Below are 144,179 nucleotides of genomic sequence, written 5' to 3' on the forward strand. Positions count from 1 at the left end.
ATCAAGGGTACAGCTAGAAATTCTGGGCCAATTGACAACAACTTACCCCCAAATCTCACCCAACATCTGAACAACTGCTACAGCAAAACAATATACAATACAGTAATCCCTGGCCTGGACAGGACAGGACACCTGTCCGAAACCCCCAGGATAATTCATATAATCAAGTCTAATCTATTACAGTATACACATACATATGCCTCTATGGACTTAAAAAAGGGAAGGCCAGGCACTCAGCTATAAGTGTGTTTTCATTTATTGCTCCCACAGCTTCAAAACAAACATTTACTACTGTTTTGCAAGAGAATTTCTAAAATAATTTACTCAGTTAAAAAAAATATTTTTTTTTTTACATCTGGCAATATGATGTATTTATTTTCTAGAGTCTAACAACATTTCATATTTAATGTACATTGCCACCAAAAACAGTTCAGGGAAATGATATGATCTATTGATATATGGACAGTTACATACATGAAAATGCTAACTTAGCATTTGGATTAATTGTATAGGCACAAGACCCTCTTTTGGGCCTGTTTATGCGCAAGTACTAACTTTCCGAGTGTTTCAAATCCCTGTCCTCCCTTCCAAGTACATCCTAAAAAAGAGATAAGTATGCTGACATCATTTAATATTGTAATGTGCTACTTTGGGCTCATAAGTGGTGCAAAACAGTTAATATATAGGTATAAAAAACATGCACTGCCCTGTAGAAATGCCTACATCATACCTGTTTGTCAGAGGCCTACAGTAGCTCTGGGATAACAGCAGAATACTCTCAAATCTGCATGTTATATTATCTGCCTGGACAAGCATGTATGCTGTGTTCTGTTGGCTTAGCGTCATACAGTAGGTGCACGTCAGTGACCTCAGTAATAATGCACATTGTTTAAAGAGGAAAACTACAGTATACTTGATACTGTACTGTATATTGCAGTGCAATTGTCCTTAACCCCTGAGTCACACTTCAGAGAAGACAGGCATACAACTAAGGATAAGAAAACTGTTCTCACACCTTTGTAATAATGCTGTATTACATGGATAGCTGCAGAAAATGGTTTATATAGTCTGTTCATTAACATATACAGTCTCAGGCCTATGTATACATGCCCCCCACAGGCTTCAGACTCTAATGGGCTCTAAGAGCAATGTGTTCACTGGCCACTAGCATCAGGAAAGTCCTTTTGTCACAGCAGAGAAAATTTAACATATCTGTTTATGATGAGAAGATGAAAAACTTTTCTAATGGTGTTTCTGCTATGATGGCCCATGTTGTGACTCTGACCAGTGGCCACTGTGGCAGTACAGTAGATTTGGCTGAATTTGAAACAAATCGATCTAAAACAACAAGATTGCAAAGTCCTCCTTTCCACATGTGGTCTTGTCAGTGCCTCAGTGTTGGGTGCTATAAAAAGGTTTCAGCAACTGGAAAAAGAACAGTTGTGGGATTGTTAACATTTTTCTGTTGTGACGAAACTATCTCCTCATGCTTCAGGTGATCATATCTGTACAATAGCAATGAGGACACAAAGCAGTGCAGGGCTCAAGCTTTGGCTCACATCCTTGCTTCCAAGTGCCATGCTGTGGTACCCACCTGCCTGAACATCAAGTCTATGCCCACCAGCTGCCAGCCTGCCATCTTGACAGTGGTGAGTCGCCTATAGCCACCATTTACTTGTACAATTTTAAGTTGGCCCCCTATCTCTACTTTTCTGTTACACTGGAGTACAGGATGCTGAGTGATCAGTCGTACTACCCTGTGTCTAGGTTCAATTTGGCAGTGAGTGGTACAGTTAGCTGCCCTCTGTTGAAATTCTGATAAGGGGCAGTGGTAGCTAAAAGTTGGAGGACCAGGCTTGAAAACAGGTGGTTTGATCCCTTGACCAACAGGATAAATCTGAGTTGGGCAGCACCAGCAGTGAGCAAGGCACTGCATCCACAACTGCTTTAGTGGCTTCTCAGTGGCCAACGGATCAGATTGTAGTCATCCAAGGAAGCTTCCAGGTCTGAATATGTGCAATTATGTGAGTGTGAACAGGACGTTCCTTAAAAAGAGAGCACTGCTCCCAGCAAAGCTTCCAGGGATAACATTAAGTTAAAAAACTGAGGGTGGGAAAAGCTACTGCTTGTATCAGTCTAAGGACAGGAGTTCTCCTGGCAGCTCATGCTAATTCTACAAAGATCATGGACAGGTCTTGGTCAAAGGTCTGCCTAATCTGCATTTGATGTGTCCTGATGTGTCTGGGTCCTCCCTAAGGTCTGTGCTTAGGACTGGTTTTTACAACTTGTGAAAGACATGTTGTGTAATGTGATTGCTTCCTCAGCTTCCCTCTGCTTAACTGCAAAATGTAAGTGTTTATCCTGGATTAATGGTCCCCCAAATCTCTGTAACATACACTGGAGTGACCTACAGTATGTGTGTGGACTGCTCCTGTCCTTTGCTTTCTGCCCACCAGTCACTGTTTTTTCTCTTGCCATATGCTCAGCACTAAGAAGAGGCTGGAGACTTATTTTTCTGTGTCTGTCTTTGCCGCAAATCCCTGTGTTTTGGTAAGAACCAGGATCCTTGCCAAGCATGCGACTTTACCTAGGGTTGTTTAGAAGCTGTTGGCTTGAGTCCTACTGTGCTGGGGCACTGCATTTAGTGGTGTGTTTGGCCATCCTCCACCTACTACACAGACTGGTGATTGTGGGGGAGCCAGTCTTACCCTGGCTCTGCAGCTGACACCAAGAAGAAACCCACATGATATGATGGATTGATACCCATGTCCTGGAGTGCTAGACATCTGGACCAGCCTGGTGTGATGTAGGTCAGTCAGTGTTTTAGGACATACAGTGTTGAAGTAGAGACACAGGAAGGGGTATAGAGAGCCCATTAGAGCACAAAGCCTGGGTAAAACATAAAGTTGGATAGGTGTTGTAGTGCTAGTTCTATCACAACCAGGTGGAGCCCTTTGACCAGCATCCCTGCTGATTAAGCAGAATATAGTTAAGAAGCTGTTCACTTAGTGGATGAGGAAGTGCTGTCAATCTCCACTGGGTTATAAAGGTTCATCCTGATTGTCTGGGCATCTACACATAAATCTTCAGTGAATGGATCTGCAAAGATGAGTGATAACCCTTAAAGACTCATTCAGAGGGCTCCTGTGTTCATGGAAAATTGTTACAATTTCTAACCATCGTTATCATACTGATAACTGCAGAAAACTGTTGGTTAACATACTGTTGACTGCAGAGAACAGTATTTTATCCACATGCATAATGAAAAAACCCATCTTATATATATCACCAAGCAATTGCAAATCAACAATACATATGTCTGTGCCAGCATGCTGATAAAAAAGCTGCTACTTAGTAATTACAGCATTACAACCCAGATATTAGAACACTGTGCTGCTGGAAGGTTCATGGCCTTGGAAACTGTGGGTCTGAGGCAGGTCTATGGAGTCCGGTGGTGTTGAAGTTGGAGTCAGAGGGGGACGGGGAGGAAGAAGAGGAGGAGGTGGAAGAGGTTTCAGTTGGAAGAAGGATCAATGCAGACTGTTGGTGCCCTGTGATCTCTTGTTGCTGTTGTTGTTGTGGCTCTGTATGTCTTTGTACAAGCAATGCTGTAAGGCTGTCCTCTATGGGTGCATTCACGTTGGCCAAGCTCGACAGAGAGTCTTTGGATTCCTGAATGGCCCTCTCCAGTTTGTGGTTGGGGCCCTGAGTAGGAGAGTGACAGAAAATATACAGTACAGTCAGTACAGTTTGAGTACAGTTTACTCTAGCTGCCAAAATAAATTGATTTGTAATTACTCTAAAGGTGAATAGAGTATATTCCTCCAACATTTTGTATTCATTAAATACTTTGTTTCAACCTGGTAACCTCAATCAAACTCAAAATAGAAATTCCAGACAAAAGCAATAATTGTAATGTTAGAAAAACTAAATACAAACTGTTCAAAATGTCTGTTTTTAACAGCATAAAAAATGAAACTATAAGCCAAAATGTCGACTGTGTCAAAAAGTATTTACAAAAAATATACTTAAAACTTCATGGACCTCATTTTAGCCTGTATTGACTTCCATATGGCTTTTCATGTCATCAAGACAATTCAGATGGTTACAGGTAAGTTGTTGATCATAGATAAACATGTGACAATGGCTCAGATACTTTCTTGTGATTGTCTATACTTTTTGGCACACGCTGTGCCAGACAAACCAGTCAATCAAGACATTCGTCAGTAACAGTGTGAAGCAAAGCATAGCAAGCAGCAGCTGAAAGAAGAGTGGGGAAGAAAGAAGTGGGAAAGAAAGAAAGAGTGGGATCTTGTCAGATTATAGAGCCTGTCTCATTTTGTCCTTGAACATGACTGAGGAGCTGGTGTGAATATGACGAATATGAATATGGTGATTTTAACAGTCAGCTGATGCACAACTTTGGTGCTCTGCCAGAAAAAATACAAGGCTTCACGTACATACTGTAAAAATAACCTTATTCATTGTGTAAAAAAATCTCTTGAACCTCCTTACTTGAGTTCCTGTATGGCTGAAAAAATGGCTTCCAGTCAAAGCAACTGGCTGAACCTTCACGGCAGGTCTGTGATAGTCTGGACTGGCAGTCACAGTGCTGTAGGCCGGAGGTCCCAGAGTTGGCTGTCTCTGCAACAGCTGCAGGATGGTCTGAATATCTGACACCAGCTGAGACTCCAGCCTCAAAAAGAACAGGAAAAAAAAGAGGATGAGGGAGAGAGCCGATTGCAGACAAGCAGCAACGAATGCATAATTCTGACAAATCAGCTCATGTAATGACCGAAGACAGTTTCAGTTACCTCACTGAGCACTAGATGGAGCTTGTGCTCCTCAACAGTGGACAAATGAAGAGATGGCAGAGGTGTAGAAACATTCTGCCAGAGTAGTAGACAAAAGATGATGCTCTTGCTAGGAGTGATAATGAGCTTTGTTTGGCAGGTGTGAATTCAGAGTTTACTGTGGAAATGACTGTATCACACTCATTTGGTCAATCTTATTATGACTAGATTTCATCCAAGCTCTTTATTAAATCTGGCAAAATTTGAGAACGTTTAATAACCTTTTAGTTATTTGTATCCCATCTAAATAGCAACATACATTTGAATACATGATATATATCATTAGTTATGTTCCTGGTTTACTGTGCTACTCTTTTGTCGTGAATCCTGAGGGAACATTTGTTTACTAGGTTATAATTGATGAGGGATACAGTAAAAGCAGTGATACAGTAGACATTCACTGCAGGTGCAGCAAAGTATTTTTCTGTGGCTATTTATATGGATTTGTTGAAAAGAATGCTACACTGACACTTTTTTCCTCCTGCCATATCCTTTCAGACTAGTCAAAGCCACAGAAGCACAAAGACAGAAAAGTGCTGCTCATCCGGCAGCCAGCTAGCATTAGTGGAAAACAAGGTCAGGTAGAGTGCAGTGAATAAAATGTCTTATTTGTGCTAAATAAAATGAGCCAACCCAGTATTCCGGGCACCATGATGCCATATCTCATCCTCTGTGATAATTCCAGCCAAAAATACCACCTACTGTTCATTTGTGTGTCTATTTCAGACTGCCTGCTGGCTGCAGGTGTGTTGTTAAAATGTCTTTCTTCTCGACAGGTAATACTGTCTTGAGATAAAATGAAATCTATTAATTTTGGAAAGTGGGTGTTCTTTCTTGTATTTTTATTGTTTAAATCTAAATGAGTTTAGCCAGGGTGGCTTAGCCAGAGAGATATGTCCAAGATATTCAGTATTGGTCATACTTTATTCTCACTTAACTGTTTTAGATTGAGTTCTACCCTGCTAAATGGTACACACAAAGCTTTTGTACCGATTCATTCTTGGGCTTGATATGCTGTGATTCTACAGTGGTACATCCTGCTTCCAGTAGATCCAGCCTCCCACTCTGAGTTCGGCAACAGCTTCTGCCAGGCAGTTTGCCTTCCTCCACCTACTCATGTATATTAGCAAATGAACTACATGCTGCCAGCGATCGCAGTGGAAGTGTAGCTTACTTTTACCAGTGTGGGAGGTGACAGCTTTAAAAAATAAAGCATGTAATAATTATTGAGTCATCAACTGAAATGTAATATTAGGATTATTGATAAGAATAATCCCAAATTTAATTGCGTTATTTCCTCAGAATGTGACCAAAAATACCTCTAATCACCTGACAGTGCTTTTGCATTTACTGTTTTTTATCTAAAGAAATGCTAATACTGTTGCTTAGCTGTTTAATAAGTGACCTTGAGAAGACATAAACTGAAAATAAACCTTACTGAATACCTTTAGACAAGGCTCAGCATAAAGCCACTGTGAGTCAAATATGATAATTTGTGCCTTTGGCGCTCCCCAGTGGTAGGGTGACCCCATAACACACAGTTTTACTTGTCCCTACCTGTCCCTTTAAGTAGTGTTAAGGCTGGAATTATCATCTTATTCTACTGTGCTTAACAGTGATACATTCATACACTCTGTTTCTTTTTTCCAATTCCTCATTGACGTAAATGTTATATGATGTTCACACTGACTGAAATATTCAAACCCAAGGCTTAATGTTTTTATGAATGTACCATTCAGACTAATGGAAATATTGTATGATTTGATACGCATTTCCCCTAAATTAAGCCCCACATATTTGGTATCTTTGATAACGGTGGATTCTCATTTATACCACAAATTAAAACTTTGTAGGTTTGAACAATGTTTGACAGCACAGCATGAGATTGTATTGACTGGTAAGTGGGTTTTAAGGGGTTAAACCTGTACTCATCCCATAATGATGATCATATGTTGTAACTGTAGTGGGCATCAAAGACACCCAGTATTCTGCAATTTTAACCAATGTGACTGTCATACTCAATGCTAAAACTATGTTAAAGGGCAAAAAGTAAAACACTTTCTGTGCTCATGGCACAAAGAAAACATTAAGATTTAGAACAATATGTTACTTCAAAAAAAAAAAAAAAAATTTAATTTAATTATGCCCTCTTATATAGACTGCCAAAGTTCACATTCTTGGGTAATTCATATTACAGTTAAATAAGGATCAACCATTTGTATGCTCTCTCTAAAAATATGTACCTGTTTAAGTGCTCTTGAAGCTGACCTAAGCGCTGTTCCACCTCTCCATACGTGATTTCGCTGGCAGAATTATCATCCTCTCTCAGGTCCTGGAACTGTGCTGACTCATCCAGGTAGTCCGTAGGCTTCTTACAGACCCATTTATCACAGCACAGATCTGGAGAGCCAAACAGACACACATTCTTTACATCCTCACATGTGGGTCAGAGCAACGTCATCACTATACAAAAAAAAAAAAAAAAAGCCCTCACTAAAATAGAATGTAATTAATCTCAACAGGAGAGCTGAGTGTAGGTGCTTTGTTGTAATTTATCAAGCCCTTGTACCGGGAGAATTGTTAATGCAATGTTTTCAAGTAGCAAACTAACCCGGTTGTTATCTCTGTTGGGCACCTGTTAGTATTAAGCTGGCTGTCTAGTGATATGTATTGAGACTCTTGTGTGATTTTAAACAGAGAGATGGTTACTTCTGTGATTATCTGGTGCAGCAGCCTGTGCAGGTGGCTTTACACCACCATGATGAGCCATATAGATATGAGGATCCGTGACTGTTGTGTGTGCTTTTACCGTGCATGGCACTCAGGTTTGCCCTCATGCTGCCTTATTTTCAGCACCCTTCCATTAGTAGAGATTAACAATAGCTGCAGTCAGTCACCCAGCATTTTTTCCTCCATATCCCCAACTGTCTGTCTTCTAATACTTGGCTAGAGAGTCTTGTTAAGGGAGACATTGTTTTTGCAAGCATTGTTGTTTAATTTAGATCTCTAAGCCATAAGACTCCTCTGAGAAAAATAAGCATACTGTGCATTTGCAGTTTGCACTTCTGTAGTTTATTTTATTGGAATGACTAAGATACAGATCAATATCAAGCATACTGCTTTAGTAAGAGATACTGTATGCTTTTCATCATTGTAAATTAATGTCTTTAAAGCTTGACCCACTTATACAGGTGTGAATATTGGACACAAGAAACTCCCACACTAAAGACCTCAGAAATGATGAGGGAATAAATCACACCTCTTACTGTACATGAATGCCTATGTCATAGTCACATCTCTCGTATAAAAGAGGTTAGTGGATTGGCTGTTTCTGATATGTACACAACAAAATGAATATCTGTAAAATATGATGCTGTTCATCGCAAAAGCTATGCAATAAAAGACGCCATTGTGAAGCTTTTAATGTTTGTCTTTTGTTGACTGTGTATATTCCAGTTACATTAATTGGATGATGTTTATCATTAGGCTACTGATATAACTGAACTCAAACAGCCACTGATTTTTTTTTGTCTCTGCCCCTTTTTTCTATCCAATTTGGAAAGGCCATTTCCGTTGCACTGTGTGGTCCTTGCCTATGCAGTAGTCTCATTGAAATGAACAAGGAAGCTGATTTTTCATGTTCAGTGTTGGTCTAATCGTATCATCAATATGATTCATATCATCAATATGATTAGACCAACACTGAACATGAAAAAGCAGCTTCCTTGTTCATTTCAATGAGACTACTGCATAGGCCAATCCAATGTATTACAATGTGATGTAAACGGTGTAATTTTACTGTTGACCTTGTGTTCGTTGAGATGGAGAATACAATAATCCTTGCTGTCTCATACTAACATAAACGGCAGTGTAGTGTTTTCAACTCATCTATTATTCAAACCAGCCTTGCATGCCTGGGAAGATCCCAACCCCCTCCACTCATTTGCTCCAACCACCCAATGGGAGTGCAGCAACAAAGACATGATCCCTCACTGGCTTCCCACCACCACAAGTGATGTTTCTGCATCACCCAGAAGCCCCTATTAAGACAGTTAAGATTATGTTCACATAATATTATACATATCTCTACATCAGTGAAACAAGATATATTACCTTCAAAAGATGGACTTCTCTCCAAGCTGCCTCTGACCTGGATGTGTCCAATAAGATTTGAGTCCAAGATTGGGGCATTGGGTGAAGAGGGACTCAGGACTGAACATCTCTTTAGGCACGAGTTTGACTCCCTCTCCCTCCCCAAGTCTGTAACCACTTCCTTGTTTTCCCCTGTAGAACAGCAATCAACAGGAGTCAGTGGAATAACACTGTAGTCTATTCCATAGAGAATAGTTGTTCTCAGGGAGCTCAGTAAACAATAACAAAGAACAAATTTGCAACTACAAAGCATGCTGAAAGAGGCTCTCCAGGACCTGCACTGATTCATTTCTACTTACCTTGAGACAGATCTGGAGTGAAGGAGATCCTTCTTTTAATGCTCTTATTGCCCTCGCCATCTGAATCACAGCCTTGGGAACCGGAGGGCTGCAACAATGTGAGCATTAGAATCAGTTGCTACAATAGGAATCAAATCAAATTTATTTGATTTATTAATTTAATATGATAATAAGTATTATTGTGAATGTCCATAGTCATCCATTTATCTATTAGTTATCTTTAGGGTCGCAGGGAAAGGGAGCCGATCCAAGCCGACATTGGGCAAGAGGCGGGGTACACTCTCGACATATTGTGAGTCAAACACAGGGAGATAGACAACTATTCACACTCAAGAGTCACATCTACAGGCAATTTACAGTCGCCAATCAACCTAAACCGCATGTCTGCACGTGGAAAACATGCAGACTCCAGGCGTTTATCTTATGTTTATCTTATTATAATTATCCATAGTTACGATAATTTACATACTTGTTAAACGCCATCAACTTAACACATAGGTCCCATAATACCATTGTAATATAATTATCTACCTTAGGAGACTCATCTCTGAGATTGAAGGTAAGTTCCAGGTTTGTGAAGAAGTAGTCGGCAAACTCTGGGTACATGTCTAACACCTCCAGCAGATCTTCCCTCTGAATGGTGCTCAGGTCACAGTAACTCAGAGCTCGCACATCAGCATTGGACTTTCCAGGCTTGGCAAATAAATGGATCATTTCTCCAAAGATGTCATTTTTTCCTGGTTGTGGCATACACAGACAAGAAATCTTCTCAAAAGGTTTACTGGCAATGAGGAAAAATATCATCTTTACCTGCAGTGACTTCAACAAGTAGAGTGGGTCACGCTTTCTGTGGGGATTACTTATCTAACTATTCCTCAGGCTTTCACAAAAGGGCAGCAGATGTGTTTGTGTTTGTGGATAGTGAAAATCAATCAGCTTTTCCTCTCCGTACAGATGCTCTTCTAAGACCTGTGCATCAGTTGTCTTTCTACCACTGATCCATTATTTACGCTAAGGAATAACTGCTAAGTTAGAGCAACTTTGATGTGTGTGTGTGTGTGTTGGGGGGGTGATTGTGATTGACACCCTTTATGTATTGAGTACTTCAAAAAATGTATGTGTTTATAATGGCAATGGCATAATGAAGCCAGTTATTTAGCAAATCTTTTCAAACTTTCCTCTGTTAGAATAAGCGTCCATTTTGCAAGGGACAAGAGGTCTACTTTAAAGGCCATCATGAAAAATCCCTTTGTAGATCCTGGGGTTCACTAAATGCCAACACTGTAAGCAGGGGTTCTAGAGAAAGAGATGTGATATGTTAGTTTCCAGTGTGCCTTTCACAGCATGAAACGGACGGCGTTCTACCACAGAGGACAGCCTCACTCAGAGTGTTGTATCTCTCCCCTGACATACAGCCCTCACCACAAGGATTTAGATAGTCATTAGCCTGGATGGCAGTGGAAGAGACTTATTCCTCATCTGTGGAATAATGCTAGCAGCCGTGTTGGAAAAATGCATTAGCAGTATGAGCTGACCACTATGTGTTAGAGGCTGGGGCAGAATAATAGGAAATGGCAGACTATGTATCATTTTCATAAACACATTGGAGCAAAATGGTGCTGATGGAGCATTGTGTTTGTATCATAGGCCCCCTTAACACCTTGCATTAAAATGCATTTTGGGTGATAAGATTGTAATTGGATAGTGCTTGACCACATGAAAGTACAGGTGTAAATGCACCCAAGACGCATTGAGGATGGATTATGATCTGGTAGGCCAAACAACCTCCGGAGGTGGTCAGGGATGCATTGTAACCACATTGAACACAAGTGTAAATGCAACTGTGTTGTCATTCCACATACAACAACTACGTGGGCGGAAATATGTAATTGCGTGTGACTATTCCAAACCAGCAAGGTAGCAGCCATTAGCCAGTAAGTGAGCTAAGTTACTAGCAAGAAAGCAGCAAGAAAGCTGTAGATATCCAAGACACTCATGGATGGAGTCAAGATGAGACCAAGTGTCTGCTTTCAATTTGGCCCAACGAAAGTATACAAGCAAAATCTTTTTCATCTTTTTTTTGTTTGTTTTACCTTTTTTGGACCCACGCAAACAAGAGGAGGATATGATGTGTTGTTGTTTGAGCTGGACAGAGAAATTGGATCTCAACTGGATCTCAATGTGGACACTAATTCCAGGTGTAAATGTAATCAGGTTAAATCATATCTAGATACAATCTGGATATGAGACACATTTTAATGCAAGGTGTACAGGGACTCATATATAAATGGGCTGATCTATGAGATCAGTGACTTTTCCAGTGTGTTTGTTAATAATGGGTTTTGTGTGATTCAGCAGCTTTTGCTAAGCTTAAACCCCATTCTGTCAGGTGCGGCTTTGGAGAGCATTCATCTCATGAATAATGGCAAATTTAATCCAGGCTTGGCCTGTAGCACCTGGTTGTGGTTCACACATGAAGAAAAATAAAAAAGTCATTATTCCAACAAGAGTAATGAGTACTCAGTACCACTATATTCCTAAGGCAAAATATTATTTCAAATTGCGAGTTGACAATTGTTAAAGTCAGAACTGATTTTTACTGCCCTTTTTAATAATCCCTCATTTCCCTGTGCTGTCATAAAAGTGGCAGATATTTCCCAGTGTTCTTTGAAATTGCCAAACAACCTTTCATGGAGCCACTTAATAGAAATGTCAGAGTCTCAAGCTTGTCACATGAACAGCCCTATTGCCCAGAGGACAGAAATGGGGGATTGCAGACATACCTTGCTATTCTTGTCAAAATGTGTGAACATGATGTGGTTTAGCTGCTTTAATGACTTCAAAATTATTCATGTCTGAAGCACTCACATTATAAGAGTTACTGCACTTTGTTGTGCAGAGCAGTCATGATGAACCTTTTTGTAAGTATTACTGTGTTTAAACAGGTGTGCCCATTGGGAAATTACACTGCCTATTCCTCCCTGAGCTTATGACACTAGCATCTCCACATATTTGTAAAAATCAATCAAACAAAATGACATCACGTAAAGTGTACTTTGCTTATTTTCATGTAAAATGTACCATGGACTCATGGGTATAAGCAGTACACTTCTGTAAGTGCTTCCTCTTTGACTGTATCTAATAGCACTGACAAAAGATCCACTAATACAAAGTCACAAAACCCACACTGAGATTAGAATTATATCACCCTGAATCACACTTTGCTTTTTCAAGATCAAACTTGTTTTGTCTTTGTCTTCACAGGTTTGACACTGACATTAAACACCAACAGCTGCAAGATTGTCAATACAATAGGGAGGTGACTTTAACAGTTGTTCATACCTCTCGGTGGATGATGAGGTTTTGAGATAGACACTGGCAAAAGGTCAAACAAAAAACAACCTATCTAGGCCCAAAGGAGATGAAAAAACTCTCATGCTTCCCCCAACTATAACAATGTTGGCTTTCATAGGACATACGTAACAGTTTCTTATTAATTTAGCATCCACTACCCAGGTTGCCCATTTTTACACTTAAGGCAAAACTCTCATTAACTTTAAGTATTTCCCCTGAAAGTTACACCATGACAGTAACACATACTCAACAAGAGACTGTATTTACCCAGGATGGCTACCACAATGTCATCTTTCAGGATCTCAATAGAGCCACGGGACAGAAAGTAGAGAGCAGTGAGCACATCACCACTGTGGACCAGGGTGTCTCCAGGAGGGGCATGAGTTGTTTTGAAGTGCATGGCCAAGGCCCTCAGGCAGCCTTTGGTGGCTCCTTGGAACGCTTTGCAGTTGTGAAGAAGGTTCCTGTTGAGGTGAAGGCAAATATCTGCCTGCAGGCACTCAGGAAAACCTTTTAGCACCTATGATGCAGAGAAAATCAGTGAGTAAAATGCACAAAATATTGGTTTGATATCTTGAGATCCATTTAGTAAATAGTTATACAACCCTTTTCTCTTTTCCAAAGAGAAGTTGTAATTAAAGGTATACTAGTTAGGATTTTCCTAAAGAACAATGTATAGACTCATGCAAAAGTAATCCCTCTCAATCATCACTTAGGACCGACTAGAAGCGTGTGGCGGTGTATGTCTCTGCAGAGACCCTGCCCTCTACCTGTATTTTCTTATTTTCTTACTATTTTGCTGTGTTCAGATGCTCCTGGGTGTCAACCTTTGGGCAGTGGGTGTGTAGCCCCCAGCCAATAACAGCATGCAGGGTGTGAGGTCGGACTCGTGGCATAGTGATCAGGTTACATTGCTGTCTCTGTCTCTCTTCTCTGCTCCGTTCTGCTCTCTGTCTCTGTGTCATGGATGTATAAAGAGGAGCAGGTCTGTGTGCCTGCTTGACTGAAGGCAGGGCTGACCTACACACACGCAGAGCAGAGAGGCCACAGTGGACAGGATGATGCTCTGCATTCACACAAAATCCAGCAATGCAGCACCTTTCCACTGGGTTGTGCGGAGGTGTGGGCATGTTTATTTGTGCTTTAGAATGTAACCACTGAAATAATCAGAAAATAATGTTTTATTTATCTGATTCACGGCTTTGTTCTCGCCAGCGCTGCTCACTCTCTTCATTCACTTTCTAGCTTGCTAAACCACTGCTGCTCTCTCTCTCTCTCTCTGTCTTGCTCTGCTCTCAGCTTGCTCTGGTTTAGCCAGGGAGGAGGGGCCAACTTCGAATGCTGTGTTTAAAAACACCATCCTGCATAGTATACCTTTAAGCTTGACAGTAGCACAGCGATAAGGATATGATGAAAGCAAATACTTTACGGAGTCATAGACCCATTATACACAGTCAAATGCTAGTAGTAGTAGTAGTAAGAAAATGATCAAATATAAAAGGCAGACACAATTATATATCTTAATTAAAAGACATTCATGTCCATTTTATCAAGACATTATAATTTCTGGTAATGTGAGATTTTCATAACAAATGTAGTTTTTAAAAATAACCTCTGCCATTTATGTAACTGCTCCCCTGAGCTAAACACACAGTACGATGGATGATCAATTCTGGCTTCATCTCCATTTCTTATTTTTTTTTAATTTGTAATGCATAATATCAGAATGAGGAGGATGTGTATTGTGTGAAAAGTGTGAACAACAAAAAAGCCACCATTTTTACACATGGGTCCATTCCTTGGAGGAGCCAGCATTCAATTCAGACATTTGTTGCATGCATCCACATTAATGGAAAGCACTGACTGCATGCAATATTATTATTAGACTCTGACCAGTAACCACATTTAGTAATCCATGACTATTATGCTTTACCCTACTCTTTATAAAGTATTACACATATGATACATTTATAACCCTTTTACACGAAGGAATATGGTTTGTAGCACAAATCAAATGTTCACCATGCATTTACTTGTAAGTGCTGATTAATAATTAAGTTGACTGAAAAAGGACGTTACTGATAAAGTTATTGCCAATAAAATTTCGGATGAAAATTGAAATGAGACAAAAGTCAGCAACATTAGTGCCATTTTCAATGTATACTGGTAGTTTTACACAAACATATTTTGCTTTAAAATATAATTCTAAATCTTGGCTCTATGATATGAAACTACTATAACAATGAAATAAATTCACTCAGAGATCATGCATAAGTACATTTCTTATGTTGATATTGTAAGTTGGATAATGCTAGGATGGGTCATTATTTGAATTAATGCTGAAACAGTGACCCATTTACCCATGAAAATGACAAGAAATAAAAATATGTACCTCCTGCTCTTACCAATGAAGAGATGTTAATCCAGAAAGCAGGCAAGAGAAAGAAAATTATTTTTAGAATATTGCATATAATGTGATGATCATTTAAAAGCTCAGTTAATTTTGTTGGGTATCCTCTCCAGGTACAGTGGAAGGTAGATGTGCTGATTGTTGTTATTTACCGTGTTCATATCAATGCCATTGGTGTAGGTCCAGGAGTGTTGGAAGTACTCCTCCAGCCTCTGCCTCAGCGGGTTGGGAATCTGGTGAAAGCGAATGAATTCCTTGACCCGCAACATTTGCGCATGGTAGCGTGCTGTACCCGAATACAATCTCTGGATGATGGCAGAGACATTTCCAAAGATACTGGCATACATGAGAGCTGAAATATAGACAATATGAGAGTTGAGTTACACACTGTGCACTGCTCTGCATGTTTTTCTTTATCCATTGAGACACACTATTTACTTGAACGAATGCTGCTATAAACACAGACAAACTGTGGTCTAGGATCTGATCAAAAGAATAACAAGTTTGTGCCTTGAACCATTTCAAGTGCTGTGCTAGATAAAAACAGAATAAAGTGATGATGAAAGAAAATAAATGCTATCAAAGACCATAACATACTCACAGCCAATTAACATGACACAGATGGAAAAGATCTTTTCCGAGTTGGTGTTTGGGGAAACGTTCCCAAAGCCCACACTGGTTAGGCTGCTGAAGGTGAAGTAAAGTGCAGTGACATACTTGTCCTTGATAGATGGACCAGAGCTAGGATCGCTGTAGTTGTATCTCTTTCCTATGGATACTCCCAGATTGTCTAGCCAGCCGATCTTGTGCTCCAAGTACGGCTTCTCCACATTGCCAATGGCGTACCATATACAGGCGAGCCAGTGGGCGATGAGGGCAAAGATGCACATGAGCAACATAAGGACTGCAGCTCCGTACTCCGAGTAGCGGTCCAGTTTCCTGGCTACACGCACCAATCGCAGGAGCCTAGCTGTCTTCAACAGGCCAATCAGAGTGGTAGTCTAAACAGAATGTACAGTAGAGCAGAAGAGAGAGTTTATTAGTAATTGCAATTAGTAGTTTGAATGTTAGTGGGTCAGACTGACCATAATTTTACAGTATTGAACATTTAATCTGTCATACAATCCTTTTATTAAGAATCAATCTTATTTGTTGCATATCTACCATAGCCATGTGCTCTGACATGTTTTAAAAATGAATCTTAGGGCCATTTCACACCTGAAAGTCTGAACCAAGGTCCGAACCAAGGTCCATGTTTTTGTTACATTGTATACATTTGATCCGGTTACTTTTGGTTTCACATTGCAATTATGAGAGCGCACTAAAAAACTTTATATGACATACCTAAGTCCTGTCATCATGACCTACATGGGCTGCATCTCTCTATACTTGACATTGATTGGTTTGTAGACAGGCATGTGTCTGATGTAGGCGTGTGTCAATTCAATGGAGAAAAATGAATGAACAGATTCATTTTGTTGCCACTATAATAATATTATTATATCATTATTTATGTAATAAAAAGGAAATCTGTCCTTCTCACTGGTTGACGCACCGCTTTTTCTAATGGCATTGCGCACCTTTGCATACTGCTGCTGCAATTTCTTTATTTTCAGGGGGCATTGCTCTCCATCCTCTCATATCCTTTCTCTCTCATCCTCTCTGAAAAGAACCTGGAAATGTCGTTGGACCATATTTCAATTAAAAACTTGGTCTCCTCCTCTCTCCATGTGCTACTGTGGCTCATTTTTCCTTTTTCCGGTTCTGACTATAGCCTACCCGAGCTTCCTGTAATTGGTCTAAAAGTCTGAACCATCCAAAAAATATTTTAACACTAGAAATGAAGTGAACCATGGTTCCTTCCTGGACTGAGACTTACCTTGTGAGGCAGCTGGATTTGAGAGATCATGACATCACAAGATCATGTGAGAATTCATCTTGTCAGGCTTCAAGTTATGCGCTTGTGTATGAACCACCGGTGGTTCGGAACAATCAGTGTCGCGAATCCAACTGCCTCACAAGGTTAGATGGCAATAGACAGTGACAGACAAATGGTTCATTCAATCACCTGCCACGTATTTTTTGAAAGTGCCTGCCCTTTTCCAAACAGTTTTCATGGATGACTTCTCAGATGGTTCTATGTAACAAACCATCTGGTGCATCAGGTTAGACTGAGACCACCTCTTTTCATCAGACCAAGGTTGGTCCGGGGAAGTTTCACACCTGTAATTTTGGTTCGGACCAAACTGAAAAGTCCGAAAGTCCAGACCAAATGAGGTAGGTGTGAAAGGGCCCTAAAGCTCAAATCAGGAAACAAACAAAGATATTGAGTTTCTTTAACAATGAAAAAATGACAAAGACTGTTGTGGCAACTCCACACAGTTCTTGGGTCAAAGGAAAAATAACACAGAAGTGGAGACACCATAGCAGCCCACAGATAAATTCTCATTTATTGAAGACTGAACAGGCTGTGAGTGGATCCCTGGGTGTTTGTTCTTGTTCATCAACAAAGGTTTTAGAAACCCTAACAACCATTCCCATTAGTATGGTCATTTATCTACCTGACAATTACTGAATGACCTTTGAAAAATAATCTACACACAAGAGACTCTCTTTCCTAACCACTCAGGGGTAAATTCACAAAAGGGCTGCGCGGCTTTTGCGGCTGCTAAACCTGCACAAATGAGACAAAAAGAAAATGTCTAATTCACAAAGCACCTGCAAAAAGGTGAAACGTACCCCAAACTGTCAAGCAAAGAGCGTCCAGTGCTACTTTGCTATTTGCATGTATGTAAATTACATAATATGCACAGTTTTGGCTTTGGCTTAAAATTGTCCCCTTTCTATGCAAATGAGCCTCATTGCAAAAACAGTCCAATTCACAAAGACCAGCGCCAAAAGCCACATGCAGTTAGAGTGAAATTATTAGTGCCTTAGTTGGTGGTACCTGAAGCGCTCTCAGTCAGTCAGTCACTCTCTCTCTCTCTCTCTCTATCTCTCTCTCTCTCTCGCTCGCTCTCTTCAAATCTTCAAGCTTATGAGGCATTGAATGATCTTGATTTGATATTGAATGATATCAAGGGTGAAATCTTCAGTCAGACAGTCAGAGGTATGGGGTTTTAGGCTTATCTCAGGCTTTCGGCAACTTAAAAATAAAAATGTCCTGACGGTGCTGATGGAGCTCAGGATTCATCTTCATGCTTTATTACAAACAATTCCACTGTAGAAACCTGGAATCTGTGTGTAACAGCTGATCTGTATAGATGTGCAGAACGCAGAACATTAATTACCATCAAATCCTGACCGATCTGGTGTTAATGAAGTTGCGTGCGTAAATGCGCACAGCCTCTTTCTCAGTTTGGAGACACACTTATCATTTCAGCTGTTGTCTGATTCTGCAGCCAGCTGTGACACACAGCCAGCTGTGGGCAACAAACAGAACATCAGTACTGATGTTTCTGCGAAATACCAGATACATTCAGTGAAACCTGAACGACATTATTGTAAGACTCATTGTTCTAACATGTTTCAGACCTGCCTGAGTCACAGCTGTATTTTCACATTTGACATTTCAGTAGATTATGTTATGGATGAGAAATACTCGAGAAGTAAAAGAAGCAAAATACATGAAAGTTGGTTTGTAATTGTGGAGAGCTCTGTGTGTGTGCACCTCTGCTAATTGAACACACGCAATTCAAGGCTTTTGTGGTCTCTGCAGTTTTCATTATGCACCAATCTGTGTGCTGACATGTGGAAAAAAAAATCCTGCAACACTGGAGACCGCTCACTCAATCAGATGCAAAACAAGGAGCAAATTTCACACAGCTGGAAAACTTTATGAGCATGTTTGTGCCATCATCTCATTAGCACAATATCTTTTGTGAATTGGACCTTAAGATGGGCCAGATAGTGGTTGCAAATGATGTGCAATCACATCCTCTCTGAATTCACCCCTCAGTATTGTAGAAATGATAGTTTCACTATTTTTTAATCCAGAACTTAAAAAAGCATTGTCACTATTTATAATTGTGCACAGCTGGGTTTAACTTACAAGATATTTCAACAGGACAGTGGTCCTCGTGTTTGTGTGGATTTCCTCCCACAGTCCAAGACGTCCAACTTAAGTGAATTGGAAACTCTAAGATGGCTGTGAGTTTGTATGTATGCCCTTTACTAAGATTATTTTACATTTCAAAACTCATATTTGATATATACTATATATACACACATAATTGAATTTGATGGAAAATCTGCATTTGTGCGCTTCTCAACTGATCATAATGTCGGCCTGTTTTACTGCTAAATTTATCATAACCTAATTATGTAGAAAAACTTAACATCCAATATTTGAAACTAAATGTTACAATTGGTCTTTTTAATCCCATGTCTATAAACACACTGCGCTCTACAATCTAATAAAAGTTCAATTAAGTCTCAAATGTACCTGCACAAGCAATTACATAATATCGCTGCAGCGCACTGGAACCCCCCTCTCCACTTCTCTCTGTTTCTCTCTAATGGGAACAACATTTAAGAGGTTCAATTTGGGACAAAGCACTCAACTTCTTTTCCACTGTTTTCACAACGAAACAGCTTGAAATAAATAATTTGTTTTTGCATATCTATAAATTACAATTAACAAAACCCTGCATGGTGCCAATTTTGCATAAAGCTGCTCACAGAATGTTCAATCTTCTGGCAAGTCTGAGTTGTTTTGAAAACAACAAGACATTGATTGAAATCTATTTCAAATATACTCCCTGCTCTAATCAAAAGGTTCACTTAAGTGCTTGTGGGTTAAAACCCTTTTATTATGCTGCTAAATTAAATGAGCCTTGTGAAAACCATCTGCCACTGTCTCAGTTGGATTTTTTTTTTTCTGAATGAGAATGCAGCTGAGTGGGACTTTGCGTGCTTAGTCAGAAAATTATAAACACAGAGCTGGAAGGCTATAAATGCAAGCAATGTATCCTATTTAAAGACTTGAACAGAAAAAATATGTTTAAATATTTGCATATATATTTTTTCAGTTAATTTTTAAAAAGAAAGTTGAGTTAATACTGTATTATAATCATGGTTTGCATCAATTTCACTGATGTTTTACTTGCAACTCATTATGCAAATTTGCCAGGACTGTTTTGTTTTTTGTTTGTTACCCTGTTTTGTGAGAAAAACAAACGTCCATTTTCTTTTTGATTTGTTGTCATTCACTGAACTGACTCAGCAGTAGGAGCAGCAGCAGTGGTCGAAAAGATGATTATGGTTTATAATCAGGAGCTTTTCTGGTGTAATGGAGTGCCTACAAAGCACGATAAAGCACTGAAGTGGATCCAGAGCCTGAGGGGACATATCCTACCAACAAACAAGCCAGCAGGCCTGGCAGCCAGCCTACCAATGGCTATCTCACATCTGCATGTAAGCTGTGCACACAGTGCTGTTGGCCTGCTCCTCACATAAATGCATCATTGATTGCCATTTGGTAAGCCATTAATCCATGTAAATGGATTCTAGAATGAGGACCATTCAAAAAAAAACATGCAATTTAAAGTAATCCTTTCAGAGCCGAGACAGAAAGATTCAGGCTTTAAGTAGTGGCCCAGAGACACAAGTCTGGACTTAGTAAATGGATAACAGTGCAGGCATGACTGTGGTGATGTGCAGTAAAGCTCCCTGGTAAAAAAAAAAAAAAAAAAAAAAACAGGTAAAAAAGACATGCATTGGGGATAACATACCTCATCTGATCCTGAGCCGAAGATAAGAAGGTCAAAGGGGATTGCTGCCACCATGTCTATAAGGAACCAGCCTTTAAAGTAATGGATTGCTATCTTAGCTGGATGGCTGACCACCTCCTCATTCAGGTTTACGTAAGTGGTCCTGAAGTTAATGAGGATGTCAATGATGAACATAATGTCCACCATTAAGTCCACCACATTGAGAGGGCTACAGGAGTATCCACATTCACGCCTCTTCTGCTCCTCTTGGTCATTGAGAAGAAAAGCAGCTGAGTAGGGGGTGAGGATTGCTGTGTAGATTACCAGCAACAGGATCAGCCAGTCCCACACAGCTTTGAAGGGGCTGTAATGGAGGATGGTGAACTTGTCAATACGGGCTGTCTGGAGTTTGTACTCTGGCAGCACATCAGCTCCAAGTGACAGGACCTAGAGGAGTGGTGAGAGAGGGTCAGAGGTTGAGGATTACACTCCTCTTTGATCATGTATCAGGAAACTTTGTTTTGGGGAAATCTTTTAGTTACCTAGGATCCATGATAATATGAAAATTTTATTTTCTGTCACTCTCTTAATTAATGTTGATTATCTTTGTCTTTGTGGTATGAATAACAATTGGGTCAGACAATTAATTCTTATTGTTATTGCTGAAGCCAATCAAGTAATTTACCCTCCTCAAGGACTTCAAGTACTGATTTGACAGCGACTATGTCTATGACACCCCAACATAAGTGCTCCGCAGTCAGACAGCTTTAGGTAAAGACAGCCACTCGAGTATGACAGGAAGATTGTCTGTGTCCTGGCAACATGAATAATGTGACTGCTACTGACTTGCTCCACATTTGCAAGAAGTACATTCTGTACTCTTAGTAAAAACTATTTGCACCTACTGTATATATGATTCAATGAAGTGGAAAAAATCCTCATAGATTGGATAATCATATTTACACTCTTGACAAATATTTTTACACAGATATTTTAGTAAGCAAACATTTGTTTTAATTTCCCCCAATGAATGAACCGTAACTAGATTGTAAATTATTCAGTGTGCTCAGGAAGGCCAAGACGATCCCCTGTTTTTGTATTAATAAGCTGTGGCAGACAAAGAAAGGGCTTTCTTATGGCAGAAAATAGTGCAGGAGTGAGGTTGAGGGTGGAGGGTCTTTCTATTCATTTCAGATTCCCCTATCTTCAACACATGAATTATAGATTTCCTCATGCTAGCAGTCAGGAAGTGGATGCCGTGTTCACATCTCGGCGGTGTCTCCAAACTAAAGTCAGCATGGAGGAAGAGCATTTAATCATGATGATGGCTCGTCTTCATTTATAAACGAAAAAGCTCTGTTGAAAGAAGTTTAAATATAGGCTTTCTGGGACTCTTCTGTGCTCGGGGGTTGCTGACATTTTATTTATAGGTACATATATTTTGGCTTTCTATTTAATTTGATCAGATGAAATATAGGTATTCATTAGTTTAGAGTACAAATTGTGACGAATGCCTGCACTATTAGCTGTCCTTGGTAAGTTGGCATCCCCTATGAAATGCAATGTTTCAGTCATATGAAAGGAAGTGTCTGCTGCATTGTCCTTGAGCAAGAAACTGAATCCCCGCTGTCTGCTGAACTGTTATGAATCTGCACTTTGACTTACAAGTAAAAAGATGGACGTCTTCTAGGAGGGACTTTCCTCTATCTCCCTTCCCAAAGCACTAACCCTTAGACGAACATGAGAATTAATTTATTTCTTAATATCATCCCCACTTTCTATCATCCTTAATGTCATTACTCCACTATTAACCTGTGTAGGCAGTGGACAGCCATGTGTTACTTTTGTGACACATGGAGTCACCAGCTGCCTCCTTTTCTCTGCCAGTAAGGTGGTGGTGCCCTAACCAATCAATATGAGTCGTGCAGAGACAAGGGGGTAATCCCTTTGCCAGCTTCCCACCCGCAAACACTACTAAGCCAGGTACTATTACTAAACCGAGGTTCATTTTCAAAGAGGGAATCACTCCAGAGTAGACACTTCAATATCAAAGATAGTGGAACGTATTGACTCACCTGTGTGACTTTTTCTGTGACATTATGAGTTCTGTCTTTGACCTTTGGTGCTATGATGGTTTTCTCAGATGTCGGTGGAGAATGAGTCTTTTTATCAGTGCCTTCAGAAAAGTTGAGTGCAATCAGGGGGATCCTGTTGATGGTGCTATACTTGTTGATGTTAGAATCAGAGGTAGAGCCAAGCAGGCTGGACTTCACGTGATTAAAAGGACCTGGTGGTTTAAAACAAATAGTGGTCATGACAGAATGACAGGAACCTTGGTAAATTATATTCTGTAGAAATCTGTCACATTATTCCAAGATCATTGATGAATAGGAGTTGAAATTACACAGTCAAAACCCACATTGTCACTATATCTGATGGGTTTGAACATTTCTCTTAAGTCTGTTCAAATGTGGTATAAATAGTACAGTACAGAATTAACATTGACACAAAATTGATTTGGTGACAAGTCCAATGATTTACAATTCCCATTTTTGTGAAATAATTATACTAGTTTTCAGTTCTGCAAGCATCCTTAACATTAAAGGGACATTTCACTGATTTTCAACCATATCTCCATGTTTTAGATATTGACATGACATAACAGTGATAGAGAACTCTGTATTTACTGTAGATTATGCTACAGGCAGCTGAACAGTCGCAGCCTAAATGTTGTGGTAGTGAATTAGAACCAATTACAATTTGGTTTTAATTAACTGTGATTTATTCAGAGACATTATGCAGAGACATTATTTTCCATTTCATAGATTCAGATAAAAGAAAAGTTTTAATGTACTTTGCCCCCTGTTTTTATCAATGCACATGTTAGAGTACGGTAGAATGGAGAAAGTGCATCCCTTGCTGAAACCATTACTGTATGTTTAATGGCTAGCTTAGCTTGTAACAACAGCTAGTTAACAGAGACACAACGGTATAACATAATACAAGCATTATGCTCATCCAGGTTTATTCAAAAGCAATGCCTTGAGCAGCTGATGAGAGCAGATATTCACCTTATGTGATCACATAATATGTCTTTATAGACTGCGGATATGACAAAACCACTACATTGGTCTAAATATATAATCATTTCACATAATTAAGTGCAGTAATCCCACTCTATCCACGAAAAGTGGATCTGTGATGAGCATTTATGCTGATTGCCTTGCTTGAAGGTCATGCTCCAAAACAGCACTGAGCAATGAAATTACAGACAGAAATACATGATTACCTCTGACATGGCTACCATTGTCTAAAGGCGGCATTATGAGGACAGATCAAATGAAGTAGAAACACAACTGTGAATGAAGATAATTCTATTGTAAAGTGCATTTTAATAAAGTTATTTTTCTTATAAACTTACCTGCATATTTAAGAGAAGAAGATATAGAAGATAGAAGATATATATAAGTTAAGAGCTTATAAAACATTACTTTGTCTGCAGTCTAATGCAAACTCAGTCATCAGGTGATGGCTGATTCAATCACAGCTTCAGTCTGTAATCTGCTTTATTTAAATACTGTAGTACATACCTTCACTTGTATGACGATCCCTGAATATGCTTTTAGAATTGGAGCTATAGCCCTCAATTTCATGGACGGACGAGGCTCGCCTCATGCTGTTGATGCTGCCTCTGGGGAAGGTATTTGACAGGGAGGTAGAGGACGGGTGCAGCTCTGGCTGATACGGCTTCTCCCAGGGGAGTTTAGGGGATGAATGGTCAAGTGGTTCGGGACCCATACTAGCCTGGGAAGAGTGGTGGCTTGAGCCTATGAGGGCATGCGTGTCATTGGCCTCAATGGGACTGCAAATGCTCTTGGTGGGTGAGGGGAAGCTCTGCAGGGCCACTGAGTCCTCGTTCTCTTTGGGTGAGTCCACCATCACAGCATCTGGGTCCTCTTGCGGAAGAGACTGCTTGTTGGTATTCATTAGGCTCAAAGCAGCCTGTCGGAAGCGGAAGAATCTACTCCTTCCTAAAAATTGGGAGAAAATCATGGGAAGTTTTGTTAAGTTTTCAGTGTACAGTGCTGGAAAATAACGCATAATGAAATTCAAGTCAATAAAAGCTTTCTTAAGCCTTCAATATATGAGGGGAAAATGGGAAATTAAATTTAAAAATCTATAGGTCTGTCAGCAAGAACTAACAAAACTTTGATATCACAGACCAAACTGTGACATGAAAAGGGTACACAGAGGCCCAACATTGAGAACAGCAGGTGATGAAACAAGTCCACAAATCGATAATGAAATAAATGGATTTGGGCTCTGGTTTCTCAACCCTGCAGGACCACACGTACGTGACTTCCATACTGTATTTGTCCCCAGTCAAACAGATCATAGAATTTCTGTAACTGAAGCTTCACATCTTTAAATGAACAAAACAGGACACACACTTTATGCAGTAGTGTTAAATATGTTCTCTCTTAGAGGAACATGACACGGAGCAGATTGCACAATCAATTTATTTTGCCTCATTGATCTGAGCCAGGTATCCAGTTTTTGTGTAGAGTCACATCTTCAGAATGGACGCACCATCACATATGTTAATGACCTCTTAGGACAGAGTGAAAGTTTTGGCTCATTAACAATAGAACAAGGATGAAAGGGAACCCTGCCTCACTCGAGAGGCACCCATCTCTCAGCACCCTCCTTACATAACGTCATTGCCATCTGTTTCCATTCCATGGCCAAATGCGCTGATGTTTCAACTATAGTGGCTTACAATAGAGCTATGACACTCGACAAGTTTACTGGAGAGAAACCTAATGACATCCTGAGCTGGCAGGAGATACGGACAACCTTCCTGTCTCTTCTCTGTGGGGAAACAGTGTCATCTGAACTGAGGATGCTCCTGACTGTTACTGAATGCTTATATGATACCTGTATAACATATTTTAATATGGAAAGTGTAGCTCATATCACCCAAATAAGATGCAACTTGCTGCTAGAGTGGATTAAAGAATACAGCAATAGGAGTGTGCAAATTATAAAACTGTTTATGTTGCACACTGCAGTGCATGCAGTTTTTTTTCCCCAAGGTTAATTAACGCCCACACATTAAACCAACAATGACAAGGCGATGACATAAAATATTAAATGTCACATATAGGATATTTAAAGTATTGTTTTAAGTAAAAAAAAACAAAACAAAACTGAAGTTTTTGTTGTTGTGTAATTTTAACACATTTCCTACAAAAAACAATTCATGTTTAGAGGAGGAGAAATTTGAAGAAGAGGAAGTTTCTTAACAAAATAATACAACTGACTACACGTTCTATACTCTTATCTGAGTTTTCTAAAGAAAAAATGACATCTTTGCAATTTAGTGTTATATTATTTCTTAGGTGTGCAGTAAAAAAGGCAGTACCAATGATCCCCATGTCCTTCTGACATCATCACCAGCAAACAAACAATAATTTTGTAAAATATATTATGGCACAACACAGATAAATTTTGGATTTTACTTTGCCAGTTTCACTTTATCCTATGAGAGTGAAATTTGAAAATGTAATGTATTTTCACAATATTTATTAATGGTATTTATTGGAGAACAACTAAGAGAAGAGCCTTATTTTTTTACAGGAAAGGGGCAATTGTGCTTGCAACCAAAACCAACCACACCTTAACCTTCAGTAAAACTGCAGTTATACATTTATGGAGTGAGTGAAAATGAATTATACATATTTGAAACTAGAAATAAGTAATATGAAATGTGAAGGGAGGGTTGATATCTACATGAACTGATCAAAGACTACTAGTCTTATTATAGTAGTAATATAGTAGACTTAGTTAGACTTAGTTTATGCCACTACTCATACAGGAGGCTTTATCAGTTATATTGATTGTTGGTGTGTCCAAGGCTTTTAAACATCATGGTTTGCACACCTCAGTATCACACAGGTAAGGTCACATGGTATCCAAAAGTGTAGTAGATGTGCACATCCCATAAACTTCAAGGTGCTGGACCACTGAAACATTGTAAACAAAGAAAGATGAAGGTCCTCACACTGTAGCTCCCTTATGTTTACGTTTCAAGCTACATGCTTGACGTTCAAAACGTCACTTGTGGATGTCTCAATATAAATAAACTACATCTGAGAGAGCTACAGTGTGCAGACCTTCATCTTTCTTTGTGGCATGTGAGAGCTGTCAAAGTTACATGTATTAAGGTGTGGAGCAGCCTCAGAAGGAATGTCAGGATGCCATTGGAAATTGCTGATAAGTGCTGTTGCAGCTCACCTCCCTCTCTTCAGGAATGGTTGTTCCAATTTGACATAGATGTAATTCTCCTCTTCCAAACCACCTGTCTTTTGTGTCCTCACAGGAAAGTCCCTTATTGTAGTTTACATATGGGTAGACTGTTGAGACTTGACCTGAGGAGGTTGCTCTCATTCAGTATACTGGGCAATATGCTTGTTCAGCAGTTGTGTCTTCTAACAGATATAAAGGTCTGTGCAGTCCTCCTTGCATAGCACTGCATATTATATAGTTCTGTCTATATTTGGGTTTATGGTCTGCCTTAGTGTGTTGCAGGGTTTGAAAAAGACAGGGATGCTAGTTTATTGCAGATCCTCCTCAGTTTCCCTGACACTCCATCTATGTATAGATTGATTTTTTTTTAATGAATCCGCTTGCTCTGGAGTTTTTTTATATTCTTGTTATTTTTAGAAAAGCCTAGACTGGGTAGCCACAAGCTTATAAAGCTTTCCTGAGAGAAAGCTTATCAGCAGTATATCCTGCTGTCCTCACAGGAGGTTTCATACCAATTCACACCTGAATTCAAGTGACTCTGATGACTCAAACATAATGTGATCTTAACAACTTACTGTATATGTGACCTTAATGACTCTCATGTGACTTTTAAGTGTGAACGATCCAAAGAGGTTTACAGTACCTACCTGGGACTCCCCACTGGTGAGTACACTAATAGAATCTCATGGATGAGTGATGAAATGTCTTAAAATAAGAATAAAACAGCAAGTCTAATTGCCCATGATTTAATACTTCTAAATATCCTATTTATGTGGATGACTGAGAATCTTAACAGCAGGGACTGAAATTTCTCCTAATACTAATCCCTAATACTGGACATGTCAACCCATCTACTTCAGGATGTTTATGCTAGCAGGGTTTGCAGCTCAGAGTGAAAATCAGCACCTCAAATGCCAATGTACTCTGCTTGGAAATAGAGGATTGGGCCCTTTGAGTTGGGAGCGAGTTGTTGGTTCAAGTGAAAGAGATAAAGTGTCATGGGGTCTTGAGATCGACAGGCAGATTGATGTGGCGTTGGCAGTGATTTGGATGGTGTATCATACTCAGTTTATCAGTTGATTTATATTGCAACCTTTAGCTATGCTCATGAGCTGTGGTTATTAATGTAGAGGATGAGATTATAGATACGAGCAGCAACACAAGTTTCTGTCACAGGCTGTTTGGGCTCACACTTAGACTATGTCTACACAACGTTGCCTAATTTTTAAAATGCTGTTTTCATGTGAAAACCATTAGCGTTGACACTAGCATTTCCTGGTTTCTTCTCAGTTGGCAAACAACAAAACTACATCACACCCAACATCTGGTACGGAGTAGGACAGACAGATTGGCGGACCAAATCACTATTTCATGGATGCAACATCATAGACATAAATACAGGTTAATGACACCAGCTGTACTGTGTCATCAACTACGAGGTCTCTCAAAATTATCAGAGAGAAGGTTTGAGTCAACATACAATAGAGTCCTTCTCTACTATACTGCCACACAGACCCTGTCTCTCTCTATGGGAATCTTACGTTATTGTTTGAAATGCCAAGCTAGTGTGTTAAGATTTATACACCCTGGAAACTGTTTTGGAAATGCTCAGTTTTGGGGTAGAGAAAAATGCTGTTTTAGTAAGGACAGAGGGCTGAAACTGAGAGAAAAAGATGCATTGACAAATGTACCTTAGCTCTTGAAAGAGCTTAAAGTAGAGCTGCTGCTCCTTTATATTGAAAGGAGTCTGTTGGGCTTCTATAGACGCTAATGGAATTCCAAGAAACCACGGATGAAATCCTAAATGTCATATTTACTCTGCGACTTAAATGTGCGTCTGCATGAAAAAAACAATTTTCACACCCCGCAGCAGCATTCTAACCCTTGGAATAACTCAGTATGAAATCAGATCAAAAGAGTTCAAGGAGATGAAGCATAGTGGTGTTATTGATTGATTTAGACAATAGAATGTCTAAATCAAGGTAAAATTTGTATTGTATAATATATGATATGCATTCATTTGTTGATTAAGCAGTAAAAAGAAGTCTCTGTGCACTGATCCTTCTGCTGAGTAATTCTGTCTCTGGTTTTAGGCCCTGAAGGCATGCTGAAGTTGCTGATGGCATAGATGGCAGCTCAGGGAAAGAGGGATTACTCTCTTCCAGGCTCAATATTGTGCTAGTTACTGTGACACATGCAGGCTTATTGCTTGCTGTCAACATCAGATCATTATTAGCCCCCCCGCCCACCCCCCCCCCCCCCCCCATGTCCAAAAATGACATTTCATAGGCTGCAACACTAAAATGACTGTGTACGTAGGTTTTCTGTGATTTCAGACTCAAAACAGACACATAATGTTAAAATTAAATATAAATAAGATCAGGCAAAGATGTCAGCTACATATATAAAAAATGTTCTCCCTGACCATTTTTGAATTAATAAAATTCTATGAAAGTGTATTTCCATTTTCAAAGCAGTGAAATGTCAATGTCTTCATGCATCTCATCTTCTGCATTCATCTGTTAAGGTTTCATTGTCAATTTTCATATCCTTTGATGGTCTAAATGCTGTTTCATAGGCTCTTTCACACACACCTGAAGGAATACAGAATATATGTAATTTTGGAGGTGAAAATAGTCAATGTGAGAGGCAATATCTGAACATAATTTTGTGTTATAGAATTACTGGCATCATCCCTCAAAATCCCATTTCTGTCAAACCAAGTATAGGGTAATTTACTCTTTTATGCCCTAGTGTTATCTCAGGGCATGCTCAAAGACAATTACAATGATAAGGTCATACTTTAAGTGTGATGTGTATATGTAGTCAAGACTCAGTCTAATCTAAAGTCACATCATATGTTCATCTTCCCCATCTACCCACAGGTCCTCTTGCCGATGCACGGTCACAAGCAATCAACTCTGACTAACAATGTTAGCAACAGACACAGGCATTCGTCGACACACATACGCAGACACACGCGCATGTGTGTGAACACACATATACAGTGTGCATGCAAACACACACTTCCATACACGCATACACATACTGCAGCCCAACCCGCATGCCGGTGTCATGGAGGAATTCATGCTGAGTGAAGTGGATGGCTGAGCTTCGGTCAGAGAAGAGATGCTGAGTGCCTCCAATCAGAGAGAAGCAGGAATGTCTCATTGACATTTACACCTCCTGACACACATCCAAATACAAAATGAGGAGCTCTGCATATGCTGCTCTACCAAAAGACATAAAACAGATTAAGAATTAAACATTTTCAACAGGATAAGGTTATGTAAGCAGGCCATTCACTCCCATGTGTGCACACAGTACATTTTATATCTATACATGTAAACTGTACTGTACTGGCAAACTAAATAATGCACAATTTTGTGAATAATAGAAGCTGGCAACATGTTTGGAAGTTACACTGAGCATGAAAGGGATCTGAATCAAAATCTCTAGTGCTTAATTAGTGTCTTGCAGATGAAGTGGGGTATTTTAATGAATTATCTCAATTACAGTCATCTACTTATGCAACTGCCCTTTGTTAAAGAAGTAAGGAATGAGTTGTTTTAGGAATGGTGCCATCTCACAAAATGCGCCCAGTTTTCATATGAAAAAAAAAGAGAAAAAATGTGACAGATCCAATGCCATGCATAATCTTTTGGTGCTGCATCAAGTCATGATTAAGCTTTTAAGACGTATTTAAAGTGGACGTATCATGCACATTTCCAGGTCTATATTTATATTCTGACACTCTACTGGAATATCATTGCATGACTTATAATTCCTTATTTATCTTATACTGACTCTTTATGCAGCCCCTCAGTTCAGCCTCTGTCTGAAACAGGCAGTTTTAGCTCCTGTCTCTTTAAGACCCCCTTCCTGATGAGCCCACTCTGTTCTGATTGGACAGCTGCCTCTCCTGTCTGAATGCTATGTAAACAAACAGTAGTAGAAGGATTTCACTTCTTTGTGTTGTTCTTTACTCAAAATGGAAACTTCTCAAACACATCCACACGTTTGACCTGGAATCCAATCCGAAATATGCGAGTGGACAATGCAAACAACACATAGAACAACCTTAGCAACAACCAGCAACCTTAGCAACAAAGACTATGGAACAGTTGGCTGTTTGTAGGCATGTGCCAATGACTTTCAGGGATCATTCTACATATGTTCACCTCAAGTTTAGGAACTTTGACCATCCTTAGCATAGACATCCGACCTCAAAACAGTATAAAAATAACAGAAAATCACAAAAAGCATGATGTCCCTGGTTTATCATTGAGTAACAAATAGAAAAAAAAATTACATTTTGACTTAAAAAAGAACAACTGTTTTATAGGTACTGTTCTATTAGAAATGAGAGCATAGAATATTGAATACTCACTTTGATCTGACTTTGTTGGGGATGTGGGGCTTATCTTCTCTGTGGAGTTGTCACTTCCTTCATCCAGGATGTAATCAAAATTTAAGATAAACATCATCACCACGCCCTCCTCATTCTTCACTGGGATTATGTGAATGTTACACTGGAAGTCAGACCCTGAAAGAGAAACAGAGTGTTGGTGCCAAAAAAGCTGAACTGTGCATTATCCTTCTGCTTGTCATCTCTAAAAGGGTTAGTATGTCCCACGATGACCCGTAAGTGTGCTTAAGGGAAGTGTGTAAACAACTACTGTCACAATCAGACAAGCCATTGTGGAGGCCATTATTCAGAATGTCAATTAAACCGAGATCTAAAAATGACTAACACCTCCCTCTGGTTTCACATGAATGTTGGGAAAACTGAGGAGAAGTTGATCCGATTTAAAGGTCAATGCCTGCATGTCAGAACAAATGAAATAGTTGAGATAAAATAAGTAAGCCTAGGGGTTAAACAAAGTTTATGAGGGTGTGTGTGTGTTTATGTGTGTGCATGCCTATCTGCACCCATACAAATGTACCATGTGTATTTTAATGAGCAATACATTGCATAAAAATGATAAAGCTTGCAGAAGTTGTAAAATATGGTGCAAGAGCCACAGTATGGTGTAGTGTATAGTGTGTATAGCAGGATTCAGTAGAATAGATCAAACAGACGGGACAGATTACAGCCAATTTAACGGATTGCAATGTGCTCATAGGAATAATCACTCTAACTGAGCATCGTGTGAGGCAGCAGAGCAGAAAACCATCCATGATCTAAACTTAGTATTGAGCCCAGAATATCACAATTTCTCAACTCCACTGGTTATAGCTGTGTTAGCGAAAGCTATTGATGCCTGCGGGCACAACTGCCCACCAATAAAACTCTCTACCCAGTGGACCCTAAACAACAAAACAATAGCTACTATGCAGGGTTACATACAATAAAACAGGGACCATCTTTGGTACAGGAGACACAGTGTTTTTCTGTCGTCCCTGAAATTACAAAAAATGTCAGCACATAATCTTAAACTGCACTACATATATTTAAAAAAAACATTTAATTGAATCTTTTTAGAGAAGATAATAAAAGTAGTGGCATTTGTCATCTGGCACTGGTTTATGAAATCAAAATGTCTAAATCTAAAACTGTCCCTTTGTCTCTCTCTCTCTCTATGTAGGTCTCTATCTTTCTGTCTGGCTTGTTGTGTTGCTCCTACTCACAGAGGACACATATTACCAATGTTCACTGTAATCTCCTCAGGGCTCACAGACACCCTGCCAGCAGCATTCATTAGCAGTAGACTTGCTGTCTGACTAAATATAACAAGCTTGGTCTGCCTCAACATGCCAGAGTTCTTTTGGAAGGATTTCTGCATCGAAACTCCCAGAAGTAATGCTGCATTGTCACCAGTGACAATGTGATAATGTGATTTTAATATAATGAAAAAACAAAACAAATCAAAACGTATGAATAAGTTTGAGCATACAGGTACAGTTCAACATGTTCATTATGATCATGTGAATTGATGGGAATAAATAGTACAGCATATGCTTGTGTATGAGCTGTATGTGGATAATAAGACCAGCCAGTGTGCAGTGCACACCCATCTTGTCTGGTGTCATGGGTGCCTAGTTATGTTAGGTTGGAAAGTAGGAGAGCAGTGCTTAGAGAGCTGGGGAACTGCGAGTCCTTATGCAGAAAATCCCCTTGTTATGAAAAGCACTTTTCTGCATTTCCCAGAAATCCTTCATCTAATTCTAAATTGTCCCTTTGGTAAAAGCTAATATTTTTGGTTTTGACTTTATTCTTAATTGATTAAACAGTATGCTCATTTTCAGAGTGACGGAAAAGGTGAGTAATTGACAGTTATTCAGTACTGACTTGTATTTATCTGATAAATGCAGATACTGAAATTGTTGGTGATAAAGCCTCAAACTTTTCCCTACGAAAATGTGCACTCATTGATGTTTTTGAGGCATTTTTCGCTTAAAGTAGGATGTAGAGAGAAGACAGTAAAGATGTGTAACAAAGGCCCCCAGATAGAATCAAAGGCCACCAGGACACCCCGGTGTTTGTTCAAGCCTCCTCACTTTTTCATCATTAAAGGACCAGTGTGTAAGATTTAGGGGGATCTATTGGCAGACATGTAATATAATATTAATATGTTTTAATTAGTGTATAATCACCCGAAACTAAGAATCGGTGTGTTTTCGCCATGTTAGAAGCGCCCTTTATATCTACACAGGGAGCAGGTCCCCTTCCATGGAGCCTGCGGTGTTGTCACCATGTTTCTATGGTAGCCCAGAATGGACAAACCAAACACTGGCTCTAGGGAGGGCCTTTTGCGTTTTTCGTGCACGGTAGGTTCGCGCACTGTAGGTTCCCCTACACACTTGAAAGGAAGGGGGTGAGGGGAGGGGTTATCAGTTTGTTGCAATCTGCAACCTCACCACTGGATGCCACTAAATACTACACACTGGTCCTTTAACAGGACCAGTCATATCTCATATCTCTAATGTTTTCACCACACATTCTTGATTGTTTTATGTGCTTAATATAAGAAAGGTACATAAGAAAGGTATGTCTGAATACATTGCTAGAAATGTGAAATTCAGTCTTTCTTTTAAGCCACTCAATATAAGCTTCTATATATGCTTTAGTGTATAGAGGCCTATTTCTCACACATACATAGTTCTTCTAATGCCACAATGTTAGAAAATGTAAAATGTTTAGCCTTGTGTATTCTAGGTGAGACAACAAACCCATGTCTTCCAGAAATTAAGTTTAGACATGACTAATTTGTCTTCCCAATTATGTTGTGGTAGCATGTGATTACTGGCCTTGATTACATGGATAGAATAAAGCACTACATTTATGTACTGCACAGACATTGAAGGGAGGTGGTCAAGGTGGCTGGTGATTAAAAAGCGCATGACCATGACTTCGGATCCCAACCATATCCTGAGTTCCATCTGTGGTTACTGAAGGTTTAGGCAACAAAAGCACATTGGTTAAGGTTAGGGAAAGATTGTGGTTTTAAATGTTAGTCAATAAATTATGTCTCATATGCTGCAGACTTTCTTGTATTCAACAGAGAAGTATAAAGCAAGCTGAAGAGAGTTGTTTATATCTAGACATAAAAAATGAGAATATGAGATCTCAACATTGTTCCTCCTTATGTGGGGAAAAGGAAGCAGATGCTCCCGTTGCTCCATTGCTCAGGCATGCAAGTGATTCTGATCTGCAATCTGCTCTCTATCAGGGGTTTTCTAAAGTTTTCTGAACAGTGCAATAACTTGTGCATTAAATATAAATTGCTTAAGTTCACTGAATACAGCAGGGAGCATATAAATTAGAAACTGCTTTTGCTTACAGCATTAAGCTCCCTGCTATGTGATTGCATACTTGCCTTAAATTTTGCAGAGGAGTGGTGTAATTGCATCACTTGACATTGAGGTATACATTTTATTTTTACAAAGATATTAAAATTAACAGAGAAAAGCTAAATATAACGGAAATACTGTGAAAACACTGCACCCCTCTGAGAACTAAAAATGCCTGAATATACAGAATATTTGTATCATTTAATATTTTTATTCTAATATCTAGTGTACATTATTCAGTACAGCAACCATGCTCTGTTTACAGCCAAAATGGAAAATTCTGCTGAAATATTTGTGGGCTAGAGTTTACCTTACCAGATAAGAAAACAATAGTCAATGTTTAAAGGCTAAGCCGTGGCGGTCCCTTCTCATCTGGTCTCCTGCTGAATGTCATCTCTACCAAAATGGATCAAAGGAAGGCATCTCTCTAACTGCCACAGTAAATCAGCAGGCTGTACTTAATCTGATAATATGTTCTAAGCACTATATACTGTATTATTTTATAAACTTATGTATGTGCCTACAGTGCTCTTATCCTGGAAAATAAGAGGAACTTTTTGTGATTAAAACAGGGAGCGCTTTTCATCCCTCCACCTCAAATCAGTAGCAGTAAGCCATGTGATCAGCAGAACTACTCATGACCTGACGCAAGACGGCCTCAGCCATTGATTGGGAACAACTGTGTTATTCATCTATTTTCTGACTTACAGCAAAGGCCACGCAAGTCTACTGAGGGTATTTTGGTGGGGAAAATTATGTGAATCCAAAGCGGACTTGATTTTGTCCCTCTTTTTGAATATTCTTATCCAATGAAAGCTTACTCCGTCTATCCATAATCACTAATACTTGCAGAGAAAATTAAATACTACTTGATTATTTAGGCACATGTAGACCTTGCATAATGAGTTTTTGTGTATGTTCAAAAATAGTGGTATTGGCATGTAAACCAAGGGATTATAATGAGACCCCAAAACCAAATGTCATTACTACTAAACTCAAGCCTTTGAATATTTGAATTAACTCAAATGAACTCAGTTGAAAAAAATGCATTTTGTAGATCTGTGATGCTACCCCCTGTTGACTGATAAATTGCCATGGCAGACATGAGTTCTCAGCTGAAGTGTGATGAAGAGCAAAACTGTCAGCCAGTTTTATGAGAAGCTGTGGTCTTATTCAGATTCACTGGCAAATGATGATGGTATTCTAATTTTTTTAAATTCTAATTATTTACAAGTCATTCTGATACTACTGTGTGCTACATTTGGTGCACATACAGTAGTTACAGAAAAATGGAAAGCCTTGGGGAAATACATTTTTCCTGAAGAAAAAAACCCCCAAACATTCAGTGAAATAGTATAAAATCAAATGTAATGCATTTGGATGGTCCAATTGTAGAAGATGCTATTTATACTGTATGACTATGAAAACAACATTTACTGGAGACACAAACCATCAACAGGGAATACATTTACTGTTTCATCTTCACCACTGTGTTTCATTTTCTGACATGACTGGCAGTGTGTTTATAACTCTTTCATGTTACTTTTTTAGTATCTACACAGTTCATAAAGAACGTGATTGCACAGAACGTGACTGCAACATATGTGTTGTCAAAATGTTGATGATGTTTTCTTCATTTGCTTGGGTTTTGTCCATTTGCATGTGTTTGTTTAAGAAGAGGTGCACTGAGTTCTCTCAGCCACTGTTTTGGATTTTTCTGTCCTTTATATTTCCATTTAACGGCAATCTAACCGGTAGAATATACATGAGCTGTAGTGTACAGTATGCGTGCTACAAAAGACTGCTGACCATTTGGGTTTTAGGCTATCCAACCTTCTTCTCCAGCACACAACTCAGCACATTATACCGCACAAACATAGCTGCTAGACATGGTTAGCATCATTGACAGAGCAGCAGTTTCTACCAGCGAGAGAGTGAACGTCCATTTATTCTCTGACCTTTACACAGAGTGTTTCCCTGCGAGCCAAGAACCGTTATTTACACCTGCTTGAATGAATGGACAGTGTATTAAGACAGGCTCCCTTTTCATGATGGAAATTTCATTACTGTAGACTCTATTTCCATCATCAATTATTAAAACATTACTGCTTAATCAAGTGATCATTTGGACACTATTAAAATCGTGACTCACAGGTCAAACAGAGTTGTGTTGAAAATTTAAGATGTCTTAAATATATAGAAATATATACAGTAGTTGTGCTCATATCTACAGTATATAGTCATGTGATTACTACTATACATTTTTTGAAATCTCATTTCAAAAAGAGAAGCTATTTCTTATATGAACCTCCCCATTTGATTTTGATGTATCGCGGCTTCATATTAATCTGCATAAGCTGACCTGCTTTAGGGAGAAACACGAGTAATATTATTGAGCGCTGATTTTTGTTTCTGTATCTTTCTACCAATGTACTAACCTCAACTACAGCTTTTAAACAGTACAGCCTCAGACTACTGCCTGGTAGTAGACTTGTATAATGAAATCTGACATGTTTCTCGTTTAGGGCTATTCTGCTTAAGCCAATGCGCAACATTACTGGGGCATGGCCAATCGGGACTAGGGCATGTAGGGAGAGGCCATGCAAGCTAACCCTTTGTTTAGAGTCTTTGGGCCTTGTGGCAATATCTCGCCTCAATGCAGACTGCTATAAGCTACACAGCCTGGCCTAATTTCATCTTCAATCAGTGTCACCAGAGCCATCAGGAATAACTAGTAGCTCAAGCTCATACTATATTTCATATGTGTTTACATTTATTGATTCATGATATTGTCCATATGATCTTTTATTCTGTTTAATTTAGCACAAATGTTGGCAGACTGAATGCCATGGATGGAAAAAAAAAAAGTCAGCATACAGTAAGTGATTAAGAGAAAAACACAGATGGTATGGAGAGGAATATTAGATTACCACTTCCAATATAAGCATCCCATGAGATTAAAATAACCTGTGGATGAACAATCCTATCCACTGCAAAGTGAGACCTGTATTGTTATGGTGTTCCAGCTCCATCTGCTCCTTCTCGCTACCAATAAACTTGGTTCACATCCTAATCATTAGTAGCAGTGGTAGCAATCCATCCATTACTTCCAACAATGAAACTGATATTTATCAGTGCTCTTTCTTCTCCTTACAATGTGCTTAATTTATAGCATGTTATCCACACTTCACAAAGAACAAGAATGGAACACGTCTACGGTTTTTAATTTGTTACATCTACTTGGACAAGCTGCTTTCACTCTGACAAATGAAACCTGATGAGGAAAGCTCTGTATGTGTTTCACCTCATACTGCGAGACACCAAAGAGGGCTGAGCGTGATGAAAAATAGATGTGCTCTTTTGGAGGGTAGTCATCCAAGTGTCCTGCAGCACACCTTGTGCACTGTAGGCCCTCTGTATCCCCTCTCCCCTTGCTCCCCTGCCACTAAACCCTCAGCAGGGGTACACGGCCCTTCAGTCCCCTTGGTGGGGAGTCACCTATGAAACCCTGCACCTACGCGTACCACATGTCCCAGATCATTCAGCACGGTTAGCTAAGCTGCCGCTGTTATGTAGCCATTATCCATTTAACTTCTCTCCGCCGCGCGGTGTCAGCTTCCTTTTGTTAAGACTCATTCGGGTACAAAGTATTATTACACCCCGTGGAATAGGATAGCTTTATGAAGCCATCGAGGGAAAGCATTTATCTCACTGATTATGCATCATCGTCGGAATAAGGATGCATGTGAGGTATCTTCTCTCACAACCCTTCACACAGAAGGAAACACAAAAATTAAAAGAAAATGCCGTTGTGCTATGTACTCATGGTCCCCATTGTTCCACTACTTTTAATTTCTAAGCAAACGCATAAGCAGCTTAACCTTTTGCCTTTTCAATGAAAAGAGCCAAAGCTTTGCTGCTCCTGCTGTTCCTCAAATCCTGACTTTACTTTTTAAGATTTCCCACTGTTGTTATTGATGGAAGAGGGAAAACAAACTACACTATGCCATGTTGCAATCCCTCTACACAATGACATTTAAGGCATGCCACAATACAACCAAGTGACTGCATCTCCTGTTTCAAAGACAGAGAGAAATAGATAGAGGGAATTCTGACTAGTAATAGCATGTTTTCAAACCTATTTGAGCTAATACTGGTTCATTTTATGTTCTTTTGTAACAAGCTGGTGTGATTTGTGACATAGAGTAGGTGCATGGAAAATGGAGGGCTTTAATACAAAGGATTAACTGATTTGCATGAGGAGTGATAACTTGAAATACTGTTAGGAGAGGAGACATGGAATACACCCACTTCCCAGCCATCAGCTTCAATTTGTGGGGCGACTTGAATCAATAAGGCCATCGCTCTCAAGGATGCCATGAATCTTTCATTCCCCTATAGCTGTGGGAGCGTGCGGATTGTGTCCTCCATACCAGTTTAATGCATTTACTCTGTAAGCTGCTCATTCCCAGTCACTGCACTGTCAGCCCCTGACATCTTTATTCATGAGCACACACGCTCACTATAAATTCCTCTGAGGAGTATTAAGAGTTGTGTCTTGAAGCCGTGATGCACACCAGGGAGGATTGTGAAGAGACAGAGAGCAACGATTATGTTGGAAGGTTTCTGTGACTCTCATCCGCCACGCTTTAAACATTACAGGCACATGACGTTTAGATGAAGTACAGCACATGCATGGAGGATGGGAAACTAAATGAAGCTGATGTAAAATCTTACTTGTCAAAAAAACAAGCTGTTCATGCTCTCACAAACAGATCCTTGAGTGTTTTGTTTAATTGTCTTGCAGGTTTTTCAGACAATCTATTTTAGCTGTGTAGCAGCTGGCTCTTGGTTTTTTCCTGATTAGCAAAAAAAAAAAAAAAAAAGAAAAGATGATGGCTGCTGATGGTAGATTAAACATGTATCCATGGCCTAGAATCTAATCAAACTCATAATTAAAAATTTAAGATCTGGCTCCTTATGGTTAAATAAAATATTACAGCATTTTTTTTTCAAGTTTTGACTCCTCATATACTGCTGTATGTACATGCCTCAGAAGTTATCATACAGTAAAAAATACAACAATATCACAAAATATAATGTCCTCTACTGGTGCAAACACTGGTGCACAATTAATAAAGGGAAAAGTATGTTCACCCTCTGCTCTACAAGAGAAGTTCTTTAGGATTGAAGATGTGCAGCTATGTCATGCTGACCATAAAAAGCTCATGTGAGAGCATGGCAGGAGGTGGTCAATCTGGGGATTTATGCCACTGAGCGGTAACATCGTATTAATTCTCTCTGACTCAGGATTGCTGTCTCTGCAGCACACCATTCATACCCAGACTAGGATTGGCCACAAATGAATGACAACCACCAATATTATTGTTGGAACTAAAATGGTTAGCATTAAAGGGAGAGCATTTGTATGCAAAGCTGACAAAGCTGCAGCCTATCACATGTATGGCAATGTTACAGATTTGTGAATTAATCCACTGACTAATAAAGCTAGTGTATACCAACAACATGGCTAAAAGCATCATGGGTCTTTTATTTTGCATTTCAGATAAAACAGTCAATGTATTTGATTTCAAAAGTGTAAAGAAGATATAGAAGTCAGAAAACATAAACTTTACAGGGCAGCAGGTGAACTTTCTCTGTCTCTCAGCTATTGTTTCTTACTTTGTCCATCAAAGCGTAACACCTACTGTTTTATCATAATTAATTTATCTTTGTGTAGTACGAATGGTAAAGATAAAACTAAGAAGCACCAGAGTCTTTTTTATGTCACCCAGGTACATGATGCTGTGAATAAAGGCAGGTGTCAAAAAGTTCTTTCCTATTTTACCATCACACAGATGGAGCTATTTACTGTTGTATGTGACACACTGACAGTTACACCTCCTCTGTAATATACAACCAAACAGTAATCACATTACTAAGAGACCATTTTCACACACAAGCAGCATACCACTAAAAGCAGGGACGGGAAAATTGCCATACCTCTAATATACGGATATTATATGTTTGTTGTTAGGATAATATTGTCTGCTTTGCTGTACAAGGATCTGAATTTCTATTTGTTTCCCTCCTGATGTATGAGGAGGATCAAAAAATCTTTTTACTTTCACAGAGTACATAATACCTCCGGCATAAACCTACAGTGAGAAGTTATTTTGGAGCTGAGTGCTCTTACTGTTTTCCTCTGTCAGGGGTAATATCTGTTGTACATCTTGTAGCTGACTCTGGCTGGTCAGGAGCAGACTGACAGGCCACATCACGCTGTGGACACACTGAGGAGCTGCAGTAGGTACTCTCTCAGGAGCAACACGTCACAAATTACCCCTCTTGGTTTACTGATATGCCGTGACAACCACATTGTTGTGCCAGGTCACTGACTCACCATCCTTACGGTAGTAGGTGATCTCCACCTTGCGCTCCTCGGACCCCATAACAGCCTGGGCCACCTGGCTGATGGCCTCTTTGTCAGTCAGGTCACCGTGGAGGAAGTCACAGGTGCATGGCTTCTGCATGATGTCTGATCTTGAGAAGCCTGTCATCTCACAGAAGCCATCGTTACAGTAGATGATTGCACAGTTCTCCACCCTGGCATTGGCTATCACAAATTTCCGGTCTGCATGAAAAGTATGAAAAGAAGAAGTATGTGCTGTGTACTGCCAGCTGTGGTACATCTGACCTTGGAGGCTACACTAGGTTGTCAGGTCACAGATAAAACCAATCAGCAATCAAGTTGATTAAGTTCAGTATTACTTGATACATATTTTCATTGTTAGTTTGTTCAGCAAACAACTATAAAAACATAACCTGTCTTTTATTTGTCATATTTTTCATAGAAAATGTCTTAAAATTACAATTTTTTAATTTTTTTTTTTCACAGAATAAACATATTCACTCATGTTTATCTTCTTGATTTTAATTTGTCAGCAAATTTACTTTGTAATATCCCTTTATCTACTGTAGTTGCAGTAACAGTTCATCAAAAAGATACTTACTTTGACCCTCGAATTTCCGAATAATTATTCCAAGAAATGTGTTTTGTGGCGCAACGTGACCTCTTCTTACAGGCATGTTTCTGCACAAAATATCCCACGATCAGCCGTAAAAGCTCCTTTCCCCCGAAGTTACAGATGTTGTCTCTTGGAGATGTTTCCTTTACCCCAAACCATACTCGACGCGAGCACTCTTTCCACTTTAAATCACCTACTTCACCGAGGAGTTCTTTAGCCCGTTTGTATGCAAGAACATGTAAAAATCTCCTCTCCGAAACGCACAGAATCGGGGAGGATTGCTTGAGTTAAATTCAGTTCGTAAAGCATTTCGCATTTAGGGATGGATGCGATCCTGACGTCCTCGGTAGTGGTGTGTGCGCGCATGCAGCGGACAGTGGTTGATATGCCATGGGTAGTGACGTTTCTCCCTGGGGGCTTAGTTCCCTCCACCGCGGGTATGGATAACTCCCAACCTTGTGCCGAGATCGACTATAATCGGAATATGCGTTTATTAGGAATTTTATGCTCTACAATATGATGTCCGGTGTGGAAAACTGTATATTTCCCCCATTCTGACAGTATGTTACAGTGATAAGACTATAGTATACAGTACATACTCTGTACAGTAGTTCCAGTGCTTCTTATATGGATTTATACCAAGAATTGTTATCTAAGTACACTCATAAAAAAACATATTTAGTATGTTTACTTTTGGTATAATTACCAAAATTGTACATCTCTAAATGTTGCCGAAGTGTGTAATAATGCCTATACTGGGTTAAAATATAGAACTGCATTTTTAAAGCTTCATTTCATGCAGTGTATTTTGAGTAATATATTTCTCAAAAGTAAGCCACATTAACTAAACTGAAACAGTAGTGAATTTGTTGAAACTGCTATTTCATATTTCTAAACATGCTTTAGTAAAAGTGTGTTAATGTCATAACTAGTTTGTACCTGTAATTTTAATCTATGTCTGCAAAGTATTTTCACCCAGTGTTTTTCATATATTGCTATACCATATTACTTAAAGTTTGCTGCAACTTGTACATAAACTCTGCTTCTCAGTGTGGGTGTGAACATACCACAATTTGGTTTATTCTGTACACACATCTTTTGCATTTCTGTCCATACTGGAAGAAGTTGCTCTGTTGCTCTTCCTGGGGTTTCTTCCATTTATTTCCTGTTAAAGGTTGTAAAATCCTTTGAGGTGAATTTGTGATTTTAGATATTGGGCTATATAACTAAAATTTGACTTGACTGACATCTCCTTGACTCTCCTCTTAGTTTTGTTGTACCTGTAAGGGTGGCACACAAACAAAATGACACCTAATCTATTCTGCCCATGCTATGCTATCTATTCAGCCAGAATAACTGAAAGCACTTGTTTAGGTGTGCCGGGCCTTTGAGAGCCAGTGCAGGCATTAAACGGCCAAGAGCTTTCTAAAGTTGTAAGTTGAAACCCCATATGTAATGAAATCCAATATTCATCGGTGCTTTAGTCCTGCTTTGGTCCAGAATTCACTGGATTAGTGTGCCATCCTCCTGAGGAATAAATCACTAGCTTGTTGTTTACCCATGGTAAGCACTTGTTTACTTCAGGTTCCTCCATATGCTGGGAAGGAGCACTTCAGTTTCATATAGGGGCTCGATGAGAGTTGCAGGTGCTCAACCATCAAGACCTCCAAGGTGATCCGGTGATCCAAATGAATTAGATAAAAGCTGCACAGATGTGAAGAATGCGCAGTTGATTCTTAGGGACACAAGCACGGCTAGCAACACTTTAAAATTATTGGCCATCATATGAAGCATTGCATTAGTTAGTTCAGGCAGAGCACTAAAGTCACGCTTGTGTTGGCAGACTGGCATCATCTGCTTCATATATGCTTCACAAACATTGGCTCCTTCCCTCCACCACCCAACCTCTTCCTTGTGTGGAATTTTTGGTATTGTTGATTTAACTAGTATTTATGTTCATGTATGTTTACTCTCAGCAGAATCCTTGTTGCTGCTTTGATTCTTTGAGGGCCCCTCCTTAAATGAAGCCTTTTCCACCAAACTGCAAACTGTACAACCATTTGCTGTAAATGGTCAATTCTTTGATACAAGGGATCTCATTGATTCAACACAATATCAAAAATACTGCTGAATGGAAGTGCTACAAACAGTATTTTATGAAGGATATGAAAATTGACTGTGGTTCTTCTTAGCCATTTTACTGGATGGATCTATTTACATTTTACTGCCACACTCTGCTGAGTAGCCAAATTTTTTGGGCTCTTGTTTCTTGTCAAGTGTAATAAAATATTTTTAACACTACCCCAGAATACATGAAAAGTATAATTTCAATATATTTAAGCAGATCACAAGAACAGCTTTTAATACAGCAATTACAGCTAAAGTGGTTTGCTACTTCTAAATACTGAAAAGTAAACTTTATACCTAGTATACCTTCTTGATTATACTTTTTTCTAACTTTTGGCACATTTAATATCATGAATTTTTATATGCAGCTCATTTATTCAAGAAAAGAGCAGCTTCTTTTGGACAGCTTTCTCTTTATTGTGAGGATCTTAAAAGTTGCTGTAAGAAAAAATTCCAGAAAAAAAAAAATTCAAGCTCACCCGTAGCATGAGATGAGTTTGACTGAGGCGCTGTCCGTGGTCCTGCAGTTTCAGTACCACTTTCTGTATCCTCTGGGAGCTAGGGAAAAGCCGATATACTACTGATGTGCAGTTGCCTGATTATAGTGCACGCACACACACACACCCACACACACACACTTTTCCTCAATGATCATTCATGCAATCTTCATGAATGGGTGCATGAAAACTACATAAATAAAAGTTCCTCTAATCTGAGCAGACTACAACCAACAGCCTGGTGGTGCAAAAATGAAAATGTATGCATAATACGAAATCTCCCTTATAGTCCTCAAACATCTGTTCCTTTATTTCAGATGGAGCTCATCACCCATCTGGCCAATTGAGACTGAGAGAACACACTGAAACATGAACATATCCAGAGATCACAATTCATGTATATCAAGATGACTTGTGTATTTATTTGTATTTTATCAATTACCACCAACTATGTGATGCATTTTTGGTTTTTTAAAAGCAGGTTTTTACTCTTGGCTGGTGTGGTATTTTGTTGCCCTGCTTCTCAGGAGCTCGTGTGGAGCTGCAGGTTATGTCTTAGGGTGGAAAAAACACTCCAGGATTTCAGTTTTATTGACCTACATTTAGATGATCGGGGCAAAAGCTCGTGGCAGTATCTGCTCTTTTGTTTTTCTCTGCTCTGAGAAAAGAGTTTACTTTAAAAGTCAGCTAGGGTAGCAATTCTGTGACTTTGCAAGTAACAGATAAAATAATCTTGTAATGTTTTTCCTCCTGTACCCATAAACACAGACCTCCTCAGGCCACAGTGCTTTTTCTGTTGTATTTTATTAAATCACAGTTACATTAAGCCAATGTGCTGCTTGTATCCATTACTCACAGCACAGCTACAGTTGAACCTTTCAGAGGACAGCCATTACTCACTAACAATTAAGTTATAAAATCATGACATGTTTTTCTTTTGTGTTGTTTGTTTGCGTTTGTATCTTAGGATGAAAATTCACTCGATTGATTGTCTAGGGGTCCAAACTATTACTTACAGAATTATGAGTAATGTGAGAATTATCATTGTTGTGTGCATCTCACTTCTGGAAACATATTTGATTAATACTGGCAGATATGCTGACTGGCAAAAGCAAAGGGTAGCAATGGGTGGGTGAGGGGGGGATATTTACTGAGAGCGGCACACAAGGGAAACAATCCCCCATAGAGAGATGTGTGCCCTTGGGTGAAAACATACTGTACAGCTACTCCAGCATGGTCACTTATCTCACAATCTGCCCTGTGCATGTGAATTACACTTAAATAAAGAGCTATTTTGGCATCTCTAATAGCTGTAGTAGTGGAGACAAATGCTACATTGTGTGTATTGATTTGACCTTTAATTTGTCGTTAGCTGCTACTCACTGTTCTACTTGAAGCTATTATCTTATATGCTTAATGTTCCAAGTGGTTTGAGAGTGTTAAAAGTATAATATAGCCATAGACATACAGTTTAGCTTTAGCTAAATAATTAGCGAATATTATATGTGAGATGGCGCAATTTACAGTAAAGAGGATAGAAGCAATCTGATGAACTGACAGCACTCCCCTCTACGATGAGGAATGAAATTAAGTGAAAGAAACTCCAAGCCATACCATGAAGGTCTTATTATGCTGACGTTAAGGGAGCGTTTACTTTAATGGCACAGTACTTGATGTGTAACTTAAACAAGATGCAGGAACGCATTAAATCTTCCATCCCTGGCAGGTGGTAGTGTCTGTGACTGAATTAGATGACAACATTTATCTTTCTGTGCCTGCAGTAGTAGTAATTGGCCTGTCAAGTTACAATAGTTTTCACTTTGAGTGATTCCAAAAGGAAGGACAGTGCTTTAGTGAAGAAGGAGCGCCCAGATTCATTCCTTCATGCCAGCAAACATCCATCTTTTGAGCAGCAAAGTGAATTCCTACCTGCTCTGGCAGCAATTGCTGTTCCACAGCTGAGCTCAGTTATGTGGTAGGGAAAGTGGAAAAACAATTTCTGTGTTATTATCAACAATACATTACATTACATTACATTTAAAAAGTGAGCGGAATTCCTGAATAAATCATGGGACATCTGTTTTTTTTTTTTATAGTACCATGTACATGAGTGCAACACTGATGCTTGTTGGGTTTGTATGGTTGTTTTGAAAATCACTCTTCCATTCATTCATTCACTTGTTCATTCATTCATTCCACATAATCTCTGGGAATTTAGAGCAATCTGAAAAACAGCAGCAGCAGCCACAGCAGCATACTCTGTCCGGGGTCTAATCCAGGTCTCACGGCAGTAGCTCTCTCTCTATCTCTCTGTCTCTCTTTCTCTCTATCTGTCTCTCACCCCTTCTACTCTCTCTGTTACTGCGGCCTGTACATGTATGTCCATGAAACACATAGGGCTTACTCATTGTCCATATAAACCATTACGGCCCTGTCTCAGAATAATCCACTAGCGCAAAACACTAGAGTGCTATTGCTGCTTTTGCTGCTGTGCCTTGCCCCATATGCCACTGCACACATTCTCCACCATCTGTCCTCAATGATAAAAAAAAAATGGAGCAAAAAAAAAAAAAAAGAAAAAAAGGGCCACCCTGCACTTTTGGCTTAGTATGTGACTTAACAATATCATTTAATCTGCCAGAGGTCAGTGCTTCATCCCTTAGGCCCTATTGAAAAATGTGAAAATGTGACATATCACATTCAGTAAAAAATGTATTTTGAGAAATGGTTTCTGTATATTACGTAAAACCATTTAAACTCTTGAATCAACAGATATTTTGTATTCCTGTTGCCATGTGCACAAAGATTGTTTTGAACCACCCTGTATCACATGTTTCCATTAATTTGCACGGTCAGAAAGACTGCAGCGTCTGTCCCCTGTGTCCCCACTGTGAGGGAAGTAGTGCGAGGCCTCGTGTGAATGCAGCTGCAGTCTCTAGGCACAAGCACCATATGTTGCCACCCACAAATAGGCTGCAAAGTCATCTGACAGTGAACCATTGCCTGTGTGGCTTGCTTTGCCGTTTGCCTTTGTCCAGGATGTGACTGCTGAGTCATTACAAAGCCAAGCATCATCTGTACCGTAGGGCATCTATCCATTGTTGTTTATCAGACTAGCAGTGGAGAGTAAACTAGAGCTTATAGATAAACCTTACAAGAAATCCTGCTGGGGGCAAATTATATAGAATGCACACTCTTGGGGTTGTAGGAGATATTTGTTGCAGTTGAAGAATATTTCTCATCAATTACCTGAAAAAAGATCATTAAATCTGACTCACCATTCATCAGTCAATCATCACTGCACACTCTGAGATAAGTAGTGTGCACGACAACAACTTGTGATGGCATCAAAAGCCTTTCATCTTTTTGTACTGGTAGGAGTTCCCCATCAGATCATCAGCAGTATTGTTTTTTCCTCCAGTGGAAGTAGCCCTTTGAGGCCACAGCTAAACATTACTGTACATCATTATTATCATTTATTCAGGGGCACTGTACTGCTAGATGACATGCAAAGGGCACCATCACTGAACTTTTCCCTTAAGTAACACCTTACCTTTATGAATAATTAAAATGTTGCCAATTAAAATCTGACGCTGAAAAAAACACTGTTCCAAATCACTTTGATGACCATCTGAGCTGACTGCAAATTAATCATTTAAGAGGAAACAAACAGTAACTGTTGTGTCTTCTGCTACTGCTGCTACAGCAGCAGCAACAAACAGAAACACACCTTTTCCAGGGAAACTTGAAGAGGCTAAAGACGAAATTGTAGAAAAAACAACAACTCATTAGCTGAATTTATACACTGATATTAATAGCACTTGTATTGGCAGCAGATACTGATGAGTCATCAACTTGACAAAAGTATGGAGATGTCTGTACTGCCCTGGATGTTCCCTCTTTGTTTCATGCAGTGTGTAGATTGAATAATGAAGACAAAAAATGGGAATATGTCTGTGAAATATCAGAAAAAGACTCCTCTCAAAACTACAACCACATCACATCATTAATAGCATTGTCTTTGTTGGTTGGGTTGGTTAGTTTTAGGCATGAGGAGTGAGATTGGGTAGGGTTACGGTAAGAATATCAGGGTAAGGCAATCAGAGGCAGAGTAGGGCAGGTAATGACTTTACCATCCTAGCAAAAAAAAAGGCTTCCGGTTCTGAAAAAGGAAGATAATGCGGAAGTGACTTGAACCTGTATTCTCTCTAATGGCCATCAGGGGGCGACTCCACTGGCTCCAAAAAGAAGTCCATGCGAAAATGACCCTACTTCTCACTTGATTTATTACCTCAGTAAACACTTTCCTAATGAGTTTATGGTCTCAATCGCTAGTTTCAAGTCTTCTTTAATACAACATCATATTCATTTTGTAAATTATGATCTCATGTAACTTAAATTTGACGATAAAGCAGGGTATGCTTTAGGGCGTGGCTACATTGTGATTGGCAAGTCTCTACCACGGCGACAACGTTAGTTAAGTGACGTGAACATGGCGTGGTGTAACGCCGTCGCTATTTCAGTGTGTTTTCAGTTCATGAAAGTTAATTGTAACATTTTGACTGGCTAAAAAGTCTCCTTCAGCGTTGGTTGTGCTAAAAGACCCTTTACGGAATCGGATATTCAGTTTTTCCGGTAAGTTCATTTTGTTTTAATGGCTTTGAGTCTGTTTTTCGCTAGCGAAAATTAGCATTAGCATTATCAAAGTTAACCCCTGCAAATGCACCGTGCTAACCAAGCTAGCAGCTAGCGTAAGGGTAACCTGCACCCTCTCGTCCATATATGGCCACTTCTCATCACTTCTGGCTCCAAAAAAATCCAAGATGGCAACGGTCAAAATGCCAAACTCGAGGCTTCAAAACCATGGATGTATTATAAGCCCTTATAATACCCATTATAAGCTCTTATAATACTCATTATAAGCTCTTATAATACATCCATGTTCAAAACGCCAGTCCACAGACCAGTGGGTGACGTCTCGGTGGCTCCGTTCATTATTTGATGCAGTCTATGGTAAACACACAAAGAACCGCCTGTAAACAAATGTCATGTCAACATGTGAAAACATACTTACGTTGCTGCCCTCTTTGCTAAGTTTTAAGAGAAGCATTCCCACTTTTGTCAAACTGCTGGCAATGCAGTGATTACTTCATTTCAGTTATCCCCTCTGTGATCAGAGGTTACCATGGAAACTGGTGTGCCCAAGTGATGTGCCACTGCTCCTCTTCATAGACTACTTTTCATGTAATTGTTCTATGGTGGTGTTTTCCCTCATAACAGTTTTCATCCTAACTGAGCCTTTCATAAGAATGAATGTTATAATATAAATGAAACAATTATTTGACTATAGCAAAAGCTAAGTAAAAGCCTTTTTATCCTACACAACAGGTAGAGCTGTTAGAGCTTTAGATCTGTTTGGTATCACCCTTCATTGTGTCTCTGATAACAGTAGTTTGGGGTTTTTTTATTATGCTTTAGATTGTAGGCAGAGAAAAGCCATCTCTTCCTGCGCTGTCTGGTTGGCACAGCTCACATGAGGAACTCTCACTGTGAGCAGTCTGACTCCACAGCTCTGTCTCTCTGGAGGGCAGCCAATAAAAAAAAGAAAAAGTGCCTCTCCACATCCAAACTACAATAACTAACACGGATGTCGTCATGCATCACACAGACAGCAAACACATCCTGCAATCATATGTCTCATACATATAAGCCAGACATTTTTTTTTCTAATTTTTATTTTGGAAACTTTGAACTAAAATAATGTTTCTAATGTTACAGCAGACAGCTACATGCATGTATCTTCACTGGGGAGATAAGCAGCCACCCCACTAGCATGTTTTTTCTACATTCAACCATCATAAATCATTAAGGCTGAAAAAGGGGGCATATTTGCCTCTTTCCTCAAAGGGGAACTTTTGTTTTTGTACAGCAATACTGGCTGCCTAAGCATTTTTTAAATTAATATTCCCTTGTGCCATACTGTACTTTTCTCTGATCTCTGTATTATCGGGAGATAATGATGCTCAGGTCAAAAATAAAATGGAGGCTTATGTCCAAAGAATGATGAGGAAGCACTCATACCCTAGCAGAAAGCAAGCATAAAACATCTCAGTTTAGGTCTTCACTCCTTTCAGTTCATCAGTTCATACATTATATACATGATCTTTAAATTGATTGCAATTCAGTGTATTAAAATCCAATGCAATGGCTCTGTAATTATTACAATATGAAATGTAAAAATGTTTGTTTGTGTTGTGCTGGTTAAACTTAAATTTTCTGAGGCTAGGTTGTATGTTATATTGTCGGTGTACTTTAAGATCTGAACATTTCAAGCATCATAAAGGTATTGATATTGAATTGCATTGTATGGATGCATCTGTATGTTGCAAGGGTTTGTGTTCCAAGCAGAGTTGTGCGCTGTAGGCTTTCAGTGGCACAGAAAAATACTGGGTGTTACATAGATAAGGCAGAAGGGTTTATAGCTGCAGAATCACAGAAATATCCAGTTATACACAGGCCAACACTAAGTTTAATCCTAACCATAACTCGCTCTAAAGGGAGCAAGTCTTTGAGTGGGCGTGTATTTACTGGGTCCCCGTTGGTTGGGACATGTTATTGTTACAATAAAATGTATTTGTTCATATTAATTTCTGGTCTTTTGGGGCGATCTTGCACTTGGAGACCACGACAGTTGCCTGCCTTAAGCAATGTATAAACCACCCCTGGAGTATATTACAATTAATTGTAAATTGTATTGACATGCACTAGTTAGATTTCACTTAAACTGTGAGCTTTAGAGTGAACGAGGCTCAGGATAATATTGGGACAGGAAATATGTGACAACAGAAATAACAAATAAAAAACAATCTTTATTTTAAATTCTGCTGAATCTTATATAACTTTCAGCACTGAGTAAGTAAAAATCCTGTGGCATAGATTCATGAGTGTTGAAGTAAACACATTTAGAGTTGTAGTCTATGAAGACATAAGAAGCTCTGTGCTGACATCATGTGGTTACTGAGGTACATCACAGGTTTTTACTTAATATGTGGTCTCAGCATGTCCTGTAGCCCAGTTTGAACCACCCACAACACATGACACAAGCATGTGATCTCAATGTGAAAGCTGCCAGTTCTGCTGCATTCCTATCATAGAAAACAATGAAACATCTGTTCAGTTTGATTGATTCTATTGACCCTGAAATATTTGCAATAGAAAATTTTTTTACTCTTTACCTAGATTCTCGTGTGTAAGTATATCCACGACTCTTAAGGCTTATTGGATGACTTACCAGCTGATTTTATGTCTCACCTACAGGTTAATATCTGGGCCATGAAATGCTTCAATTTTAAAATAAATTGAATGGTGGCACTGCAGTAAAGACCTCACACAGTGTGGTTCAGATTGTCCTGCTCTGACCTGTGATTCTTGCAGTTTAAGTGTAACAGCAGTTGGTCTGATTTTGTGTAGTCGCTGTGCAGGTGGATCAAGTACAACCTTGCATATACTGTAGTGCCTGTACTGCCAGTTCAGGACTTTCCACTTGTGCTCATAGAAATAAGGTTACACTATGTTACACTAGGTCCACCATGGACAAAGTAGGTGAGACCACACCATTTGTCCCTGTTACACTTTATTGTATTTCTTTACATGCTTGTCATTTGTTTATTTAGCCGGTATAACATCTATTTACTCTATAGGATTGTTTTCACATAGTATCCTGGTTTTGTTTGTGTTTAGCATTGTTTTGTTATATTTATATCTGCATTTCTGCTTTAATCAAGACAGACAAGTATTGTTTACATTCAGTTTTTTATTGATTTAGTCTTGAGTTTCTTGCATTACTAGCTTGTTGTGTTACTTATCATACCCACCATGCTTTTCAGTAGATAAAAGGGGGAATCACTTAACTACTTCCTGCTTTTAAGCTCTCGCTGACATCACCAGTGATGTCATGAGTTGGACCAAGTATGAGGGGAATTTATTGTATTTAGTTAGTTTGGTTAGTGTTTATGTGATTTGTACTTATTATTTTGGCTCATGGTGAGGGCTATGCTATGCTGGATGATACGTGTGTGTAAATAATGTTGATTGATACAAATGACATTTTCATATACCAGTTGCAACCCTGTGGTTCTGCCTAGATAGATTGGAGGGCCTACAATGTTTAAGAGGAGAGTTTTTGGTTTAGGGAGAGAGCCAACATCTGTGTAGTTATGTAAAAGTGAGCATGCCTAAGTTTGTTGCAATTTCCTGAGTTAAGTTGGTTAAGATGTGTTTGTTTTGTTTGTTTTAATTTTTTGGAGACTCTTGTTTTTTGGGTACATTGGTCTGAAAAATCACTTTTTTTTTTAGTCATTGAATAAGTCTTTGAATCTGTCTCCTATCACCTTCCTTGATGCTCTGGCTAAGCTTCCTAACATTTTGGCATCATAAATTAATTTGACCTGACTTGAAGTTTGACTTTTTACAAAAGCACTTTGTTGCAAAACACGATTAATAGATAAAAGGTTATGGTTTCATATGGCTTATGGTGGCACTATTGGTTGAAGTTCATTCTTAAGTATTGGATTTTTTTATTAATGCGAAAGAAAAAATGGGCAAAGTTACCACATCATAGTTCATATATGTATGTGTGCGTGTGTGTGTGTGTGTGTGTGTTTGTGTGATTTGTTCCTCATTTCCTTCCTAATGGAACATCAGCAGCATTAGTCCTGCATATATCTCCAAATTTATGCAACTGCAATGCAAGCAATTTAAAGCCTCATAAATGATTAGGAACATGTTTTATGTAGGATGCACATCCACAGACATAAAAACAGATGTTTAGTGTAATTTCTTTGTCATAGAAATGTATGGTATTAAAAGATTTGATGTTGATAATTACAAAAAAAATCACTTTTTTTTAACCTATTCATGGTGTTAAGACCTTATACAAACATGCACATAAAGGCCTCCCCTGCAATTTGTGTGCTTTAGGAAAAAAAATCACAACAGTGCCTCATCGAAACATAAGTAATGTTAAAATGAATAAGTAGAAATGCTACAACTTGAACATCAGGAGTTGAATAATTAAGCTGAGAGCTGTTTGACTCACAGGCCTGTGGTGAGTTAGGTAAGTTGGAGTTTTGGTTGAGCTGAATAAATCTCCTCCACTGTCCTCTCCTCCTGTGTGAGATGTGTACTCTGTTGATTGATGTAGTCCTTGAACTTTATTGTTTTTCCAAACTACATGAGCTGGATGGGACTGCAAAAAATCTGTGGAGGGAGATTTAGTCATATGCCAAAACAAACGTGCCATAGTTATTTTTGTAGCACATGTTAAACAGAAGAGGGCAGTATTGACCAAGATATAACTAAGGAGTTGGAGTATCCAACTGGCCAAACAGTTTTACTTGCTTTATTGTCAGTTAAATTGATTGACTATTATAATCTGCATTAATTGTTAGTTTAAATGAAGTACATCTGTTTCAAATGTAACCCCTGGGCCACACTGGACGCGTGAGCAGTGCGTGTGCATCATGGAACCTCTTGCTTTTCATTTCGGCCGCTCTAACCTGTTACACGCGCGTCTCACGCGAGACTGCTGCGTCGCTTCATCTAGAGATTCGAGGTCTCGCCTATTTTCTCTATGTGACGCGCGCGGTTCTCAGCAGAAATGGACAGGAAAAACGAGAAAGATAGGGTTGCCAGTGGCAGAAGCGCCACAGCAGACACGCTTCCAGTGTGAACGCTGCAAGCGTGAGAGACGCAGCAGTTCAGCGACATACACGCGCTGCTCACGCATCCAGTGTGGCCCAGGTGTTTGACCACATTATTGCATTTTTATTGTAACCTACAAACTCCTTCATACACAACTCTTTCATTACAATTGCACCAGGTTTCAATACTTTCAAAAGCATAAAAAAGGCAATGTATCATGTCACATGCATGCAAACAAGAATTATACAATGACTTGACACTCATTTCATGCTTTAGGATTTCAGGTTTGATTGCCTCAGACTGATCCTCTCAGAATGATCTGCTTGGCTGGACCAAACCCATGGCACTGTGTGTGTGTTGGATTACCACAATTAACTGAGTAAGGTTATAAGCTTGTCAAGGCTTGCCAGAGGCAGGGTGAAAACTACAGAGACAGCCAGCGACATAACCTGACTAAAGATATACAGATGGAGATGGAACGATAGATAGATAGATAGATAGATAGATAGATAGATAGATAGATAGATAGATATCAACTACATCAGCATGTATTTTAAATGCACCTCAGGCCTGGCTAAGCACTTGAATAACTGTGTAAATTATATCTTCCTAGTGGAGTTAATTCTCTGTGAGAAATCCGTGTTAGGGAGCAGAGAAAGTATAATTTGAAGCTGCCTCTCCAATGAAGGGAGGTGGACAGTGTTAAAAGTCATTCTTAAGTGTGGCACTGATGATAGAAAGTTGTTCTTTGAGGGGGGGAAATGGTGCCAAACCTACGTTCAAAGCTGATGAATATTTAAAGGATTGAGTATACAGATCATCATATTGACAATGGGAGAATACTAATGTCCGCTTCTCTGAGTCTGATTAGAGGTTAAGCAGAATGCAAGCTGCATAATTTATTTTCATTCTTGCATTTTTGTACCTTTTGATTTGACTCCTTTTCTTAGGTTTGATAACTTCTTTGTGCAGAAGTCAGTCCCTTTGAAACTGAAAATATGGTGATATATATATATATATATATATGTATAGTAGGTGCTGCATGCAAATCAGGGACAATTGGTGTCATATGTGTGTGGCATGTAAAAGAAATTTAATTATGTATTTTGGCTTTTTTTTGTGTGTAGCACATCCATCCGGTAATGTTAAGTACAATAGAAGTCCTCCATTTTTAAGGCCCATGCTCCAGCAGTTGACATACACAGAGTGCCCACTGTCCCCACTGACACAGACATTGTCCACAATCTATTAAATTGAATGTTGTATTTAACTGGTTTGGAGCCAGGGCAAAGTTACATGCTTTTGTATCATTCTAACTCCTCTCTCTCACGGAATGTGCTTATTTCAGGGAGAGAAAGACAGAGAGAGAAAGTGGGAGTGAGAGCCCATGCAGGTGAGAGTGTCTAACAGTGAGGAAATCAATATGATGTAAATTATTAAGAGCTCAGGAATGCGTCTGACCCCTACTGTCTTGCAGCAGGCTGGGCTCTGAAGGCTGGCAGGTGGACGCGAGCTTGGACTCTCCCTCTAACACTCATTAGTGGCTGGGAGCCGGGGCTCCTTGTGAGTGGGAAGGCAGGGATCACAGCGGGGAAGTGATGGCCCAGGCCTCTCACATCCCGGCTCAGCCTTCGCTCTGGCTCTGCCAGCCTCTCCCTGGAAGCTCATTAGTAAGTGCACTGATGCATAAGAGCTAGTCATTAGCTGGGCTTTTTTTCCGTCTTCATCTCTGTTTCCCCCGACACCATGTCTGATCCTGAAGACCGGTGGCAGTGCTGGTTTAAAAGACGAGAGAAGTCCATATTACCGCAGGTATTCTAGACATATGGATATGAGACAGTGGTAGCCATCAGATTTTTTTTTTTTATACAAAGGGTGGGGGGTGAGGGAGAGGGGTGTCAATTTGGAGTTCTTCAAATGGAGTCCATCCATAGCCCTTCAAACCAAAGAGTAAACATTAGTGCTTGACCAGGACTTTGGCTGAGCGCCCCTTTCTTCCTCCATGGTTGGTTTTGATCTGGGGTATTTGCTTTTGCTGCTGGCCAGATCCCCTCAGCACCTGATGGTTGCCCAGGCTCTGAGTAAATAAGATCTGGGGCCCAGGCCTCTTAGGGGCTGCTGGGTAAATAAGGTCTCTGGTGTGTGTAGCATGCCTGGCAGCAGGGTGAGCACTGGTGTGGAGGCCCCCAGAGACACGCCATCCCCCTTTTCTATATCTAGCTGTTTAATTCTGTTATCCTCTCTATCTTTAACTTACTCCATTCTCCCTCCCTGACCACCACATACACACACACACACACACACACACACACACACACACACACAGTCCTCCCTCTCAGCAGGCGTACTGATTAATGTTAGCCAGTTGTACTCATAAACATTTACAACTTCCAAAGCATTTGCAACAGGACCCATGTGTGCCCAATATCATGGAATTAACTCGATCACTTGTTCAAGCAGATTGCTCAAATAAAAAGGAAACAAACCATTTCAGATTTTGTTGAGACAATACCCAGTTATTCATATGAGTTTTTAGTTTGCAGATGGATATTAACCACTGTTGGAATGTAAAGTCCTGTAATTAAAAGTGTTTGAGCATCATGTAGGATCAAGCTTCTGTCTCTGAGGAACAGTTTGGCATTTAGTAAGTCTTTAAATGTCAGAAAGATAAATGATAATGATAGCACCTGTAATAAAGTAATTACTTTCACAATGGTAATCTTCCTAGCCCACAAACAAATGGATTTCATATACTACTGAAAGATTAAACTATTTAACACCTCATGTCTCCATGACTTATTAAAACAAAAAGTGGCCATAGGGGACCAGCAAAATATTGCAGTGTTGATATTGCTCAACCTACATATTGTGTAGCTTGTTTTGTAGCTTTCAGTTCAACAAAGGCAAACAGTATCCTCTTGTAAAAGATGCAACCCTTATGCCCAAGTTTCCCAAGTAATTGTATATTGTTCAGCAGTTGATATTATATAAGAACGTGCATTCAGTGGTGGAGTAACAGATAAGTGGATAAGTTTATATGCTTTAGTGTCATTCAGTCACTGTAATGAGGGATTTGCCTTTGTGAAAGTTTACTGAGTCAGATCTCATCAGCTTAATGTGATCTGGCGCTAGCCATGCTGGATCCCCTTATGCCAATTAATCCAGGTTGTAACTCACAGACTCCTGCTGACCAATTCACATCCATTGTTGATAGTTTTTGGCTGCAGGAGCCTTAAACCTCCTTGTTAGAGCCAAAAACCACAAGAAACCCACCACCTCTTTCAGCCCCATCATATTGTCTGTTGATTGCCAGCAATTAGTAAAGCCAGGCGGGCTGAGAAATGACAAGATGGGGCATGGCGATTGCAATGCATGAGCGTTGTTGGCTCACACTCCAGCTGAAAGCCTCTACAATGTTTGTTAACCCTGGGGGTCAGACTGATTCACTAGCGCAGACAGAAAACAAGATTTATGTTGCACAAATCAATACGCAGTCAGACTTTTACCATTGTGGAACACCAATCCAGGCACTTCTCTCTATCAGTCTAACATGACACTAATGTGTTTTTATTCCTGTTTAACCCAGCCAGTGATGAATCTGTTGGCAGGCCAAGACAGAGACAGTGAGAGGCAGGCCGCCCTTGATTAGTTGGGGAACACATGGCAACATGCAGAGGCTGATGCAGTGGCGTGTCATGGAGGCAATGGCCTATCAGTCTTCAGGTTTCCTGCTGGGAGTTGTTTATCCACTGTTTATTCATTGTGAGAGGAATCGGCAATTTACATCCCAGCGCCTGACAGTGTATCAAATAAACTAATGACAGTGTACTTGGGTGCTGATCCCACTCAGTGCTGTCTTAAGTAAATTAGAATGAATGCAGTTCTTCAAGTTCTCCTCACTGGGAGTGTTCACTAACCAACCTAACCGGTCCTCTTTATTCTCCCTGCCATCAGCTCTGATCTCATTAACATTGCTTGTCAACTGAACACAAAAGGACACACACCTGGCAGAACACATGCCACAAACAACTCCAGAGTAAATTATTGTACAGTAGGAAGCTCTTACAAGCTGGCAGGCCAATAATGTAAAATTTGCTTAATGTCCAACCCCCGCTTACCCTGTTAAAGGAGGAAATTGGAAAGTGACATGAGTGACAAGTGGTATTCTCTGAGCATTGACCAGCAGGCACAATAGAGGAGCTGAGCCCGGTGCCAAGCTCTATTTCAGGGGCTGCATTCCAATTGATTAGGAGGCTTGTGAAACAAACGCTGGTGACAGAAACGAGAGTACGGCCCTGGCAACTGTTGGGCACGGTGCCAGGTGTGCAGTCTTTCCTCGCAGCTCTCTCTCTCTCTCTCTCTCTCTCTCTCTCTCTCTCTCTCTCAGTTTCTCTCTCATACACACATTATTGGAGCATTAATGACACCCACAATGTGAACCACTGGGATAAGTTAGCAGCATTATCTCTCTGTATGTGATTATGTATTGGACCAGCTTTGCTTGTTTCCTTGAATTCCACTAATAGAAAGGTTGTGAGCCAGAACTCTTGAAATGATTAACTGCTTTTTACTGTAAAGGGCATTTTACAGGATTTTTGGAATGTAAAAATATTCCTATATCTGCATTAAAGGCAGTCTTTGACAACGAGTCTCAGATTGTGCCTCAGTGAAGTATAATTCTGAAGTGCTTTGAGTATTTTGGCCTTCAAACTATACATCTATGTATATGTGTATGTGAGTGTGGCATAGAGATATTGTGTGTGAGGCTGTGTGTGTGTGTGGGTACAAGGGCAAACGGGTGCATGTGTCTGTGCATATGCCTGGTCTTAGCAGCAGCACCCTGTAAACCCCGGCTTTTCTTTATAGTGAAGTTGATTGGATAAACAGTCTGAGTCTGGATTATTGTACTGGAAAATGAAAGCATATGCACAATTTGCATTTTAATGAGCAAGTGAGCATTATAAAACAAACTGTTCTGGCAACAGCAACTCTTACAATAAAACTGTGGCTTGTTATAGCAATCAGATATTTTATCAACACATATTTGAGCACATTTGTAGATCAGTTATCATTATAATTCCATTGTGACCACTTAGGATGGATTTAGAATTCATTTTAAATTAATTTGAGCAGCTTTTTGTTTTATCTTGTTTTGGTTTTCTGTATATTCAGTATACACCATGTCATGTGTTGCATCTTGCTCTTTGCAAATCTGCTTTGATTGTGACACGTATGAGTAAGTCATGCATAAAATTTATGCATGGCTGATGCAAAGTTCAGTAGGCCTGCGCCAAACAAAATGCTGTTCAATTAAAAGGGAAGTAATGGCATCCTATATAATAAAGGATATCTGTGCATACATAAACTGACAGAAAAGCATGATGGCTCATTCACGTCATGCTATGTAATTTAGTTAATGCATTTCCCCTTGCTCTTTAAAACACTTGCACATTCAAATTTGCCATCATAATCTCTATGACAGAGGACATTAATTATGTTCGTTGGCTGATCGCTGTTTCTTCACAACATCCCTGATTAAAATTTCACACATTGTAATGATGTGCTTCAGAGCTAGAAGCTGTGAAATTTACTAAGCAGTCAGCGAGCTTGAATTCTTATTCTTGGGTGGTTCACCCAGCACAAAAAACCCCACATATAATCCAAATCAAAGCTGTTAAGTGCTTGAGGAAAAGCTTTATTTACATGCTAATGGCAATATATCTTAGCAACTTATTCATTAAAATATTGTGCAAATGAGGGAACAACAAAGCAGTAACTTCTCTCCAGATATGTGGGTTCAAATTTCATATTTGGGAAGTTTAATTAAGCAATAGATTATATTTTGCAAGGAGTGTTCACTTTAATGAATCTCCAGAGACCGCAGATAAACACTCCAATAGTATCAAAGCATCCATCTCTTTAATGGATGCGAAAATTAGGGATGTAAATGGCTTTGAGCCTTTATTTTCATTGCTCGTGGGAATATTTACCGGATGCAGGCGACACTTATGTAACCTACATTATGCATATACTTTCATTTTTGGAAACCACATGAATTGTGGTTCACCATTTTCAAGGACAAACACTAAACACTTATTTAAAGCATGCTTTTAACAGCTGCACCTGTCAAAAAAAATGAAGCAAGGAAGCTTTTCATCTTTTTTTTTTTTTTTTTTAACCTAATTTTAAGTGGATTTAAATATGCAGACTATCTTAAACATTGTGAAACACTGCTAGCACAGATTCTGATTCTCCCTCTTCTGTTTGGGTGAGCTCTTAGTTCTACCACAGAGCATATCTTGAAAGAACCACTGGCCATTTTAGCTTTTCCAATAAGATGTTTGCCTGAGTGTGGCTCTATATTCTGCAATCCCGAAACAGTGCAGAGTCAGTGAACCCTGGTACATTGTGTGATGGAGGAGTGCTACGTGCCCAACATTCACCTCTGCGAGGCCGGCTGTTGTTTATCCCTGTAATGTCCATTTTATTGGGAATCTCAGCGAGCCTTCACACTACCTGCTGTGCTCAGCAGTGTGGAGAAGCCAGGGCCAGTAGAGTGGTGGTCAGTGCCTGTCAATCACAATCACAAGGATCAGTTAGCAGCCATCAGTCTGAGAAAGCATACCCAGATGTTGCCTGTCTTCTATCTCTTGATGTTCTTCCTTCATATGTTGTCCTTTTTCCATCACTTGTTGTTTGAGCTTTCTACTTTTACACACTATAAACTAATGTTGTTGGACACTGATTATTTTCCTCCATGTTTGTTTTAATGATTATATTGCTTAGAGATATAGAGAGAAATATATTCCTAAAGTTAAAGAGGATGGAAAAAAAATGTGTTATTTTCAACCCCGGGCGGCTGTTTGTTTCTGTGTTTGTGCTGGAGCCTATAAAAGGGAGGGCTGATGTTGGGGAAGAGAGCAGTCAGAGGTGATAAGAAGGGAGCATCACAATATACTCAAGCTGCTGCAAAACAAACACAAAACATTGATTATATCATCTTCACAGACACCCAAAGCTCACCATAGTTGATGTTTACCTGACATGAAGTAAACAGCACGTTGGACTGTAGACTTCTACTCTGCATTTCATTTGCTGCCGTGCCCCCGGTATATGTACGTCTCTGACCTGTTCCCGCCCCTAATTTCCCCCATCATATTCAGAGCAGACCTGCCAACAGTCAGCTTCATTACAGCCAATATCTTAAATCACCTCTCATGTGTTTCCCACCAGTTTGGAGCTTGGTCTCCTCTGAATCGCAGTCATTTTAATGTTCCTGTGCTGATTGCGGGTGCAGGTGGTAATACATTAAGGGACTGAGACAGCCAGTGGCACAGTGCTGAAAGACCTTTATCCATTTGCACTAAGTTTCCCCTCACATTCGGAGGCATGTCGTTCTAATTAGGCCAATGGTTTTGACTGTGGCCATATTCATATGGGACAGCTCACTTTAAGTTGTACAACAAGGTGATTCTACATCATATATATTCCACCAGGTCAATAGATTGTGCCATGGTCTAGGGAATTTCAAGAAGAAATTGTACATTAATGAAAGTGGAGAATGACTGGAGAGAAGAATTGCGACAGGGTTACTGCTCTTTTCCTCTCCATCTTTTAAGTAGAGGAGCCTCACATCTCGTGAGAGATGAAGATATCTGGGGTGTAAAATATTACAGATGATGCTTTTTTGTTTCTGTGGAGGTACAAATGAAGACATGTTTAGAACTACCTCAGCAGAAAGTCTATTTACAGATTTGTATATGAAATAATTCATGTAAGGAAACTTGTGTTTCACAGTGCTGCATGACAAATCAAAGGTATTGGTTCAATTCTCTAAAAACAACTTGTCTCCGTGTTTGAACCACAGTGAGCTCCCAGTACGTCTGTCTCTCAATGATGAGCTCTTCTGGCAGGTAAAAGCTTCAGAAAGCCCTCGGTCCATTTCCATTCTAGCTTCCAGCAGTGTGAGTGGTGTGACAGCCTCTTGGGGCAAAGGGATTATTGAGATCAGGCCTCCCCCAGCTCTATGCCTCTAGCCCAGCCCGCCAAGCTAGCCCAGTCGGTTCCTCAAGCCCCCCAGTGTCTTACAGAACAGCCCACCAGGCGCACAGAGAGCAAAGAGGCACCAGGGACCCCTCTAATTGTCCATGCTTTGGGCGGCTCTTTGGCAAGCCAGCATGAAGAAGGCCCCCAGTCCCTAGGCTGTCCCACTGCTCCCTACTCAGCCCTTGCTCAGAGATTCTGAGGACGATATATCTGCTTTGAGGCTTTATGTTTCTGAGGCCGTCATATAGTGCAGCTGGAAATTGTGAATTTCTCTGAAAGTGTGCTTTCAGCAGGTCAGTGGTGGTGTTAGAGCAGGGTCATATTCAAAACTCTTCAAATGATCCACATGATTCTTGGCTTAAACATGTTGTGAATTGTATTCAGTGTTTCCCTTGCACATTTGAAAGTGTTAGTGCATTTGCTGTTAATTTTGGAAGTCAAAATCCCAACAAAATATACATGTTTATTTTTAAAGAGTACGCAATATACTGTGCATATTTTTTACATAGATATTTGTTTTGAATCATTTTGACAGATATTTCAGTGGAAGTGTGATCTGTCAATAAATATTTGTCATGAAAAAGCACCAAAATATGTTTAAAGTGTATGTTCCATGTGTGTAAAAGTGGCACAGGGGTAATCGGGATATTCTTAGACATTTTTCCAATAGTTAAAGAATCAGTATAGGTTATCTGGTTAACATAGTTGTATATATCAGTATGCTGCAAGTAATATAACTGTAATAATCTGAACATTGTGAATAGATCCTATAGTTAAAAATACCCATAAACAGGAACAATAACACATGCTTTGTTAATTTCATATATTTCTATTTGTTGTGTCTCAGAGATATAAAATTTCTAAAACAGAGCTGCTGTTAACGTACTAGTGAGAGCTGGAGGAACGGCTGCTGGGAACTGGATGAGGACTGACAAGGCCACCCATACAAAGGAAGGGGCAGCCTCCTGTCATCCAGTGGGGGGAGGGGAGGCCAATGAACATGTACAGCCACAATAATAAACACACAATTACTTTGATACCTGCTGCGTGTTGCTTCTGTTCATAGTATATACTTTATCAATATTAACCTCTTTATTTTTTTAAATGTAAGAGCATCTGTACAAAAGATATTGATGCTATTATGCGATTGTGGGTTGTTAGTGTTTTGCTAAAGAAAGAATTTCTAAAATTCTAACCATAGAGGAGAAAATAGTGGAGCGGTGCTCTGACAAGGCAGCAGTCAAAAGATGTTGAAAATCAGTCGCAGCTTATGTGCAGCTTTCTAACTGCATGATCAACCAAATGGAACTAAAGGCAATTATGAAGCACAATAACATTTAGGTATGCATGCCATTTCAAAGATTGACAAATCATCACAATTGTGGTGTATACATTAGCACCATATTAGCAACATACATATTGGACAATATCCTCAGCCATTTAATTGAAGTGATTTCATTATGCCCCCCCTTTTTAAATTGAAAGCAGAAAAACACCTAGTAGCTGACAAACTATATCTGAGTGTGTGTGTGGGCCAGTTATTGTATATAATAATACTGTGATGGGAGATCATTATTTCTTTCATTTCTATAATTCATTACCTAAACCCTGAAAAACAGAATAGTGCTCGTATTGTCCACAAATAGTGTTCAGATGTGTTTGAGCTGAGCTGTGGCTGCTACTTTTCCTCCACTGAATATCTGGCACAAAACAGGACCGCCTAAAAGTGCTTGTGTTGTGCATATTGTGCAACTATTGAAAAAGTTATGAGCTCAGTAAATGGGTAGTTAGGCATGCTGGTCATGCCAATAACAGCTATGCAAAGGATAGCTAGACAATAGCCCTTAACTGGACTGTGACAGGGTAATTATTGTGCGCACGTAATAAAATTCTCTTTACATAGGTCATTCCCAAAGTGTAATTAAAAAAGCGTTATAGATTATTTTTATTGAAGCAATTAAACCAAAAAGCAAAAAGTAATTAAGTGTGGAGGTAATAATAGTGTTGGTCAACAGCATTTGTTTTGAGAGAGGGATTTGCCAGCCTCACCTCTCTAATGTAGCACAGACATCCTTTAATTTACACTCTACAATTTTATTACGTTAAACTGTTTTTTAGTGTGTGACAATTATGTTTATAATGCCAAAAACTGAGCAGGATTTAATGAAATCATTATCATGAGTGATAATTGTGAGTAAATGCTTGATTTGAATTATTATCTTCCTCTATGTACTGAATTAATGAATCGTTACTATTCATAATACTGGTTTATAATTATGTTAAATTGGCCGTCTTATCAGCAGTCAAAGACTTGGGATTATCAGCGTCTTGACTGTGTGGACTGTGCCAAATTCCTTGTGGATATACGCCTGTTCCCTGCACAAAGAAAAAAGGAGAGATAATATTGGGAGGTTAAATTCCACAATTTTCTCTTAAAAGATGTAAGAAGAGCTATTGCACAAAAGTGCTCCTGCTTTATGAGGGAAATCAGACTGACGGGTCTGCAGGGCATTAACATCCACTTGACTTTGAGTGCAGCCGATTTTACAAGCCAACACATACATGTAGCTGACACATCAACTGTGTTGATCTCCGCAATTGTGTCAGGTTACTGAATTCAGATGATATGTTAATGTGAAGGGAAAATATGTTGCCCTAGTTAGCATATGGGCCACTTGCATTTCAGAAACTTATTATCATTCAGCTTGCACGTTTCTGAAAATCATGGTAATAATCTAATTGTCAGGTAGGGAAGAAAATGCAACATTTCATACAGTGAGGTAAAAGGTGATGTGGTTAAAAAAAATGAGGGAAGATAGACTTCTTTGTAAACCAAACATGCATATACGAAGGTTTTTCTTTATTATGCATGTCAATGATGAACATAAATGAATGGAATATAAAAACAAACGTGAAAAAAGAAACACAAAAAAAGAATTGAAGAAAAAATTAAAATAAAAACTTCTGTTGTATCTTTGCCAGAATGTATTAAACCTGTATTGTCCAACATCTTATTGTTAACTTCTGTCTGTGTCAGATGCTTAAATGATTTGCTGAAGCTGAAATAAATGCAAAACTAAAAGCTTTACACGCAGGTACATAATCAGCTACATACTACTAGCTTCAACTCCATGACCCCTGCTCACCACAATTATCACTCATTCCTGTTGTTACTGATGTGTTGGGAAAAAAACAGTGATAACAACCCTTCACATGTGCTTTGATTGCTCTATAAATAACCATGTAATCATGACACAGAGTGAAATAAGTTTAACATAGCTATACTTACCATGAAAAAAGAGAAGCACAAAATGTGGTGAGATACCAACAAGGATTTTTCAAACAAAGTAATTAAACACTGGTAGCTGTGCTGCTAATTTTACAATGTAAAGACAGTTGTGATTTGACGTGAAACTTAGTGATTTCCTTTTGTTCCATCTCATGTCATTGGGAAAGCGAACAGCAGAGGGCAGCTTGAATACATAAATACATAAATACAAACTAGAAGGGTGCATCTCTCAGTCATCAAAGGCATGCACTGGTTTACATCCCTGGGTTCCCAGCTTACCGCTCAGCTCCTGTCTGTCAGCCAGCTGGACCACAGAGAGCCGGGGACTGTGATCAGCATCAACCCTATCTCGATACCACACAGGGAACACACTGGAGGAAGTAGGGAATAAAAGAATGGTGGAGTGACAAGTAATTGACCAACAGCAACCAAGTAGCTGGCCATGTTTTGAAAGCCCCGCATCAGTTTGTAAGTCACATAAAATCTTGAGCTCTCTGTGTCTTTTTTTTTTGTGTATCTTTTCCTCTCTGCTTCACTCTTTCCTGCAGGTTGCTGCTGGAGAACCTCAAAGACAACACTATGTGCTGTTTTCATTGTTAAACCTGTGTTCAGCCATTGTCTGCCCTCCCTCCTGAGCTCCATCCCCCCCCCCTTTCACTCTCTCTCTTTCTCTCTCTCTCTCTCTCTCTCTCTCTCTCTCTCTCTCTCTCTCTCTCTCTCTCTCTCTCTCTCTCTCTCTCTCTGTGGCTCAAGATGAATCTGCCAGCATGTGCCCATGCTCTTCATCACTGTCAGGTGCCCCATGGTGGTCCTCCTCCTCTTTTTCAAACTGGGCACCAACCGCTGGCTGGAATTATTCCTCACCTCCAAAACTCTCCCCACTGTTTCTAAATAAATGTGGCTGTTGTAACCGAGGAGTGTTGCTCATCCATCTTTACCGTGTGGTGTGTGGAGTGTGGTGTGTGGAGTGTGCAGTGTTTACTGAACTAGACAGAGAGTCTAATAGTAGTCAGTGTAAAGAGACACAATATAGAATGTACTATAAGACTGAGCCAATTAAGATTTGTATTTCTTGGTTTTAATAATAATAATAATAAACTTTATTTGTATAGCACCTTTCATACAAAATGCAGCTCAAAGTGCTGCATTGTTTTGCCCTACAATTTATGAAGACAATGTTCGTTTCCCAGTGTCTGTGAGGGTTTTCATTCATAACCATATATATATATATAACTAGATATATTTAGCACCAGTTAAAAAAATTAAATCATCCACATTGGATATCACTTTTTAAAATTTAAATCAGTTTTTCCACATTGTGGCAACTCATTAGCAGTTGTTTGGCTAGTTATATTAGACTCGTTATATCACTTGACACAAGCTGATGTTAAATTTGTAATTAAGGCACAGAAGATAGCTGTAAGTACTGCTGACAAGGTGGTGAGTGTGGTGTTTGTGAGTGTCACAATGCAAGGTTGGAATGTTGGTTGCTTTAGTTTATAATGAAAGCGTGCTAAAGATGCAACACTGTATGCTTTAGTTTAACCCATGGGTAGTCTTGACATTCTGTGTGCTCCCCTTGTCCTAAGGGTCAAAAATGACCCGCCTCCACTGAACCCCTAAAATAAAGCAGTTTAATTGATTTTTAAAACTATTTTGCATGAAGAAACAACCTGTCATTCATCACAAACCTTACGAATATCTGGGTCTTCCCTCTTCACAGTGCAGAAAGACTGCTTTTAATCAGTGGACACCATTCATTTTTATTACAAGCCATCTGCCATTCTTTACTAAAGCAGAGGTTTATTAGTAGTAGTATTACTGCTAAAGGTACTGCATAGGTGTAAACATTTTTTAGCAAGGGATAGCACTTGTATACCCTAAGAAAGTAGCAGAAATGTGCAGAAAGTAGTTTTGAATGCATTTTATTGAAGAACAATAACAGAACTTTTTTGGTAACTGATATATTCTTATATACTGTACAATGAGGAATTCAACTACAAAATAATTTTCTTCTCCCATTTTTTGAACCATTGCCCCTACCTACAAGGTGCATTAACAACAATAAATAAAAATAATCATCTCTAATTAGCACATGTAGGACAGTATGCAAGTGTGTGTGCATGGACTTTGTAGATGTCTTTTTCACTTGTGCAGCACATAGTATTTGTTTTACAGTCCTTCTTTGGCGGGCAGACTTGGCATCTCCTCCTCTTGCCTGCCCCAGATGCAGCCTCAGGTGGATCAGGACAAAATTCAGCCCCCTGAACAGCTTTCACAAGTGCTGCAGAGGCTGCTGTGTGGGGGAGGCGCTCCCTTCTTTGAACGTGTGGGGTTACAAGAGCCTTTCCCATCTGCTCCAGAAACACCGTCCTCTTGTTGTACTTATCAGGCATCCATTTAGGGTTGATCTTGTTCCATATGACGAAGGTGTTGTATGAGGACACATCAGTGATGTTATGGAGGATGACCAGGGGCCAGTGGGCAGTCATCCTCCTGCAGCTGCAAGTTCCAATCACCTTGTCCAGGTTGTACACATCTCCTTTGTTGTGGTTGTAGTCCAGGATGATGGCTGGCTCCCTGTCTGCACGATTGCTGATCTCAGTTGTTTTGTGCAGTGTGCTCCAGAGCACCACATTCTTGTTCCTGTTTGGGAGGTAAGAAACTAGAGTGGTGGTGGGGGTGAAGGCAACCTTGGATGAGAAGGCAGTGCAGGGAGCTCAGGCATGTTCTTTCTAACTGCGCCAACCATGATCTTCCTCTTCAGGAACTTCTGGCTCAATTCATAAGAGGTGGACAAATTGTCACATGTGACAATGTGCCCCCTCAGTCCATCTGTCACATCAAGCATAACCCGCATCCCCTGGTTCATCTCTGGGCCTCCAGTGGTTGGCTTTCCTGTGCAGACTTGCATCTTCCAAGCGTAGCAGGATTGTGCGTCACAGGCTGCCCATATCTTGATGCCATACTTTGCTGGCTTGCTGGGCATATACTGCCGGAGAGGAAAACGACCTTTTGACAAAAGAGATTACTATGAATAATTAGTATCAGTGTCACAGAAAACAATCACATACAGCAATGTTAGTACAGCAATACATAATACAATTAACAGTGAAAATCACTTGCATTACTGACATAAAAATAAAAGTTTACCTCTGAAATGAAGTTTGGAAGTTGCTCCTCCACTGTTACTTAAGGCCCAGGGTTGTAGAGGTTTTGCGGATGCTCCACCCACTTCTCCCAGACCTTTCTTATAGCTGACAGTTTGGTCTTTCACTCATCTTGTAGGTCTTGATTCACTGTTGTCAAATCATTCAATCAAGCATTCTTGAGAAAGTGTGAAAGACTTTCAGTGGCATCGTGGCATGGAAAATCGCCCTTCCAACCTCCCAGAGACTAGATGTAGCCTCGCCTCAGGACCTATACACTCCCGCCATATTTACAGAAACCCTATAAATTTATCATATCCAGGATGATTTTTTCGATGGCTGGTGTGATGAACATGTAGAATGTTGAGGCGATGGCATAGGGTCATCCTTATGACATTATGTGCTGCCATCCTGGCTTGGCTGCCTGGCTATTCTTTGACAAAAAATGTCAAAGAACAGCAAAATAACATGTCTCTTTCAGCTTGGGGGATTTCTTCTTCATCTGAAGATGATGCATCGTGTTCTGGATGGTATTCTTCCCCATCTTCTTCTTCTTCAGATACCTCCTCCTCTTCTAAATCATTGTTCTCTTGTTCCTCCTGGACATCTGAAAAAAACAGATCTACAACCTGCTGACTGAAACATGCACTCATGGCTTCAGCAAAGAGAGAACTGGGGGTACTGTCATCTGCAGCACCTTCATAGCCTTTGACTGCATTGCCCAGTAGTAAACAATGCTTTTAAGAAATGTTTGTCTGAAATTTTGTCTGTGAACTTGAGTCATGTGTGGGGTCGTGGAGGGGAGATGCTGCACATGCACAAGAAAGTTTTAGTTTTTAGGTATTTCTGAGTTGTCATTGTGTGTTTGTGCGTGTGTGGTGTGTAAATGATTTTATAACTGCCGGGTCAAAAATGACCCTAAGACAATCTTTGTACCCTGGTGGTATACAGCTTTCATGGAAATATGAACAAAGGCAATGTTTCACCTTTTCTGTGAGCCACTTTAATCACTCTAGTCATCAAATTTCAAGATGAAAAAAGATCATTTAGGGGGTTTCTCTGCTGTTAAAATTAGTGATGGGTCATTTTTGACCCTTAAGACAACACATTTAAGTAGTAGACACCTATATATGCTGTATCATGCTGCATGCTGCTGTTGAACAAGGCGTGTGGTGATTTCTTTCCCCTGTGCTGGTTATCAGCAGACAATTAAAGAGTATGCATTAATTTGTTTTTCTTTGAGGTAATTAAGCTCTTCCGCATGAGTGATGTTGTCCTTACTGTCCCCTGCTTTATGCAAATGTGATTTTCTTCCAATCCTTTTGTTATGTTTACTAAAATGCCATTTGGTGCACGTTCCATTAAATGCTGAGAGAATACAAACAGCACAACTTTAAAGACGATTTAAGTTTTATTTTCCTTTTTGGCAAAGTTAAAGAGCACAGAAGTTGTACTGTAAGTTAGTTAAATAAGGAAAGCACCTGCAATACAACTTGATTAGCAGTGAAATCAAATGACCTGCAATAGACCTTTGGTTGATCTCTTGTGGAACACATCAGGCAGGATTCTTTCCCTTTTCAGAGCGAATCTCATTCCTCCTCACAAATATGCTTTTATTAAGTTCTCCGAGTTCAATTTTAAATGGTTTTGTAATTAACAAGTACTGTAAGCCAAGCTTTAAAATGTCACATTTATTGTATTTTCATATCTCTGAAATTCAGTCCTGAAACAGAATGATGTGTGTTTTATAGCAGTTATGATAAGAGGCTTACACAGTCAAAATCTCTATATAGATCATTTGACAAACGTCTTTGGTGGCCACTCGTTAAATTGGTTTCACCCGCATATTTGGGCCTTATTTAAAAGATATCTTTGAATAATGGTAAGCAGTTTAGCTCCTCTGAAAAGAGGAGGGTGATGCAAATGAACTCCATTTCACTCTGTTTTGTTTAATCTATAACATTGTACGTTTCCTGCAGCCTTTTCTCAGAGAGGTTCTATATTCTAGCATAGATTAATACAGTTTAGGCATACCTATCTTGAATTTAAGTCATTCTAAAACTCCTCATTGCATATCAAGGACACAAGAAATTATTATCTTACCATTCCTTGCATTCATTACATTAATGAATCAAATATGAATAAGTGTTCCTCTTCACAACTCATTACCATAAACATTAATATTAATGTCATTATGTGGTGATGCTGAGCTAATATTAATTATTTAATGACGTGTTTCAATATGCCAGTGTTTGCAAAATGAAAAAGGAAACCAAAATACTCTTTGTAATTATTGCTTCAATACACAAATTAGTTGATGACAACAATTGTGCAAAACATTTTCCACTAATCATAATTAACATGCTCACAATTTGCAGTCTGTCACTGGGCTGCAGGCAGGTATAGAAATAGAAATGGTCTGCTCTCTATCTTTAAGCTTCTCATAGACACATCTGTTTGGAATAACAATGTACATCTGCTGAAAATCATTGGATTTAACACAGCCGCATTTTGCTCTGTGCATGGAAGCTTTTTAGCAAACATCATAAAACAAGTGTGTGATGGAAAAAAAAAATAGTTCTAGAGATTAAACAAAAAAAAACAACATTATATTTCACTGACATGGATTGACATTGCTACTTGGCACATTGATATCCACACACAATGATCACACTCTCTCTTATATTAGAACAGGAAACGCATAGCGTAGCTAGTCATAAAGAAAACAACACATTATGGCATACGTCTCATATCTGTGCCCCGAATATTTTGAAAAGATGTTGCATGTTCATGTTTTTGGAACCAAAGGCATCAACAAGCTGGTTGTATTTTACTTCTACTGAAATGCTGGCTGTCAGCAGAGCTCCCATCAAAAGTACTGGTACCATCCAGTGCCTAGAGCGTCTGGCTCTGTCCTCTTTTTCAGCCAGACCAGTCTCTGGCAGCTGCACGCAAGCACACTGGCCGAGGTCAAAGCTGTCACTTCAGAGGGCACTGTCAAATCTCAGCCAGCGCTGGATAATGTGTGAGTGCTCCCTACAATCACCCAGATGTTTTCAATCAGCTGGGCTTCTCCTATCCTCCTCACCCACTTTCAGCACTGTCTGAATTTAGAGTGCCACCATCGCCCGCTGGAAACATTTTATGAAAGTGAAAGAGAAAATCTAATTAATTGAAACCTGTGCTGACATTTTCAATGATAATTAGTATTTTTTTTCTCCGACTCATCACCTTAACTCTTGGCACATTTCCATTCCTTTTGAAAGAAAAAAATATATATAAATAAATATACTGCGCAGATAATGAACAGTTTTTTGTGAGCAAGTTTTGACTGTACAATTTCAATTAAACATTTTAAAAACTACATATATATATATATATATATATATATATATTCTATTTAGTGTCATAAAATATTATAACAATTTCAGGTACATTCTAATTGCTTTATACTAAATGCATGTGTGTATGTGAGTGCATGTGTGTTAGGCAGGTGTGGTGTGTTTTGTGGCTCCTAACCTTTATTCAACCCATATCCATTTCATGTGTTGACTCTGTTTTCCATCAGCATGGCTGATAGCTAATTTGCTTGATTAATCCCATATATAACCGTAGTGTAGTACAGATTACATATAGGTATATGGTAAAAGAAAGCTTTTTACATCTTGCAGATTGTAAGGGCTAAATCTGTTATGATTTGACACTCTTAATCTATTACATTCTGCCAAGTGACCCTGTTTCCAAGTCAAATGGAAACAGCAATAACAGGATAAAAGGGCTAAGAAAAGTCACTCACTGTACACATGAATAGACAAACTTACTTAAGTAACAACTACTTACTAAAGTATAAAAAAATGTTACATTTAATTTTAATAGATGTATGCTGTTTACAGAGTGATAAATCGCTTTGCACATGAAACTATTTTAACCTTGTTCTAAATAAAATATCAATTTAAAAAAAATATAAATAAAATGCCAAATAAGATTAGTAAACTACCTGCTCCTGTTTAATTGATCTAAAGCTGGATTACCAACAAAGTTTTGATTCATTTCAATTTAACACTGATTAGATTAACTTGTTGCCCTGTGTGTCAAAATATAGTTTTAAGATCTTTATCTTAATTTATTTTGTGCTCACATGGTACATGCATACTCTAAAATAAAGATGTGTTTAAGCACTGTGCCAAAAATGATTGAGACACAGAAAACCTTGTGCCAGTAAACTTAATTCCAGCATAGGAGGAGCTGGTAGTTATGCATAATCTGCTGTGTGCACTGGTGGAAAGAGGGTATCACAATGCACGGAGGGTGGCAGGTGAAGGGTCAATAGGAGCCCAACAGCAACTTTTTGGCCATGAGCCCCCAAACAGGTTAATCCTGTCATGTGAGCATCAATATTGTTTCATCTGGTGGTCAGTGGTTCTGAAACTTAGGATAAATCTTCATGATATCCCATTATTAAAACAACTGTAGGAATTACTGCTCAGCAAAAAAAAACAACAACAAAGAAAAAAAAACCATTAAATGTGACAGATGACATTATTTAATTCTCTATACTTGTACCTCAAGGACCAAAAATGAATCATGCTTGACTTGACAATGGCACAACAGTGAGACAAGGCGTGCCTCAACCATCTAATGCAAATTACCACAATTTAGAGTGTTGTATTCAGCGGGAGACCATTGCTAAATGGTCAGACAAGCTAGTCACAGATATTAAAATAAATTATGTCTAATTTGAATTTTAGTCACGCTACATTAACTAATAGAAAGTTATTAACATTTCAAAAGACAGGGAAAAAAAGCTTTTGCCTGCAAAATTAACAGTGGCTGGGCTGACCTGTAAGCCATGCAGTCTGATCACTGTAATGACAGCGTAATGGCATATTTACATTAAAATCTGGGCAGCTAATATGGGATTCAGAATGGGAGGCTCAGTCAAGGATTATTTAGTCTGGCCTGCTGGCCTCTTGCTGAATGTTTCTTTCTTAACTTCAATACAAAGCAGAAAGTTCTCATTTCATGACTATTTATGTGGCTGGTCTCTGTGGCTTGCTTTCCCTCTCACCCCCCTAATGTTCTCTGTAGTTCCAACCCTTTATCTTTCATCTCCTCTCTCTTTTCCCTCCTTGGTCTTTTAAAGGCAATTATCATTTCACTTCAGAAATGTCAGAATCCTACACTTCAGCTGTATCTTGAGGAGGCTTGTTGGGATGAATGAAATTCTTCACCGACATAGATGAGTAGCCCTCTCCAACCAACCCCAAACCTTCTGATATTGCGGCCTTTGAAACAAGAGAGGAATTTCTTTGCATTTTAAATATTCTTAATTCGTTTCCAACCTTCTTTGATATTCACCAAGAAACCGCTGTGTTATTTCAAGATATAGGATGTGAGTGCAGAAGTGATAGAATCACACTGGTGGGTTTTTGGTTTAATTGGTGTGATAGCAGTGAAGGAATGAAATTCTTGCAATGTAGAATAGATTTAGCCTTGAATTCGCCTGCTTATTTTAACAATTACTACCATTTTGTCTACAGAAATGTCAGAAAATAGTGAACAATGCCCATCACAGGTTCAAACAGCCCAAGGTGAGATCTTTAAATTGCTTGTTTTGTCTGACCAACAGTCCAAAACCCAAAGGTATTCAGTTTACAATGATACAAAACAGAGAATAGCACTAAATCCTCACATTCTGAGAAGCCTGAAGTAGGCTTTGACCATGCTGTCTCATTTTACCTTGGGATGAATTTTGAAGTGTCTTTTAGAAATAAATCTATTATTGCCACATGTACTCTGCATGACTGCTGGCTGTGAATATAGGACTCTGACATCCTGCAGGTGGGAGGAGGTGATATGTATTTAAAAATGCAAAATGACATCTAATGTTTAGCGTTGCTGCTTGTTTCCCAGACCTAGGGCAAACCTGACCATCTGCTCCCCTGGTCAGATGGAGCTAAGCTTTTGGCAGCGCTCAGAGACGTTCCATTGGCCTCCATCTCAAAGGACACCCAGTATTATCAGATTTCTCTTGCCTAGAAAACTAAAACTGAGACAGCGGCACTATAAGAATAACAATATGGTTAGAGGAGGAAGGGGGTGGAGGATAAAATGGGTGGAATGCAGGGAGTGGGACAACAATAACAACAAGTTGTCTTGCTAGCAGCCAGACACTGTCACATTACGGATGGAATCACTTCAGAAACATGGAGAATTAATATCCTAATGAAGCTTCGAGTGGCCATTAGGTGTGTGTGTAATGTGGCTCCAGGGGGCTGGGATAGATGTCCAGCAGCTTTGGGCCCTTATTTGCGCGCAGTCACCTCTCTAGTTGCTTTTATTAGGGTAACATTAGAGGAAAAGGGAGGCAACAGACAGATAGCGTTTTATTACTGCGGTTCCCAGGGAGCCATGCTCTACCTGTCACAGGCACACAAAGCATGCTGTTTTAGTTCATTCTGCAGCTAAATGTCTCTTTTACAAATGTCTCTGTCTATGGAACAACATTTGGGCTATTATCACCAAAGTGTTCCAGCGTTGTCTGGAGATGAGTTATTTGGTGTAATGTTTCAAACTATGTGAAAGGATTTCTGTGCAGACCACCCTGAATACAAATTTCATTCACATTTTTCATTCACATTAATATACTCCATCTCTCTCTTTCTCTCTCTCTCTCTCTCTCTCCCTCTCTCTCTTTCTCTTTTGACAGGACTATTGCATGCCTCTGCTTTTTATCTCCCTACATTTTCAGGGAATTGCTCTCCACTGTCACTGGGCTCTGACCAAGAATTCATTTTTAGTGGGTCAAATGTTTCAGAATGTCATCTTTGACAGGAACCAACCAGCACAATGAATACAAGGAAAGACACGGCCTGCTGATTTTTTTTCTTTTTTGTTCCATCACAGCATACACTTACGCATGGTAACCATGCAGTGCACAACAAAGCGCAGGCACAGAGTGTCTATGTAGAAATCAATATTGAATTAAAACACTCCCCACTCATGAATAAAAAAAAAAAAGAAAAAAAATGAAAAATGGTAAGGGGGCTATTGGAGCTGCAGGACTCTGCAGTCAGCTAATGAAGGTTATGTTGCATGGCAGAATTCAGTAATTGCAACGCACAAGTGAGGTATTAGACAGGATGTAGCTAATGGAAAACAATCACATTTAACATGGCTCCTTGGTTCTAGCTGTTCAATAAGTGAGCAGCAGGCTGGCTCACAGCAAACAGGAGGCAGGGGGGTTCGCACGGCACGGGGTATTAATGTGATCGGACTATAACAGACAATCTATTTACAGTGTGCTCTGGGGAGCTAATAAACAAATGTTGAGTAATTTCAGCCAGCAGTAATTACCCTTGCAGCTGACAAGGAGAGTGTGATACTCTCTCCTTCACCTCCGGCTCGGTCCAGGAGGTGTGGGCTCTTCGGAGTGGTCCTCCTCAGCTCATATAGATGTGGCTGCTGGCCAGCAGTCAAAAGCAGAGGATCATTTACAGTACACTGCTTCTCTCTGTGCACCAGGGTGTCAGATTCCACATGCCATTGTTCTGCTTTGCTTTGGCAACATCTCAGCACAAATGAATATGGAGCATATAATTTGTGGTAAATGCACAGATTCACAAGGTGTATGAATTTAACATGGATGTGTTTAAATAGTTTCCATATAATCCAAGAAAACTCACAATAACTCAAGCAGCAGTTTGCCACCTTGAGTGGTAATTAATATTTGTACATAAGTTCAGTGAGACTCCTCACTTCCTTTAGCCACATGCTATTGCACTCTAACCCCATTTATGAATCACTGGAGAAAGAGAACAAATATTAAGTTTAGGAAGCAAACAAATTACTTTGCAGGTTAGACAGGCGAGAAGGCCAGAGGCATCTTTATCCAGGGGGCTCAGTCTTGATCCTTTAGTTACGGTGAAATAGATTTTTATGCAAACATGTCTCTATCGATCTCTGTGCCTTTCTTTGATGGAACAGGATGGAGAAAACTGCATTTAATTAGATAGAGATAATCATTACAGAATAATCATTAAGAGAACATGTTTACATCAGCCAAGAAAAGTCTGTTGCACACAACTACTCAACTATTTCTAATACTTATGTGTGGATAGAATATCACCAGTTTTAGTGTAGTAGGTGACCATTTCCCTACTATGCTGGATTTATACGTTGTCACACTGATTACATTTGTGATAATTTTCCTGTTAAAATGTGCTTATACAGTATGGTAATTTGTTGTAAGAGGCTTGTGCCAGGCAGTGATATTTTTTGTTGCAGATCATGTCTGCAGTGCATTAGCTGTAGCCTCCTCTGTCTTTCTGACCAGTATGGCGCAAACAATGCCACATATCAGATCCCTGCATTCTCTCCAGAATAACAAGGAGGGAGAGGAGCGGTGACGTGAGGGGTCCAGTCTGAGGGGCTGACAGACGGATAGTGAGCCAGCCTGTCCCTTATCCTCAGACAGGCAGATGTCCCCTCTCCCTGCGTGGCCGGCTGCTGACCAGGGGAGAGCCAGGCGGCTGCTGAAATGAAGAAACTTGAGAGCTCCTCAGGGGGTGAGCTGGTCATTTGATGTCCAGCACAAGGGCAGGGTGTGATGCTGAATGAGCTGAGAGAGAGGGAGGCAGCCTCTGCAGTCTGTTACAAAGGCCCAGCCTGATGGGTAGGGAAGGAGGGAAAAATACTGAGCACAGACAGACCATTACTATATTTCATCTTTTTTTTTTGTCAGAGAGGAAATGGTTGTGAGGCACATGCAGGAATTTGGTGCGAGATGAACACGGGGGATAAATAATTAAAGCTACACAAGAATCTGTTCACAAAATACCCTTCAAAATGCATATCTATTAGTTATTTAAATTGTTTGTTAAATTTGAGCTATTATCAGCTTTGTTATGACCAAGAACTGTTCATGATAACACACACAGACAAAGGGGGAGTGATACTGACACAATCTTCAACTGAAGTCCCATTGAAATATGTGAAGTACAGTCACAGTGGAGCCATGGCATCTTTCTTACCTGGCCTAGGTTCAGTGTTACAGGCAGTGGAGAGCCCTTTGAAGGCTACAGAGAGACTGAGATGAGAGGAAGCCCTGCCTGCAGAGGGATCAACCATGCCGAAGTGCCAGCACCACAGTGCTGTAATTAATCGCCAGCGATGGCAGCCTCAGTCCTGCAGCCCTGCTCAACTTCTCCCTCACGACAAAACCTGCGGTCAGGAGACGTTAGGCAACATTAACTGCCCGTACCATTTCCATTTTCTGCAAAGGGAGTGGTGGTGTATGTGTGTGGAGGGGAGGGGGTGGAGGTGTCCCGGGGTGGGTCTGTAGATATAAGACTACCGTGGGGGCTCAGGCGAGGAGAGCGACGGTGCATAAGCCATGGCTGTGTACCTTTCATCTTGGAGGAGATTTGGAGAGGTTTCAGACCACAGAGACTTCTTAATTCTCACTAATTCATTTGCGTTCCAGATTCACTGGGCCTGGGATAACCTGAGAATGATAATGAACTCGCAAGGGGAGTGCATGGTCCCTTGCCTTAGAATGTGCTCAGAATAGATTCAGATAATCTTTCCTTCTGAATCTTTCTGGAGGAGAAGAATCCTATTAAGAGTGATTTCTTGTCATGAGACGTCCTCCAAGTTGGGGAGGTTTAACTTAACCCGCACACATAACCTGCTGTCTGAGGACATACCCCTGACACGATGGTTCTCTTAAAACACAAAAATGCAATATGGATGTAACCACGAGAAAACAGATCTGTATGTTTTTGATTTCAAAATCATACTTTATAATGAATATTTATTTGCAAGCTGTATGAATCCTCAATCAATAAACTCTTCCCACCAGCTTATATAAAAAAAGTGTTTTTTTTTCCTACTTGAAAATCAGGCTTCATCCAAACAATATATTATCATTACAAATGAGGGAGCATACTATTTACATTTATGGATTGAAATGCCAGTTTTCAATACCATATACAAGCAACTAGGCTTATGTATTTACATCCTCAAGGCATGCAATGTTTTGTCAAAAATTGTTCCAGTTACTTTTTTAGCATCATTTGGCTTTGAGATATGACAACAGTTACAGTTTTTAAAAAAATCTTCCTTTAAAAACAAGTCTATTTTTTACAACTACATTCATGACAGTCACAAGCAAACAATCAGATCATGACTGAAATTGGGGCTGAAAGAATTTTCCATATGCTGCTATATAGCAGGCTGACAATGAATAGAGAGATTTTCTAGAGATTTATAGGACTGTGGAGTTCTGAGGGATAGATTGCAAACTCTTGTGAGAAAAAAGAGGGAAAGCTGCCTACCTCAGGGCTGGGCTCATCTTTGGTCAAACAGAAGTGAGCTTAATTTGGGGGTCTGCCTGGGGAATTTCAAAGGAAAAAAGCTTTGAGTGACGCCAAGCTTGAGCTCCCTGATGTTAGTGAGATGAATGAAAGCAGGGTCTATAGGCTACAGGCCTTCTCACACTCCCACATTAACAGAGGTCTTTCAAGTTCTCATCAAGATAATTGTATAGGATGCCATAAAATGCGAGGCAGTGTTTTAGAGGAGCCAGGCAGCACTTGTCATCAGTCTGATGAAGGCGCATTCACTTGTATGATAATATGTACTCTTGTTAAGGTAATTATAAAGTAATAACACAAAGTGTGTGATTGCATGTGTAAAATAAGTAGTGGTCATAGACAAATGAAAACTCACTTTAACCTAACTATCACAAAGTTTGCAGTTGCAACATTTCATTACAAAAATATTTTCCAAACTGCATAGTGATACTTGTTTCAATCAATCTATACTTTAAAACATGGGAAAATTGTGGTATTTGCTCACATATCAAGCTATGTAGTGAACAAAATAAAGAACAATCATTTCCTAGCAGGTTCCCATTGCAGCAAACACAAGAATTCATTCTCTGACTCTTGATGTTTTTCAACAGAAGACTTACTGTGCTATTGTAAGGAACATTCTGGCCTTTCAAAAGAATGACCCAACATTTTGACAGGATATAATATAAAGCTGCTCTTTATTCTGCAAACAATTCACGAGACGCAGGCATGGGAATGGCTTTAATCAATAGAAATGTGGGTGTGTATGATTTATTCTGTGCTTTATGTACAAAGAAATCTCAGACATTGCTAAGAGTACAAGCAATAATGGGCTCCACTCAATTTTCTCTGAAAGCCTGTGTTGTGATGGTTGTTGCAACGAGTATTTACAAGTGCTATCTGATCAGCCTCAGAGACTTCCCAACGAGACAGATGATTAGGTACGGCAAACGAGCCTCATCACCAGCTAAAATTGATGACTCAATGCTGGATGACAGACAACTCTATTTGTATCAAGATAATGTGTTGGCAGGTCCATATCAATCAAAACTGAGTTATTATTGAGCATAAAGAATGGCATTTGTAATATCATTAAATCCAGATATGCCTCCCTTCACATCTGGCAGGCAGCCATGCGTGTGAAAGGGGGGTTAAGGGACACAGAGAGAGAGAGGCAAAGCAAGAAAAAAACACTTGGGGCAATCATTCCTGGCAGTGTGCTGGCAGCTGCAGTGTTTTTTGTAATTTCAATATGTTTCTGTGCACCTCAAGCTTGGGTGCAATAACAACTTACAGATTGCTTATGTCATCAAATTTTGACAAACTTCAAATTTCTTTTGACCTTCATCTTTAACCATCTGCTTTCCACTCTTTTTTCCCCCTTGTCTTCCCCTTAGTCTATATATTTTCAACTGACAGTAATTATGTTACCAAAATAGGTTATGTTTTAAAGCTACTATTAAATTACTTCAGACAACAGCGATTTATAGTTGTTAGTTTAGGCAAGACTTGTTTGCCATTATTTATCTTAAATCTACATTAATAGACTTTCTTGCCATGTGGAGCTATCAGAAACAAAGCAATAAAAACAACACTGACATATTACCTTTCATGGCAAACTTGTTAGCATCTATGTTTATATATATGTGGATATATTTAGACATCTGGAGCAACAACAGTATTTAAAGCTTTGTTCTGGTCAACTGATGAATGTTTGTTCAATATTCACTCTCCTTTTAATTCTGTTTTTGGTCTCCATTAACTAGCACTTTAGCTACTAAATGCTCCGCTATGTTCTCCAGCTAGTTGCTAACTGTGTCTGTCTGCTGTACCAACAACTCTCAGAACTTTTTTGCTTGAATAATAAATGTGCCATACTGCTGGAATATTTATTAGTTTGCAACATTTCGGTCTGAGTATATTAGGGAGCATTACAACAATTTTATATATTGTATATAGATGCTGCCTCCATTATCCAATATGAGGATCACAGAAATTAGTTCAACTGGTGAACAAAACACGTTGAGCAAACACATAAATATTGCCATCCAGATTAGTAATTGAAGGAAACATCACACCAAAGATGAGAAATGATAAGAAAATGACACAAGGGCATTGGCCTATGTACCTGATGAGGGTCGAACAGACTGAAATGTTGTAAACCAATAAATATTCCAGCAGTAAGCCAGACAGTGTGTGGGAGTTTTCTCATTTTTATTCAAGTTGTTGTGTCTTCTGACAAACCTGTCACATATTGAGCAACCCTGTCTACTTGAAATTACATTTATATGCAATGAAATTGTTTTTCCAATGACGCAATGTTTTTTTGAATGAATGAAGCGCTACATTTATCACTCTGAAGTCAGAGTGAGGAGGTTGGGGTGGATGGCAGGCATACAAGATGCATGCCATCCTGAGTCCTGCGTGTGGTTAGGTTTAGGCAACAAAAGCACTTTGTTTAAACCCGCAGTGCAGAACTTTTGTCTCGACTCCACTGGCTGCAAAAAGAAGTCCAATTGTATGGAAGTCTATGAGAAAATGACCCTCCTTCTCACTTGATTTATGATCCCAGTAAACACTTTTCTAATGAGTTTATGGTCTCAAGCGCTAACAATGTTGATTACGTAACATAACCATGGCGTAACACATATTCACAGAGTATAGGCGTAGCTGCTGCTATTTCACAGTGTGTTTTCACTTCATGAAAGTTGATTGTAACATTTTGTTCGCCTAAAAAAAGTCTTGTCCAGCATTTGGTTGTGATAAAAGATCCTCTAAGGAGTAGGATTTTCAGTTTTTCAGTGAGTGCATTTTGTTTCAATGGTTTTGTGCCTGTTTTGAGCTGGTGGAAATTAGCATTAGCATTAGCGTTATCACTGTTGACCATAGATTGTAAATGCACCGTTCTTACCAAGCTAGCGCTATGGTCAGCTCCACCTTCTCGTCCAAATATGGTCACTTCTGGCTCCAAAATCAAACATGGCGATGTCAATTCCAAGACGGCAATTGTCAAATCACTAAACTTGAGGCTTCAAAACGGCAGCTCACAAACCAATGGGTGACGTCAAGGCGACTATGTCCATATTTTTTACAGTCTATGTTATTTACATAAGCCGGTTCCAGCCCTAGTGACACAATGTGGTTGGGGCGCACTGAGGACAGAACACCCTGGTTGACAGTCCCAAACCAATCATTGCTGGTTGACTTTAAACACATCACTACTGGTGTGCCAGTGCAGGAAAGTCACCACAGACACCAGAGTTAAAAACTCTGTGACTTAATTAGCATTGTGTGAACTTGTCTGGCAAGGGCTTGAATGTAACGGATGTTCATTTATAAAGTCTTGCACTCCAGCTTTAAGGTTAGTAAAAAATTGTTGGTTTGTTTAAATGTTCATGAACATGAACAAGTCATTGTAGACTTTTTTTCTGTATTAAATCAAGACTATGATCTTTCCCTAACCTTAACCAAATGCTGCCAGTGCCTACAACAATCATAAGAAGTTTAATGATGCTGTAGTTTCTACTATAGCATATTGTCACATCCAAAGAAAAAAAAAGAACTGTGTTGTCTCTGAACATTTCACTCATATATTCAGTATCAACATTTTTGCAGCTTGCCAAATACGTTAACATTTCCTCATTATGTTGAGACAAAACATAATTCAGTCAACATTATGTTTCTAGCAAAACATATTTATTGTTGCAATTTAGTAGTATATGAGCCCTAATTTCTAGGAGACGGGGTTGCACAGAGGTGTGCAAAGATTTTTTAAAATTTTTTAGAGAACTTTTAGCTGAAAACAGCTATTTGCTGTGCCCTAAAACAATGCTATGAGAGTGAATCAAAACAGTACGCAAGTTTCTGGCCAGAAAACCAAATTAATGAGCTGAAGGATGCTAAAAAGCTGGAGTCCGGTGATAATAACTTGTGGGTTCATCACTATGAGCACCTCTTTCACATAAGTGGCCATGTGATCTTTTGTTGACATAAACATATTGGTTATAGATGCTTTAATAAGAGAGTGTGAGATCCCCTTTAAAGCTCTCATTAAAACTGATCACTTCGCAACATGAGTCCTCTTTGCATTTGCATCAGTTGCATTGCATTAATCATGTACACTGTATATTCTTGTTAGTCCAGTCGAATGTGTTAGTCTGATGTGAGAAAAGCACTCCGACAGATCAAAAGCATAATAGTGACCTCTTAAATAGTCAACGTGGCATTAAGAAGTATCTTGTTCCATGAGCTGGTGATCAGAGTAAACAACACACTGCGTATAATATAGTCCTTCCACAGTTTGACATTTCCCTCTGATTTTCATATCTTTGCCTGAAATGACAGTCTATGTAACATGTGGAGGCCTTAAAAATGCCATGGCTGATATGAAATCAATTTGCATTTCCCCGGTGTCGGGATAACATGGCCCTGTCAGAGGACCCTGCAGATCTAGTGGAGATAATGACGTTATAGAGGGTGGCTTGCACACTGGAAAGGATGAAATTGAAAGAGTGACGTTCTGTGTTTCCCATGATTGCCTTGACTGGAAGATGTGTGCCTATGGGACATGTACTCGTCTGTCTTTGCTCCCCATTAGCTCTACTTGTTCCCAGCCAGGGGTTAAGATAGACTAAAGAGATCCACAAATCTGACCAGTCAAAGCTGCCTTCTGTCAGTGATGGTATTTCAACAGTATCAACTTTTAAGTAAAGAAATGGTAAAACTGTAATAAATTAGTTTCACCCTATTGGTCCCCCAATTGATGTCTCTAAATTTGTGGTGACCTGCAGTACATAAAAGCTCCAAATATTACAATTCATTAGAGATTTCATAATGGTAATTAGGATATTAATGACATGTCTACTATCAAACATTTAGACAACTTTTGATGTTGTGCTTTAATTTATAGACAGTAATTAATACAGTGATTGACTATTCAACAGGAAAAAAGAAAGATAATTGAATGTGATATTATTATTTAATGAATAAAAGAAGTGAAAAAGGAAAAAAAAAAAATCCCCCCTACTGACTTTATACTGCAGCATTGACCCGGTGTTACAGGAACAGCCCGTGATCCCATCATTATATTTCTAAGAAGACCACACAGTAATGGGTGACTACATACCACTTTGGCCACTTTGTGAAAATGTGGTAAGGAATAATCTGAATCGTGGAGATCACACACAAGAGTGTACTGCATTTATAAAGCCATATTATGGTGCACAACCCAGAATTTGTTATAAACATAGGAAGTGGGTAGTTGATGGCACAGACCTGAGGACATTTAGACGCAATCACACTGGTGCAGGGGGCCAGCTTGTTATCGAGCTCAGTGTATGCTGACAGAGAGAGAGCGAGAGAGAGAGAGAGACATCTTTCCTTCTGCTGCAACACTAATATACACTGCTATAAACTATAGGTGATTCCAGCAGATTTTCCTCACTTTGCCTATTTCAGGCTGATAGATCTGAAAAAGTTGACCTCCGCACCCCAAGTCAGACCGCTTGCCTCCCTTGCGATGGCTGAGGAAGAAAAAACTGTGAATGTTTTAGCTAAACTGTATTAATTTGTGGTGGGTAGTGATGAATAAACTGCAGAGCAAAGTCATCAGACCCATCCAATTCTGTCTCAATTTTACCTGGACACAGAACCTTTTTTTATAAATCTGTTTTTTTTTATATCATGTTGCTAAAACCATAATTACAACAATGTAACCATAGTACAAGGAACAAACAAAAACACATTAAAAACTAAGGGAATAACTGAGTTCATTTTGTAAAAGAATAAGAAGACATTTTACATTAGCTTACACCTGAAATTCATTCAATAAATATTTAATGGGTAAAACAGTGACAAGTTACTTTATACACATGCAGTAGGTATGTATGTACGTACAGAAGAAAGCTGTTTGATATTGGAAAATATCTTTAATAAGCATTTCTGTATGTTTCTGGAAAGATGTTCAAATGGTGGCAGGCAGGATGCTTCTCAGTAATTACTGATAATGTTAAATTCTGGATGGCTGTAAAGTAAATATTTAGATTGGTTACATTTTTTCTTGCAGAAAAACATGGAAAATCATGCTGAAGATGTTCAGATACTAATTATATTCACGGGTCACAGTTTGACTCATGATTTTTTTTTTCTTTGTTTCCATACATGTCATTATTTTTTCAAATCAAGATAAAATTGCGTTGAATGCCTGGGGATTACCAAGGTCATATCCTAAGTATCTAAGAATATATATGGCGAGTTTGATGTTGCAGAGGGATTAGTAAAGTACGAAATGTGCTGTTTTCCATGTTATTACAATGAATAAATACGGTCCACTCTGTTTACACAAGTTGTCCATTGGGTCTAATGTCCACCATTTGTGAGCTGTCATGTGTATTTTGAAATACACTGCAGTACACCAGGATGTCCCATGTATAATAAGGACTACACTTATAATATATGAAGGAGACAGACTGATAATGAGACTTCCTGGCTCTAATCAACCTTAGAAATGTCTGTAGAGGAGCAGAAATGTGTCTGCGGCACTAATAACAACTTTCAATTTATAAAAACATAATTTTGTCCAATCCCAATGGGGATTAGGTATAACTTGAGGGCCTTCCCACGTAGCGTGAACAAACCTTTATGCTCTGTAGCAGTATGAGTGTGTGTGTGTGAGAGAGACAGTTCCTCTTAATAGTACTCACAGACACACACATACACACACACATACGGCAAGGAATTATACTTGTCTGTATGGTTTGTTAGCACTCAAGAGATAAAACTTTACATGTTGCTCCCAATTAGCACAGCAGTGACCGTGCACTGTCTCCTGTGCTCAGCTTTCCTTCTGAAGAGGGGCTATTTATGTGAAGACTCATGAGAATGTGAGAATTGAGGCGAGAGAGAGGAGATATGGACTGTGAGAGATAGACTGTGTGTGTGTGTGTGTGTGTGTGTGTGTGTGTGTGTGTGTATGTGTGTGAGGGAAAGAGGGTGAGAGAGAGGGAGTGAAAGAAAGAGATAGAGAGAAAAGGAGAATTGAAATGGCTTAAGCATCCATTTTGAGTGGAGAGACAGGTCCTATTAACATTTAACAGCATTTGTGCAACTTGGTGCCGAGGTTATGATGCAAATGAGGAGGAATTAAAACTGGCCAGAGGTTTGTCATTGATGGATTGCAGTCTGGCAGTGCTCACACTTCCTAGTGTCCATCAGAAGCGATTACTGTGTAATTAAACCTTATTTCTGGACTCTCTAGTGCATAATTACTTTGTGAATGTAACCATCATCTAAAAGCTACAAAAATGCTTTACCATTTAGTCTAGCAGTCAGTTCCATGGGCTTGTGTCAGATATAGCCATCAGACAGAGCAAAAGAACTGTCACTTTTAATAAGAGGCAAAAAATTAAATGAAACAGTATGCTTATTACAGAAAAATTAGGCTTTCAAGAGTCCTTTCTGTTATTTGCATAATTTATCCCCCATCCCATCCCACCCCACCCCTCCCCCACACAGACACACACCGCAAGCTTTAGGCAATTTCCCTCACATTTAAATAGATTGCACATTTAAGGCTACTTAAGGAAAATTATCACTTTGCATATTTTAATTGTTATGAAGGAAGTGATTTGAGAGAGGTCTGTGGCTCATCCTCTTGAGCCATGTGGTTGCGAAGCTGTCTGATTCGGCTGCTCAGCGCTGCAGCTCCACAGATAACCTCCGAGTTCACACACATCCACTCCAGTTTCATCAGAATGCAAATGAAGCACAGAACACTGGGACAAGTGGATCTTTGATATTTACAAAATAGCCACTAATAACTTGAGTGTAATTTGTTTGACTCAACTTTATTTTTTTCTCTATTTTTTTCGTCTTATCAGCCCTTCCTGGTCAAATGGCTCTTGTTTAAAAATTCAGTGGGAGAAACAAAGGGCATGTTTGCTGCTAGAATTTCAGAGACAGCAGGATGGAGGAAGGATGTGTTGTCTATCTATCTATCTATCTATCTATCTATCTATCTATCTATCTATCTATCTATCTATCTATCTATCTATCTATCTATCTATCTATCTATCTGTCTATCTATCTATAGTTTTCTCTTGTAACAGACATGATGCTTTTTGTCACACGGTACATCACACATGTATGATTTATCTACTTACCTCCTTGTTCAGTGTGAATTTAGCCATGAAGTCTGCAGGATTAGCGAAAATTTAGCAAATAACGCACACAGAGAACATATTAATTAGTATTTGTTGAACTTAATTAGTAGAATATAATATGTTTATTCAGGCACAGGTCTTATTTCATATGCTGTGTTTTTTTTAACACAAGACTAAATAATCATTATGGACTCTTCCAATCCAGAAGAGTAGAATGAGTATAAATGTGTTTTTTTCATTGGAAATATTGAAATTGTCTCCAACTTCTTGTTAGGAAGTTTATGTTTTTTAAAATTATTATTCATAACCTAGATGTGTACAAGTAACTTGACTGAATCAATTCAAATAGACATAATTCGTCACACAATGTGCTTCAGCATAACACCTAGGCTATTCGGAATAAGAACAATACATTTTTCTAGGGAACAGTTCCCCCAAGGACAGTTCTCCATGGGAGACTGCAATGTTTAAAATGTTACTGTTTAGTGTTCCCACCTTGACAAGCTTATCAATGTGTATGAGGGAGAGTATGTATTTATTTTACAGCCCTTAGTTTTCTAAATTGGTTACATTTATTCCATTACTCCATTTACATCATGTACAACTCAAGTCTTTATTTAGTAAGGCTCTATGGAATGAAAACATTTTATTCACATGTTTTAGTGCAAAGTATGGATGTTTCCCCAATGGATAAATGACATAATACATGTACAAAATTCTGTAAAACCAGTGTTATTCACCCCCTGTTTAGAAAGAGATATATTACATCTGATGATGAACTGCACCCACTACAGCTCATATTGACGTACTCACAGGATAAAAAAGAGAATTACCGACACTGACACAATATGCAGTGTCTTTTCTCCTTTATGTTAATTGTACAGAAACCTCCCACGCATATACCACCTACTACTTAATGATACCATGAAAGAGGAATTTTAAGCATAGCTGTTTCATTTTCTAATAGAAAAAAAGCAGCCAGCATGGATTTATATATATTACTATGGATCAAGAGAGGTGTAGAAGTGGGAGTAGTATATAGAGGAGAGGAGTACAATAAAAAGTAAGCCTCAAAATCAGCCTCTGTAAACTGTTGCAAACTGAATTACTTTCAATATATTTTCATTAAACACCAGTGAAATAGAGAAATTATGATTAAAGTTGGAATAGACTGAACACTGTCTTCAACAAGATATTGCTTGGAACGGAAATAGCACAGGCTTAAATCAACCACAACGTTGCAAATTTAATCAAGGGTACAAAAATGCATCCAGTTTTCAGGAAGAAAAAAAAAGAAAACATCTTTATTCAGTATTTCAATAGCCTTTATGTACCTTGAAATTAAAATACATTGAAATTCACTGTACTGTAAGTATGGCGATACATACACACATATAAACATGTATGTGGTGCATTTTTGTATGTATGCTGTATATCATTAGCAAATGTACAATACGTACAGCTATGTGCAAGTTAATTCTCTGTACATGTATATGAAAAGTAAAAATTCAAATGTTTCATATCTTAATGTTATCCCCTCATACTTGCAAGTAGAATTGCAAGTGCACATACTGTACATACACATTAACATGCGCACTACAATTCACAAAGGATTAAAGCAATTTGTTACTTTTTAGGAAATTAATTTGCATTGTAGACCTTGTAGAAGACCTACACGGTCCACAACAATTCAGTGGAACATGATATTGTAAATAAACTGTACGCAATAGTCAGTATGTGCGAGTCAACTTTGCCCTCAAGGTGCCTTATTTTTTCTGTGACTTGTACTTGACAGTGTAAAGACAGTCTTTTTGAGGTAGACTGCTCAGATTCAAGGGCAAGCTTTTCTTTTTTTTTTTTTTTTTTTTTGTGTTGTTTTTAACTTTTTTTTCCCCACAAATGCATGACATTCAAAATGACAGGACATAAGTACTACATGTACAATATGTAGCAATGAGGTAGAAATGGTTATAAAGAATACCAGACTATTAAATGAGATAAGGATGGAATCAAAATATCAAGCAGTTCTCAACAAAATAAACTAAAAGTAACTACAGGGATACTGACAGATTTTGAAAAAGCGATTCAGGTGACTGAGTTGGCATCACTGTGAAACTCAATGTGCTTATCAAAGATTCTGCTCAAGTATTGTTGGTGACCATAGGCCCTTTCATCACATCACCCTTAATAATGAATGATTTTAATGATAACATATACAGCATGTGAACTATACACCCTATTTGAATAAATATGTGGTTGATCTAACTGACCTCAGATGAGATAGCTGTAACATTTTTACTGTGTAGCTGTAACGACAATTAAAACCATGTAATTCCTTATCCATGTGCCTTGTGTTACACTGTGCTGTATTACACTGTTTGGGAGACAAATAAAACAAAGGAAATTTTTAACATGTTGTTTTCAAACCTAATCTCAAACCATTGAGTGATTACAAGTACTACTTGAACATACTTTTAAACATACATCTCTCCACAAGTTCATGAACAGTCAACCTCTTAACGTGGAATCTGTGCTTGTTAATGGCACTTAGGGCCTCTTATTATCCTCTTGTCACAAACCTTGCAATGAGCAAAATTGCTTCTTAAAATTTGGACACGGAAACAATTTTTAACCAGTGTGACAATCCACTGCATGTTATGTGACATTTTTTTGAAGATACTGTATACAAATTAGCCATGTTTGTATTGGTACTCCAATCAGAGGTGAGTGACCGCTCATAAACTGGTGTAAAACTGAAAAACTACAAATGTTTTACAAAATTCACATATCTCTTCAAATGTCTGACATTGCTGACATTCTGTGATACAATAACTAAACAATGCCCAATGAGAGTGCTATAAAATTGCCAATTTCCAATATCCACAACTTATATTGTGGCATTAAGGGCACTGAAATTCACAACTCCTTCAAAAGCATCTTCATCATCGTCAAAAGAAAGCTATTTAACTTTGGCTTCAGTCATTAAACACCTCAAAGTGCAATATTAAATGACAATATTTAAGGGGAGCTCTACAATGTTTTAGCTTTCTGCTTATTTCACAAATCTCTCCAAATAAAGGGGAAATTGGTTTAATTTTCTGTGTAATTTTCTGTATTCAGCAAGATTCCAGATTGGTTGTGGACCCTATGGACTTGGTTTATGTATACAGTTAAGTCTTAGAAATTAAAGTTAAGAGAGACAAAAAAAAGTTGTTCAAAATTATTGAGTCTGTTGAGAGAAAAAAACATAAATACATTAAAAAAAAACAAACAAAATTAGGTAGATGGGAGGTTGCATGAGTTTTCCTAGGCCAGTGGCCAATGGCATCCTGGGACCAGTTCCCATCGGCCATTTTTGTAAATATACAGTTAGTCCTGCTGTTAAAATGGACATGTAATATTTTTTTAAAAAGCAATATTTTGTTTTGCTTTTATCAAACTGCTTTTTGTTGTTAAATTGGCACTGTTCAATGTCAGGGCAATCCAAGTATAGAAAAGAGGTGACTCAGTCAATTGTGAAAAGTATTCTGAAGTTAAAATCAAAGGACCCACACATGTAATACAGCTAATTTAAGAATAACAATACTAATGTACACATGAATGGAAATTTATACTCTACACTCTTGTCTATTCATTTAAATGCAGGTCAACATAACTTTCTTATAGTGCATGTTTTGAATTTACCACAGTGGGTTTACAGATTAACCAAATACTGTACTGTTGTGTGCATTCAGTGAAAATGCTGTCAACCCATCTTATGACTGGGGGATACATCTGTAGATACGTAACACAGACACAGTGAAACTACAAGAAGAGATAATTGTTGGCAAGCTTGCTAGCTTCCTTTGCTGTTGTGCAGTTTCTCTGTTTGGATGCTCTGTATACATCCCGATAAAGAGTTAATGACGCCAAACCAGGTAGCAGTAATCAGTATGCCCACCGTCTATTACAAATATGAACAGGTAAAACATGTGCAATAGGCAACAAACATGAAGGGACCTCCTCTGAAAACAAACACAAGGTCCTGTAGTGCCTCTGCAGTATTATACACCTACAGTGCTAACTACTTGAGTGGCATTTTTGAATGTGCGAGTGCTTTGCTTTCCTTACTGCTCAGAGGACATAATACATTCAACAATTTTACGTGCCAATTCAGCTGTCAGACCTGCTCTTTCATTTCCAGAAACGTTGCGCGGAATATGTACTTAATAATAGCAAAAGATAGTATTAAATAACACTGTTAAAGTTTAAAAGTGACAATGAGAACTGTTACTGTTTTGTTTACAGATCTAGTGAGACTGGCCTTCAAGACATGTTCTTAAAAAGGAATGCCACTCAATTCATGAATGATACAGTTATGGCCTAAGACTGTCAAAATAATTCTTCTGTAAGTTTTATATTAGAATAATTAAATTGGTTGTGTACATAATATCATTGTGAATACTGTCACATTTAGATTTTCCATCATGGAACTATAAATCTGTTTGACATCCTGGATTCGGGGGCCAAACAAGCAATACAAACAAGATCCACTGGCGAATGTTAGCTAATACAGACAAAATTGTCCTAAGGCAAATGCATAGTGTATCACAAACCTAATATTCAGTGGTATTCCCCTTTAAGAGCATTATGTGGTGAGAAACAGGGTTCTTGGGAGTTATCAAAATGTAAAGCTAATAGATTTTGCACACAACAAAATACTGTTTGGTGTTCTCTCAAAAGGTTTCCTCATCAAACGAGCAGGATAGGTGCTGACATTTTGCTGTCTTCATGAATGTCTTTCAGAGATAACTAACAAACTGAGGTAGAAAGGAACTTAGGCTATACATAATCCTTAGGTTTCATTAATGATAAAACAGCAGCAGGATGGAATGAAATAGCTTGGGGCAGTTGTCTTCCTCAACCCCAAGATGTTTGTCTGCACCTTTCGAATTTCTCTCAGCTCTGCATCACCACAAGCTGAACAGTTGTGTCTACAAACAGGGAACTAAAGAACAGGATCATTGTATATGATGGAAATGAAAGTTTTCTGTGTGATAGCCCACAGAAAATAAACTATGTTGCAAACAGAAATTAGCTCAAGGCTACAATACAAGATATATAATGGTTCCATTTTTTCAAAGGCAAATCTCTAATCATAATACAAGTTTCCATTTTAAACAAATCCAAACATAAAGAACCCCAAACAAATTACTTTTTTGTCTTGCAAATAAACCAGAATTACTCTCATACATTCATTGTAGGAACCTTCCTTTCATTTTGAGATTCTTGAGGTATTATAGCCTTACATGGTTTGATGACGCAATTTCAAATGCAAGTCAAATGCTCTTGTAATGTGTAGTGCTTCGACACAAGCTTATGAGGTACTATACATATCATTATCACTTTCCTGAGTTTTCAAATAGAGAACATCAAATGAAATAATGGTAGAAGTTTACATTTATGAAACATGTGAATTACTACTGCAACAATATTTTAACAGCAATTACATAGTAATTTGTTGTTTAAATTGAAGTCACATTGTAAAATAATACTCTTTTTGTAATTTCTTCAATAGTGGAGAGGCTAGTACAGCAACCAAATTCACCTTATGTTTGCTAGAAAACAAATCACTAGCATTGTTCTGGAAAAAAAAGAGAGAGAAAATGTGAATGTTATTGTAACTAAATGATTTAAACACATACATATACATAAAACTTGAAAATGAGTCCCAACTGAAAATATGCCAATATATTTAATTTAGCTTAAAATAATCACAACTGTTCACAGAGAGCTCGAAATAGACACAGCTGTAGAACACTGTTCTAATGGAGAAGAGAAAGCATGTTTTTTGTCCCATTTTAAAGCTTTTTTATATTAGCACATGTCACCAATGAAGATTGTGAGGCAAAAAACAAAACTTAAACAGCACCACCTCAGGCACTTGATAGCAACTAAATCTCAAGATCAGCAGACTAGTATATATATATATATACTGTATATATATATATGTGTGTGTGTATATACAAAAAGGAGGGGTTGTCTTTTACAAGTTGTTTGAGTTTTAGTGGGCACATGGCTTTGGCCATGTAAAGCATTTAATTAATTTTTACCAATGTGTGATGTCCAGACTGTCGTCTTCTGTGTAAAGCCTTCAACGACAATCCCTTTGCTGTAAATAGGGTGTTTGTGTCACCACTGTGTTATTTTTCTAGCCCAGTGTATGTTTACTGAAGCCCAAACACTTACTTACTCAGTTACTGGGGTTAAAGAAATTGTGTTTTATGGGTCTCTTTCACTGACTACAACCAAACATTTTATTCCATTCAGTATACATGTCAAGTTCTTTTTGTGATATGCTGGGCTGAAATTTGCAAAACACATTGTCAAAGTCTTGGTAGGAGATCGGTCTCATCTGACTAGGGTGGATGCTTGATAGGTCAGTACCAGGAATGTCATGGAGAGGACCTACCACAGCCTCTTGACAAAGCTGGGCCACGTCCAGCCCTGAAAAGCCCTCTGTCCTCTGAACCAGTAGTGACATCTCTTTGTCACTAAGACAGTAGTTGTGCTGTGAGAGCAGTTGGCTGATTATCTGGTGTCGTGCTGTCCCATCAGGCAAGGGGATGAGTAGTCGCTTGGTAAAGTACCTCCGTAGGGACTCTGGGATCTCTTCAGGCTTATTGGTGGAGCAGACCACGAGGACATGGTCCTCAGCAGAGGTCAAAATACTGTCAAGCTGCATGAGGAGTTCAGCCTTGAGGCGATTCACTGGGCTCTCCTCACTGAGCTGGGCTGACAGCAGCAGGTCCACCTCGCTGATGAACACCACTGCTGGTTGGCGACACCGGGCCACCAGGAAAGAAGCCTGGATGATCTTGTCCCCTTCCCCCAGCCACTTGGTCACCAGAGCTGAGGCGCTGAGTCGCAAGAAGGCAGCCCCCAGTTGGCTAGCCATGCAGCGAGCCAACAGCGTTCTACCAGTTCCCTGAGGTCCAAATAAAAGGAGGTTGCGAGGTAATGTGGGAAGTCCACTGAACATATCTGGCCTTAAAATGGGCCATAGTATCTCCTCTTTGATGGCTGCTTTGGCCATATCAAGACCCGCAATATCACTCCAGTCTACTGGAGGGCCCTGCTGAAGGATTTCTGCTGTCACCATCTCCACCAGGTTGGAATCACTGTTCTTAAGTTGTTCCTCTGCAGCATGGATGGACGAGGTAGCCGTACCAATATCAGGCCCTGTTAGGGAGTGAGAGAGGTGCTGTCTGTGCTCTTCAGTTTGCTCGTTCATGATGGGGGATCCAAACTTGCTGTAGGGCTCGCCAGCTCTGAGATCGCCCACAGAGCTTTTGGTTGATCCAAAGGATGGAGGCGTAAGTGCTCTGCCAGAGTGTATGTTAAATTTTCTTTGCTGATCAGAAGACATTGGCTGTTTGGTTGGCTTAAACGCTAAAGACGGAGCCTCAGCATTCCTGTCAAAGCCATTGCCCCTGTTTGAGTCCGAGACACCGCTGTCTGCTATTCTGTACATGGGACTCTGTGAAGAGCGCTGTTGGTTGTAATTGAAATTACCATAGCTTGAGTCCATATCTCCATGTCCACTCATGTAGAAAGCTTTTCGTTTTAATGAGTTGGATGTGCTGCCATTTAAAGGTGTTGGTGCAATTGGTGTATGATTATGGGACTGGTAGGTGTAGCCAGGCAGTGTGGAGGGAGGGATTGGTGTAGGAGCAGCAATACCGGACGGCAGATAAGCAGAAGGAGGGGGTGCTCCCCCAGGGCTATAACCAGGGCCGACAGCAGTCTGAGAAGGATACCCTGTTGGAGGATAATTGTAGTTGGGAAGGTTTGGAGACCCGGCATTGTAGCTCGGCACCAAGGTAGGGGGAGGAGGAGGGGGTGGTGGTTGTAAGAGCCCGGCACTGTGCAAAGGAGAGGGGTGTGGGGAGGGGAGGGCTGGGGTAGTCTGGCCACTGTAGCTAGAATGCAGGTAGGAGCCGTTGTAGCTGGCAGTATATTCCTGAGAGGGGAGGCCCGAGTGGAGAGTAGTGGCTGTGTGGCTCCCACAGTTACTGCTAGAGTAGCTTGGCTCAGACAAGCTGCTGGTCACCCCTGGGGAGCTGCCTATGCTAGCCGACACATCTGTAGGGGGTAGGGCAGCTGTCATTCCAGCTTTGCTCACAGATATAACATCTGGAGCACAGTTCATTGGGTAAATCCCCTCCTGCCAGGACTCATTCTCTGACTTTCGTCCATTCACGAGTCCAGTGGTGCTATCAGAGTAGGAACACAGAAGGGCTCTTTCATTTGGGCCCTCTAGGATCCCAGAGTACTTCTCTGCATATTTCTTAAGCAGATTGGAGGCAGTCAGTGCAGAGATGTCATCATTTGCCCACGCATACTGGTACGTTCGCTGTAAGTGCCCCCGGTAGGCCTCTACTTTGTGTGCTGGTGAGCGGGTAGTGGATGAGATGTCAAAGTGTTGTTCTGCCCATTGTGTGTGCTCTGGGGTCCACTGCATCTTTAGACCTAGATAGTCCGCATAAGGGAGAAATATGTCAAAGTAAGCATTAAATCATGGTTAATAATCACTCAAAAATATGAATCTATTTGAAATATTCTATAGTAATCAAATATTAAATTACTTTAATATTAGGAAATAAAAATGCATGGCTTGTTTATTATTTTCTTAATTGTTTGGATGGAGAAAAGATGGGAAATAGCAGAAAAAAATGCTTTAAATACTGGCAGTATAATGTCCAAATGTGTCCCATATGGCAAACAGACAACACAACTCTAACAGAACACGCATATGAGGATGCTGGACCCAACACCTGGTTAGCGTCATATAATCCACCCAACAAAGAGCAGAATGACACAGACATTGCGGGTCAGTCTATAATCCAACTCTCATCTGAGGCATTCTGAGACAGTTTCAAATCTGCTTGGAGGAGAGCAGCAAAGCAATCTTCCTTGGCAGCGCTCTGTTGCTTTCATCACACAAACCCCCTCAGCCCAGCATGAATTACATCCACATCAAGTCTGCCTACTGCTTCCTAGTCCAGAGTGAGGGAGGGAAAAAACATGCTTCACTATTTCTCCGCAGCATCTCTCAGCCTCTCTGTACAGCCTTAAGACATTTGAATGACATAAATAACCAAGTTAAATCCTAAAGTAAATATGCAAATAAAAGTTTTTACATATGCTGTCATCTTTTACTCTGCTTGGGATTATAAGAGGATGTACTATACCCCCAAAGAATGTAGACTATTAGAGAGATTATAGCTCAAAACAATCAGAGATAGTGTGCAAAGGCTCATACATCTTACGTCAACACTAATCTGACCAAAAGCTACAAGAAGATATGAGAGGAAATGCATACAAGCAAACTTTCCCTGCCGGTTACAATGATCCTGCCTTTGCTGAGCAGGCTTTGCAGTACTTCAGTAGGTTAAGTCTCAATCACATGATTTAGGCAACAGACAGCTGCTTCTAGAGGCAGATTACAAACACAGTGATTGTCTGGAAAGAGTAAGGCATGTAGATTCCCTTCTGACTCCCTCCCAGCCATTTGCCCACCCGCCACACCAGGAGCTAATTAGCAGGATGATACTGCACTAATTGTGTTAATTTACAAGGTTTTAGTCAAAGGGATCCATGATATGGCTTACATGGTTGTCAACCGTCCAAGCTAATGATTAAGAAAAAAAGGCAAAAAGCCCAGGCAGACAAATATAATAACCATACTGTGGTGGAAAAGAAAGGTTCATCAACTTACAGATAATAGAGTATGAAAACAAGTTAATTTATGAGAAAAGCAAAGACAATTATAATAAAAATTACATAAAAAACAAAATGTCCTTAGTATAAAGCACATGTGTATGAACTAATAAAAATGTAGTGACTGACACCCTTGAAAATACTAAAAGTAACGGTCTGCCCCAATACACACACTTGAAGTATTTGTGCATAGTCAAGTGCCTACTTGTATGACAAATTCCCAGTAACTGCCACAGTGTCCAAGTGGCCGTTAAGACCACAACCTTGAGTAATCCCGTGGCTTGTGCAAATACAATACTGTACATGGCTCAGTCCAACAATTAACAAAGCAATTAAATCAGGTTATCTAGGAGCGTGTGGGTCTACTAAACATAAAAGAGACATAATGAAATATTATTTTGATGTTTTTTGCTAAAATCCTTGATAAAAGGACATGATATTAAATATTCATGTGTGAGATTCGCAATATTATTTTTATCAATGTCATCTACAAGAACAGAGTTTTAACATTAAGTGGTCATCATGTGTGGAGGTTCTGACATAAATGTTTAGTATTCGGACATTAATAATAATATTCACGCTGAGTCCAACATGTCATTAACTTCAACCTCTTCATGTCTGATGATTATTGTTGGTCACAAAACCAGCTTATCAGGACATTACCACCAACAACTGGACTGGTGCTGCACAATAGACCATGGTGAACTGTGGGATACACTTGGTTCTGAATACCACTTTGAAGCAGTATTAGTACTAGGAATATTTAAGTGTGCATCAAGTGTGGGTTAAATGTACCGTGTGTTAGCACATTTCAAATGTGGGAAACAGTTGCCTACTACTTCACAACACATGAATGCATGCTTGAGTGCTCAAGACTGCAAGTGTGGGTATTAGGACAGACCCTGAGTCTCACCAACTATGGCTTTAGACCCATGTGCATCTTCATTCACTTAAGTATTAGTTACCTACAGTTGTAGTTAGCTGTTTTGTTAGATTTGTAGGTAGGTGCATGGCAAGAGTAAGACCATTTAAGTGAAAAATTACTTTTCCAATGCAGCCTGACACACACACCTGATCTATTTACTCTTGTGATCAACACATCATAATACCTTTTCACAAACTGTTGAATGTAATATTTTTCTGCATTATTGCTGAGAAAAATGTTCACTTCAAAACATACAATACAGAATTTGAGTAACAAGCAGTGTGTTGTCTGAAAAATGTCTGCAATTCTGGTAGCAGAATCATCAGTTGACACTGACATTGCAGTGCAAGTATCAGGATAATGGTTTTTGTAAAATCATTCAGTAGAGTTCATTAACACTCAAGGCAAATTTTGTCAATAACAAAATTGCACACGGCTTATGGAGAGAGATTCTTCTATTACTGTTAATCCTCTCTGAACAATGTGCCACTTTGGACAATCAAAGAAGTGCTACTCACAAAGTGTGCTTGAGATCTCTAAGCATCAGGTATTTTATAAAATGAACCATCCAAGATGATTATCTAAATACAGCACACTGCTAAAAACACTTTTTATAGAGAAAAAATACCAGAGATTTATATTTGTGGGGCAAGATATGTTTTCTTCTACAGGCACGAAAATCTATTTTATAATTTTATTTTATTTTTATTTTTCTACACACAGAATTACGGAAAACTTCTTTCATATGGGCCAAAGGATTTTTGAGTTATGGTATGGTTATGGATTAACAAAGGTGAATCTAGTATTACATAGCAATACCAAAATTAAATGCTTATCATAATTTGTGTTGTTTGTGAGTGTAAAATGATTCAGTACATCAAACATTTTTTTTCTTAAATATTATGTTTACTGTTATTTCACTGAAGGAGAATCAGATTTTAAATAGTTTAGTGTTGACAAAGGTTGTGGAATGGATGGTAAATGCCTCCAAGGAGATAATGTACATCTCCATCAATATAAATCCGCATATAGACACTGAGACATAAATAGACACAAATGCACCCATGTGCACACACAGTCGGGCATTAGAATGAAGTTCATGTATTTTGGTATAACAGTAAAAGAACGTCCTTTATTCCAATTCAAATACAACGTCCACAGGTTCCTTTGTCTTTCATTGGATTGGTATAATTACAGAGCGCTCTATTTGTGGAATGTTTTCGGATAGCCTGGGGGCTCCAGCTCAAATTTCACTGATCAGCTATCATCAAATAGTTGTTAGCCTATGGTGTTTGTCAACTCATAGATTTAAATAACACTTTATGGTAAATTCAAGATTATGATAATATCAGAAATATATGTTTTTGTGCAACATCTGTCCAATTGTTTGAGTTGAGTTCATCAACGTAGACCTAAATGATCAACCTCTGCTAAATGTGAAATACATTTTTGAGAAATCAAATATTTGTCCTAACAGCATAAAAACCTATAGAATCATTATTGTGATAAATAATAACTGTGTTCTGACAATTTATATTATATATTGTATATTTCATAAGCAATCACACAGTCATTGAAAAAAAAACCGACCAGGTGGAGACGAAATGCATTTGACATGTGATGCCACGGTGTTATGCTGCGCTATGGTGTTTAATTTCTGGTTCAGTGATCATCATCGACGAAACAGAGATGCTGACCTTTTTGGGAACTATTAATCTGGTAGCCTAGGCCGTTTTTAAGCAAACAAGAGTGGGCCTCTACTCTGTCCATCCAATTTCCCAGTGTGTAAATTGGACCGCCGCTTGCACAATTCTCTATTCATTACTGTGCTGCTGAAAGGAAGCACAGAGGTGGCAGAGCGGTTTTCTTTTCCCTTTTCCGTGTGTGTGTATGTGTGTGTGTGTGTCAGTGTATGTATGTGTGTGTGTAAGAGAGAGCGAAAGAGAGAGAGAGAGAGCAAAATGCCCTCCAGGAGGATTCCCAAGCATAAAGAGCTGGACTTTCCTTCCTCTTTTTGGTTTAGGGAAGGGAAAGGAGGGAGGGTTGAGGGAGAGGGGGAGGGAAGTGAAAGCTGTCCTAATTGAAACGTGGCCTAATCAGACTCATTACCATTTTTACCAATTTGCACCACCAAAGATGCTTATTAGGTAACTGTGTTTAATAAGCCGCTCTTTATAAAACTAACTGTAATGAGCTCTTTAAAGTCAGACTTGAGCGTGATTATGCACTGGAAGTGTTTTGCAGAGCCAAAGCAGACTGGTACATTTAGTCATGTACAATGTCATAATTAAGCTGCACAAACTCTGCACTTCACACGACACAATAGTCCCAGCTGAGGCAGTAGACATGCTGAAAAGTATTTATAATTACTGATCATTACAACCCTGGGATTTTCATCGCCGGACGTAAACATAATTATGGCAGCTTTTGCTTTTATTCTGCACACACAGACCACTCTACTTGACAGCCGTGCAAATATTGCAGACAGACAGTAATTACATTTATAAATAAAAACAAGCTCATATTCATATTCAAATTCACTGGAGATATTCTAAGTAGGGGTGGGGCAAAACATTCTAATACAATGTGAAATGGTAATCGGTACAGCTACAGAGTCTCATTCATCTCACATATCAAGTTAAGACTATTTAAACTCAATTTAGAGCTCCAAGTGGCAGTAATTCCAATCTTTAGACGGCAGGGTGCCATTTAACCCCTCATTTAGAAAAGATATGCCTTACTCAGTCACTGTATTTTCCAGGGCGACTGCCCATACATTTCACAGTCTGACCACCCACGGCAGCAAATTACAACATGTCTTCACACTATCAAAGCCCACCAATCCCAGTGGATTTTAGACTAATCCTAACATAAAAGATGGAAAATGACTGGACGAGCACGCATTTATGTTTATTGTAGTTCACCTGCCAGTCAAGAAAGCAACTTCCTGTGACCTGTCTTTGTAATCAAAATTAGCGAAGCAAAGTGACACTTTATTGTTAAGGATAAAGTATCACTTCAATTTAGTTAACTCAGATTAGTTATTTAAACAAGCTGTCCTTTATATCTTTAGAAACACCATTACCTGTTGCAAATTATTTCATATGAAACAGAATGAAAAAAGACACTAATTACCCGATCACATGCTGTGTATTTATTTATAACTTACTGTCCATTGCTGAAAATATATAATACGTCAAACAACCTTATTTTGATTAATTGTTAGTAATAAGATTAGATAAAATATGAAAATATTTTATTTGTCCAGAAAGAGTAATTTTCTTTCCAATTCATTCATTCATCAATCAATCATGTAGTCACTGAAATATCAAAAATAATCTTAAATCTACAACCTATGAGAGCCCATAAACTTCTTATTTAATCTTACAATCAGAAAAAAGTATTCACGGAATAATGTTAGCAAACTGGTGTACTACAGTGTTAATATGCCATATCATACTTAAAATAATTAATAAAATGTCAAAATTAATTTTATGATTTAGAATCATTTTGTGAACTTTTACTTTTAGAATTTATGTCATTCATTGAATCAACTTTTGTAACTAATGATTATGTCCTTTATTGTCAGTTTTAGGTTTATCAGCCACTTTTATGTCAGAAATCATGGCAGCATAGAATGACAAGAAAGCAATTCTTAACATGCAAAGCTGCATGTAACCAAAAAAAAAAAAAAAAATGTCATTAATGGTAGATCATTTTGTCAATTTTTGTCATTGGAATTGATTTGGCTATTTTTATGTTGGCAGATTGATAAAAAAAAAACATAATCAGCCAGCTTTATTTCAGCATTAAATACTATTTATGATAATGTGTGTTATTAATAAAGATTATAGGGCGGATTTAGGAAAATAAATTGTTGCATTTAAATAGTTTGTCATTAGGCAAATTAAACTAGGGTATTGTATATAAAGAAATTATACTGCTACAGGGAAGTATGTACACTGTAAATGAACAGCTTAAAAGGTAAAAGTTTATGGCCACAGTCTCTGTGCTATCAGATTTAAATGGTTGTGTCAATGCAATTGACTTCAGTGCTTGAAGCAGTGTAGACAAGTCAACTTTACCTAAAAACGCTCCATAGCCAAATATGACATGATATCCAGTGGCTGGCACAACAGCAGACACCTCTTGACAGGTATATGCAAAGACTCTGATGCATTAATCGAATTAATCACACACATGCCTCCCTTATTATACACAGCAACTGCCACCTGCAGCCTTGTCACTGCTGCCTCCACACCTGGGGAGCAGACTATGTCCCCAGATCGCATCTTTCTCTGTGCAGGCGCCCTGATCAGCCAGTAGTAGTTGCTAGTGCTAGTGGCATGATCCCACACTGGCTTCCCACCCGCACACACTGCCATTTGTATCCCTTAAAATGCACAACCAAAATGGCAGATACTACCAGTTACTGAATCCCAGTGTCTGTTGTGGGCAAAGTTTGAAAGGTTTATTGAACACTTAGGGGGATATTTACTAAGCCTGCAACAAATTACCATCAGTAGAGCAAACTTTTGCATCACTAAATTTTTTAAATTTAGTGTCTTTACTAAGACTACAGATATGACTAAGGCCAGACACAGTTCATCTGATTTGCTCATGTCTGAAAAGGAATGGAGCATAAACAAGTATTTTCTGTTGTTGAACTCTGAATACTGGTTGAAGAGAAGACACAAAATAGGAGGAAATATTAGTTAAATATCCTAATGCTGTCAGCTCAACAGAAGGTCAGTGACTGCATGAGTTATGAAAAATCAATCAGAAACTTTTTAACTCCTTTGACAAGATTGATTTTGTAAACAGATCGGTCTACTTCACAATTATAACTGGCTGCCTCAATCATATCGTACTGGCCTGGACCTGGGAGCCATTAAACGTCAGGAAAAATAGTCTGGAGGGATATGAGGGAAACAGAAAGGTAAAGCAGTATGAAAAATAACAGACTGTCACATTCTTGGTCTTTGCTCTTGTGTTGTGTTGCTGAGCAGAAAGCTTCGCTAAAGTAACTTAAGCAAACTGCGTCTATCTCTCTCTCTCACTGTTTCTCACTGTTTCTCCCTGCTATGTCTCTCTCCCTTTGTGTGTGTGTGTCCTCTAACATCGGCGCAGATTTTACAACTGCTTTTCCCAGACGTTAAATTTCAGATGCAGTTTCCTCTCCAGCAGTGGTCAGTCTGATCAAGATCAGTGATCAAGTACAGTGGCTTTGTGTATGAATTTCCATTCCCTCCTCCCATATTTTGTGCATCTCAACAGGAACGCCTTAAAAACACATATTGCCTGAGCCCAAACACGCAAGTTTCAGTGGTGCTTTTCTTCCATTTTACCTTTGCAAATCCACAATAAATATCCCCTCTTGATATTCAATACTTTACTACAATAACATACTATATAATATAATATGTTTTTAGTACATAAATTTATCTGTGTTGGCTTGTGTCTGTTTACATACATCAGCTGTGTAGGCTACTTTGAGTTAGTGGCACTTCTTCGATTGATGAATTTGCTGCATATTAAGCCGAACCTTGGCTTCTCAGCCACCACAATGAACCAAGCAAGTTAGCTACATGAGGCAACTATTTTTGAGAAAAACAAAACATTTTCTCTAAATAAAAGGCACAAATTGTCTTCTACATCTGGATGAGCTAATAAATTATATGTAGTGTATAGCGTCATTACTGAACAGTCTCAGTCTGGCCAAAATAGCCTCTACTTTTAAACCAGCGTCCAAGTTGTACGGTAAATTAAGTTAAAGTTGTCATTAAACATCAAACATCTATCATATATCATAACATATATCATATTTAATTTTGAAATCTATAAAGACACCAATCAGTGATTTTGAAAGTGTAAATGCAACAATGCAGGAGTAAAAACAAGAAAATCCATTTCTTAAAGGCAGATCAATAAACAGTTGTCTTGAAATTATCTCTAAAAAGTTTGTCTGTTTTTACCATTAGGGCTAGCTCATCAATGGGTTTGCTTAGATTAGTGTTGACAGTGTCCCAATATCATCATAAAGAGCAGAGAAGGATGGTTGCAGCAGCTGTTTGGCAGATCCACAACTGACTGATAAAATCAGTTTGGCAGTTAAATGTTTTTTCTTTTTTTTTATCAGGTTGGCTGGAATGAAATTTAACTTATGATCGCCTTCCCTCTCTGTAGCTGAAACCATACTGTATGCCATGCCGCCAGGATGTTGAATAGCATCTTGGCTTCATCTGTGAGTGAAAATATGAATCCTCAGGATACACTGTAATACTGATTGGCCTGTTCTTGCAGTTTATCCATGTTTTTTGTTTGTGTTACTCACAAGATGACAGTTATAAAAAAGAACAAGAGAGCCAACTCTTCTTCTTCAGTCTAAAAATTCTGTTAAAATTACTTAAAATAACAGTATGACATTATTTTAACAGCAGCTGTAAGAGCATGTAACAGAGTAAAACTGTTTGCTGGCACAGAGCTGTTGATGGTTTGAATAATTCATCTGAAATGTAATGAGGAGATGTAAATGTTCCCACTCAGAAATCATTTCATAATTTAACTCTACAAATGGCCACTTTGGATTCTAAATGACTGTTAAACAACTGTCTTTAAAAGAGGTTGTATAAAATCAACACATAATTAAACGACCACATAGGTCGATTGTACCATGCACTCCAGAACGACCCATAGGAGCGTTTTCTAATATGCCGCCTCTATCAGTGCTTTCCAAAACTGTTACAAATCACTGTTAAAAAATAATTATGTTTTATGGTGTGGCCATAGACTGTATGTCTATGGGTGTGACTGGTTAGGTTTAGGCACAAAAACCACATGGTTAGGGTTAGGGAAAGATCATGATTTGGATTAAAATGAAAACTTGAAATATGGTGTGGGTTAAAGTTACGACTTCCTTAAAGTTACACAACCTCCCTCGTCATGGCAACAGTGAACACCATGACAATTGTAGTTACAGTTTTTAAAAAACTGTCTGACTTGTGGTTGGAAACGGGAAGCAAACAGTGGTCTAAGTCCACTTTTTGCCAGCCATCCACCCAATGCGCCACCTCTGATTATGGAAATTTGTCACGTTATATTGACGTCATCTGAACTGCGTCACTTCTCCGGGTCATAATTACTACAGCCGCTAGATAGTGTCTGTCACTCAAACTTAACAATAGGTTGTTTTTTTCCGGCTTAATTTTTGAACTATACTGTTGTTTTTCTTTGGGGGGCGGTCTGTATAAAATGCACTGTGGGCTGTTAGAGAGTGTAAATGTTTACGGTGTTAAAAATATGATGTAGTGCACACAAACAGTGTTGAGGAGGGAAGCAGGCAATACATAAAGAAAGTCTTGAAGCATGTTGACATTCCGTCATTACGGTGGACACGGTGCACTGCAGTTTATTATGAGTCAGTCCCACAGACTCCGTCCCTCTGCTGTAAATACTCATTACAGCAACAAATGTGGGATGTGATTGGTGGGTAAAAATAGTCTCCAACAAATGCACCACGCCTGTTTCAGAAATGTGTGCTAAAAGTTATAGTGCTAGGCTGTTTCAGGAAATCTATGAGCATTGACGTGGTTGGTTTTGATCTTTTCATGTGATTTGTTGACAGTGATCTTCATATAAAGATAGATAGATATATTCACAGAGATAATAATAGGACTCATTAAACATTTTTTTTTTCTATTTTTCTCCAGATTCTACAACATTTTGGTACACAGTGCAGTAACTCACTTGGACTCCTCTGCTGACCAGCTGCCACAGCACAATAATAATAAGTTTTAATATGATAATAATAATAATGACAACAACAACAACAATAATAATAATAATGTTATTATTATTATTGTTTTGTTACTCCTAAATTAAATTTACTGGAGCATAAATGTGCAGAAGATGTTAATACTTTGTATTATATGGCATTATATATACAGTAGGCACCATATGATGTATAGTAGACTTTCTAGACTTTCTCACTCTATAAACATACAGATGTTGAAAAATTCAATTTTATAAAGGTAATGTATTCGTTGTAGCTTACCCTGGATATCGTCAAGTCCCATGGGTTTTTTGGGCTGAGATAATGATAAATTCTATTGGCTTGAGGGGAACATGTATTTCTCATTTTTCCCTGTAATATAGTAAATCTTGAGGTTGAGAGATTCTATGAGCTGTCATTTCTCTGTCTCAGTGATGCTCATTAAACCATGACTCTTCAGGCCAAGAGGCCCCCGAGGCTACATCTTCCATTACTACCCTTAGTATAGCTAAATCCACACAAATGCTAAACTAACAGCCCTCCACACACAAAAAGAACTTGTACACTGAATAAAACTAAGACAATTATAGGAGACAGACTGTTCTGTAGTGCATAATACTGATGAATACTCAAATGGCTTGTTAGTTAAAAGAATACAGTAGTTGAAACTCAAGCACTTGGTGAAACTTGTTTAACCAAAGAGCAAATGTACAGTGGAGGCAGTGGTTTTGCAAGCCTCTATGAAGTTAGCTACTCTGCCTCTCGGGGGATTACTTACACACTTCAAAAGAGAAGAGAGGCAGATTGTGACCTTGCTACATGAAGGCTCATTGACCAAAAGCTACTCACTAACATCTTCATTCCCCAAAGTCCTGTTACCCCAAGGAAGACTCCAATCAAAAAAAAAATGGAGAGAGAAATTTTTGGAGGGATTTCTGGAATTTATCACAGTTATCACATCTAGACTTTTACTGTAAGGCAGCAGTTTAATGGGACCAGGACCCAGTCATCTGGTTTACAAACCAACAGGCCAAGCCCCATTGGAAATTATCAGATTATCTTGTTCACTGGTCCGATTCACAACAGTGATTACTTCACACGTCCAACCATTAGACTTTACAGCCATGTTAACCTGGTTAAGACAGGAAGAAATCACATTGCAAAGAAAGCTCATTCTTCACGGTGTGCTCTTGAGACACAAATCAGAATGAAAAAGTGTATGTTTTCACGGCCACTGCCATTACAGTACTCCAACCTTTTCACAGAAAGACTGTTGCTTTGTTTCAAGTCTTTAAACTGTAATCTATAGCTAACAAAGATCTGCCAGGTGGCTACACATTTAAGCACTTATGTATAATAAATAAATTGCAACACATCACTGCTTTGTTCAGATGGTAAACACCAATGAAAAAGAACTGATAACACAAAAAAGCATATTTTCTCTACGACACAAACATCACACATAACACTGCTAACTCCTCTTTTCTGGATGATGGCAGGGAAATGGAACGGCCCAATTTGTTTGAATTAGCTTAAAATCACTCAACGCTGATGCAAATGCACTTCTGGAGTACAAAAGTGAAATTTGTTTTGCTTGTACAAGCAAAGCCAGGACCATCTGTTGTTCTATGTATTGTTGCCTACACATTAAAGTGATTAAAAGTTTAAATTGAACTCTAATTGAAAATACCCGACAGAAAAGAAAAAAAAAAAAAAGCATGTTTGCCTGTAACCATTGCCAGCTTTTTCGCTGGAGCATTCTGAAGCTTTGGCTGGTATCGACTACAAGTCTCAAAGAAGGTCACTTTCCAGCACAGGCCAGACAAAAGGTGAAATGAGACAACTGAAACAATCTTAGGTCAATATGAAATAGAAATCTCTCAGCTACACTGTAATAAAGTTACTGAAGTGAAGTAGTGAAGCCATAAAGGGGAACTTTTACAAGGAAAGAGCTGTCTAGGAGATTGGTTCGCCCACTGGCAAACAACGGCTTCTAGGAGCTGAGGTGGCATGGTCAGTACAGTAGCGTGGAGCTGAATTACAGCACTCACTTTCAAAAGTAAGTTTTTTATAAGGAATTTAATATTACTTATGTTTACAGGTGTGACAAAATACTGCAATCAAAAAGTGTGTACAAAGTCTGATAAATCTTGATCCTGATTTTTTTTTTTTATAAAATGTTCCTTAAAAGGAGCTTTAAATTAAGAAAAAGGAGAATTTCCCATTTGTATCACGTATCTGCTTGTTCCTACGCTTAATTGTAGTTATGTGATGCTTGAAATATCCTCACCCAGAATGATATACTGTATTCTTTTACAGCTGTAATGTCAAAGCAAATCAAATGCTGTTTTAGATGTTTTGTGCATAATTTTATACACATTTAGTTTAGTTTGATTAGTATCTTTAAACATTTTGTTTGAACAAAATTTGTCCACATGAGCTTTTGATTGGCACTGTAAGAGTGTATTAGGTGAAAGAGGATAACATGGACTCCAGAGTCTTTCCTAAACAGAAATAAATATAAATGTCATTAACAAAATTAGAACATTTTGTGCTCAGTGAGACCTTCACTGGTGTATTCATACTTCCTGCCAGCTTACAGCAATCATTTAAGTATTTACTACATAGAAACAGACAAACTTAGAATAAACTCCAAGCTTAATTACTGTAGTTAGATGAGATCATGTGCAGAAAGAAAAACACTTGTTGAGTATAGAGATACTGAGTGAACCACCTGTGTTTCCTTTTGATTAGTAGAGCATACGGCATGTTGTCATCATCACAGTGGTTACTACAAGTCCTGTCAAAAGCTGCTGCACTAAAACAGTAAATGTCCCCAGATATGATACTGATTTTTATTCTGTGGTTTAACAAGGTTCATTATGGAACAGTAAAAGCAGGAAGAAATGTCAGGACATAATAGGGACTTTACTTAAAAAGTAAATCTAAGACAAATCACACTCTAACTCATGTTACTGCTGCCAGATGGACCGGGAGAGGATGGGGTGGCTCAATGATCACATTTCATTTAAATCCATTTTTGTATATTCTTTTCAATACATACATGTAAACAAAGAAAGCAAAATGTATAAAGAATGTAAAAAACATAAGGAAATTCATTTTTTACTTTATTTTGTGCATAGTAATAATAACAAAATGCATTTAGCATTTTTTAAAGTCCGTATTATGTTTTGATAATTTATGTCATTGTTACTGTTAATGTGACTATGTCTATATCTTCAAAATGCCTGCTTAAGCCATAAAATGTTTTTTTACTTCAATAAAACTCTGCCGCCCAAGTTCTTTCTTCCAAAACACAAAATGAACCATGGTAACAAGGTAAACACAATAACAAAGAGTAGTGTACTCACTACTGTAGCTCTGAAACTTTATCTAAACTGACAAACACTAAAAAGCAGAAACTGTTGGTCCTTACAAAATATTTTACACTGGTGATATAGACATAGTTATCATTAGCAAATTAAGTAATAAAAATATTAATTATTTGCAAATATTTCTCTCTTGTACAAATTGTTGATATTGTTACAACACTAATTGTTTTCATTAGTGTAATTTGTATAAATGGCAGAAAGAGAGCTGTCAGTGTCCATTGAAAGCATCTGTAAACCACTGTACTGCCGGTGTGTGAGGAAGGTGCTGCTATTTCTATGCGCTGGATTCACTTAAGTAGTAACCTGCTGCGGGTGATCAATCAGAATCATACACGGTGGATGAGAGAGTGACTGCCTTCAAACATTTCGGTGCTTTGACAGAAATGAGGCAAAAAGGACTGTGCAATGAAAATTATTCCAAAGCATTCCTTAATAGATTTTGAAGTAAGGGGAAGAAAATAAGGTTAATCTGTGGCACAAAGCAATTTTAAAAAATAAATTAGATCATTCATAGAAAATGAGAGGAAGGCATTTAAAACATTTCTCTGTTCTCTTTGTTTAACTAACACCTTTTTGGTGTTATAAATCCATTTCTTATGCTAGTTTGGGGTGGTGTGAATTTTACACCGCCAAGCAGAAATGATCACAAAAACATACAAACAGACACAAAACATTTCTCACATTTCATTAAGTCAACCTAAATACGCAGTTCAAAGTAATGATTGTTCTACATTGTGCTGCATTTGCATGTTCAGAGCTACACCAATTAAAAGCTAATTAATTAGACACAATTCTATTAAGAAACAAATCCCACTCATCAATATACACAACCTAGGGTCACCCATTGCTCAAATGTGAATTGGCTATTTGCGCCACATGGACTAGAGAAAGCACAATAGCACTATTGGAGCTCACAATAAACAGTTTGGCATGGATATATTCAACGGAGCATGAACTCATCAGTGCTGATAGATTTTACTTCCCTGGATAGAAAGCAGGACCAGGAGGCGTCACTTGGACATGCAGCCTTCTCTCAAATAGTCACTATTAAGAAAAGGGCCAGATGTTCAATATCACAACTCACAAATGCTCATGTTACTAGATACAGAATTCTGCACACACTACTGTGCCATCTAAATGTTTGAATTACTGTTCATCTCTCTTTGTTATGGCAGTCATGTTGGATGCCTGCTTATTAATCTGTGTTCACGCTATGTTGTCCGATTTCTGAAGTTACTGTAACTATAAATCCTGTACTTCATTTTCACAACTCACAGAAAGCAACAGCACAATACTTGCAGGGAGAACAAAAAAAAAAAGAAAGAGAGTGAAAAACAAAATTATGACATAAATCTGGATATGTTTTTAGTTTTGTGTGCACTAGCAGTGTTTTTTTCACTCCACCGAGGTGCTTAAAATCAAGAATAATAAAAAAGAACCTCAGTTTTTCTTCCATACAATTGCAAAATTTGCACATGAAGTTAGACTTTAAGTTATCAGTAAGTACTGATTAGTGAACATTTGACCTGAGATAATGACTCCTTGTTTGTCTTTAACATTATTTGAATGAGTATGTGCTAGGAAATAATTGTTAATTTTAGTGTGTATTCAAGTTGTGTTTTGCTTCTTTTTTTTTTCTAACTTATCCTTAAGCAAACCCTGGTTGCAAAACCAAATTTTGATTTATGGCCAATCCAGTGTGAATTTAAACCATTACAAGAAAACAAACTGCAACTACAAATGCTGCAGTATTAACATACAGATCACATTTTATAATATTAAAACAACAAATATTTGTTTGGTAAATTGTCCTACTTTAACACTTACAGTAGACGTTACATGCAAACTATAGCTAACTTAAGTCATTGTGCCCTGAAATAATAACAGATTTTAAAAACTTATTTTGTTGACATAACAAAAATAATACGCCTAATAGTAGACGTGCTTCATGGCCTATGGTTGCAGTCTTTGCTTGCTAAATCTGTATTACGGTCAAACGTCTATCTTCCATATGCCAGCTTTCCATCTTTTACGATGCTTAAAAGAGAAAAGTAGGCAAACAGCCCGCTGGCTGAAACATGCAATACAAAACAACTACTCCATCGTTTACTGTTTTGCCTCTTTTACAGGATATGGGCATACTGTTAAATAAATCTGCCTCTGGCTAGTGTGAGTTCCCTTGATGAATTGTGAAAAGCCGACAGTGAAGAGTCCAACTATACTGGTCCACTTTGTACAAGGCAATTCGTACAGCCTTGCTCATTTGGGTATGCATGAAATAACAATATCCTACAGGGAGCATTCTGAGTTTCAAACATTTGGGGTCAACTACACAAGCAGATTCCACATGTGCAGCCCGTGGCCATTGAGGTCTGGAATCTACCTCCCTCCTGGCTGGGTGACGTTGCATATTCTATTTCCAGACCGAGGGTTGAAGTGAGGCTGCAGGGAGTGTAACACTGACCCACATGACCTGTGGCCTAGAAAAGCTGCCTGAAGCTCTGCACACTAAAAACTCTGCACTCCTTTGCTACAGCCTTTCAAAGCCAAACAAAACCTTTGCGCATAGTATGTGTCTTTTCATGCCAAATGATTTGCATCCTTTTTATTCTCATCTTTGACTTGTTGTCAATTTATTCCGTGCTGTTGTGGAGCTTGATGCTCACTCTCTGAAGTCCCAAGTGGGAAGAGAGAAAGGAAGTCGAAGCGGCAAAACTGCTTTACTTTCAGGCCTAGTGTCTACAGGCCACATGTCTCCAGTCATCTGTCACTAGTTTACATACATACTATGACACTTCCTCTCTCTGTGGGAACCCGTTGTCACCACTTGGCCGCCAGCAGAGGCTGACTGGGTGCTAGATGGGTCTCCCCCAGGTACCTCTAGGGAGCCACATTAGGCCTAACTGACAGACTGACAGGAACACACAGACGCAGACACACAAGCAGGCACGCACACTCACATACACTCTGTCCTTTGCCTAAGCACTCACTCCTCCAACAGTACACCAGCTCACATGCTCCCAAGGCATGGCACACTTTGCATAAAGCAGTGACTTTGCTGTACACTGCTTTTTTTTCAGACACAAAATTATTTTTCACCCCTCTAGCCTCTCCATGCTACATGGAAGTTTTGAAATGAATAATGGAAACAACAGAGCTGAAGACTCATGGGATCCATTTAAAGATGTGGGAGAGGTGATGCAGTCAGGGTTTGGACTGCAGAAACATCACGCTCAACTAAATGAATCTACCATTGTTCTGTATAGAAATACTGCTATAAACCGTGTGCCAGCCTATTAAATCCCAACAATGACATAATGTTTAAATCAGGAAAGCATGAGAGTAAAAATATGACAATAAAAATTATAATTTTTATTTCACCCTTGGAAAGAATTGTGTTGGCCAACGCAGTGCAGCAACAACCAGCTAAAATTTTGACGCTATTCTCTCAGATGCTGTCTGCAGATGTGATATTAGATTGCACACTCAAATAAACATTTACTGAATATAGCAGACAGCAGCACAATTGGACAAATGGCTTGATTTCCTTTGCTTAAGTGGGAGTTTAAACTATGTTTAGCTTTTCTCAGCAAAACCTTCTCTTGGTATTTCCACCTTGCCTCCCTAGATACTTAAGAGTGGAAGTGAGCGAGCAAGAGTGGGGCAGTCCACTGTAACAGCTATTTTAGACGCATGCAAAGTCAACACGACTCCCTGAGGTGATTTCCTGTTAATGAACACAAAAGAAGTGTCAGCCCTCATAAAGCTCCGAGATGATACTGAACTCTTGAGCGCTCTTTTTTTTTTTCCTGCACTCATATTTTTCTCATTTAAATTAATCAAATTCCATGTGGACTCTAAGAGGCACTGTCAAATAGGCCACACGCCTGACAACAAGACTTTTAGTGAATATTCACTTACACCATGCAAGTGAGACTTGCTAGTTTGGAGAAAATAAAATGGGTTTTTTAAATTTAAATCATTTACATATATTCATCTATCTATAATCACAAGACAAAAATGTTATTATTGTTTCATATTTAATTATTTCTGCATACAACTGCACTTAAAACAGCCCCTTATACCTTAATAAGTTGGGCACTATAACAGTAGTGCATAACATCACTGGCTATCCCCAAATTGTCCCACCTCACTCCTGCTCAGGCTGCTGTGGTCACATCACAGTGTCACTGCAGACACCCGCTGCTTTGCTGCAGCCTGACACCTTAAACCTACACGGCAGCGTATACTCTCCTCTCTGTCCCCTACCTTTCCTTTCCCGCCGCTCATCCTCATCTTCATACCCAACCCCACCCCCTTCCTCTCCTCCTCTCCACACCATCAGGCAGACCTCAACCCATCCTCTCCCGTTCCTGGCACTCGAGCCTCCCTCTGCCAGCACCTGGCGCACAGCCAACCTGTCAGCCACCCGACACCACAGAGGATGAATGAATTGCTGAGATTGAGAACTTTGCGAAAACCACTGATAGCTCATATCTCGTCTGATCATCATTTTAGTTAATTGTCTCAAATTGATATTTGAGACACGTATTTCAGTACAAGAATTACAACGCTATTATATTGTCATAACTATGGCAAGACATACACAGTTCTTCTGTGAGGCAAATTTACTCAAAATTACTTTTTCTCTCATAGTTATATATGTATATCTCCTTATCTCTAGGCGTTATCATAATTAAGTTGTTAACATCCAGACAAATTTAATTGGATAAAAAAAAAGTACATTTCAAATACTTGCATATAATGAAACATGACAAATCTGATGTGGTGAAATTGTATTTAAAGGTTGTCTAGTTGCATGGGATTTCAGTCTAGTTAGAGCGGCGGCCTCGATTGGCAGATTAGTCAGACACTGTTTTGTGAAAACACAAGAGGAATTTCAATACAGCAAAATATTGAGTTTTCTCTTATCCACTTGTGAAAGGCTTGCTGCTCTCTCACAATACAAAACTCCCCAACAGCATGCAATAAAGAAACACCTTGGAAGAAGGACAGGAAAAAACACCTCTCTTCACCAAGGTTATTCAATGATAAGAAACAGCACTCAGGCACACAATGATGGCTCAAAGTGGCAGCTATTTTCAAAAGTCATGGAACTGTAGATTTTATTAATCATAGTCCTTGAGGGTTGGATATTCACTGTCTGAGAGTAATGGTAAATAATTTGGCCAAAGACATAATTTAAAGATATAGAAGTAGATTCAGTCATAAGGACTTAATGTTATATGATTTCTTATGAATTGTCCTACAGCTGCCTAGTGCCATTCAGGCCTTGTGCATAAAGAAACCTACGAATGACATTATCAGCCATAAAATACTCCATTATATATGGAGGTAAGAGGTCTACATCAACATGACAAGGACTGTGGAAGATATTTGTGGGATGCAGAAACTGCGGAATAAACCATTAAACCTTGGGCACAGCCAAATAACAGTATAGGCATAGTCTATCTTCAAAAAAAAGAAATCTCCAATCTTTTTTCGTCCCTAAAAGTCAAGAATTTAGCATTTCTAATTAAAATGTAAACAGTGTAATGAGGACATCAGTGATTTAGGCATATGTCTCTCTGGCTGCCACTGGGGGTATGATAATTACAGAGGCAAATCTATGAATGCACATGAATCTCCTACAAGTCCAGATTAAAAGCCTTAGTGCTAAACCTAGTTTAGTACACCTGGGGATTGTCTATTCTAGCCAATCCCCAACAGGCTCTGAGCTGCCTCGTCTCCTTATGAGTGCAGAGAAACCTGGAGATGAAACAAAGCCTCTATTTCAATATGTTGGAAACAAGGAGAACAATGCGTTTAATGCAACAAATGCTATGCTCGATGTAAATAATATGCCTGGCATGTATGGCCTGAATAAACTAGCCCTACAACATGACTTATGAAAGTGTTTCTGTTACAATGAGTCATTAAGTGAAACCTAAGCTCTATTAGTACATTATACATTAAGGTATGGACCATAATAACATCATAGAATATATGTGTGAAAGATAAGTTTCTTTATAAAAAAAGAAACAGAAAGAGAACAAGACATTCTGTCCTCCCTCCTACTGCTTCTGGAGAAAAAAAAAAAACAAGCACAAAGAGAAACAGACAGGCAGACCGGCATGCACACACAAGCATACACACATAGATTGCGTGCACTCACATAATCACGTACAAAGACATGCATGCGCACAATCAAATCAAAACAAAAATTTTAAAAGACACAGTGCAAGCTGCAAAACAACCAGAGAAATCTATGGAGCTAGTTGAATTACAGGCAGCGAGACACTAAATATTCACTTAGTTCCTAATGTGCAACCTGTGTTGTTTCATCCAGAATCTGTTAAATCTGCTAAATTAAACTGTAAGTATTTTGTTTTTTGAATTAAAGAGGGGAAAATAACATGACAAAATAACAGGCCTGTAGCTAGGAGACATTACGAAGGGTAAGTACAAGCAGCCAATGGTAGGCACATGCATTTTAGAAAATGTCTATGCCATATGCTGTCACTCAGAAGAAAAAAAACAAGTCTGAGCAGACAGTCGCTGTGTCTAAATGAGATGGTAGGAGGAGGAGGAGGAGGAGGAGGAGGAGGAGGAGGAGGAGGAGGGGAGAGAAAGGGAGGATGTCAAGGATTCATGGTCCTTCATCTTCGTAGTAGAGCAAACACATCCCTCAGTATAGCAACAGACAGCTGCCTCCACTTTCTAATGCAGCTCAACTTAGATCACTGCAAGGATTGTTAGTGTAGGGAGAAACACATAAAGATAACATAGCAAGTTGCCATGAGGGAAATGACAGAGATGTAGATACAAGAGAGGGAGACAAAAAGAGAAAAAGAGAATGAATAAAGAGAGAAGGAGGGAGGAATACGTAAAATAAAGAAAGACTGGAGTTTTATACATTCCAGTAGAGTCTTACTCCACTGGGGACTCCCTCGCTTTTTACATGAAAAATGGAGGAAGACACCATTTAACATATTTGCTTAAAGATGATAAGCCTGCACTGATCTCGTACAATATAGTCAAGGGGCTGAGTGGGAATTCTTGTAGTTACCGATAAATAGATCCATCTGTACAGAAGAACATTTCATCAATTTACAGCAGCCCTTCAGACATCCCAGGGGATGTTTACACAGAGTCAACTCAAGGAAGTCAGGAGCTGGCTTTAATTGTCACCATTAGTGCACATATATAGAGTGTCAGTCTTGTTGTATACTGCTTCGCTGTAGTAATGCTTGAAGTAATGCTGTCAATTTTAGCGATCACACTTCAGATTATGGACATTTAAAGCAGCTAAATTGCTTCATGAAAACACATTACACTGTCATGTCAAAGATTAATCTAATATGCATGAACCCCGGATTTTTTTTTTGTCTTTTCAGACACATCTATGATCAAATAATTTCACAATAATATTGATATAAGGCGGGGATATAAATTATAATAGTTATAATACTAGAAAACATGAATTTCTAATTTGGTGTGACTCATTTTATACACAAAAATAAGCCCAGAAAGAAAAATTACATCGGAATTTTAAAATTATTTTGATGTTTTTTAAAGCTCTCTGACTACATATAACAAGGAAGGTGGGCTGCGCTGTGGAAAAGAAAATCTTTGCTTTGGCCACCATCTGCAAGCAATTACTTTGTCAGTATAACACAACTAAATATAACAAGTATAATTCTTTATCCTTATGTCACTGTGGTACAGATAGATGCAATGATCTAGTTTACTTCACACAGCTTCTTGATATTATTTACCTCCAGCATTTTAAGGTGTGAACATGTGTGACATTTAGTAAAGCGGCTGATGAAAACAGGAGGGTCAGCATCTGTCGTCAGATTCAGCTCAGAGATTCATGTCAAGCAACAGCTTGGATTGCTATCATAAGTGCTATCGTATCAGAAATAAACAGAGCTGTCAACTTCTTTCCATGCACAGCGGAGGTGTCTGGGGTTAACTAAGGACCTGCAAGAATCACCTAACACACTGCAGGCATGAAACCTTCAGACATGAAACCCTTCCAGGGCTTGATCTCTGATAAATATAGTTGGGTATTAATTAGGATATTTAAGATAAAAGATCAATTTCAGTTAACGCAAGAAGATTGTTTTTGCCATATTCAAACCAGAAATTCTATGAAAATTAAGTGTGAACATATGCCAGCATGATGCACCATTGGGATTTTTTTTTTTGAAAGCTAGAATTATTCAGTTCTAAATATAAAATGTTACATTTTAACAGATTGTACATGGTTTTTAAGATTGCGAGTGTATTCAAGCTGTGGATATTCAAATTCATTGCTCCAAACACTTTGCCATCTTGTTCAATGTCCATATCTGAGCAGCTCAAATCAACATTCTTTCATAATAACACATGCACACACATGCATGTGGGGTCTAAATATGAAAGACATAAAAATCTGACCAACAAATTTAATGCCCACTTTACAAAAACACATTACAACTAAACACTCAAACATAATGGACGTGGTAGTAATGTACATTTTTTTTCGCACTGAGTGACGGATGCTGGAATGCTGTTATTTTTGAAGAGGAATGAAAACATACTTCAACTCACTGCTGATGATGTTAATTTCCTCTCAAAGCAAAACATGCAAATGAAATGTGTGAATACAATTAAGTAAATTGTTGTATGGAGGTGGAAAAGGTTCACTTAGGACAAAGTGTTTGCAAAAGAGAGGCAGCACCCAACTTGTTACTTCCCCTGACTTTGTATCCATGTTCAGATCCATTTCCACTGGAACATGAATAAGAGCTGTTTCTGATATTTGTAGGCAAACCTGAATTAGTTTTAACAGTAAATTGTTATAAAGTACGAAAACTATGAAAAAAAAAAAAAAACACACCCTAACTTCCTAAATAACACTTAAAACAAGCCCAAGTTTGTGTTTTCCTGAAAATCATTCTGGACAACATACCTATATGACAATTATATTCTTAGCATATTTCATCATATTTACTTTTCAGTCAACCTTCATGTTATAATTAGTGGACAATATGTAGTTTAATTGTAATGCAACATGGACCTGATAAATGTGAAACTGTAATGCTAAATGAATTGTTCTGAGCATGTTTGATATGCACAGCTCTATATATTTTTTAAAATGTTTATAAAAGATACAGAGGGCTACAGCCATGTTGCCAATTTTAAATTTTAGGACATATTTTCAGCTGTCATGACATATACATATCTTTTATCATTTATTTTAGGGGCATTTTAAATTATAACAAAAGTAAATGATGCCTACACCAAAAAAACTGTTTGAAATGATCTCTTCATGAAAAACTCCTCTGGATAAATTCATGCCCATTGTCTTTTAGGCAAAATAACCATAGTGTTGTAGTTATGCATGCAAAAATATGAAAGCAGTGGAATGAGAAAGAAAAAAGTTCAGCTGCACATAAAGAATGTCAGTAACAGAAAGCAAACCAAATTAAAATGGGGGGTAATTCTTTAGTCCTTTGAACCTAGTTGATAATACCACTTCTGTTAAATTCAGCACATGACTTGCCTTAATGTCTGGACTATGATCATTAAAATTATTATAAGCAAAATCAAGAAAACTTTTGAAGATGATCCATGCATGCACAAAGACAAAATAAACACAGAAACAATAACAGCCTCTTTTCAAATATAACAAAAAGAGAGAGAGAGAGAGAGATAATAACAGTAAGGATAATAATTACAAAATGAACATACCATAAATACTGGTGCTAGTGATCATGTCTTCAAGCCTAAAAACAAGAGGAGAGGGAAAACAGCAGAATCGGAATTTTCACGAGGAGGAATTCCAAAGGTTGCTTCTCATTACAGGCACTTTTCCCTCAGATATCGGATTTCACAACTTTAAAAAACAAAAAACAAAAAGCACGGTCCCTTGTTCTTTCTTCAGGTATTCATTTAGGCCCGTTTACGTATAATTAAGATAAACGCCAACAATAGACAACGAAACATGCGAGTGTAGGCTATAGAAAAGCCCTGGACGGAGACGCGAAAGCTGCACAGGCACGGCTGGAGCCTGTCACTTCTTGCGCGAGTTGAAAGGAGAGAATAGGAAGCATGTGAGAGACTGGCGATGACATAAAACACATATTCTTCATGCCGCCCATTAGAGGAAGAGGCTAAACCAGCGTGATGCCCCCTCCCTTAACTTTGAAAAATAGATTACTTGCCAGCAGTTGTCCCACCACCAGCGCAGTGACAACTCCTCTATTAACCTCCCGCCTGCGGTTATCGCGGCAAGTTTTATTCAGGCTGCCATGCAAAAAACTTCTAGTTGAGGGGAAAGTTATTTAATAGACCGGTTACAGCCGTATATGTAACCTTCTCCTCAAGCTGCGGAGAGTAACACGTGAATGCAAAGTCGGTCTAATGAAAGGTATAGCCTTCATTTAGTCTAATCTAAAGCGGTGACAAGTCATTTGCTTTGGGGGAAAAAAACGCAGAATGAGCGGCCACAGACTGCGCTGCAGTCCTGGTGATGCGCGACACACAGTCACGGCGAGCGTTTGTGCGCACGGGAGCAGCTTCGCTTCTCTCTTTTCTGAATTGTTAACATCACTGACAAGAGAGGACGAGACTTACCTGTGTAGGTGACAGTGCAGCTTCAGGGTTTATAGTACCATCGATCCGGTGAGTGCGCAGATGAATAGCTCGCTGGGGTTAAGCGCGGCTGCTCGCGATTTGAAACCATTCCAAGTTAGTGAGGGGAGGACTGACCACAGCCTCTGCCATGTTGGAATTCCAAACCCTGGACAGCTGCTCCACTGACTGAAGGCGGCACGCTGCACACTGCGCATGATCTCTGCGGCGGGAGCCAAATTCAAAGAGAATCACCCTTAATGAGCAGCGGTTCAGAAGTAGCCTATCATGACAACACTTTGCCAAAGGCTATTCGATGTATTAACAGTCTAATTGCACCGTCTGTACGCACTACTGGGAGCTGCTTTCCTCTGCCCTGCACTGGACCGGCACTGCTTGGCACCATCTGAAGTGCGTCATGCTTATGTATATATATGCCTGCATATTTAGGATTTTTTTCTCTATTGTGGCGGTCAATCAAAATCAAAATGTTGCACAACTGTTCTGCAGTACATCATGATTTACAAATGTTTTCGGCTGCCTGCCTTCATCAGGTTGGTGTCTGAGTCCTTATACAGCACATTGATCAGTCATGTGACCCATAGATCACCATAGATACCAACTATAAAGAACAACATTATCAACAGCCTTTAAAATAAATAATCATATATTTACAAAATACAATAAATAAATACATGAGAAATGGAAAATATAACCATAAATACTAAACCTATATTTTTTAAAACCATCTTTCATTCTTTAGCAAATAGGTAGCAGGTTGAATATCAGTATAATTTTCAACACAAAGCAACAAATGAAGGCAAGAGAGCTGAAAATACTTGGTGAGATCAATAGAGGATGGTGTAGTCTATCAAAGAAGAGTTGTGTTTTAATTTTGATTAAGCTCATATTGGTCTGCACTCTCACTTTGTGCGTGTCCTTAAAGTTAGAAATTGATACATTATCTGTAAACATGATCTGTTCGAAGATGTCAACAGCCTTTGCTTATATCATGTAGATCTATCACAGAGAATGAGGTAGGCTATTTTTTTGGAAATGTCTTGCATCTTAAATTGATCTTATACATTTTGATGTGATATATTTTTGCTGATGTGGGGAACTGATTTCTCCATAGGCCTCATTAGAGGTGCATATCTGTTTGAGGTAACAAAATATACTTTTAAGGTATTTTGTCCAGACTATACTGATTGAGACGTGGTTTTGCAGGTTATTCTCCTGCACATCTATATTAACTGTGCATGGCCTTGAAAGAGGGAAGTGATCTCTTCTCCTTTGGGGAAGCATTGAAGGAAGACCCTGGTTAGACACATGATATGAGTATCGGCACCAAAACTCCAATTATGCCCTCTGATATCCATACCCAAGGCCCTAAAAGTGATGCATTGATTCAGCCTTCAGTACTCCCTTGACTGCACCATGCTAATTCCAACTGCATGAGGTCTTTGGAGAAATCCTACCCATAAGGCAGGACACAGAGCAGACGCTGAGCTGCTCTGGACAATGACAGTTTAAGCTCATATCATTCACTCTGGTGTCCCCGTTAGCAGAGAGTCTCTGTTTTCCATCTATGTAATTCCTCCCAAACACGATATTGTATATTGCTGAAAAGCTTATATTAGAATAACTGCATTCATAAACCAAAGTTTAGAGAGAAAAGCAATTGTAGATTCTGTCAAAACTGTCCAAGAATTAAACATATAAACAGCAAAATGTAGAGAATCACAATAACAGAATGAGATCATCTAATCAGCTGCTGGTTACTTGAGGATGCATGAGAGAATTTCCCAAGCAGAGTGGAATAATGGCCTCTTAATACTCAGCTGACTCGACCAGAAGTGTGTGTCCAGGCTTGTAGGAACAGCCTGTGGAAATCTCTGTGTGCTATGGAGGTCACAGTGAAAACAACAGCAGTGCATTTCCAGGTGTAGCCACGTCCATTGTCTCCTTCCTCATATGGGCATGTTCGTTCTGTGCCTTTGTCCTTGTGTCAGCAGGCAGGACATTCTAAATTATTTTGCTCAGCTGCCTCCCTGAACTCTTGCTACAGCACGTCAATACACACATCATGCGGACACCTGCACATACAGCTACAAGGTTTACAGTTCATGTCCATCACACACTTAAATCCTCCTTGACACAGATGAAACCTACAGATGAAAAAAAAAGTTATCCAGTTTGCTAAGAGATTTGTCAGATTATGGATTTTGTTAATGATTATCTGAAAAGATTAAAGAGTGTAATATTAAATGTGCTTGTTGTTGAATTAAAAAAAAACACATATTCATCTTAACTCTCCCGGAAAAGGGACATTAGAGCATTTTTTTACATGAATATCAGTTCTGTAATGAGCAGTCGCCATTTGGAAGAATAAAAACTGAATGAATGTAAATCACTTGCTGACTCTGTCCTGCATGCATTCACACACACACACACACACACACAAACACATACACATACACGGTGAAATTGTTCATTTCCCCAGGAACGAGGTTAGGCACGTCACTGGCTGCTTTTTTAACCTTCTGCCTAAAGACTATTATGTCATGTGTGATCACTTCAGCGATGTTGTCGGACGTTTATTGTTTCTGCCATGAAACACTGACTTTGGAGAAACCAGCTGCATCGTGCCCTTTCTCACGGGAGCATGCATCTTGATGTAACAAAGAGCTGTTTTTATTCCCCTGATCAGTGGTTTGTGGACATATTGTCTCATTTTTGTGATTTTAACATTGTGTGATAATAACAGCATCTAGCATCAATCTTTAAACCAAATAAAAACATATATTGACAAATTCCACTGGCACTGAAAAGTCATGTTTTCCCATCTCCAAACTGTGTTTATATTTTCTGTCATTACACCACTTAACCAAATGTGGTTTGGAGCTTTTCATGGAGTGATGCCATAATCAACATAATTTGCCGAGATCCTGTACTGTATCTCCGGGCTATCAACAGCCAGCGACTCTGATTAGGAATAGAGATATTTGAGTAGAAATAACACACACATTTTTAAGCTCATGACACTGTAGTCCAATTGCAGCAATGAAACATTTTTATTACAAAAGAGCACCAGCTATTATGGAGAGAAAGATGTATAAAAAGTGAAAAATTACTGGCTTGATTTCTCACATTATTTCAAGATGTGTATCCAAGGCTCTGTATAGACTAGGGCTAAAATCCTAATAGGGACAAGCTTGAAGTGAATAGAGCCCACAGAGGATAAGCTACTAAATCTTGCAATAAAAGCAATGTGATTTACAGTAAATTCCACAAGGCTGACAGTGCCACAGCTGAGGGCATAAACACTCCTTTCAATGCTGCGCCTCAGTTCTGTCTGCTGTGAACTACAATCACACAGGCACGCTGCTCAGCAGCAGTGACTTTGATAAATCACCAGGAAGTCTCACTGTTGGCTTAAAACTAGAACTTGTTCAGTTGCAATTCTGCATTTGTCCCTCTTTAATGTGTATGGAAGTGGCTTTAGCAGTAATCTGTCAGTGATTGATTAGGTGTAGCCAAATCCCCTCTCCGTTCTCCTCTGCTGGCTGACTGTTCAGACACAGCTGTGTATTTACAGAGAGATGGCTGTATTAGGGAAGACGCTGCCTTATTTACCTGCAACATAAACATAGTTACTTCCACTCGGGCGACTATACACTCAGGATGACCACCAGTGAAAGAAGAGACCAGAAACGACATGTTCTTGTTGGCAGTGAATTCATGCATTGATGGATAAACAAACAGAACTTATAGACTTATAGACCTGTGACTGATTTGTTTTGGGAAGAAGAGATCACATTTGACGGAGTCATGTATGTTTGTAACAGTCAACAATCACACCGGAGTGCAGTCTAGACAGCGGAAAAATACCCACTAATATCTCAATGTTACACAATCACCTTTTATTCTGTGATATAAAAACAAGACTATATGTAACCATTAAAACATATTTATTTTGTATGTGACACAATAGGTTGAAAAAGCAATTTAGAAAGGGTGCTGGATATTGATTACAGTTACCAGCAGATCCATTTTAATTAAATATTAAGAGAGTGTGCTGCATTGATAGCAACTGAGCAGCAACTGTTTCTTGCTTTTCTTTTTGCCGTCATTTAAAAAAAAAAAAAAAAACTAAAAAAGAAGACATGCTTTAATAAAACTCGCATGTAATTAGACTTGAAGTATTTAAGCAAGGCTGGGCTATATCTGATACATTTTGTATTCAAAGAATATTTTAGTTATTTTTAAAAGATTGTCTGAGTATGAACATCCGTGCATGTATTTTAATGGAGATACTTAAATGGTAATTATTCCACTCAGGCTCAAACGTAGGTAACAAATGGAATTCAATCAGTGTCCGTGCATAATGATGGTCATTAGGAGAAAGAAAATAATAATGACATCCTATCTGCATTAAACCTGCAGACACTTTACACAATGATCCTGCAGCCATTATTGATCTCCATGGAGATAAGCAATTGTCACTTTTCAGCATTGTGCCTGAATGTTAAATACAGCTCATTTTGTTTTTCTGCAAACTATTTCAGCCAACACTAAATTTTCATTTAATTTACTTCACTACTTGAAATCCTTGATCTCGTTCCACATGATTGTAATTTTGGGTTCATTGTCATAGCTGCCTCTCCAGTTCCCACTCTCTTTTCCACAGATTCCACATTTCATAAGCCTTGAATAAAACGAACATTACACCTGAGTATGCCTGTAGTGATACTTTACGAGCTTCTCTTGTGTGTATTTTAAATGTAAACATACTATATGTAAGGCAATGTAGCCATCCAGAAATCAATGCTTAGTAGGGACTGTTGCTTCCTCCTTCTCAACACTGTATTATGTTTTTGAAGTAAAATTGAGGGCAAAATGCCAAATGGTTTAAGCAACATTTATTGGCTCACAAACTGGAGTACACTGATACTAAAATATGTAGTCTTCTACCAGATATTTCATATATAATATAACAACGCAATCTCGTAGTTTTCATCTCTGCATAACTCATTATTAGTTGAATATAGTAACAGTTGCTTACACATATTGTACAGTAGGCAGCATGTATTGAGTCTTCTCCAAGACCGCCACTTGGTTGAATAATTAAATAAGATCTCCAATCAAATGATCCATGATTTGCATGCCTTCTGTTGCCAACGAGCTCCATCTGTTTGGTTTTGAGAGCTCTGACACAGTGGCTCTTATGAGTGAAACAGCAATAATGTAATTGTGGATGTGACAGATACACCAGATGATGCAGGGACTGTTCGAAAGTCTGGTCCAAGGCATACTGTACAGCACGGTGTCATATGGTCTGCAAGAAAGCATGACAAAAACAGTTTCATATTCCGTCCCTTCATCGCGATTATCTTTAAACAGTCTCAATCTGCAGCGACACATTCATTCATTTAAATGCAAGCGCCTAAAACTAGAACTGTGTTTAAAGCACCTCTTGAAGCATGCATCGCAAAGTTACTGTATCTTAATTGAATAGCAGGCTTCAGAGCTTTGAGGGTGAAGGACAATAGTAGCAGGCCAGTTTGGCTGGGTGCCAGTGGACAATGCAGAGCAGGCCTCAGCTCTCAGCAGCGGGCAGAGTCCATGCCGGAGTCCGCATCAGGAGAGACAGCCTCTGCTGCTTTGATGGATCTGTCATAGCTGCCAGTGTCTGCCCTCAGCTGGGGTTCAGGTATTCACCACCAATAGCATGTTACTATCCAGGGTTAGGTTCTTAGTCTGTTTTCTCATGTTCGTCTCACTTTCCTGATGTGTTTAAAGGACAATATATTACCTCTGATCACTTTGTTTTTAAAACGACTTGTGAGTTACGTGTGAAAAGTATTGTTTAATTACAGTCGGTTTTCTAACTTTATCAAGGGTCTTCTAAAGCTGAGACACTCTTGTGTTGCAGATGACTTATATTCTCCACTAGCCTCATTTATTCAACTTTCTAGAGTCTGATTCCAATTAACAGGTAAACATTATTTGGACCAGCAATAAACAACATTCAAGACATGGTCAAATATCTACAGTAGATGTTGAAATACTCGCTAAAACACAATTTTCTCCAGGTGTATGCCTCTTACATTGAAGTGTGTCTGCTTATTAAAACCAGTGATGCCAAGGTCATTCAATTAATGTTGCTCCCCTTTATCAGCTTCAATAGCTCCACGGCGACTGAGGGCCACTTTGCCCATCACACTCAAGTGCTTTTTTGCCCAAGACTGAACTCCACCATGATCACACATTATATTCTTTGAATCTAGTTAATGAAAATGGAGATAAATAATTAGGATATTTTACTTTTGTTTTGTTTTGTTTACAGACTGGGTGTTATTTCAGTAGGTATGGCCATCATTGCCATATGTGGTAAATTTTTAATTAACATGTTAACTATAGAGATAATTGGTGATAGTGGCAATATACACTCACAGCTTTATGACAAAGTAAGTTTTACTGTAATTTATTGTGGTTATTTGAAAATGAAAACAATAAACATTAACATTGTAACTCTACACTATTGTACATATGACAGTACAACCCCTCTTATTCATTCATGTACTGTTAATAAGCCTTTCTAGTCTAGTAAAACTATTTGTTTTAATAATTTTCTGGTATCAGAATGTCAAAACAGTTAAAACTGTTTATCAGATGTTTGTCTCTAAAAAGTCTAAAGCGTCTTTAGAGACCTGAAGTATGCAAGAGTGTCTTTTTTATCAAAGTATACAGTTAGCAGGTAATAGCAGGTGATGTTGTTCTTTCTTCTTTGGCCTCATTTTATGTCCCCAAAACTATGAATTAACGCTGAGTGTCAGTCATTGAGTAGTACAATACATGTAGCCTACATGCTAGGCTACATTAGAAGATATCAGTAAATTTTGAAAATAAACTTTTTTGGCATCCATACATGATTGAAAAAAAACACAAACAAATGGCAAAAAGATTGCAAAAATCAAAAATCTGAATCTAAAATCTAAATGCTCCTGTAAGTTATTGGTTGTTCTTTTGTTACGGGTTGCCATAAAAAGATTAACATGAAACTTACATTATCATTAATACAAATAAAACATTGACCCTCGGCCTGAGAAATATTAGCATGTTCACCAAACTTCATTCACAACAGCCTGTGAGAAAATCAGAGCCTTGTGAAACAAACTGCCTGGAGTTGGATTCATTTTGCAAGGCATTGCTTTTCCAAACGGCTCCAAGACTTCCTGATCGTCTGTAATCCCCAGCTTTCACACATAAGTCATTGAGAGCGATGGAGTCCCCTCTGTTTACTCACTCCAAACCAAATGATCTTTCACAAGTAGACCACTTCAGATGTGAAATGGAATTTGCCAAGGTGTTCTATCCCAAGTCTATTTCTCTGTACGCTTTGCCAATTCCCAAATAGGGTTCAGTCGCTCACAGATAATGTCTGTGAGGATTGAGCTAGGCTCCTCTGCTGTTTTAATGGCCCACGGGAAAAGGTATTTGACGGAAGTAAAGAAGTACTCTTAAGCACACACGCAGCACTGAATTTCATTTTGTTTTAGTTGCTGCAATGCATTAGTTCGCTGGACAGTAAGAGGTGTTTATATCAGCGTGTGAATGATTTAACATTACAGCACTTGCACTGTATGAAACATTCAACACCAAAATGCAACCAACATGCTCATCCAGTTAATAATCTGAGAAAAAAAGGAAGGATATTGAATTTTTAATAATATATTATGTATAATAATACAGTAATGTAATATACAGTATAATTTCTTTGCTAAAACAGAAGCTGTTTACTCATACACTCACATGTTAGAGTTAAAAGAGCGTAAAGTAGCTGATGGCTTTATCCTCTCAGCAGCTGACAGTGTTACTGCTTTGGTTCGTAGTTATGATAAATGGTTGTTTTAGGAGGGCTGCATTTACTTTGTAGAGTCATTATGAGAATATTATGTATGAGAAAACAGTCATTAATATTCATTATAATTGCAAACTACTGAGCTGAATGCTGATGGAGTGTGTTCAGATGCCAGCACAGGCCCCGCGTTTTCTACTGTATCTCTCATTGCATCTGTGCAGCAATACATGTAGGTGTTTAGGAAGGAGTCTGTTAGAGAGCCATCGTAACAGAATCTGACTTTTACTCAATTTTCCATTCAATCAGCAAGCTCATGACAGGCTTGCAGGAAGTAGAAATTAACATACAAGAGACATAACATGCTCTTACAGTACAAAAATCACTGCTGTCATGGTAAGGTATAAACTCAGATATTATACATTTATCATTAAACTATAAAAGGCCTCATTCTCTGTGCATTTGACCCACTTTTGTAGAATCCAGTGCATAAGACGCTTCACAGTCTCCAAAGGATACAGTGTTCCTATTCCAGGTGATAAGGGCTCCAATTTTGTTTGTGTCTGGTAATTGGAGCAATGTTGAAGTGAGGAGCACTGATATATTTCCCAGTCTATGTGTGAATGAAGCTGGCTATGGAAAGGAAAGGTCAGGCCCTGGACCTGCCTTTGTCCCCCAGGGCCCTCCGCAGTAGGGGCTGGAGAACACCACAAACAATTAAACATGTTGCTTCGTAGGGTAGAGCAGCTGGACTCCTGTTGGTTAGAGAAGTTTTTACCTCAGTGGGTTGCTGTTGGTCACTCTTCACAGCAATAATCTGCAGGTCTGAGCAATCAATACAGCCGCGAGTGCCTGTGCATGAGCAGAGGAGCACAGAACAGGCATCAACGAAGACATCCACATGCACACACATACACATACAGATATATTCAAGCTCATGCACAGATTCACTTATGTACATGCGGGCACGTGGGCATCAACACTTGTATGTACAAGGATAAACAGACATAGAAGGAACAGAGACAGACACAAAAACATATAAAATACAGAATATTTTGATTCTGTAATATTATATTTATCTCGGTCTTTTTTTCTGAGAGTGTAAAGAATCAATAATACTTTCTCCTCTATGTATCATTTTCCCAGAGATTGTAAAATAACCAAACAGACCACTTCAAGAGAAGTGGAAGAGCACTGAAAACACAACGTACACTAACTAGGCCTTTACCAATCCAGCCTGTTCTCATTCCCAGGGTGTCCAATCCTGACACTTTGTCATGCCCCTCAGTGTCTGATACAGACGCACAAGGCCCCCTCTAGTGTCTTTATGGGACAACGTGTTGGCCAATCATAGCTAAATGTCTCTTGATCATTCAGACTTCTTTTTTGTTGTATGCAACGCACTGAAACTATTATATGAAAGTCATTTGCTACACATCCTGTAGCTTGCAGGATTCTAATTGAATGCATAGAAGTCAAAAGGATGTTGACAGCACCAGATTTCAACAGTGTAAGGATACTGATCTGTACCTCACTGACAACTCCTGTGTATGGTCATCTGTTGTTCCTGAATAGCAGATAATAACAATGCAGCCCTCTGAGCCTCTGAGACAGCGCTGTGTCTGCTGGGGCTCGTCCATCTGTGTGCTCTCGCTTGCTTTTGAGCAAGCACAGTAATGGACTCAACAAGTGAAACCACCATTGGCATATCTCCAACAAGACATGGCCCCAAGGAAGGCAATGCTACAGCTTAGCTTTACAATTAAGCCAACAAAGAGATACCACGCTAAATGCTTCCTAGTGGAAAATCACAACATAGAGTAGGATTTTTTTCAATTATTCCTTGATGTGAAAAACACTAATTGGTTGTCTTGCCTATTGTTTGTCATCACCGGCACAGCAGAATTGCATGTGTCTTACCATTCAGAGTTGTCAGTGTGAACATGGAAAAAAGCTACTTAAGTGCTGTGTAAGGATGACTGTTGTAAAGGAGTTATTAGAACAAAAATCAAAGTCTAACCTTATATATTTCAATGGCAGATTTTATATTTTATTATTTATTATACTTGATTATTTTGAATTAATATTAGAACAATGTAAAACTGTGCAAAGCAATTGTTTTTGTCCTTTTGTATTTGGGCAATACTTCCATTTTTCTTTCTTTTTGGGGGGCAATGAGCAGAAGAATATCTGTGCTGACAAACAGCAGAATGAATTTCTGCCTGTTTGCAAAGTCATTGGAATGATAAAAGGAGAGCAATTCAGAATGTGGAAAATACTCAAGGTTGGTTTAAAAGAGGGCTGTTTTTCTTACATTCTTATCATCAATACCTTTATCACTGTACTGACAATAAGGTGCTGAAAAGCCCTGAGGGAAGGTGATTCACGATCTGGATACACACCACAAAATTACATGCTTTTGTACTGAGCAGATAATGATTAATAAAAGGTCCTAAGTAGTTTAATCTGAACCAGAAACACTTTATACATCTATTGTGCAGAAAAGAGGTATGACCGCAGCTTCCAGAGAAGCCAGCTCTCTATTTTATGATAATGTTATGTGCTTGTCTGTCCTCTTTTTAAACATGAATGTGCTTTAAAAAACCTGTAAATGAAAATCTCACAGGAATTCCTGTTTAATTGAGTTTTAAACTGATGTCACTGTATTCTGTCCCCCCAAGTCCCAAAATCACAGATGAAGGTTTTAATGATTGGTGTACCCCAAATGATCTTTTCTCCACTTTTCTTCCGATATGTGAGATATACTGTAGTTTTCATTTTGCTTGCATGAGGCAGGTTAATATTTGTCTTGTGAATTTTTCTGTGAGCTGTGTGCAGTCACAGTCCCCTGCAGGTTCAATTTCTCTTAATTGTTCTGTGACCTTTCTATATACCATTAGCAATTAGCTGATGAGTTTGTCTGTGCTGTGAGTCAGTATCATTAGGTTGTAATCAACACAAACACAGGGAGGCTTTTCAGAAGAGGGACTGGCTTGGCATTCAAGCACTCTTACCTAACAACATTTTATTAATTACAAAACAATAATCAAATACTTTTTGATGAAGGGAAGGCACATAACAAATGTTTACCTCGATGCAGTTTGTGAAATGTGCAGCAGAATAATCAGACTGAACCCTAGATGGAAGACATTCACCTCTGTATTTATCTAAATAAATCTAAATAAATATGTGTAATATCAAGAATGCTACAATACATAAGCACACACACACATATCCGTTACCACCAACAGACAACAGTGGAATATCTCCATAGCAGTCTTGTAGTGGGAGAGCTTGTTGGGCATAAAAAAGAGCACATTTTCCAGTTGCTGCTATTTGTCCGAAATGTCCATCTGAAGAGTTACCTCATTCATTGACTCAACTTCCAGATACATCTGCCTGATACAGTCTGTATGGTGGACCTGAGTTGCAAAGCACAACAATACTGGATAAAGCACATGAACAAAACATAAAACACAAAGGGTTAATTGTGGGTTTGTTTCCAGAAGCCAAAAAGGAAAGCAAATGAAATTCGTTGCCAATGAATGTTTTGCAGATACATTACGTATGAACATTTTACAACTGCTGATATGTTCTTTAAAAATTTTCCTTATTATAGTAATTATACAAGGGACAGGTCATTTTATTTCCTGAAATTTGGTTGTGTTTTTCTGATTTGTTGTTATGTTTGTGTCTGATTTATGATTTTTTATCTTTCTTTCTTTTTTCTTTTTTTTTGTCCATTATTGTTGTACTTCACCTGTTGTACTGGCCTGAGGGCAGACACAGAGAGGGTGATAGAGAGTGTCCAGAGAGCAACAGACTAACAGACAACAGGTTGTACTCGTCATTGCCCAAACCAGTAATTAGGTGTTAGTTCGGCGATAGTTTGGACTAGCTTTATTTAAATCAAAGGTTTGACAGTAGAGTGCAAGTGATAATGGATCCCAGATTTCCTCTTTGTGGTTTTGGACAGTGACACATACATATTGTCACCAGACGCTAGCTTATTCCTACTTAGAGGGCAGCCCGGTTGGGGGCGGCAGCACCAATGAACACTGCTGTAGTCTTGTTCAGCAAGTGAGGCAGTCATTATTGTGTTACCATGGAAAAGATGTGTCACAAACACAGTTTTAACGACGGTATACAGCTCAGTAAACTATTGGCTGAGCTACTGTAACTGGACCAGATTGCAGCACTGCTTCATAGCTTGTTTAATGAATTCCTTGAAAACGAAATATCATTTCCTGTCCACAATATATAAAATAGTACTTAAACATTGCCATCATTATGTGCTCATATAGAGGCTACTGGTAATTAGATGCAGGAAGGTGTTCATTGACACAAGGTGATCAGGTACACCCACGGTCTCCCACCACCTGAGTTGTGATATTCCTTTAAAGCTGCAATTATCAGAAGATTAACAAGTTCATGCTGCTACGACAGGATGCTGTGAGAATGAATTTTGGTTCCAAGAGCACTTGGCTGCTTGCCATCGCTGAAGGTGACAGAAATCTTGCCGATCTTGCACGACGGTGAAGGGGGATGGACAGAGCAGGCTGGGTGGAGCTTAAGAATCTGAAAGTCATTGCTGTTTGGGCTTCCACCCTGCCCTTACTGCCCCAGTCCACCAGATCAGCTTTACTCAGCAGATTCCTCCCCGGTGGGAAACAGAGGAGAGGCGGCAGGCGGCTGAAAGCAGTCTAACCTAGCACGTGGCTAAAACCCTCACTGTTCTGATGCTAATTATTGATCAGATGATTAAGGCAGATGAAGAGATTTTTTTTGAAAGCGAGAGCTGTGATTGTGCATCTCCGACTTGTCTAGAGAGAGCTGCCAAAAGATCAATACTTTCAATCATGCCAGAGAGCTCTTCTGTCAGTCACGCTGAGTAAGGTGATTACAATTGAGTCTTAAGACAATGAAGAACTTCACGGGGCTTCCTCAGGCACACTCAACGTCCTCGCAGGGAGTCTAATGAACTCAGACCTGCTAAATAGGCCTGCAAACCACTTCAGTTTAGATCCTGAGAGACTGACTCACCTATGAACAAATTCCATGCGCACACAAACACACAGATAGACCAGGAGCAGCAAAGCTGTAACCTTTAAAAGAAAAAAGAACAAGATTAGGTAAAAACCATGTATATGGCTGGACCGTGTATGTAACGCTAGAGGGCTTTTAATATGTGTGTCTCCTGATTATCATCAGACATGGACATCGCAGCATTTTTAAAATGTTTGTTTTTATGTAATTTTAAGTTTATTTATCTGTACAGCACTTTTCATATAGTGGTTGTAACTCGAGGTGCTATACACATAAGAAAAACATGAAAAATACTTAAAATACATCACACCAGATTTTGGGCGTAGACTATATAGTGCTGTTGTAAGAAGGGTTGAGTTAAGATTTAGGCTTTTTTAAATATGTTTTTTATATTTCACTTACCCACAACCCCAAAAATAATTTCAATGCAGTAACTATTAAGTTAATCATTAACGCTAAGTGCAAATGACCCTAATAGAGTGTGTTTCACGTGTTTAAAGTTTGCATTCGTAAATGTATTTGTTATATCGCTTTTATTTTATATACCATGAACATGGAAGTGCTTTATTTTGAAAAGACACTAGAAATATGAAACATGCAGATATTGACAGGAAGTTACACTGACGACAGCGTACAGATCCTCTCTTCTCACATAAATGTCACATGACAGTCTCCTTCAGTAGGTAATCATGGCCCTATCCACTCCTCATAGACTGCTATCAGCTGAGATGACCAACTGGCACCCATTCAGCGAATGCTCACATCTCCGAAAATGTCAGAGCAAATTTTCAAATAGTTATTTGGATAAACTGATCACATATTGGGAATCTAAATGGTTACTTTCTCTCCTGAAAAAATATTAAAACTTAATAAAGTGACATATTAACAGTCCTACAGCAAATATTACAACAGCTTGATATCTGCCATTGCTGTAGGCTGGTGCAAAATGCATTCTGGGATACTTATTGGTTACCATCAGCCAACCAATGGTGTAACTTCATCACTCAGGCAGTAACAGACATTCGCCATTATAGGTCAGCCCCCATTGTTGCAGTCCAGCCCAAAACAACACTGATAACCATTGAAACCTTGCAGTGAGCCCTTATACAAATCATTATTTCTTATGTGTGGAATCTGGAATTTGAATCCGTGTGCTGGCAGGAGATTAAACCTGACAGAATGATGGCTCTTCCTTAAGTATATTCAAAGCAACCTGACTAATGGATAAGCAGACATGTATAGTGTTGTGTTTTTGTATATACTATTCCTAACTTATTTGTGTTTTAATTTCATTTGACAGTAGATGTATTTTTACTGGCAGTGTAAACCTTTTTTAAGTGTCATCTTTGGAGAAATTTGACAGTTTTTGCCTTCAAGAAAGGACATAAATGATTGGCAAGTTGAAGATTAATGCTGTTGAAAAACTTTCTTTTTGACTCTTTTTCTTTTATACCAACAACTGAAAGACAGCTGACTCATATCAGCTCTATTTAAAGCACTTCTGTGAAAATCTGATGAACAAAACAATTTCCAAATGCAGCCACATAAATATAGTCAAGTAAATACAATGATTGAAAGATGGCAGAGTAAAAAGACCCTAAAAACAATATTGCAGAATTCCTGCTAACAACAGTGAGAAGTAGGCATGTCCCCTGCAAGTGTGCAACAAAGATCCACTAATAGTTTTGTGTTGGGGATCTTTCTATGTCTTTAACAGGCAGCATGTTGCAGCGTCCGTCCCTCTGTGGCTGACAGCAGCCTTTCAGGGAGCAGGTGACTTGTTAGTACTCTAAGCAACAACGGGAACAGATGTGTCCCTGACAGTGGATGGATGGTCAGGGTCCATCTGGTCAGTGCAGCCCTGGACAGGAATGATGAATACAGCTTCATCAGTGAATAGCTGTCATCAATCGCATGGCGTGGCGATGGCCGGTGACAGCCACACGCCAGCCCTGGGCCCCAGGTGTGGTGAGCAGAGAGCGGGCAGGCTCTGGAATGCAGGTCAATCAAGCAAGTCCGAGCCAATGTTATATATCGCAATGTAAAGTTTATGCATTACAAAGCAGATGAAGTGCATTGCTTTGTCAGGGTGGTCTGCTGGCTCTTAGATACAGACACAGACTATGCCTTAGATTTATTTCAATGCAATGCAGGGTTGTTACTGAGCCACTGTGCTAAGGACGAGTACCAAGTGTCTAGACAAGTCATGGCTCTACATTGTCTTCTCTGGCAGTCCCAAATGAAATGTGCTGCATCCTTGTCTGCTTCAGTGCATAGACATGCAGAGGTACTAAAACACTGACCTTGCGCTGGACCATTCTGAATATGTTATGGCTCTCAGGTTCCCTTGAACTGTCACAACTTTAAATCGACCACTTCTAATGGTTTCATACACTGTGTGGTGATCATTATGCAGGATGGCCCACCCGCTCTTAGTCCTGCTTCGAAACAAAAATATTACTAGAGATCATACTGTAAATCCCTCTAATTATTTTATTTATTTATGGCTGTTGTAAGAAAAGACACATTAATAATTGCAGCTAAGCCTATCTAGTGGCCAGGAATGCTATAGTGGGAGTGTTCAAGGACCTTAGTGTTGGTGAAAACAGGTAACTCTTTACAGTCTGTAAAGTGGCAGCTTCTAATAATGCATTAATTTTTACCTGGCCATTGCAAAAAGCATTGGGAAAATAAATGCCAAGTGTACAGTACATATTTTACATATGGAACATTTCATGACCAAATTTAGTATTTATTTTAGCATCAAGTACCAAAATTGTCTATAATCCTGAGTGGTGAAAAACACTAGAAGTAAAAGAGAGAAGTAATACAGCAGAATGTTGTATGGAATAAGAGGGTCATAAATATCAACCAGAACCAGAAATGCCTCCTCATGGCAGTCTGAGTAGATGTTTTTTTTTTTTCAGAATCAATTACAGATTAATAGTCATTTTATGCAGCTGTCACTGGTGTCATCTAGACCTCAGTGTCAAGATATAAATAGCCTGACCACTAAAGAGAGGACCTAAACACAGGTGCACATATGACCTATTACAGAGCAGCAGTCTAATACATATTTATTGGCACATTTCACTTCCACTGTTGCTGAACAGCCAGTCTGAAACACTTTGAATTCTGCTGATGTTCAAAAGCCCCAATCAGTCACTTTTTTGATAATTGAAATTACAGAAATAGTTAGACTTACAGATGGAAAATAGCATTTTTATGCTAATCAATTGATCATTTATGAAAATCAAACCTGTTTTATTTGTGTGCTTACAAATATTGCTGATATAAATAAACTTTAAATAACCTAATAATTTATATTTAGAAGTTTTTTTTTTATAGTGTTGGCCTATGTAAGAAAAAGATCTGTCAGTCAGTTTACTAGAGTCAGCAGATCCTGATCCTATGTTTTGTATTTGATGGCAGTGTGGTCCAACTGTACCTATAAAGTCTTTATTTAGGTTAAGGCTATGATGTAAATGAAATATGTATTTTGCATTTATTTTTTGTTTTTAAATACCGGCATATTTGTCTTTATGGTATGTGAATGTTCAAGCGGTAGAAATTTGGGTACCACTTTCTGATAAGGCACCCTTTATAAAGGCTTTATAAGCAAAAAATATGATTATTAATGGATTATAAATGATTTATAAAGCATTAGTAAATATTCATTAACCATTAATTAAGCCATTAATTAATGGCCATAAACCCTTTATAAAGGATGCCTTATCAGAAAGTGGTACTGAAATTAGTTTTTAAAATGTTGACTACTGGATGTTTGCTCATAATAATGTGCTGGATTTTGTCTTCTGAAAACAAATACACTCATTTTAAATGATTTGTCTAAAAAATGAAAAAATATTACTGGAAAGCAATTTAACAGCATCTAGAATCTATGATGTGAAGTTAATATATCATCATTATTACACCTCAAAAAATTAGCATGACAGAAGAGGATTGCTCCTCAATTTTTTATTCCTTTGGCTTGGTTCAGACATTTTCTCTGTGAGCAGAGAAAGGTGGTGTAAGCCAGCAGAGAGCTAGTTTTGTGCATTTTTGCTGCCCTGTCGTTTTCTCAGCAGGGTGTCTCTTGGGAAAATCAAGGGGAGGGGAAGGCCATGGGGGGAGGGTCTAGCAGAAAACACATATACAGGCATCACATCTCCAAAACACATCGCAGTGTCGGCTGTCTGATGCTGCTTACATGTGATTAAGCCTCTGCCTCTAAACAGGATATGTCTGATGACCCTGTTGGTGTGTGTCTCTGATGTGTTGTAGTGCTATCTCTCTCTCCTTTTCTCTCTCTATTCCCCCTCTGTTTTTTCTCTCTTCCGACAGATGCTGCAGATGACCGTCTCAACAAGAATCACTCTCATGTTTGAGGCTACACTTTGCTTTGTGAGGCTCCCTGAAACTGACATTAATCCACTTTTTCTTCTATAAACTGACAAGAGCATGAAATGGAGGTGTCACACTTGCAGACAGTGGAAGGGGCAGTTCGGCTTTGACAGCCCTGCTAAAGCACTGCTGCTGCCTGTAACAGTCAGAGCACTGCAAATTGGAAATCCAGGAGAGATCATCTGTAAAGAACATGTCCACTGGTGGTGTGGGATACAACTGAGTCAGAGAGTGGAGATGAGAAAAAGCCAGAAAGCAAACAGCCTGGTATAAAACCAATAAAAGCATTCCAGTCATTCTATTACTAGCAAAATATAACCAAGAAATTTCTAAAGCAAAAATTCCAAAGAGAAACGAATTCTGCTCACAATTATCCCTTGAGACATTACCAAAAGAATGTAACATGGAACAGGTAATATATCCTGTCATGTGTGGTCATTCAGCTGTTTGGCAGAAGTGTATGGTTCACATCTTGGCAATCTTCAAACAAAAACTCTCCATCTCTCTGACATCTGCTGGGATGTTGAGTTTTACCAGGTTCCCTGAGTATTTATTAGAGCATGTGGGGCAAATTGCATTACCTAAAGGAATGTGACCAGGTCAGATGCAAAGATTAACTACATGTATTAAAGTAACACTTTTCTTTGGAGGAACATATTGGCTTCTTATGAGGAATATCTTATTTTCTGAGGTCATTCCATCACTGGCCAGTATCTTGGGATTTCCGAGGCGTTACTCTATTCTCTTACACACTGTGTAGCATGTATAAATAAAAGGATCAAAAGTGCTGCTTGTTCTTAACTCAGCACAGTAATACACATGATTACGTCACAGCTGTAACATCGAATTGCATATTAGACATGCTTACTATGATGCAAGGAAAGAGATAAACATAAAAAGTGCAACAACTGCACTTTACAGAAATGACATAATTTTCTCATTCATAAGTTTCTCACTATAAGTGGTTCATCTAAATATTTTAAAATAGACATGGTAAACTTCAGCATTAATTACAATTAACATTTTCAATTAAGACTGATGAAGCAAGTCATGTAATTGTTTTTCAGTGTAGCACCCAAACTTTAATTGAATTATACATTTTAAGATAAAACTGTGTTTTCTGTTTTTATTCTCTATTCCCTGTGGATCACCAGCTACAGTGACAACTTTACTCTGTGATCTAGGCCAAGATCTTTGCTGTTGGGTAGAATCAGTTGAGTCATTTGGATGCCTTGCTTATCTAATGGTTTGGTGATGGCAGAAGCCTTCAGCCTGCATTAAAGTAGACATCAGCCTACAAGAGCAAGAGAGCCGGGAGAGAGAACTACAGTACAAACTAACAATGGCAGCTCCAGTTTTTTTATATTTATAGCGCCCAGCAGGTGTCAGCCACAGCAGTCTCTCTGCCCCCTTTGACACCCCATGGCTGCTCCTCCGCTCCACCGTATGAAAGAAAAGCGAGGGGGGGGGGGTGAGGGGGGGTGCAGCTGCCACCTGGGATTAGGTACCTGAATCCAATCTTGAGGAGCAGTGGGCTCCAGTGGCGTTAAAGTGTTTTCTGGAGAATTTCTCATGTTCCCCACTAGCTGATTATTTCCAGATTTTAGTTCTGCCTCAGCGGAGATGAGCTCCACACAGTTTTGCCAGTCGTGGTTAAGATGTAGCTTGACACTCGCTGGCCACACTCAAATGAGTTGTATAATCCCATTTAGAGAAGCACATCCCACAGGCAAATCATATTTCCCCAAACTAGTATTGGCGTTTGTCAACATGTTTGAATACTGTTAATGTAAACGCTGCATTTTAGACATGCAGTAGGTAAAGAGTTGTTACCATCTGTTATCTCTATTTCAACCATCAAAAAACAAAGGCATTCCCTTTTCACCTCTCTTTGCCTTCTTCTTTCACCAGTGTCAGCACTGCTCTGTCTACTCTTGCTCATTAACCTTGCTTGTTCTTCCACTTCATAGCCTTGCTAATATGACCCCCACCCCCAACTCTTAGAAGACTCTGAAACCCTTTGAATAACCAAAGGGAGGGAGGTAGTTATTGAAATGTAACTGTGCAGTGATTTGCTTCCAGCAGACATCACTTCAAAAATTTACCCCAGTGCAAGCATGTGTGCATGTGAAATAAACTGCTAAATTTGTGAGGCTGTAACCTGTCATTATAAGGCTGTGTGAATTGTTATATATTGGCATATACAGTATAATGAAGTTTAGATGAAAAAAAGCATTATTTCAGTTTATTGATTATTCAATATTGTTATTATTCAATTGATTATCAAAATCTACTCCTGTTAATATTACAGATATAAAAAGAGTAAACCTATAACAGCATCTCAAAACATTAATAACACAAATGAAGTTGTTGTCTATAGTGTGTGCTTCAGTTTGGGTGTTTCTGCAGGGATCAATCCTCTTTTTTTTCAAGAGGACTGATCAACCAGAATAACTGAAAACACTGGTGTTGGAGTATATCTCTTTTCTTTTTTCTTTAGTTGCTTAAACAACAAAAAATATGACATTTTCACAGCAGACATTTTGACTTGTCATAGTTGGGATAGCACAGGTGTTACTAATAACATTAACGATGGCTCTGTTCTGTTCAAGTGTCCCAGTAAGCCATGACCGTGTGACAGTATGCCAGCTAAAAGGAATTCAGCCATCGTTAATGTTATTATTTATACCTGTGCTTTTCCTACTGCAACTTGTCAAAATGTCATGTGTAGAAATGCCTATGTTTCAGTAGTAGTGCTAACATTTTAGATTAGATTAGAGTAGATTAGATTCAACTTTATTGTCATTGTGCAGAATACAGGTACAAAACCAATGAAATATAGTTAGCATCCAACCAGAAGTTCAAAAATACAGTATTATTTACAGATGAGTGCAGGATAGTAAGTGCTACAGCATAAGTGATGCTATATCTTCCAATATGTACAATGATGGACAGTGGAGTTAAAATATACAGATATTATATATGTAAATATTTTGATTACAAGAGTAGGTTGTATCTACAGTATGAGCAGCATATGTACATTTGAATAAGTATGCAGTGTATAAACAACATATGTATAGTTGGTAATATGTACAGTAACATTATTTGAACATTTCTCAAGATTTTCAGTCATCCGGATCATGGTTATCCATGGAGGGTTGAATTGAGGGCAACTGGACTTGGTTGAAGATACTTAAAGACATTTTGCCTCTCATCCAAGGGTCACATCTCATCCTTCAGTTCTAACTGACTGGTGGAGTCCCAGGTATTTAACTTCTGTGGGGTCGTTATCAAGGTCATTGATACCACTTGGTTCGTTTATATGCTCCTGATGTAACGACAGTTGTTAAGAGTCATTGGAGTCACCTGAGGTGAGGAAGTGTAAATGACATCCATTGGAGTTGTCACATGAGGCCAAAAGTGAATGGTTTTAAATCTACTGAGAAGGGATGAAAAGACAGTAGAATTGTAAGTGGGCGATAAGTGGTGTCGTAGACCTCCTTCTCCGTTAAGAGTCGTTTCTCTACTTTGACATAAGCCTCTTTCATACATGCAGCCTATACCTGAAATGTTCTGGAACATTTCCTGCATGAGGTCATGTGTAAAAAGGAGCAGGGATCAATATTTAGGGAAATCTGTACCTCCTATTTCCCACCTCAAAACCTAGTAGCATTTCAGGGAAAATGCCGGTATAGCTTTGTTGTGAATGAAAGCAGTAACATTGCAGGGACAAGCACGTAAAGGGTTACATCCATCTGATGAAAGGTACTTTTACATGGGGCGAGTGAACCAATCACAAGACTTGACATATGGGTGGTGTACTGCGAGTTGGGCGGTGCTTGGTTTTGACTTGTCTGTTTACACGGTCACATCACACCCTTTCCCATATTACGGCTAAACACTACACTAAAATATGTTTCTGGAAACGCTTGAGATGAGAAATAGGCAATGCAGTAAAATAATTTTGATTCATATTTGATCAGGACTGCCTAGTTTGGAAGCTTGATCTGAATTTCGCTGTCTTCTTCTATTGAATTTTATGGTGGTTGGCATCCATAAGTGTTGCATTACCGCCAGCTGCTGGCCTGTCCCTTGCCCCATCTACGCTAGCATTGCCATGGCATGTGTGAAAAGCACAAGATGGGAATGTTCCTGAATGTAGCTGCATGTGCGAATAGTGTAAATCACTAGTGGTGGTCATTTACTGGGAACTATGTATGAAAGAGGCTGTAGATGACCTCTTTCACTCCTGTTTCAAACCATCTGTCCTCCCTATCCAAAATACACACGTTGTTGTCCTCAAAAGAGTGTCCCTTATCTTTCAGGTGTAGGTAAACTGAGTCTTGACCTGCGGAGTCGGCCCTCCTGTGTTGAGCCATGCATTTACTTGATGGTTGTTTAGTTTCCCCAATATACAAGTCTGTGCATTCCTCACTGCATTGGACTGCATAAACTAGATTGTTTTTCTGGTATTTGGGTTTGCAGTCCTTTGGGTGGCCCAGTTTTCCAATTTTTCCTCCCAAGTTCCTTAGATACTCTGGACAGGTAAAGAATGACAATGTTGTTGCATTCATTCTTCTTTTCTTCATCACCTGCAGGGTTGTTATTCTTCCTGGATTTGTGGCTGTTTTCACAAAGGTCCAGTTGGGTTATCTGCAACATTTAAGTGCATCCTTCAGGTGTTTGTGCTCCTTCTCTTGGGCCTGGGCAGTTGTTGGTACATTATCAGCTTGGTGTTGCAGGGTTCTGATAACTCCTAGCTTATGCTCCACTGGGTGGTGAGAGTCAAAGAGTTAGTATTTTTCTGTGTGTGTGGAAGCTCCTGTCCTCTTCAATGTGTAGGGCACAAACCAAAAAAGCCAAGCTGTTGTACCTGACATCACCTCTTGGGAACTTGATGTTACTGTCCACTGAGTTTCAATGTGTTCTGTGAAGGCTTGTACTTCCTGGATTTTAATTTTGACCCATGCGTTATTCATATATCTAAAGCACTGGCTCGGCACTGTTCCTCTGAAGGAGTTTGTTAAACCCCCCATTGTACTGGAAATAGGCAGTGTTCAGACAGAGGTCCAGCAGTTCGCAAATCTGGTCTGGGCTGAGGTTGGTTCTATTGTTCAGGGTGTTGGGATGCATGTAAACAATGAGGTCACATCAGAGGACACCATGGTTTCATCTGGGTCGAGTTTCAGTCTTTGAACCTTGTTCACAAAGTCCTTGGAGTTTTGAACATGGTGAGGAGTGTTACCAACCAAGGGGACTAAGATGGTAGATATATGTTTGGCAATGTTGTAAGTGAGTGAGTTGATGCTGCTGATAATGAGCCTCAGGGTGTCTCCTTCTTTGTGGATCTTGGGGAGCCCATACATGCATGGGACAGCTTCTCCAGGATACAAGCAATGGTCTTGTTTATGATTGATAGTTTTCTCCTTCTGTAGCTGTTGTGTGCATTCTAGGACCTTTTTCTTGTATCCACTGGTATTTATTAGTGTAGTGAGTAGTGTGGTGACCCTGGCATGGTAGTCTGCTGTGTTTAGGACCACAGTGCATCTTCCTTTATCAGTTTGTAGAATGGTGATGTTTTGGTCCTTGCTCAGTGACATCACAGCCTTCCTTTCCTGGATGGTGAGGTTGGAAGGGGGTGCCTTTACTTTGGAAAGGGCTGCCGATACCTTCAACCTGAGCTGTTCTGCCTCTGTTTCTCTTAATTTGTTTTTCCTTATGGCTGATTCTGTTGCTATGATGAGATCAACCATTGGTAAATGCTGTGGTGTGATGGTAAAGTTTAATCCTTTGGCTAGGACATCATTCTCTGATTGGGCAAGTTCCTTGTCTGACAGGTTCTTCACCTATCTGTCTTATGTTTCATCTAGTATCAAACTCCCTTTCTTTTGCTTCCAGGTAAGTTCTTCTGCTTTCCTAGTGTTGCTGGATCGTAGGTTTTTGAATTTCGATTGCCCTTGATTCAACCCTATTTGGATTTTATGAACAATGTAAGGGTTCAGACTGTGCAAAATAAGAATAGTGCAAATTACGTGTTCATTAAAGTACTGTAAACAGTGCAGTAATGAGTGCAATAATGCAATTAGAGTGGTGGTGTGGAGTTCAGCAGGGTCACAGCCTCAGGGAAGAAGCTCTTTCTGAGCCTACTGGTGCGGGAGCAGAGGCTCCTGTAATCCTCGATGATCTTTCTCACCCTGCCCAGGCGGTGCTTGTGATAAATGTTCTCGATTGTGGGTAACTGGGTGCCAGTGATGCATCGGGCAGTTTTCACCACGTGTTGGAATACTCTATGGTCTGATGCGGAGCAGTTGCCATACCACACTGAGATGCAGTTCATAAGTATGCTCTCAATGGTAGAGTGGTAGAAGTCCCCCAGTATCCTGGAAAACAGGTAGCAGGAAGTAAAGGCATTGTTGTGCCTTTTTGACCAGGATTGAGGAGTTCAGGGACCAGGTGAGATCATTGAAGATGTGTATGCCAAGGAACTTGAAGCTTGACACACGCTCCACCACAGCTCTGTTGATGTTGATGGGTGTGTGTGCATGACTCCCAGCCTGCCTGAAGTCCACGATGATCTCCTTGGTTTTATTTACATTTTGATCACAGATTATACCTTTAGGGCTTTGACTTGAAGGTGCCCTATTTCAAACAGGGTATCTTTACATTAAGGTCAGATAAACTACACTGCATATTTTTTATGTTTCATTCTTACAAGCATGTTTGTGTGTAAAATAGTCCAGTAGATTTGTTTCGTTCCAACCTGTCATCATAAGCCTGTGTGATTTGTTATGTAATCATAATCATGTTATGTAACTAAATGTATAATGTAGTTAAATTCAAATTGTTGATTTCTAGTACTGATATGAGTTTTATTGACATTCTTTGTATTTTTCACTGTGTTGGTGTTGGTGTTGGCCACATTTAGAATAGTTGGCACAAACAACTGTGTTCCATGTATATTGTGTCAAATCTCAATGACATGCTGGTGTTTTAAAAGGAAATTGCCGTAATCTCCTCACTTATGACAGCAAGAGGGCAAACAACCTCCTTTTCCAACACACGGTATCATAAGTTATTTCTTGCAGTTAGTTTCTCACTGGTCAGACAAAATCTTCATAATGCAAATTCACCCTTCGCATCTCTCTGCAGTGGTGTCTTCAC

General features: G+C 39.0%; 2 protein-coding genes, 1 long non-coding RNA gene and 1 pseudogene across 9 annotated transcripts; 1 reads left to right on the top strand and 3 right to left on the bottom strand.

Moving 5' to 3' along the window:
• Positions 1-258: 258 nt before the first annotated feature.
• Positions 259-42,878, bottom strand: LOC137192629 (potassium voltage-gated channel subfamily H member 7-like). Its single transcript, XM_067603476.1, has 15 exons — positions 41,896-42,878; positions 41,286-41,516; positions 31,479-31,634; positions 24,370-24,810; positions 22,855-23,066; positions 20,801-21,226; positions 15,670-16,069; positions 15,221-15,420; positions 12,926-13,178; positions 9,836-10,041; positions 9,305-9,392; positions 8,967-9,137; positions 7,097-7,253; positions 4,516-4,696; positions 259-3,705 (listed from the first exon to the last, which is right to left on the bottom strand). The coding sequence occupies exons 1-15, from the start codon at positions 41,969-41,971 to the stop codon at positions 3,406-3,408; spliced, it is 3,498 nt and encodes a 1,165-aa protein (XP_067459577.1). The 5' UTR covers positions 41,972-42,878; the 3' UTR covers positions 259-3,405.
• Positions 42,879-48,883: 6,005 nt separating this feature from the next.
• On the top strand, positions 48,884-63,319 carry LOC137192630 (uncharacterized). Of its 6 annotated transcripts, none has more exons than XR_010930608.1 (5): positions 48,884-49,169; positions 54,513-54,615; positions 55,585-55,629; positions 55,717-62,575; positions 63,130-63,319. It is a non-coding gene; the product is annotated as an uncharacterized lncRNA (long non-coding RNA). The 6 variants fall into 6 exon arrangements; XR_010930606.1 differs by having other exon boundaries at positions 48,930-49,169; positions 55,717-56,048; positions 62,104-63,319; XR_010930605.1 differs by having other exon boundaries at positions 48,936-49,169; positions 55,717-55,906; positions 57,845-63,319.
• Positions 63,320-67,570: 4,251 nt separating this feature from the next.
• Positions 67,571-69,264, bottom strand: LOC137193264 (piggyBac transposable element-derived protein 4-like; annotated as a pseudogene).
• Positions 69,265-88,648: 19,384 nt separating this feature from the next.
• On the bottom strand, positions 88,649-120,010 carry fign (fidgetin). Of its 2 annotated transcripts, XM_067603478.1 has the most exons (3): positions 119,711-120,009; positions 118,826-118,860; positions 88,649-95,745 (listed from the first exon to the last, which is right to left on the bottom strand). In XM_067603478.1, exons 2-3 carry the CDS (start codon positions 118,848-118,850, stop codon positions 93,509-93,511), a joined length of 2,262 nt encoding a protein of 753 aa, XP_067459579.1. In that variant the 5' UTR covers positions 118,851-118,860; positions 119,711-120,009; the 3' UTR covers positions 88,649-93,508. The 2 variants fall into 2 exon arrangements, with proteins under 2 accessions (XP_067459579.1, XP_067459580.1); XM_067603479.1 differs by lacking the exon at positions 118,826-118,860 and having other exon boundaries at positions 119,711-120,010.
• Positions 120,011-144,179: the final 24,169 nt, after the last annotated feature.

This window comes from Thunnus thynnus, chromosome 11 (genome assembly GCF_963924715.1).
Source record: "Thunnus thynnus chromosome 11, fThuThy2.1, whole genome shotgun sequence".
NCBI classification, from domain to species: Eukaryota; Metazoa; Chordata; class Actinopteri; order Scombriformes; family Scombridae; genus Thunnus; species Thunnus thynnus.

What these genes read in the sequence shown, in the direction of transcription:
- fign (XM_067603478.1), bottom strand. Translation starts at nt 118,850, where the DNA reads ATGATCACTAGCACCAGTATTTATG. An exon ending in CACTAGCACCAGTATTTATG is followed by an intron (nt 95,746 to 118,825) that starts GTATGTTCATTT and finishes CGGACTATCTAG; the next exon opens with GTCTAAAGATGCAGTGGACC.
- LOC137192629 (XM_067603476.1), bottom strand. Translation starts at nt 41,971, where the DNA reads ATGCCTGTAAGAAGAGGTCACGTTGCGCCACAAAACACATTTCTTGGA. An exon ending in TCGGCTCAGGATCAGATGAG is followed by an intron (nt 16,070 to 20,800) that starts GTATGTTATCCC and finishes CATTCTGTTTAG; the next exon opens with ACTACCACTCTGATTGGCCT. An exon ending in CTGTGTCATGTTAATTGGCT is followed by an intron (nt 15,421 to 15,669) that starts GTGAGTATGTTA and finishes TCTATATTTCAG; the next exon opens with CTCTCATGTATGCCAGTATC.